This window comes from Phaenicophaeus curvirostris, chromosome Z, assembly GCF_032191515.1.
Source record: "Phaenicophaeus curvirostris isolate KB17595 chromosome Z, BPBGC_Pcur_1.0, whole genome shotgun sequence".
NCBI classification, from domain to species: domain Eukaryota; kingdom Metazoa; phylum Chordata; class Aves; order Cuculiformes; family Cuculidae; genus Phaenicophaeus; species Phaenicophaeus curvirostris.
Genome location: NC_091431.1, coordinates 50,964,669 through 51,108,847, shown reverse-complemented (window position 1 = coordinate 51,108,847; position 144,179 = coordinate 50,964,669). Strand labels below are relative to the sequence as shown.

General features: G+C 41.2%; 4 protein-coding genes across 4 annotated transcripts in view; 3 read left to right on the top strand and 1 right to left on the bottom strand.

Moving 5' to 3' along the window:
• TBCA (tubulin folding cofactor A) overlaps nt 1-657 on the top strand; it is a 36,242-nt gene extending 35,585 nt beyond the window's left edge. The window contains exon 4 of the mRNA XM_069880747.1: nt 1-657. This exon is cut by the window's left edge and continues 506 nt beyond it. The gene's annotated coding sequence lies outside the window, so the exon portion shown is untranslated.
• Nucleotides 658-20,357: 19,700 nt separating this feature from the next.
• OTP (orthopedia homeobox) lies at nt 20,358-26,057 on the top strand. The gene is made up of 3 exons (XM_069881220.1): nt 20,358-20,394; nt 21,323-21,732; nt 25,527-26,057. The coding sequence occupies exons 1-3, from the start codon at nt 20,358-20,360 to the stop codon at nt 26,055-26,057; spliced, it is 978 nt and encodes a 325-aa protein (XP_069737321.1).
• A 47,399-nt stretch (nt 26,058-73,456) lies between these two features.
• WDR41 (WD repeat domain 41) lies at nt 73,457-100,176 on the top strand. The gene is made up of 13 exons (XM_069880738.1): nt 73,457-73,523; nt 78,365-78,480; nt 82,241-82,289; nt 84,111-84,242; nt 84,615-84,677; nt 85,139-85,250; nt 86,653-86,715; nt 87,933-88,043; nt 89,328-89,512; nt 91,556-91,677; nt 92,630-92,718; nt 94,519-94,652; nt 96,411-100,176. Exons 1-13 carry the CDS (start codon nt 73,473-73,475, stop codon nt 96,561-96,563), a joined length of 1,380 nt encoding a protein of 459 aa, XP_069736839.1. The 5' UTR covers nt 73,457-73,472; the 3' UTR covers nt 96,564-100,176.
• A 1,038-nt stretch (nt 100,177-101,214) lies between these two features.
• On the bottom strand, nt 101,215-143,445 carry PDE8B (phosphodiesterase 8B). Its single transcript, XM_069880750.1, has 22 exons — nt 143,387-143,445; nt 138,468-138,658; nt 137,064-137,123; nt 136,471-136,528; nt 131,323-131,411; nt 127,370-127,448; nt 126,702-126,842; nt 124,881-124,969; nt 124,220-124,285; nt 122,583-122,586; nt 119,394-119,436; nt 116,381-116,458; nt 115,524-115,600; nt 114,147-114,311; nt 113,331-113,376; nt 112,324-112,459; nt 110,806-111,004; nt 109,686-109,903; nt 108,554-108,689; nt 103,807-103,974; nt 102,174-102,303; nt 101,215-101,669 (listed from the first exon to the last, which is right to left on the bottom strand). The coding sequence occupies exons 1-22, from the start codon at nt 143,411-143,413 to the stop codon at nt 101,554-101,556; spliced, it is 2,316 nt and encodes a 771-aa protein (XP_069736851.1). The 5' UTR covers nt 143,414-143,445; the 3' UTR covers nt 101,215-101,553.
• Nucleotides 143,446-144,179: the final 734 nt, after the last annotated feature.

The following is a 144,179-nucleotide window of genomic DNA, read 5'->3' as shown; positions in this document are numbered from 1 at the left end:
TAGAAGCACCTTACGTTTGAAATAATTTCAAGCCATTGTAGCATAAAAATATGTACTGAAAGAGGAGATGGACTAGATGACCCTTCGAAGTCACATCTTTTTCTCTACAATACAGTTTATCTGTAATTTTATCAATTATGTACTACTTATTTATCTTTGAGCCCAACACAGAGTTAAGAGCCGATTCCAAATGTTTCTTAGTTTGCCTGGGGTTGACTCATAGAGCCCAATTCACACAATTACCATTGATCTAAATTCTGTTACTTTTTCAAGAAACAGAATTTAGCAGCTGAGTGACTGATATGTTGTCAGTTGGATCTGCTGGGAAGAGTTCTGGACTGAACGCTTTTCCTGAAAGCACCTTCGGCCAATTGAGGTTTTTTAACAAAGCTCAAACCTCAGAAGAACTAATGGGTAAGGGAACAATGTTTAATCCTCCTGGAAGACCATTAAAATATTGTGTACAAAAGCTGTGGTTCTTTCCGAATAGCTTCTCAAAACAGTAAGCTCTGCTGATGAACAAGAAAGCTTTTTACATTAGTTTTTCTAGTTTGAAAGTGCTCTGTCACGTTCCTTAAAGGCGACACAAAGCACAGTGTACCTTTTGTGTGGTGCTATATTGTATACTCCTAATAAAATTTTTGTTAATTTGCCTGAGTTTGGGTAAACTGCAGTTTCAGTACCTCTGTTTATGTACCTTATGCACACTTGAGAGTAATAAGTCTACTTTTCCATCACTCTTAAGCACTGCTCTGACAGATCAACACCAGAAAATTTCTGATTGACTGCAGCATGACCTACTTTTGAAGTGACACCAGACAAGATCTAGACAGTGCTAAGTGGTGAAACCTTTTGTGACACTACTATGGTTTCATCAAAGTACATGCACACCTTCTTACCACCACTGTGTCCCTAAGCACATAACTGCCAAACAGACACTGCCCGGTTCACAGCACAAGTGAACTGTTATTGAGGAGAACGTTTGTCTTCTAGCATTTGTTTCAGCCAGGTTCTTCTGCGGACTTTTACCGGGAAAGGTAGCTGGAGCGGACGACGAAGATTGGACATGTTTGCTGACAATCTGCAGTCAGCACTAACAGTAACTTGGTGCTTGCAGCCATTATGTAGAGTGTGGTGAATAAATACTGAGTAGAAAAGTAGGTGTGGGGAGATGTCAAGGCTGCTGGGTAAAGCAGAATTTAAAACAAAAATTACTCTTCTTCCCAAGAAAGAATACATGCTTCTGGAAAACAAACCCAGAGGAAAACTATGTGCAGTTGCCAAGTACCACAAGCAATGCAGGCAGCATGAAGGCTAAACAGAAACATGGCTTATAGTGGCTGAAGGACTTGTGATACGGCATTGTGGTATGGCTTAAGCTGGCATTTACCATTAATGGCACATGGGACCAAGCAGCTACCACGTAGAATCATAGAATAGTTTGGACTGAGAGGGACCTTAAAGATCAAGTTGCAACCCCCCTGCCATGGGCAGGGACACATCCCGCTAGATCAGGCTGCCCAAGGCCCCATCCAGCCTGGCCTTGAACAGCTCCAGGGATGGTAAACCAGACTCTGGGGAAAAGTGCAATAGTTTCTAGGATAGAGTGGTTTCTTATGTTTTCCTAGTACTTCTCTGTCTAGGCTATTTTCTAGCCCCCTCTGATTGCATTATGAGCCAAGATAATACTCTTCTCCTATCCATTTCTTCTTTGCTCTTACTAAGTTCTCCAAAAGACTGAGCATGTTCTGTTGTATAGAAAACAGCCAGCCTCACACATGAAAATCAAGGTGTGTTCACACCCAAAAGTACTTGCTGTCTTCGTGTCTCCAGATGCTTCTGGAAACGTCTGACTTCTGAGAGGACGGCAGCATGGTACCTGTAAAAACTGTGCCAAAAAATTGTGACAAGGCAGTAATAATATGAGGGTGGCCCCAGAAGGGTGGATTAGCAAAGCCATGTAGATAGTGCATTACTCATACTAGCAGAACAGTTGATCCAATGATATATTATGGTAGACTGCATTTTTCCAGCAGTGCTTCAAGAGGCCAGATGCACATTATTCATAAAGAAGATAATTTTTGCTGACAAAACATTTATCATTTAGACTGAATCCAAGTTCCACAGTGAAGTAAACTACAGAAAATGAAGCATAAGCAGTAGTATTGCTGCTACCCTATCAGATTCCAAATTAAAAAGGCAGTAGCACATCGAGTAATACCGTGTTATTTCTGATTTTAAGAAGTTATCTACTTTTTTTGGAGATACATAGCCTGCATTAGCAAATAAGTGACCATCCCCAAAAAAAGAAAAATCCTGTTGGCAAAATTTTCAACCTCAGCCTCTGTCCTCTTTGAACTGTGTCACTGACTTTACTGATGCATTTCAAGGCCTACCTGATAGACAAGTTGTATTTACATTTTCACATGATGATACTTCTTCATTTATCGCTCAGTTTTTATGCTGCACTAATGAATGCTTTTTTTTTCTTTAACACTCGGGACACCTTGAGGTATTGTCCTTTCAATTATACCTCTCTTGCTGACAGAATATGTCTGACGAGTTTATCTATTATTTGCTAGTTGAACAAAGCATTTGTTTTACTGGGATGTCATAGCAGAACAGGAGCATGTGTTACATCTCAGGTGAAGAAGAAGGTGATCTGAGAAGAAAAGGTAGTCTAAAGATAACAATCTGGAAATAAATTATCATTGTAAGTTCTGTGCCTGTTGCTCTAATCATATGTTTGCTAGCTACTACCTGCTTTTAAGTTTAGCCTTGCACAGTTAAGGTTCTTGCCCTGTGAAATACAATGGCAGAACAAACTTGGTACCTTCACCTGGAAACTAGTATTTTGCAAGTTCTTAGTTATACTGTATAACCAAAACTGGAAGTAGCAACAAAACTCTGTCCTCTAATTCAAACTCCTTCCTTCACTTGCAAAAACTCTACAACACTGGTAATTTCTTTTAACTGGCTAAACTACAGGCCAGTTGCTTTTGTTATATTACCAAAAATGTTTTAATTAAAACAAGGCATTTTCTTATGCAGCAATATTTTCCCAAGGATTCTTTGAAGATAAGTTCAAAGATAAGTAACCTTCATTCTATTAGAAAACAGTGTTTCTGACAGGTCTCCAGTACAACACATTTCAAAGTAAAGTCCTTCAAATAGCCCACATGAAAAGCAAACCTTACAATTTATTAGAACCATCTTTCGGGTTGCTGTTTGATGGTGTTTTATGTTCCAGGGAGAAGATCTGGAAAAAGAATTTAATTTTCTTGTGAAAAACACAGTTTTTAGTTGAATACTTAAAAGAATCCAAGAAACATCCACTCTTCAGCACTAACCATAGAAAGCATTCCAGTAAGCCACAAATCCCTTCTTTACCCCTGTTCTTCCAACTCCAAATGCAATAACTAAGCTGCATCTCTCTGTCTGGGATTTGCAACCCTGAACCTCTGCTTGGAGTCCAATGTCTACATCAGTTATTTCTCCCAAAACACAAGCAGAGGAAACAGCTGCTACAGCAGCTATTTAGCCAAAGAGGTACCACTTCCTTGTAAACATGAAAACCTGTTCTTATATTTGGCCACACTATATTAGAGACCAACCAACACGACAAATAAGACAAATTAAATTTTATACAAAAATAAAAGTTTAGAATGACTTAAGTAGTATGGGGAGCAGAGGAAAGTACAGTCTGGTCCAAAAGCACTTGCACAAGGAACACCACTATGTAGATGTCATTTCTAGCCATAGCTTACTAGCATAAAAGGGAAGAGACTTTTTGCAATCAAAGTATTGCTCATTGAGTTGAAATAGCTGAATTTCACTAAGATCATACAGCACAGGTTAAAAGGAGATTTATCCAATGAAACACAGTTTCAGATGGAATATAGTATGTATCAGGTGCAAGACTTAAGTTTAACATCCACTGGAATAAGTTTACCCTGTAGACACATAATTAGCTGCAAAAAATGTCTGCTAGGTACATCTTCAGGCTCCAACACCCTTTAAGAGGAGGGAATAAAGATGGTACAGTGCATCCCTTTTAAACCCCTTTAAAATGCCTTGAGGCAGGAAGAAGGGACTGACTGCAGTGTACAGAGCCAATTAGTGCAGTGCCACAAAATCCAAAGACAAGCATTTAATAAATGTCTAATGCTCATGGCTCTGCAGAATATGATGTACTTTGTGCTACAAACACTCGTGATGCACTCTGTCATATTTTGACTTTCAGGCAAGGAAAGGTTTGGGCTTTCAGAATGGCATTCACAAAAGGTGATAAACAAAACAAGCAGTTTCTACCCAGCAGGAAATGTAAAGATTAGGAGCAATAAAAGAAAGGTTTTACCTGCCATCTTGAGAAATCCTTCTCTCTAAAGCAAAGGTTTGAATCCAGATTTACCAGCTTAAAAAAGAAACCAACCAACCACAAAAAAACCACCAAGCACACAGAGACCTATTTTGTTTAGTTAGAATAACATGCTGTTCTGGTAACATACTTTCAGCACCTCTAGTGAAAGCCTTCAACTCTGAGCTGCAGCCCATCTCCTGTACTCCCCTAGGACTGAGTGAACCTGCATTAAAAGTCCAGGCTGAGAGCTCTCGTACCTAATACCCAGCAGAACTGGTACAAAATGTTCTCTCTTACAGAGGAGTGAGAGGGGGAAGAAAGGAAAAAAAAAAATGCAAGGCCTTGGTCTAACTCAAGCAAGCAGAGGGGTTCAGATCAAGGAAAATGCCTAACTACTGGGCACCACCTGCCATCAGTTCTTAGTAGACTGGAGTCCTCACCTCTATTGCTTTAGTAGGATAGGTGGCTGCACAGCCTCTTAGGCTGGGTCATTACCTAGAATTTACTACTAAAACTGAATGCTCTGACCACCCCAAAAGGTGTAGTTCTGTTCAAATTACCTGAATGGCAAAAGAAGTGAAAGAAGAAGTGCATGTGTTTAATATGTGAGTGATACAAGGCTGTTCGATATCTTGAAAGGCAACATTAGAAATCAAAGAGTTTCTGACAAACGGAGGAAAGTTTATAAAATTGCATTTCAGTGGGAACATATTTAAATGTGGAAAACCACAAAAATATTACACGGCAGTAGAAATTACATGCTGCACCAGTGCAGGAAAAGGTAAAAGCCAGATGGCATTTCTGAAAGAGATATAAGGGGTTTAGTGAATTATATGCAAAACATTAGCCTAGTTCACAAGACATAAGTAACAGCCCTTACACTCTCCTTCATGTTAGTAAGGCTTCATCTAGAAGCATTTTCACAACAAGAAGCCACAACTAAACAAATAAACAAACAAGAAGGATTCAGAGGAAAACAGTGAAAACTACCAAAAAGACTGAAAAATGGTCTCCAAGAAAGATGGAACAAATACAGACATTTTAGCCGGTAGAATGCCAAGGGTAGTAATGGTCACAGTCTTCAAGCACAGACACGGTTATGGAGGAAAGGAATACAATTTTGCTTGACAGAAAGAGTAAAATATAACAAGGTTCAGTTACAGCAAGATGAAAAAAAAAATCAGAAGGGTTCTTACCTTCTCAGAAAACAACACTAATGAAGCTCTGGAACAGAGTGCCCGGGGCGGGGGGGTTTGGAGAGGCATTCCTAGAGGTCTTCTCTTGGCCAGCTAGCTCTGTCATACACAATGACAGCTGATCCTGCCTCATACTTGCACATCAGGGAAAAGCATCTAAAAGGGGATGGAGCATCCCTTTAGGCTCACCCGCTCACACAGAAATGTAAAAGGCAAGATTTGTGACAAAACTGAACTACTCAGAATACAGTAAAGACATGGTCCCCAGAGCCCCATCAAAGGAGAGGACTTCACTCATACATTCTAGACCTTCCACTACATGTTACAACGCAGCTGATGCAAAGAAACTGAAAATGGCCCTCCTGAAGGAAAGGACTAGATTATAATCCAGATGAAGTAATTATGTCTGGCTTCCCATTTTTTATTAATATTTCTGAATGCTCACCACTAATACAATGCCAAAAATACTTTCAGTTCCCATTTGCCAGGACTGTTTATTTTGTGCACAAGTGATGAGTTCAGGCAAATATAAGAGGCCAGAAATTTGAAGCTGAAACTGAAGGATAGAACTTGCAAGGCACCAGCAGCAAAATGTAGGGCCTGCTGGAAGAAACTGGGAGGGAAGCAGCAAATTAAAAGTCTCACCCTTAGTACAAATTCAGAGGAGGAGTACAAGCTTGAGGGAAAGAAAAAAAAAAAAATATGCTGCTTATGGCCTAACCATCTTAACAGCCCTCCTCCCACCTGATCTCTCAGAGCAACCACTCTTAAGAATACCACAAACAGAAAACATGACGGAGAACCACTTACTGGACTCTCTTCCATATGCAGTCTTGGCTACACTCAGCTATTATATGCAACAGGGGACTTACAATTAATCCAAATGATGGGTTTAGGGCTGCAGAGGAGATGGAACAAGAGACATGAAACTTCCACCTTCCCCCAGTTTTCTACATACATATTCAACCACAGTGGAAAAAAGAACATCTGAACTCTGCAAATAGTTCCTAGATGTCCTGGGTTCCAGCATTCTGAGGCAAACATCACTGGAACTCACCAAAGCCTAAAATCTAGGACCACTCAGCATAAACATTACCTTTAACAGGAACAAGGAAAACTTCAACTTTACAACAGTTTTGTCTCCTTGTTATTCTGAAGTTCCTGTAGATGTTACATTAGATGGAAGGAAACCCAATGACCCATAGAAAGAGCCTCAGTTAGTGAGGTTAACAGACACTGAATAGTTTGAAATTGGAAAAATAAGCACATTATTTATGTATCATTACTACTCGCTCCCCATTTCAACAAAAGGAAATAAAAATTTCTCATCCTTCCTAACAATCCAGAGCCCTCCTCCTGCCCCAGCATAATTAGTGGTAAATTTCACCACAGCTCTCCATAAGCAATCAAAAAGGCTCCCTAATTAAAAAAGTAATTAGTTTACACAGATAGATGTGAGTGGGTAGATTAGTTTATGAAAATAAAATGGAATTCCTCTGGATGCTTTTAGTGACTTGGCTTCCTGCTGTTTTACAGCTTCTATGCATTTCAAAGGGAATGGGTTAAAAATAATATTTTTTAAAAAGACTCCATTTCCAAATGAAGACGGCATTTTCAAAACCAGATTGCTCAGAGATGTCAGTTTTACCAGTTGTCCTCCATTTTCAACACAGAAGATAAACTTCATAGTTTTTGCACAAAAACCAATGGCTCCACAAAAGGACCCGTATTTCTATGTTTCATTTCCATAGTATCTACCACCATGTTGCTAGGCACCAACCTGAACCAATGCTGAACACGGAAAAGGAAGGCTTGAGAGCTATCACCCAGCACCCCACAAGATTTGTAAGAAGCCAGAACAGGTCCTGATGCCAGACGAAGGGCTCTTTCCCTCAATCACCCTGCCACCAGCAGAAGGCAGCAGAAACACCCTGGGCAGACAATTTTCTCAGGGTGAAGATCAACCATCACATTCCTATGTGCCAACTCCTGCCATTTCCCCAAATGAAGGAAACTCAACTGCATCTTGTTGCAGCACCAGGGAGCTGTATCCTCACTCTCTTGAGCTAAGGAATAGGTGGGGGACATAGAAAAGACAGTAGCCAATACTATAGGGCAAAATGTAGACACAAATATAATAGCAATCCTTGATAAAAACCAGGAAGCTCTGACAGGAAAACGAGTGAGCTAAGAAACTTCCAAGCGCAAGAGCAAGCTGCCCGCTAAACAATGTGAAAAAAATCCTAAAAACTAAATGACTTCTAGTTGAGCAAAATAAATTTTTTGTATAAAAAAACTTACGTAAACAGAAGTCTTATGCTCCTTTAAACTAAGAAGGCATACATGACGTTAAAGTTTTAAACAGTGATATTAAAAAAAAAATAAAGTTACTACTATCTCCACTGAATTCTTTAACCAATTTGTTTTTAAGGGATCCAGAAATCAACACTAATTTTGTTTGCTTTTGCTATTTCTGGAGTACTACCCCCCGACTTGAGGAATACTGAGTCAACTAGAAATTTCTGGCTAATGTGGACTCACAAGAACCCACAATGAAGACATGAAATTCCACATGTACCCCCTGGAACAGCAGACGGAGCTAATGGGGTGCGGAGGGGCAGCTTTTGAAGTGATCAAAATGAAGCCATTTTCCCATCGAAGGTAACAAATCTCAGATTACTTGGTAATACCAATTTTAAATTTGTATCTATCAACACTATGTACATACTGTTCAGCAGCCTACTTAAAGTGAGATGGTGAACCTCATCCATTTTTGAGCTTTTACAAAGAAAGCATCTAAAAAGTCATCACGTTAGGTCCTCACTTCCAGTGGCTGCACAAATAAAGGAGATTATTCCAAGCAACTTTATGGTCTCAGTGATCACACGAACACACAAACAAGACATACAAACACTTTAAAAAAAGAGTAAATAAGAGTCTTGACTCAGTAAAAATGGTGGCCACACCATCTGGCCACTAGCGGAAATCAGTTTCTTTCCACAGATAGGCAGAGCTGCATTAAACTGGAAGGACAACCAACAGCAGCTGCATGCAACAAAAACTGTGGAAAAAAAACATCAAAAAATGAAGTCTTACTAGGACAAATGACAGCTAGCAAAGCAGAGGTGACAATTAAAATTCTGTAATTTCATACAGCAAATGGGACATGTTAAAAAGAGTACTGCCAGAGCAACATCAAAACACATCAGAGAAATGAGGAGTCAAGGTAAGAAAGCTCTGCCAGTTTTGTCGAGACTATGCATGTCCTGTGGATAAATTAGAGATTCCAGTGCCTTCTGTAACAAACATGTCATCTTCCAGAAAGGCTCATATATTTTTGATGAAAAGCATGTGGAATCAGACCAAAACTCCCTAGACTTCCACATATCAAGCTTTACTCAAAAATTGCAACATCGTCACCTGCCTATGAGAGCACAAGTATCAAGAGCACTTCACAACCAGCTTAACTTCAAAGAGATGTGCTACTATATAGAGCTCCTTCAGAAACAATTTACTTTCGAATTTTACATCTCCTTCATGAAGCTCAAACAGGAAAATACAAAGAATGTCCTGTAGCTTCACAGACAAAAGGATAGCTCACACATTGGCCAGATCCTTGATAAGCCAGACACAAACCATACTTTGTTTTAGAGCAGGAGAACTCTAATGGGGTCAGGTTACCAATAGCACTGCTGCTTTGTTTTGTTGTTCTTTGGCAAATCAATGGCGATGTCAGGATTATATCAATTTAGCAGTTCTGTCCTCTGGCAAAATTGAACAAACTACACTTAACAGAAGAAGCAAAAATTACTTTATCATTAAGAAGTTTACTCTCAAACATACAAGCTTCAGAACTTCTTGACAGTTTTAAGCACAGAAGTTAAATCATCCTAGGATATTTTAAGTATGCAGGATGTTGTGTTACAGGTAATGAATACTGTTAAACAAGCAGAAGCAATTATTTTCCTACAAGACAAAAATCACACACAATGCAAGTCTGATAAGGGAGAAGATACTTTCATTCTCTAGCTGTTCGTGGGTTTTTTTAGCATCCTGCACTAGAAATCAGGTGGTCAACAGTGGTAAATCTGACTGAAGTGCCTAGGTGGAAGGGCAGGATAAAGAGGAATAAGAGCTGGAGAGCCTACTGCCAGGTAGTTATACTAACTCTGGATGCACAAGAGTTGAGCTCCAGGCAGAGAATGAATCCAAATGCGCATCTTAAGCCAAAGAGAGAATCACACCATCCCTTCCAAATCCCAACAGCTGCTTGAAAGCACATAGATTGTGCTAAAATGGAACCATGGCAAGATGTTCACACAGGACAGCATGCTTTGCAATCCAGGATAAAGATCTTAAAAAGACATGATAAGACAAAACATTCATCCTTCCGTCAGCTACTTTTTGAGCTATGACTGGGTGAGAGAAGTTCTACCAACACTTACATATAGACCAGTCTTCTTTGAGCTCTTATTCCCACTAGGAATCTCAATAAGCAGTCCAAGGAGCCCGCTACTGTTTTCAAACATTGAGCTCGAAAAGGAACACACTTATCCTGACTGTATTGGGCTATTTTATCTCTGCTTCTCTAATTCTCCCCCTGCAGAGCAGAAAGAAGGCATACTCTGAAGACAGCAAAGGATAGAAGAGCAGTGACAGCTGGGAGCCATCTGAAGTAAAGAAGGCCATTTGCAGGAGGTTTCCTCGCCCAGCATGTCACCATCCCCTACACTAGGCTCTCTCTCCCACAACCCCTCACTGCTTCATTAGCTGTAAATGATGTGGCTTAGGAAGGAAGCAGAACTTTATTAACATTCAGAGAGGCCAGCACTGCAAACAGAGACTCGATTTGCTGATTAGCAGCAACCAAGCTCCACATTGTGTTCTGGCTTCCTCCCCAGTTTGGACACCCCAACACAAATTTCTCTCTAGTTCCTCACCCTCAACGAGTGGAAATTAATAACACTATCTTTGCCATACTTGCCTCAACAGTAAAAAAGAAAACCCAATACCTCCAGTCTAAAACTAATCTTATACTGCCCATTAACAGACCTGCCATCAGCAGAGTATGAAAAGGGCAGTAATTACGATGGAGGTCCTGAGCTGACTGACCCAAAAAGCCTCCTTCAACCCAATCTTGCAAGATGCCACCACTGTCATTGTGTTCTGCAATCTCTATGGCTACAAGGCTAGAGTCTTTCATGCCCTGACTCTCAGGTGTGTCTTCATGCAAATTTACCCACCTAAGCAATGGCTACTACTCTAGACTGAAAGTAGCCCATCCAGTGCAAACTTCACATACGCCAGGTGAATATAAACCTAGTCAGGCACTTACCCACTTGCGACATGTTATTGCTCCACTGTGTTGACTGAAAGCCTCTGTTAATCAGAAAAGTACAGTTCCACCAGCGCTTGTCACTAGGGATGAGGCACCTGCAGTCTGACCAGCTGGAATCACGAGCACGTGCTGCTTTTTCAATAAGAGATGTGAAGGAGGTCCCAGGGCTCTAGTAATTTCATGCCTGGTCACTACCCTACAGCTAAATAACATACTTTTTCTGTACAGTACTCCAGTCCCCAAACATACTATTTATCCCAAAACACAGACTACCTTCTGCCTGTTACAAAATTTGACACTTCATTTTCACTTGAAATATAAAGAAAAAAATGGCTTTCAGTCCTGTAGCAACAGAGGATACAAAAGTCTGGATGCTGAGTCTTAGCATCATAAAATCATAGAATAGTTAGGGTTGGAAAGGACCTTAAAGGTCATCTACTTCCAACACCTCTGCCATGGGCAGGGACATCCTACTAGATCAGGTTACCCAAGGCCCCAACCAACCTGGCCTTAAACACCTCCAGGGATGTGACAGCCACAACTTCCCTTGGCAACCTGTTCCAGCGTCTCACCACTCTCATCATGAAGAAATTCTTCCCAATGTCTAGCCTAAGTCTGCCCTTCTCCAGTTCATAACTGTTCCCCCTTGTCCTACCACCACAAGCCTTTACGAATAGTCCCTCTTCAGCTTTCTTGTAGGCTCCTCTCAGGTACTGCAAGGTCACTATAAGATCTCCTCGGAGTCTTCTCTTCTCCAGGCTGAACAACCCCATTTCTCTCAGATTGTCCTCACATGGAAGGTGCTCCAGCCCTCTGATCACCTTTGTAGCCCTCCTCTGGACCCTTTCCAACAGCTCCATATCCTTCTTACATTGAGGATTCCAGAACTGGACACAGTGCTCCAGACGAAGTTTCACAAGAGAAAAATAAAGGGGCAGGATCACCTCCCTTGACCTGCTGGCCACGCTTCTTTTGATGCGGCCCAGGACACAGTTAGCCTTCTGTGCTGCGAGCACACACTGCTGGCTCATGTCAGCCTTCTCATTGACCAGCACCTCCAAGTCCTTCTCTGCAAGGCAGCTCTCAATAACATCATCTCCCATCGTGTACTGAAAATGAGGATTGCCCCAACCCAGGTGAAGGACTTGGCCCTGTTGAACCTCACAAGGTTCTCATCGACCCAATTCTCCAGCCTGTCCAGGTCCCTCTGGATGACATCCCACCCTTGCGGTGTGGCAACTACACCACTCAGCTTGGTGTCACCTGCAAACTTGCTGAGGGTGCACTCAATCTCGCTGCCAACATCATTGATGAAGATAATAAACAGCACCGGGCCCCAGTACGGACCCCTGAGGGACACCACCTGTCATGGATCTCCATCGGGACTTCGAGCCAGCTCCCCTTACAGCACCCTGCTTACTGTCATCATCTATTATAGTCAGCCTGCACTTTCAGTTGAGAACAGCTAGGTTTAAATGTGAAGAAATCCACAAACGTATGTTGAGGCTTGTGTGATTCCTCACAACAGCAGGAACAGGAGAAAACTGCCCCACAGTCATGAGAATTTTAGGTGGCAGAGATGCTTCTTTTTGCAGAATGTCGGGTCAAACGTCGTAAGCCATGACTGAAATATCAGCCACTGGCCAGGCTAATCAGAAGGACAGAGGCCTGGTGGCAGAACACGCTGTGTCTATGCAGAGCATACAGATTGAACAACAGTAGAAAATAAAACCCAAACAGAAAGTTGAAAAAAGAACTATTTTTTGAGAAAGCATTTATTTACCTCTTTCCAGCCAGGAGAAGAGTCTCCTGAGATTCCTCGGGTTTTTTTCTCTAAACATGATTTGCAGTTTCTTCCAACAGAACCAATCATCCAAAAACCCAAAATGTTTTTTCCTAGGAAAAAAAAAAAAAAAAGCCAAACAAATCAGAGCTGTCCCTCAGGGTTACTTTGTTAAGGGCTACGTGTTTATGGTTATAAATATAAATACTGTCACTGGGATATCCTAAACTACAGTCTAGCAGGCCCCAGCACATCTCCATCATTTTAGGAATACAAAAATGGGAGAGAAACATCACTGTTTCGGATGTAAACGAGCCGTAAGGAGTTTAATGCTGCAAAACGCTCTGTACACACAAACACACTGAAAACACAGAAGTAGCCGATCCAAAATAAAAACACCCAACGATCTCACCACAGCAGACAACGGCAAGTCTTCGACCCAGAGGCCACCGGGGCTCCTGTGACACAGCTCAACCAGCCCGCCCTTCACACAATTTTTGCTAATGTCACACAGACCTTTTTACTAATTGAGAAACCTGACCTTTACCGCCTATTGCAGGTATCAGGCTGAAAGGTGAAACGTTTTTAGCGGTAATGAGGACAAAATGTAGATCCTGCCTCCTCTTTAAGCTACCGAGAGCATAAGCGAAGAAAGAAAAATACCCTGGCCTTTATTTTATTTTCGTATTTCATATGCAAGCCGTTTTTCTCGATTAGATGACAAAACACCGAGGCGTGCCCCATTTTATACTATTAAAAAACAAAACAGAGGGCGGGGGGGAAGGGATGTGCGGGGAACCAAGCAATGCTTTTTCCCCTCTGCGGGTGCGGGGTTCCGCGCGGGGGGCGAAGCAGCGCGCTCTCCCGCTCTGCCCCCGCCCCAGCCCCGGCCTCACCGGGCGCCCCGGCCGCCATCTTGGCGGCTTCGCGCCTGGGGCCACGCGCTGCGGGCGGGGCGGCTGGCGCGGCGCCGCCGAGGGGCGAGGAGCGAGGGCCGCGGCGGCGCTGCAGCCCCCGTCGCTGAGAGCGGCGGCGCTAAACGGGCGACCCGGCCTCAGAGCGCCCGTTCCCAGGCGCTGCCCGCGGAGAGAAGAGCCGCGGGCGCGGGGACACGGAGGCACAGAGGCCACCGCGGGTCCCGGTGCCCGGCGGGGGCGGCGATGCTGGCACGGGTCTCCGTGCCCCATGGGGACACGGGGACGGCGGTGCCATCCGGTGCCCTGTGGGGACGCGGAGGCAGAGACGGGTCCCGGTGCGCCCCACGTTCCTTTATTCAAGCCAAAACACCGAATAGCCTGTTTGTTACAGGGACACGGAGGCAGCGGTTCCACCGCGGGTCCCGGCGGGGACACGGAGGCAGAGCCGCCGCTCGACGCCCGGTGGGCTCCCGGTGCTGGCGCGGGTCCCGGTGCCCGGTGGGGACGGGGACGCGGAGCCGGCTCCCGCTGCCCGGCGGGGACACGGAGGCAGCGGCGCCACCGCGGGTGCCCGGGGTCCCTCGTCCCCGCGCGGCTCCGGGGTCGCAGCCCCGCCGGGAGCGGGAGCCCAAGCGCTGGGCTCTCTCCGCAGTTTAGATATTTTGTGCGACTCCCAATATTCACACCCAAGCCTCATTACCACCCCTTAATGAGACCCCTTTACTCCGTGACGTGCAACCGCTCCATCTCATTAAGGAAATCGCTCTTCAATGCTGATTATTTTATTTGCAGCCATAATTATATTTCTTTCGGCTAAATCACGGTTTAATCGAGCCCACATGGAGGGCAGCAGCACTAATTACAGCGGGAGATGCGGCGGCGGCGGCTGCTCGCCCCGCCGGCCGGAGGAGGAGGCGCCGCGGCGGGCCCGGCCGGGGCAGGGCGGGGGGACGGGGGCGGGGGGGTGGTCTCAAACACAACAACTTATTACTTCTAATTCCCCGACTGTCACCAAATCACCTGCACGAAACAAGAATCTAATTTGTTAAGCTGGCATTTCTGCAGATGGAAGATCGATTTTCTCTTTAGATTTCTCTAATTGAGTGAATATAGACGCCCCGAATTAGCCGCGCTCGGGCGAGAGGGGAAGGGAAAAAGGGGAGAGGGAGGAGAGAGAAAAAAAAGTCAACAAAAATCATCCTCGTAGAATAAGCCGTATTACCTCTCGAATTGCCCCCCTCTCCCGACCCCGTACACCCCCCAAATAATAAAGGAAGGCGGATCGAAAGGTCCCAGATTGAGTGACAGTCATATTTCTGGAACTAACTGTTTTTTAAAATAAAAGGTTAGGACGGCCGGAGAATGCTAAGTAACGGCGCGGGGGAGAGATGGCTGAGCTCTGAAATTGCTTACAGAATTACATTTGTTTTTCTTGTGATTTTATTAAAAGTCACTCCTCATCTCCAGAATGCGTGAAAATATCTACTTTCCACTCAGATACACCACATTAACTTGTTGGAGGCGAATTTGTTTGTTTGTCTATTTTATTTATTTGCCAGATAAGATTGATGCAGTCTTATTAGCGCTATATCTAGTTATAGGAAGAGATAAGGATGAGATGTTTTCTTTTTATTCCAATTACTAGACTTGTCACCTAACTGAATAACTGATATATGATTATTTATCTTGAGTAAATAGAAATCAGAAAAGCAGCCAACTTAACACATACAAACAAAATATGTATGTTCCTTATTACTATATACCATCTATGTAATTGAAGAGATTACAAGTGCGGCGCTAAAACGGAGAAAGTTAAATACACCTCCCGCGTCAGTCTCCGATCTGTGTTCTTTCATTGCTGCGTCTGGCGGTTTATTTATCCAGCCGGCTGGGGAGATTTCGGATTTAAAAGATATAGGTAGGTGTTAGATAAATTCCCCAAAGCTCAGGAGGAAGCGTTTTCCTGGAAGTGTGCTTTTTCCCCTAAACAGAGATGTATCCGAAAAATGCTTTATACCGGCGTTCCCTGCGCCTGCGGGACAGCCCCGATAATTTCTGTCCGACAGCATAAGCCGCAGCGCAGCCCGTTACGCTTGGGCTCCGCTTTTTTAAGTTTATGAACTTAACGTTATGCCAAAAGCCTACGCAGACATACGAGCAAACAAAGCTGGATGGAGAGGGGGCGATGACTTTCGCGTATAAAGACTTTGCATTTGGACGGGGGAATAGCGGGTGAGGGGGGTGTCAGGCGTACTTTTATATTAAAATAGCTTTTTCCACATAAAAGACTGGCTGTCATAGTTGTGATGAAAATTAATTGATAAAAGCCGTCCTTTCGCTCTGAAGCAACCGCTTCGCTCTCGAGATCTTCCCCGCAGCCAGCGAGGAGACACCCAGAGGAGCTGCCTTTGCCTCAGCCGGAACGAGACACAGATATTTAGATAAATAAGCAAAGAGGAACCCGCTGCTCGTAGCCGCATTTGAGAGCGGGTGACGGGAGCCCCGCGCTCTTCCCAGAGCTCGGGGAGCCTGTTTTCGGAAGACCTGACGGCCGCGCTTCTGATCAGCTGCGATCGCCCTTGCTTCGGGTGCCTTTAAACTTCATAAAGTTGCTTTCACAAAAGTGTATTTGTGGCATCTACGAAACGCTGCATGCTGTCTAAAGTCGTAAAGCAGCGGTGATCATCACATTTAGCTCTGACTAGAGTGAATAAATAGGGATCTGTAGCTGCTGGCAGCCTTGTCCTTCATTTCCAAAGAAGTCATATTTTCGATGAGGTTGATTGAAATAAAAACACGTGTTTGTATTTTTCCATTTCTTAACTCCAAATTACGCCTAACGAAAGGATATAGTTTGATTTGTCATTTGTGCTTAGGGTATGCCGATGTGGAAAAGTAAACAGGAGCCTAAGTCACTTGATTTGTTTTCCGTAAGCAAATAACACTCAAAAGCATAGCTGTAATTTACAATGAATTAAAATTGATTCTTTTCATCAGGCAAGAAAATAGGGAAATGTGAGATCGTTAATTATTGGGGGAGGTGCTTCTCATTAAAGCGAACAATGTTACAATGCAGCACTGAGGAGCCGGAATGTGAATAATAATATCCGATATTTCGGCACTACTGCCTGAAAATGGGAAAAAAAAAAAAAAGAAAAGAAAAAAAGGCCGGGCGAACAAGCCAGGCAACCAAAAGTTACATTTGACAAACGCTGGGAGCCTTGCTAAGTGTAAAAAGCAATTACGGTGCTCTGCATACAGCAGCTTCCTTAACTGGATGGATGCTCAATAAATACATAAATAAAATATCAAATTACAAACCTTATCAGCCATTTACGCCAAGCCACCCTACTGACATTAGCAGTTTAACCTTATTTTACCGTGTTTCTCGCTCCAAATATAATTATTCTGATAAAAGAAGGTTCTGTTCCTAAATCAGAGCAGAATTGATTAAATACACTTGTTTATATCACAGTCTCATTCAGTCAGGGCTTGAGTTTAGCCGGGAGAGGAGGGGGAGAGTCCGGGGGTCAGAAAGTTCTCTACCCCTTTTTTTCCACAGGGTCACAGCACGGGAGAACTAGGGTCCTACCGCTCCCAAAGGCGCCGCGCCCCGCTCCCGCGGCCCTTGGATCGGGCAGGAGGCGGGGGGCGGAGAGGACACCCCGGGATCGGGCCCGCCGGGCAGGGAAGGAGAGGAAGGGAAAGCATGGAAAAGGACATGAAAGGAAACGAAGGTGCGGGGGGAGGTGATCTCCCAGTGCCTAGCCCCTTGGCAGGCGCTCCTGTACGAAATTCAATCTCTATTTTTTATGAGAAGTAAACTGTCTAAATAAATTTTATTAGGGGCAACCAATATATTTTCTGGTAGTTCCCTTTGTTCCAGTTCTACGTGTGTGTAACAATCTAAAACCTATTTATTGAGGAAAAATCACTGAATCCGTCATAGAAAATCCTTTTACTTTGCTCTGAAGTGATTTCTGAAGACACTCGTGTCACTCTGAAAATTTTGGGCCATTGTGCTAAAGCCTTTCCTTGTTAGGAACTTCAGTTACTATGATCATGTGGGGAATACCGTAAATTATAACAGGGAATGGACTTGACTGGCAGTTTTCTGGCTACATTGGGAAAATGGAAAAATGACGGGGAATAAAATCCTTGTAAATACATCTCCGGCGCTGCCCGGGTGAATTCAGGCACTTGACAAAACAGGAGTGCGCGGGAGCGGAATGCGATTAGGGTATTTTACATATGCCCCATTGTCATTTTCTTTCTGAAGCGCTTAAGTGTCAGCCCCGCCGGCTCTTTTCTCTCCCGCAGACTTCCTTCTCTGATTTCCACCCCTTCCCTTAAGACGATTGCGCTCTGAAGTCTTGGAAGAAATGATTTAGTTTGTTTATACTGCTATAAAAATCAAGAGCAATAGAAAAGTCATAAAATGAAGCGCGCTATCAATCACACCGCAACATTGTTATTCAGCAGTTACTAACAGAGATTGATAATCCTTTGATTTCATCCCGTTGTTATTACTCTGATGTGTCTGCGCATTAACTATTACACATTTATTTATCGACCTGGAACATACAACAACACGGAACAGGCGCCGGCGGCCGCCCTGCCAGCCTCGGCAGAAGCCGGAGAGCCGGCACCCCAACAATTTTCGCCGGTATCTCCAGCTAAAACTGAACCCCAAGCGCCCCCGGCCGAGCCCCGACCGCTCGCGTAGCTCCGGCCGCGGCTCCGCTCCGCGGGTCCCGGGAGGATCCGGGGAATTGTCACCGCCGGGGCTCCCCCTCCTGCCCTGGAGCCCCACACAGACAATGGTTTCCAGAGGAAAAAAAGGTGAAACAAACGAGCCGTCTCCGCCGTCCCCCATCCAACCTGGAAAAAGAAAAATATCCCGAATCTCCCACCCCACCTCCACCTCTTTCTTTCTCTCTCTCTGTCTCTCCAGCTAAATTGCGGCCCGGCTCTGGGTTTCTCTCCCTGCTCTTTGCGGCCGTTCCCAGGCACCCGGGTTCATTGCAACAGCCCGACGTCTCCCAAGCCGAATTGTATCAATGTGATCTGAGCAGGGAGGAGGAAAAAAAAAAAAAAAAAAAAAGCAGCAAAACTGCCCTAGAGATCGCTCGGCCGGTTCCTTTGTCTCCTCGTTCAGCCGCTGCCGAACCCCCTGCACATCTGAGCCGCAAACAAGCCCACTCTTGCATCTGCTCGCGTGCAGTATTTACAATGTTTTGTGTAAGTCAATTGGATGGCGGGGAAAAAAAAAAACTATTGGCGCTGTATTATTTAACACAGACTTCACTGGGCTCCCTTTTTGGTGGAAGCTTTATTTGCACTAAATGAATAATCTTAATTGCATCACTTTTGAATTAAAAATCAATGTTAATCAAGTTGGAAGTAGTAAATATCAGTTTTCATTGTGCCCGGGCAGAGGGTATTTTTCTCGTTTTGCAAATAAAAATACAAGCCACATAACTTTAAAAGGGCATTATGTTCTGCTACAAATACAATTGAAACGGATTGTTTAGGAGAGAATCAGAAATGGTACAGAATTTTGCACTTAATTTCCTCAGTTATCATTTACAATAAGAACCTCTTGGCTTGACAGCCAAGTCTAAACAGTAGTAAATTAGTACAAATTTATACTGATTTTACTCTAATAATCGTAATAAAAGCTTATAGATTTGGCACTAATTACATAAATGCCTAATGATCTTGAAAATTACTCTGGTTAGAAATATATTACTAATCTAAACTTTGTTGTTGGCTGGCTTTGAAAAATCAGAACATTAGAAATGGTTCGCTTCACTTGTGCAAAGCACTTTAAATTGTTCAAGTAGTTTAACATATTCAAGAGGAAAATAAAAAGCATTTAACTTTATTTACTGCTTTAAATTGAGTTTGTAGGGGAGCCGAACTTGGAAACTTTACCCGAAAAAACAAGGCTTATGGGGTTTTACATCCCAGGCGGGGAGGCAGCGCGGTGCTCGTCTCCCTCTCCCCGGCTGCCGTGAGCCCGGGGCCGGGTCGGAGCGGCAGGGGGCCCCGGGGCAGCCTGTGCGGGACCTCGCTGGAGTTTCTCTCGTTCCTCGCCGCCCGGAGCTCCTCGGGGCGCGGCGGCTGCGGGTGGGAGAGACCCGGGCCTGGACCTCCGTCCGCCGCCCGCGGCCCTCGGAGCGCCCGGGGAAGAGGGGTGGGGGGCTGCCCGCACTTCGCATCCCCCCGGGGGGCTTGCGGGGCATCCCGGGAGCCCCAACCGGGTCGGGTGCGCGCCGAGAAGGCACTAAAAAAAAAAAAAAAAACCAAACAAACGGAAAAGAAACGTAAATCAAAGGTGACCCGTAGCCGGAGGAGGGTGGCAAGTGTGCATTTGGAAGAGAAGGGGAGAGGGGTGAAAGGAGGGCGGCGAAGGTGAGCGGAGCGGGGAAGGAGCGGCGGCGCGGGGCGGCGGGGACCGGGGCGCGGCGGGCGGGCGGGCGGAGCGGGGCGCTCCGGGCGCTGACATTTGCAGGCTGCCCTCCTGATTGGTCCCCGCGCCGAGCCGCTCACGGGTTCATTGAAGTGTTAAGCACCTCCCCGTCTCTCTAAAGGACATTATAATGCAAGAGACCCCCTTTTTAACCACACACCGAATTTTCTTTCATTTAGGCTATCTATATATATGTATATCTTATATCTCATATCTTATATCTATTTTAAATAACTTAAGGCCGCTAAAATTTGGGGGGGAACAGCCTTCACCCTGGAGCGGTGCGCGATGCTGTCTCACGCCGATCTCCTGGACGCCCGTCTCGGTGAGTTTCCCTCGGCCCCCCCCGCCCCGCGGTGGCTGCACCGGCAGCGGCGGCGGCGGCGAGCGGGGAGGAAGCCGGGGCAGGAAATTGACAATTTGTTCCTTATTTTACCTTAATGCGATCTAAATGGGCTAATTCCTTTAAAAGTAATTGTACTGTATTAAAGTTTAATTTGATTTAACATCAAAAAAAAAAAAAAGAGAGAGCGAGAGAGGGAGACCTACGGAGCATGTAGATCTGCAGCGGATCATTTAATTTCTCTCTCCTCTGTTTTTATATACAAACCGACACATTATTGCTATGATTATTGTTAATATTTTAGGACATATGAGCTCGATGGTGTTTACAGAGGAGTTCTGGGGGGCCTCTTGCTGCTCGCCTTGGTCTCTCCTTTTTTTTTAAAAAAAAAAAAAAAGAGAGAGAAATATCTGTATCTATCTATTCGTAGATATTCACCCGTTTGTTGAGAGGTGCGGAGGGAGGGGAGAGGGAAGGTCGGCCGGGGTGGACGAGGTCCCCGCGCATCTGTCGAGGAGGTAGAGCTCCCGGCAGCAGAACGGCTCGACTGTTTCTTTCTTTCTCTCCGTCTCTTTCTTTTACCAGTCCCGCTGGAAAAACCAAGCTGAACCTGGCAAAACTTGCCCCTTTCCCCACTCCCCAACCCCCGCCCCGCACCCCGGTCTCGCAAGGGGAGACCCGGCAGGGAGCTGGTTATTTAAGCAGGAAGAGGAGCTGCTCGGTGTGAAGTTTTCTCTCTGCGCGCCGCGGAGCCGCGCGGGGCTGCGGGCTGGCGGGAGGCAGGGGAGCGGCGGGGCGGAGGCAGTGGCGGTGGCTGGATGCGTGCGGGCGTCTCGGTGCGCTGGGAAGCGGCTCTGATGGACGGACGCCCGGCTGTAGGGGAGTGACCGCGGCTCCTTTGCTTCCGCAGGGATGAAAGATGCGGCCGAGCTGCTGGGACACCGGGAGGCGGTGAAGTGTCGGCTGGGCGTAGGGGGCTCAGACCCGGGTGGACACCCGGGAGAGATGGCTCCCAACTCGGACACGGTGGAAGGGACCACCCTGCTGCCGGGGGAGGACATAACCACGGTGGGATCCAACCCCAGCTCCTTAGCCGTCAGCGCCAAAGACCCCGACAAGCAGCAAGGCCAGCAGGGCGGCCAGACCCCCGGCCAGGCTGGGCAGCAGCAGGGGCAGCAGAAGCAGAAGCGGCACCGCACCCGCTTCACGCCGGCGCAGCTCAACGAGCTGGAGAGGAGCTTCGCCAAGACTCACTACCCGGACATCTTCATGCGGGAAGAGCTGGCCTTGCGCATCGGCCTCACCGAGTCCCGGGTGCAGGTATGAGCAGCCTCCCCCGCGCGGTGCCCGTCCCCGACACGCCTGCCGGCTCCTTCCCCGGGCGCACGGCCGGCGGGAGGCCGGGCACAACCGGGTGGGGGTGGGCTGCCCCCAAAACCCAGCCCGACGGCGGGGGGAAGCCCGCTCCTGAACGCAACAGTTTGATCAGGAAGCCTTAAAAAGAACACCTCCGGTCCCTCTTTCCACAAAGATTTTCCCTTGGGGTTCCCCCTTTTTCCCTACAGGGCGGTGGTCCCGACCAGGGCACGGGCGGAGCTTCTCCGCGCTCCACGGCCCGACCTGGGGCACAAGCGAGCCCGGGGAGGCACAGCCCGAGCGGGGCGACTCTCAGCCCTCGCAGTCGCTCGGCGCTGACGGGCGACCCCGAACCGCCGCGGAGTCGCTCCCCGTTCCGCGGCGCGGAGCCCGGCGACTGCAGCGGGGCCGCTGTCCAGGGTGCTGGCGGCGGCTCTTCTCTGCTCCCCGTGAGGGGGTGGGGTAGCCGCTGTCCAGGGTGCTGCGGGCGGCTCCGCTCGGTTCCCCGTGATGGGGTTGGAGGAGACGCTGTCCAGGGTGCTGCGGGCGGCTCCGCTCGGCTCCCCGTGATGGGGTTGGAGGAGACGCTGTCCAGGGTGCTCCCGGCTGCACGGCGCCGCCGCCACCGAGACGGGGCGCTCCCCGGGAGGGTAGGGGCCGGGGGCGGGGAAGGCACCCAGGCTCGCCAAAAGGCACCCCGGTAAAAGCCAGTTGTATTCGGACTAGTAGTCTCCCCGTGCTTTTTTTAATGATGCCTGGGAACAGAAGGGGTAGCGACTAACTTCAACATCTAGGATGCACTTTGTTCTCTAAAGTGCTCACGCACGCATGCACATAGGCATATGTATGTATTTTCACACGGGCATGTAAGAAAGTATTTAGCAGTAAACGAAATCTGGAAACGCAGGAGACGGATTGAACCGCTAGACTCCCCAGGTCCAATTTTCTTATGTAGAGGGATATTTTAACGACTTTCTGAGCGAGTTCCTTGCAAGGAACGAAAAACCTGCACAACAGAAGCACTTGTGGGATTTGCATCCCGGCTCAGCACAGCTCACTGGGGATGCGGCCACACTTTACAGCAGCCGGTCTTCAAAATTTTCCTTTCGGCAAGTCTAGACTCCTCAGCTAAATAAAGGCACATCAAAAGAAATCACGAAATGAACGTTTTTATGAACGGAAACCAACTCAGTTCTTGAATGTGACAGCAAATACACGTCTGCTTTTAAAAAGTAAAACAATTTCACTCAGCCTACACAGGGCTATAATTAGTTTAAATTAAGAAAGAAATTAGATTCACAAATAAAATATAATTGGACAACTGACTCTATGAAAAAAAGAAAACGAGGTCTATTAAACTTTATTGGGTTTCTCAAAGGTTAATGACAGCAATTTCAATATTAGGAGTGTGGTAAATGAAGTAAAATATAAAATATAAAATGGAAATAGTTATTTTCTAACAGCACATCAAAGAAATTCGTAGGAAGAAAGACAAAGTGTTTTAATGGCCTCGGCATAATCTTAAACCAATGCTAATAGCTCGAGACTGCTGATAAAAACTGTTTAATAGAGTGGCAATTTAAATATTTTTTACAATAATGTTCTGTAGTTTAAAAAGTAATCAGATCAACATAACCTTCTTAATTAACACTTCAAAATGATTAATATTATGTCATCTAAGGCAAAATAATTTATGTAAAATGTATTTACTTCACAATCCGATGTATCACTGCTCCTTGACCAAATTTAAATTAAATAGTAATTGGTTTATGTTCTTATACGAGTACTTTACAGTTTTCTTTATAGTTAACAGATTGCCCACACATTCCTTGCAGTATGTGGGCTCCACACTGATTAAGGAATGCTCCAAATAGTTAATTTATAGCGGCTGTATATGTTTTTAAGGGTTTTAGATGCTAGGATAAATCACCGCTTTCCTCATTCTAGATCTATATTTAATGTATGTGATACATTTAAATAATTATTAAAGTGGCTGGTACTTAAACGGGAGTCCAATTCCACATCTGATATTGCTCTGCTTTTCAGGCTGCTGTAATAAAACCATTCTTTTTATAGCATGCCATTATTAGAAACCAATTTCAGAATTATTTATAACCTGGAATGGCTTATTAAGCAGCAATGCGAGAATCATGCAAATTACGCGATCAAATGCAATATAATAAGCATAATCATTAGTCTCTAGCACGGATTAATTAACTTTCAATATTTTATTTACATAAAAACCAAATCAGTGAAATAACTTCTGCACAGTCAGGCTTGCCTTTCAATATTTTATAGGAACAAAAATAATGTGCTGTAATTCCATTGACCGTGTCCCCCACAATGGTCCCGTCACCTGCCACATCTTAATAGGGGACAAGCTGAGAGTATTTTCTAGTTTTCTAATGGAATGAGAAATTGCATTTTCTTCCTCTCCCAGCACTATTAAAGTGTAATGAATTCGGCCCAGAGTTCACGGCTGGCTGATCGAAATGAACCTGAGATCTGAGCTTTAATACAGCTCTCCAGATTTCCTACCAAATCTTCACATTAATCATCCGCTGGATTCCAATGAGATCTTCATAAAGCTTCGGCTCCTGGGGGAAAGGAAAAAAAAAAAGAAAAAAAAAAAAGAAGAAAAACAAGTGATATTGTCACCCCTTCTCTCTCTCTCACCCATTTATAGCTAGGGAATTAAATGGGCTATATATTTTAAAATACATTTACAGTACGTCTATATTACTGTAACAGCAGACATCATCAAGGTAGATTTTTAGATTCCAACCTCCATTAGATTCTCACTGTTGTATTAACAATTTTCAGGGGGTAGTTGCATTTCAAAAGGACTACGAAGTTGCCAAATGCTCGTGGTTAATATATTTCTGGAGTTGTCATGTGTGCATTTTCAAAATCTCCCCCAGGTTTTCCCTGCGTTTTAATCTGTCATGCACTGGTTTCCAACTGGAAACGTTCACATTTCAAAAGCATATGCAGCGCAGCTACGAGCTGAGGTGATCAGACCTGATGGAGATTCTTTACACCACCAGTAAACCATGAAACATAAAAAGATTCCGTGGCTGCAATTTAACTATTAGCCCTAAAACCATAATTGAACGCGATTTTTTTCGGTTATTCGTATAATATTTAGCTCCCTAGCGGCCGTTCATCCCCCTAATTCCTCAGCCTGGGTCCGCAGCACCAAACCGCGCAGGCGGCGGGTCCGGACTCCGCTCTTCTCTGGATTTCAAGCATCCCTGGCCTCCCCCTTCCCACAATCGCCCCGGTGCTCTGCGGCGGGACCCGCAGGGCCGTCCCTGCCCTGCACGGCTTAACCAAACCGCCTTTGTTTGTTTGTTTGTTTCTTTGCTTTTTGTTAAGAAACCCCAAAGACGCGGGTAGGTTTGGGGGGAGGGTTTCCCTACCCGGGACACGGACGGGGTGTCTGGAACGGGGCGAGGCTGGGGAGCGTTTCCTAGAGACGTAGCCCGGACTTTTATTATTTTTTTTCGTTGTTGTTGTTTGCGTTATTGTGCTTGGGGTTTTTTGTTTGTTTTGGGTTTTTTTTGTTATTCTTTCTCGGGAGGAGGCCAGGCTCCTCTCCTGGAGGGAAGGGGCCGCGGGCGGCTCCGTCCCGGGCAGCACGCAGGGATTTTTGGCTGCGGGGCTCTCCGGCGGCGCGGGGCGCGAGCGGCCGCGGGAGGAGCGCGGCCGGGGGCGCGGGGGTCGCTAACGGTGCGTGTCGCTGCCCGCGCCCGCAGGTCTGGTTCCAGAACCGCCGCGCCAAGTGGAAGAAGCGCAAGAAGACCACGAACGTGTTCCGAGCGCCGGGCACGCTGCTGCCCACGCCGGGGCTGCCGCAGTTCCCCTCGGCCGCCGCCGCCGCCGCCGCCGCCATGGGCGACAGTCTCTGCTCCTTCCACGCCAACGACACCCGCTGGGCGGCCGCCGCGATGCCGGGCGTGTCGCAGCTGCCGCTGCCGCCGGCGCTGGGCCGGCAGCAGGCGATGGCGCAGTCCCTGTCCCAGTGCAGCCTGGCGGCCGGGCCGCCGCCCAACTCCATGGGCCTGTCCAACAGCCTGGCGGGCTCCAACGGCGCCGGGCTGCAGTCGCACCTCTACCAGCCCGCCTTCCCCGGCATGGTGCCCGCCTCCCTGCCCGGCCCCAGCAACGTGACGGGGTCGCCCCAGCTCTGCAGCTCCCCGGACAGCAGCGACGTGTGGCGGGGAACCAGCATCGCCTCCCTCCGCCGCAAAGCACTAGAGCACACAGTCTCCATGAGCTTCACCTAATGGCCGCACACAGCCCCCCACCCCCCCCAGCCCCTGCCCCCCACCCTCTGCCCCCCCCGGCCCCCTCCCCACCGCGCCGCCGCCTGCCCCCCCCTTCCCATCCCCCCCACCCGCGCCTTCCCCCACCTGATTTACCAGGGAGTCGACTCAGGATCTGAAATCAGACGCCAACGGTTCGTGGGCCGAGAAACACCCCGATTCTCCCCCTGCCCCCCGCCCCCCGCATCCCCCGCGCATCCCCCGCCGGCTCGGAGCCCCCCCGAGCCCAGCCCCGCATCGCCCCCCCCCCGCCTCCGCTCTCCCGACCCCCCGTCCCGCCCGGCTTCGCAAACAAACGCGTTTCGGTTATCGTTTTCTCGGTTTTCTTAATTTATTTAAGAGCAGCGACCTGCCGCCGGACCCCTCAGCTGCGAGGGAGCCGTCGTGGGGGCGGCCGGGAGGGTTTGCGGAGAGCTGAGGAGATCCCAGAGAGAATCAAATCCGTTTTGATGAAGAATTTATAAGGGGGAGAGAGTGAGAGAGAGGGGAGGGGAAGGAGAGGAAAAAAAAAAAGTTTCTTTTTTTGTGAAAGCAAAACACACGGGGGGAAAAGGCAAAAAAAAAAAAAAAGAAAAAAGGCAAAAAAAAGAAAAAAAAAGAAAAATAGAAAAAAAAAAAGAGAAGCAAGAGCACTTCCCTTTTTCGGATCTTTAATTTCGTGACAGTTGAGTTGTCGGTCCGCCCTACCTTTATTTACGCATTTATTTACGTTCCTGCTGCTATTGTCCCTCCCGCATCTTCCGCCCCGCCCGGCCCGGCCCCGGCCCGCCCGCCTGCATGTGCCGGTCACCGCGGGGCTGGGCCGCGGGGGGAGTGAACAAACGATGTGAAATAGGATGTTTTGTGTAGATAAAGCATTCTTGTTACATACTGTTCGATTCGTGATATGTTTTAACTTACTGTCTGTGCTTATTTATTGCGTTTTGGGTTTCTTAATGAATGTTTCAGCTAATATAAAACATATTAATTGACTTTTCTGGACACGTTTATATCAAGTTAATGTAAATGGATAAATAATATCATTTTCAGTATGTGATATGAATAATTATAGGTTTTGATGTGGCGTGTGAGATATGAGAGGTGTCTTGAAATGCAGGCAAAACAACAAAAAAACAAGACAGGACTTCCTCCTTCGGGATTCACAAAGTCCTTTGTCGCAAGTTTGGGGATAGTTTGCTTGCTTGAATTTTGCATTGAAGCCTTTCATTTATCACAATTTTAATACTTCATGACTAATAAACTTTTGTTAATCTTTCTGCGTGGTTTGCCTATAACCGTGAGACGCGCAGAGCTTGGAGGGGGACAGGGGGTGAGGGCAAGGGGGCGACAGGAGCCTTGAGGGGACAGAGAAGGGGCTGCCCAGGGCTGGGGGCTCAGCTGGAGCAGGAGGAGATGGGGGCTACGCTGCAGATCTTTTTTCCCGGCGCAGCTGCCATTGGAAGAATCCTATGGAAGAGAAAACGCTCCGCTCAGACTTTGACTCGGGTGAAACAAAAAGCGCAAGACTCTGGCAAGCATCGTCCAGCCCGGTTTGGGTTTATTCCCCGCCCCACCTCCTGTTTCTTTTTTAATTCAATACACCGAGACCTCTTCTCCTTGTACATCAATTACACACCTTCTAATTACACACCTGAGAGCGCCCAGCTCCATAGGCACCCGCAGAAGGGTCCTTGCCTGCTCCAAAGTGCATATTACACATGCATATTTAATTTTAAAGAGAAATAAAAGGACAATAAACCATTAGCGATCCAGGCCTGGAGTGAGTCTGCCGGGAATCACCTGAGGAATGAGCCCTGTGCCCATCTGCAGGAGTCTCATGGCTTGGGCGCCAAAAGAACCCAGGGTGATCATCCTGAGGTAGCCCGGAGTAGGTAAGACAGGTCCCATGTCACAATCCACACCATGAATAACGCCTGGTGTAAGAAAGCACTCTGTCCTGTCTCTTCTTCCAGCCCCTCCTTTACTCCCCAGCCCAGCCTTGGGCTAAGCAGTAGCCCCTCTGCACTGAGACTTGGGTCCGAGTTTGAAATTCGTGGTCAGTTTAGGTCTCGTGATCAGTTCAGGTTGAGATCAGTTTAGGTCAGCTCTTAAAGATGTAGGTGCGTGGGGTGTGTACGGAGCAGGGCTGGTCAGTGTGGCCACAGCCGCCCTATCCCATGGGTGCCCCTGCATGGGCTGAGAGGAGCCGCAGCCCAACTAGGGCATCCCTTGGTCCTCCTAGTGCCACCAAGGCCCCTTCCTTGTGCCATGGTGTGTGCTGGGAGGAAAAGCAGGTCTCCACTTGCATGCAGAGGAGTACAAATCTCCCTCCGCTTCCTCCAAATGTGTGGAAGGTTGTTTACAAGCATGTAATTTTTACAGCAGCTTTATGTTGTTATAAGCAAGACAGCTTTATGATGTAGGAATGTCGTAAAGTGTGGTATGGAAGATCTTTAAAAAATATGTGCTTTTTAATGGTAGAGAAAAACGTTCTCTCTGGCTAGGGGCAGGGGATTGAGATGCAACCAGTAAGATCCAACTCTTGGCACCAAATGCTGCAATTCTGTGGAAGAAGCCTTGCAAAGGTCCTTCACCTGAATTCTCGCTCCTAAAACATCCATAATTTCCTCCATAGTCAAATGCAACTTTTGTCCTGTTTATGAGCAAAGCTTTTTGATTGTACCCAACTTTGATACATTTGTTTCCATGGCAATAGATCTTCATGTTCTGAGTCCTGGAGATTTTTGAAACATACCCTTAGAACCAGCTGAAGCATTGCAACATAAAACATCTAAGTTGATGCTCTTACGTATTTAGCATGGATGAAAGTAAGGTGACGGCAGGTTTCGCTCATACATGTTACAGTTTGTGTGTGGGTGATTTTATTACAGAATCTCACTCATGCTGATATTAAAAGATAAAAATTAAACAGCACTGACTAGTTCTATCTAACAACGGGAACAGCTTTGCTTCATTCACATAAAGTGATCAAAATAAATGAGTGAATTCCATATAAATCAAGAGGGAACATTTATGCTGAATAACAATTAGCCTATTACTGACTAAGTAGCTAGGCACTGGATCTGCTACAAGCTGGGCTTATTTGCTTACCTTAAGGTGTGTTTTAGCTTTGAGCAATTCCACCCATTGTGTAAATAGGCTCAAATTTATACTTGCACATATGGATTAATTTCCACACCAGCACGTACCCACATAGGTTTACTTCCCTCGAAATACAACATCACTCTAACATCTAAGGAGTGTACATAATGATAATGTCACTGAACCTTTCATTTGCTCTCTTGATGAAATGCTTTGACGCTCTCTCTCTCTCTCCCCGCTCTGTTCCTCTCCTCAAATCCCCCTGGAAGGCAAAATCTGCTCATACCCGATGCTGGAGATTGCATTCACTGAGCAATTACTAGCACTGGAAGAAAGTTTGTGCAAGGCAAAGGATCAGATAACACTGCAGCACAGATTACATTATTGCACCAGCAGCAATGATCCTTGCTCCTAGAAATGAAAATGTGGTTTAATTTGTGTTGTGGTCCTTAAATTTTCATTTTTCAGAATAAAAATCTCTGCACATGAAAATGTATCTTGCAGTAATGGAGGTATGGCAGTTAACCTGTCAGTTGAAACTATGTAACCTTCCTTTTCTCCTTTTCATGACAAAGGTAATCTCATCTGAGGGCATTTATGTGAAGAAATAACAGCATGGCATGGTGAAACCACTGGCTCATTAATCCTGGCATCTACTTCCTGCAGGGCTTCTTGATTAGTTAGATTCATTCATCGGGTATTTTGGAGTTTTTGATTTCTTACCACAGGCTAGGTTCACTGAGTTCAGGCTAAATTGAGCTAGAAGCAATGTTTATTAGTAATTTTGTAATACAGACTACCCTAATAATTCAGTACAAATATCTCATCTGAAACACTTCCATTCACCCTAACACCTAATGCTGTTTGCAGCTATGTTCAGGGAGAAACAAGAGAACATAGGTGATTTAGCATGTATTTTCTAAATTATTGATATGACAGCTGATAGTGAACTCCTCTTAATTGCCAATGTTGGAATTAAGACTCTTCTTTTTTAAAAGAACAAGTCCTTACACAGAGGGAGCCACCTCCTGCCTGGCATTAAGGCTGAGCTCAGAGCAGTTGGTCTGGGAAACACGGCCTATTCTTCTTTCAGAATAAAGATGAAACGGAAAACAAAGGAATTTTAGTTTTTCCCTCACAAGTGCCGTAAACATACAAACCCCCCTAAACACTAGGAGAAGAAAAGGAAGAGGAGTCCTCAGACATTACCATCCCATAATGTCACAGGTTATCTTAACTGTTTGATGGCTGTGATAGACTTACAGCTTGGACAAAAGGGACAAAGAAGCAAAGGCCCTGATCCTGGAGCCTTTAAAGCCCATGCTGACCCAGCTGCAACTTCAGCAGATGCCTGTGTGCAGACTTGCAGGATCACTGCTCAAAAACCTGTTCTGTCAGAGAGGTTTTCCCCACTCCATAACCTCTGTTTTCTAAAAGAAATGATGGCCACACACAGATCACTTTCAGATATCTGACTGCAGCTTGTACCACATTGGCTCATCCAGTCATAGATGAGATCCAGGACCTGTAAGCCAGTTTGACTTCATGAAGATACACAATGTGCCCTAAAATCTCTGAGCAAGACAGCTGACTGCCATGGCTTAACTCAGAGAAGCAGAATTAGCTCCACAAAATGCAAGGCCTACAAGCTCCTTTTAAACATCACAGACTGACCATTACCCATGTCACCGACGCAACTGGGAGAGGAAACAGAGGTGGTGGTGGTGGAAGTGGGAAGTAGGGACAGTATGGTTTTGATTTTTCATTTCATCATGGCAAGAATAGCAAGAATAGTAGCAAGAGCCAGAGGAGCTGTTTGTGCCTGGGATGCGGTATGGCACTGTCTTTGATTAGCTGTCATCCTTTTTCTTGAGTAACGCTCAAGGGCTGCATTAATGGACATATAAAGACCTCTGAGAGACTCACTTCTGCTCCCCAGAGAAAAAATGGCAGGAGGGTGCCTCTGTTTTCATGCTCCTTACAGCCAGGGCTTGAGCATAGATCAGCCCATCTTTGTCTTCCACTTCGGATATTGTGCAGTGGTTTGGGTGGGAGTTCACTGCTCATATTTGCCAATAAATTACGCCTGCTTCAGCGACTCCCAAGACCACCTTTGAGGCTCAAGAGCTCTGCTTCACTTTTGCGTTGTATCCTTCAACAATGTTTATAGCTAAAAACATTCTTCAGAGTTAAAATTATACTTTTGCGAGCTTTGCAATCTGCCAGAGGAGAATCACTTCCTGCGAAGAAAGAATCCCGAGACGTTTGTGCAAGGTTTGCCATTGGAGATTACACAACCATTCTGCAGAGATCCTTACCCTCCTTCAAAGGTCGAGAAGGAAGATGCCGAATATGCTTAATATACTGTCTATGAAGGTGATGTTCTCTCTTGACCCCCATACACAGAATGTGCCTTGGAGTATGAAGTTTGATTAGCCTCTTCTTGCAGCATGGGAAGCATCATGGTAGTGATCCAAAAAGTACTTTGGAAAAAAACAAACTACAGACTTTCTCTTGCTGACCTCCTGCTACGGTGAATTTCATAAGCTGACGATGCACCCTGTAAGGACACATTTCTTTTTTACTGGTTTCAATTTATAGCCCTTTAATATAATTTAAATGGCAGCTATGATTCCCTGTGGCTCCTTTACAAGCTTTTAAGGTTTATTTTTTTGCTAACTTTTTAAAGAACATTTCAGAATGACTATGAGCACCTTCCTCTATTTTTTCATATCTAATAATTAGAGGAAGCACCACCCCCAGTTTCAAGGCATAAACATTACTTTGTAATGAAATTCCTGTGTACTGGAAGGCCATGGTGCTCAGCTTCCTGCCTCATATTACAGCCCAGGCAAGACCTGATTTGACTGTAACATGAGGACTCCCTGTATCATCGTAGCCAGAGTTGTGCCACAGTCACAGTCAATGTAAGTCAGTGATACACCAGCTAAGAAGAAGACATGATATTTGAAGGGGCCATAGTGCGGTCAGGCTGCTCCTTGCCCTGGCCATTACACAGTGCTTTTTTTGTGTGCCCTGAGCTCCCAAGGCCAGAAAGCTTTGAGGGAGTCCCTAGGAGGACAGGGTCTCTTTTTAGCAATGTCTCCTGTCTTACAGGCTTGTATCGTTAGGCAGATGTCCACTGGATTCAGATTTATAAACAAAACCGAGTGTAAAAAGATATTTCAGCAGCTACACAAGCACAAAATGTCACCAGAAATTAACCAGCTTTGCTCTTTCAACTGGAGAACAAAATGGGAAGTCTACAGAAGGTCAGACATATAAAAATGCATTGAGATGAACAGGGGAGAATATTAAATTACTAAATAAAGATTTATGCTTGGTACAGTTGGTGGCTCTGTTCTTTTTTCCTACTATAAGCAACAATTAACACCCACAACTGTATTCACTGTCAGCTTGCGTTCTTATCTTCAGATCATGGTAGTAAATAAATGAATCATGCTTTATTCTTGAAATTTTAATTATTCTAAGAAATACTCAAAGACAATTCCACTATATTTTATATTACTGTCACTTCACCTTTTTCTGCTTTAACTTCTGTGCAACTTTAAGCTCAGATTTACCTGAACTGTGACCAGACAGATTCCCATCCCAATATGCTCTGAGGAACCCCATCTAGTTAAAGACAGCTACAATGGAGATGCTTTTTAAAGGATGCAGGATCCTGGATTATTAGTGGATTGCTCTGGCCTTTCTTCCTGTCTCGCACAAGAAGCTGCTGCCTCTGATCCACTCATAGTGTTGTTCACGATCGCACTTAAATCATACCTTTTCCATTTCTCTTGGAGGTGATTCTTGTCTCATTTACAATAATTGCTCTAACAGTCCTTCATTCATACCTCCTCCTCTCTTAGCCTCTCCAGTATGGTGTAAATCTGTAGATTTCATTCTTGGATCTTATAGTCAATCGATTACACCCAAAGTATAAAGCCAGCCTGTTATTTGTTGATGCCCTCCATACACATCCTTCTTTAAGTTTTAACTTTTGACAGCAACTGGTCCCATGATTACTTGCTAAATGGGCTGCAGGTATTTTTTTGAAGTATGTCTAAGTATCTTGGTATCTAAGATTCTTCTTCAAATTAATGTAGGCTGCCAAGTTCCATCAATTTTAATCCTCTTGTTGCCTTCACCAACTTCTTATCAAACTCCACAACTAGTTTAGAATTTTCTTCTTTATCAAAAAATGTCCATTGATTTTGTTCTGTCCAAAGCCTCTGCCAATACACAGATCTCTTCTTTCCATTACTTGCACTTCTCTGATTCTGGCCACCTTTGACATCAGAGTTGCCCAGTCATGCTAGAAGTGCAATTTCTACCAAGCCACAAAGCCCCAACTCACGTTTAAATCTCATCTTGATCCTTATATTTTACCTCTAGCTTCAGAATGACTTTATGAGTTAATAAGTTTGGGATCCTACCCATGAAAAGTTATCTACCTACCTGTTCCTGCTCTCACCAATACCTCTAGGATTTTGATGCATCACATACCTTTCCGATTATATGTGTGAATCACATATAATATATTTAGTGCACCATTCCTGGCCGTGGCTTTCACCCTCACCTTCTGCCACCATCAAGTGTGCCACTCCACCAGGGAACCTCTTGGAATGACATTGATACATCTAGGTCACATCTAGGTCTTCACATTCCCAAACTGGCAGAAAAAAATCAAATGGGCTGGCACTTACGCATCAGCAAATCATTTAGAGACAAAAGTCGTCCTCATTCTACATACTTCGAGTAGTTTTATTCAGTCCTGCCTCATATGAGAGTCCACGTAGCAGTGGAAAATCCTGAAAGCATCCTTTATGCCTCAGCACTAGTTTCTTGAGAGGCTCCCAGAGGAGCAGATTGACTGGCAAAGCCAGTCAGTGCAAAGGCAGCCCAGTGTTCTAGTGAAGCCACGCTGGCCAGAGTAGCTGTGCACTGGGCCAAGTCATTGCTTTCACACCTTTCAGGAGACTAACATAGTCTTTGGAGTGGCTGGATAGGATGCCTCTGCTTGTAGCTAAGTCTGCCCTGCAGACATATGAAAAATACTCTCAGTTTTGGATTCCTGTGGAAAAATAGCCGTAATACAGAGTGTTGTTGAGAACTACACGGTGCTGCGTTTAAGGACAGGCAGCTGACATGTGAGCAACTAGAGAATTCTCAACTTGTTGAATTGCTCTTTCACTGCTCTACTTTACAGTATTATCCTAGAGAACAAGCAGCTTTCCCTTATGGTGGCTTTACTGAGGATTATAGTGGCACTCCTGCATTTGCAGGTGGGTATTTTCTCTACCTAAGAATTTCCTACCTAAAGGTAAGCATTTTCACACATTCCCAGTTGGTTTGAGTGGCTGCATTGATGCAACTGGGGCTGATTTTCAAGGTGGTGGTACTGAAACTCTTTAAGCCAGAGTTCTTGGTAACCAGGCTCTCTGAATATCAGATTCCTAGGACGTTGCGTGTGTCGTAGGAACCTGAAGGCACACAGAAAATCCTCACATACTCTTAAAGTTTATTCTTGTGGGCTCAATTCAGACTGCAGTTTATAACCATTTGGGGAGAGGGTGATAGGCACCAAGGCTGGGTGACAGGCTTTCACAGCACAGTGATGAGACCTTGTTTCTCTCCATTGCCTAAGGAAGGGACCAGACTGCAGCAGACTTGCTCCATATTACTCCTTGCTGACTTCAGTTTAGGTACCACAGTGCATTCAAATGTCCTAAATTTCACCTGCACTCACTCAGGGCATGTGTCTGAAGATTCTAAAGAGTGACAAGAATAAGTCAACAGGAAATACAAAGCACCAGGTTTACACTGAGTTTTGGTTGTCTGTAGATGGCTGGATGTGGCTTGGGTGCCACTGCAGAATTTTGTCTTCCACACTGGGATCCAGTGCCAAGTCTTGAAGTCCAAAATGCAATACCAGTCATGATTCACTGGACTGGAGTTGTATTTTGTGAGTAGCAGTATCAATTTTAGAATCGTACTATGCTTTATTTACTGGTCATATTAGCATGTGAACTGTTTCACATTGCCACAGAAACCCTTGCTTTGCATATGAATGTTATGCTATCAACCGTTTCTGATACCTCACAGATTTTTTTTTCTCTTTTCTCCCTGATAATCTCTTTTTTTTTTAGATCAACAACTCTGCTTCAATGCCAGCATCTGCCCCTCTAATAATATAACTATTTACTGCATCATTGTGCTCTACTTTCATTTCATGTTGTCATACTCTCCATGACATTATTTGAAAATTGTCAAAACCCTCAGTGAGAAATTTCTGCCAGAGGGAAAATGAGAAACACAAATGGTGCAACCTGGTTGCCATGAAAAGGCACGGAGAATGAAGTCATACCATGCCTCTTTAGTGTGACCTCCTTCTGGACGCAGGCCGAGGCATTCAGCCCACATATTCTAGAGGAGCTGGTGTTTGTTTCACGTTGTTTTGTTTATTTTCAGTATGGATGTTGAAGTTTGCTCCAGGTCCCTCTGGACAGATCTGTGCTGGGTTTCCATCATCATCTTTTATGTCTTTCGTTTGATAGAATTCACTTGTTTCTTCAGCAACAAATGTCTGTGCAATGATCAGTGAATTATTATAAAACCAGGAATTGCTTGTATTGAGTTATATCTCCAGGACTGAGCCAGCCTGAGTTAAGCTAAATGGCTTTAACCAAATCAAATGCACTAGAAGGAGAAGCAAAAATAACTGAGTGACCATGTTGAATGGAGTGCTTGTTATTAGCAACCATCAAACGTTTCCCTGAGCTCAGTCCCCAAACATCTCCACCAACAGTTGCTCACAGTTGCTTTGTCCTTGTCAAGTTGGTTCTTAGGAGTAGAGAAAAAGGCAGGCTTTGCGGTGCCTTGTCAGAGCCCTCCCACTGCGTGGCATCTGCAAGCTGTGGCAGCACAGGACATGCTGCAGCCTTTATACTCTGAGTAAGGAAGAAAACACATTTTAGAAAGAATGCTACATTTAGGGAATTAAGTATTCAGGGCAGCTTAGCTAAGCAAGAACAGATCTCTAGGATGTTGCTCAGTGTTTTCACGCTGATTCCCAACTTCCAACCCACCTGCCCTAGAACCAAAGTTCCCCCTGAGCCATGCCATGTTTCAAACCCCCTGAAGGTAGCTGCCAAGCTACTCAGCTGCCCTGGCACAGAAAGGTGCTCCTGACATCGGTATGTCCCTGCCTCCCCCAGTGGCAGCACATATCTCAGTTTCTGTGAGCTGACTCCAGCCAGAATAGACATATCAGGTGATAGCCTGTTTCATCTGTACTTCAGAGGTCAGGAACACTTTTCTTCAGGTGTTACACCAGGGTCCTTCAGAGCACGGATGGGAGTTAACAAGCTGCTGCAGAAGACGCCACCACAGAAGGGAGCAGCTCAACCATTGCCAGGCTGGCTGACACTTGCAAGCATTTGTTTCTCCGTGTGCTAGTATTACACGAGCCTTACCTTCTGCAATCTGGGAAAACAATTTCCAAAATAAGAGATCCAGAGGTCTGCTTTGTAACCAGTTTAAGACTGACCCAGACAGACTGTTCCTCAGCTGTTTCACAAGATCCTGAGTAGAACAAGGTCATTTAATTCTGCAACTGGCTCTAGGAGGACATGAGGGCTATTTGCAGCTAAAAAAACCCCCTAAGTGTTACACATTTAGAGTTGCTCTTCTCAATTAGTAAGCCAAATACAAACTGGTACTGTAGGCTTATGAGGTATGCATCTGCTGGATATCTGCATATCTTGCTCCATGTAAGAAACACGTTATTGTGCCATGCTTTATGTGCTTTAGTTGAAAGTTACATAGTGTCCTGTATCTGACATGGCTGCATAGAGGACTTTTCCTAATGCTGGTAAGAAAAATGATTACTACTAAAAAATAAACCCCGCCCCAAAAAGGAAAATACATTGAGTAATTTAGGCTGAATCAATCACCAGAATGTCTTCAGAATAAAGCTGGTGTTGTTTTCTAAGTTTTGTTTGGCTAATCCAATGAGGCTACTAAATATTGCCAAGTATTACAGATGTGAAGTCAAAAAGCTTTTTTTTTTTTTCCAGCTCAGCTCTGCTGAATGGCAATTACACATTCTGAACAATCATACAACTTCTTTAATCAAATGAGGTAATATGAAATTGGCTAGATTTTCCTCAATACTTTCAACTTCAGTGAAAAATACAATAATTAAACTCTCGGTACAATGACTTTCAAACCTCTGTGCACTCTCAGCCCCCTCCCTTTTTCTGTCTCTGGATAATAAATCCTTATGAAAGCTGCCACCACGACTAAGACAGGTGGTGAAATTGTTTAATAATGTTGACTCAAGTAGTGACATAATTTGGAGACTTTCAGCTTTCTTACAACATCTTTAAAGACAACTGTAAGCTACTGGATGTGACAGAGCAGATACAGCCCCAGCAGCAGGAAACAAGATGGGTACAGCAATGAGGCATCTGTATCTGCCATGGAGATTGAGGTGAGTCAGCTTTAGGGAGAGGAAACCCTAATGTTGTCCTTTCTCTTCCTCTAGTGGCCCCCATCTTACAAACCCTACTTTGAAACACTTCTCTTAGGAGAGGGACGGAGACAGGTCAGTTAATGCCTTATATCTTGAAGACTGGGGAGGGTGCTGAAGCCACTCCTGGCAGCCCAAGCAGAACATTTTAACGTGCCTGGAAAATAAAAACATCTAATGGAAAGCAAACCCCACTGAGCCAATTGCTTTCTCCATTCTGAAAAGCAACAGCTGCATCAGGCTCTGGGCACTTGCTGAACCTATGTGGAGTCAACAGTTGGACTCTGGGAACATTTGTTTTACAAAACTGATCATTTTGCCATGAAGACACTATTTTAAGAAGGAGATAAAGAACAAGCCCACGAGGTTCCTTCTTGCTGTTGTGCTTTTTGATCTGTGAATGACATTAGCCTAACTCCAGCAAAAATCATCAGGGTGTATCTCAACTGGCTGTATATTGGGAAAAAAACAGCCACTTTTGTTCCTTGCACGAGAGATGCTGTGAGTCTGAGCACCTTGGCTCTGGTGTGACAACCACACTGCATTTCAAAAAACAGTTCAACTCCCATGAAGTACTGCAAAATAATCACGTGGTCCCCAAATATCTTGTGATTTTATAAGTATGTCTCTAATAAATCTGAACATCATCTATCTAAATGGATGTAAAATGTTGTCTCAAAAGCTGGTCTGTAATTCTAAAGACGCATGGAAAGAAGAAAAAAAATTCCTAGCACTAGTAACAGATGTGAAATTACATTAGATAAATATAATCATTAGTTTCAGTCTCACCCTGGTTAATTTGTTTGTGGAAATGTGCAACCCATTATTCATTAGGTAATTTTTCACACATTGATTAGAAAGCCATGTCGAATTGTGACCCAGCACATTGGGGTTTGCCTATCTTGCAGTGAACTATATCGCTTACTATAGTGGAAATGGGGGACAAAATGTTTATCTCAGGCTGATTTTGTGCCAATAAATAAAGTAAATCAATAGCCAGTGAAGTGTGAACGACATTTCTCTGCTGTATAATATGGTTTTGGGGGCAATTTGACATGCTACAAGGGGAAACAAGGGTCTTGAACAGAAAGGTAATAAAAGCAAATCATGCTGGTAACTGTTACTGAAGTCCTGTATTTTTCTCCACAGCAGCTTTAAGATTAGAAAAATAATGTATATAACAGTCTGAAAACATCGAGACACTCCCCATGTTTGTAAACATTGGGGATCAAATCCAGATGTGGTTGAGGGAGGGGCAGATTTCTGGGAAACGGCTGTGCCTACAGATGCCAGCTCTGCATTTAGATAGGACCCTGAACAGTGTTGGCAGTGCTGGTGTTTCCGCGACAACACTTGCATCCAGTGACTTCTTCCCTCTGGTAGCTGCCTTTCTAAGTAGTTAAATTCTGAGGCTATAAATAGTTTTGCATCAAATCACAGAAGCAGTATTCCCATATCCCCGTGAGACCACTGTAGCATGGATGCAGCTTATTTTAAGTGGCATTTGCTGCCAGTGTAAACTGGTGGAATTTCATCAGCTTTCATGTGTTATACATGTTTGCCCCAGCAAAAAAGCTGACCCTTCACTACTGTTACTCAGCATTGATATTTTGCCTTTATGAGTTGCAGAGTAGTTAAAAAGAAAGGAAAGAACGTTGCATTTGTGGCTGGTGCTGTTACACCCTTGTCAAATTATTCTTCCCCAAAGACAGTTTCAGCAATATAGGCACATAATCAGTGGTTTTATCCAAACATCAGCTGTGGTGTACCTCATTTCATCCACACAGCTTCCTGATTCAACTAAACACAAATGAATGGGAATAAACTATTTTTTTTTTTTGTCCCCCGGTTGGCATTGCTATAAAGAAAGAGAGTGGAAGGGATGCTGCAGTTTAGCTCAAGCCAGTCTTCAGTGAAATCTCAGAAATGAGCATCAGATATCACCATGGCTGGTATCAGGACACGGCAAACACAGGGAAAATCACTCCTTTAGGAAATTCCAACAGGTATAAAACACTCTGTGGTTGAGTTGCCTACAATACCCTGCACAAACTATCACAAACATTCACAGCAGTCCATGTAAGGTAAAATGCAATAATAAACTCAGTTTGGAGGAAATGCAGTGTAATAAAGTCAGCCAGCTGCAGACAGGAACCTTTTCCAATGCCGTGACTGTGGCTTTTGGTTGGTTTTGGTTTCCTCCTATGGAAGGCTGAGAAGCCACATCTGCCCTGCAAGTGGTGACAGCACAGGGGCTGCAGTGGGCACTGCTGATTTCTCAGTTCTAAAATCTGGTTAATGATACCGAGACTCTACCGGCCATTAAGCTGAATTTTGGCCAGTGCAAGCAGACAGGGAGAGGTTGTTCCTGTGTCACCTCAAAGGAGATTTTCTACTTTCTAGTTAATTCCCTCCCCATCACCCCAGTCTCAGGGGTAGAAAGGTTCTAATAAGTCCACAGAAAAACTGCAGGTAATTACTTGGCTACAATAACAAGTCTCATTGCACTAGTGCTAAGTAGTTTAAGAGAAGGTGAGTTGTTCGAGCAGTAGGTTGCTTTAGAGAAATTCTCAGAGTTAGGAAGCAAGCAGTACCATTTCCATGGGGTCCTGACAGTGGTTCACATGTGGCACGGTCCCTCTCAGAATGGTTGCATGAGCATCTGCCCACCACAGAGTGGGCAGCACAAAAGTGTTCATGCCTATCCAAGACGCTTTGATGAAATCATACATTCTGTCAGCTGAAATTAGAAAGGAACCAACTTCTGATGTGGTTTTACATTAAAAATAAATAATTGATGTAATAAAAAATACCAGTAAATCTGAATATCATCTAAAATTGGCTATTAATGCTACATTTGTGGTTTTCACAGGAATAAAACTAAGCTGTCTGAAGCACTTGCTACCTGGATGTCTGCAAAGTATTAGAACAACATGTCTATTAAACTCATAGGAGTCTTTTCTAACACCAAAAGGGCAAGAGCAATAAATATCTGTCGATTTATAAGGTGCCTCTGCCTGGCATTTTAAGCCTCAGGTGTTTTCTTTAAAATAAAGATTAAAATAACTTGCATTTTTCCACATAATGCAGACTGCATTAAGGCAATTAACATTTAATTAACAGCAGGTTTTCCTCAGCAGGTCAGATTCTGAAGGGCTCACTGTTGTTGCCATAGAAAGTGGAAGGCCGGGCTGTTTAGTTTCCAGAAAAGGAACAGCTGCGTTAGCCCTGACAGTCTGAAATCATCCTGGGTAGGCTATAATGCTCCAAAGGAAAAGGAGAGAAGGCGGCTGTCATTGTCACAGAGACCATCTCAGGCTGCTGGAGAATGTCATCTACTTTAGAAATCACTGTGCTGTTGTTAGAGTATTTTTTTTAATTGAACTGCCAGTAGAGCTTTAAAACTCCTGTAAGCACTCAGTAAGCTAATTTAACAGTTTTCCTCTGATATGCTTCTTAATTGTGTGAACAGAGCAGTGCAATTACTTCTTACAGTTTTGCTTTTCGTCTTTTATTTTTGCTGCTTCTCTTCAGATTCTTCATTCTTTCTCTTGGTAGCCATTTGGGGCTTGTTATGAATATTATCCAAGAATGGTTAGATGCACACATTTCATTAAGAAGTCACATTGTTGCTCTGAATTGAAAGCTGCTATCAAGATAGTGCAAACAATATTTGTAAAGGGATCTTTAGAAAGGATAGAAATACTGAAATGAATATAACAAGAGAGATGTAGTGAATCTGTAATAACACAGACTAATGTCTCCTGGGGAAAAAAAAAAAAAGAAAACAAGCAATCTCAATGAGAACTTGGAAGAGAATGGGGGCTCCCAGAAGGCTGGTGGAGTTTGCCTTTTCTCTTTAGCAGGTGCAAGACAAGCTTCTAAATGACAATATCGGTGAAATAGAGTAGCAACAAAAACAATAACTGACTGTATTTTTCATTTGCATGATTCAAGGCTTAATATTGTGGAAGGAGGTTTTCCTGGTCTGCTCCTAGACTTTGACAGCTGTTAACAGAGTGGTGCTTACAGTCCAGGGCAGTCAGGAACAGAGATGTTCAGATTAAAAGAGACCCACAAAGGGCTTAGTCTGTGGTTTTACTCCTGTCTTCTCTCCAGAGGAGAGCAATAGATTAGCTTCCTTTAACCATCAAAAGTTATCCATCTGTTCTGGTGAATTCATTAGGCCCCATGCTGCCTTCATGTGTTTGCTAAAGAGTTTGGTGAAGAAAAACTGTAATGCAGTGACAGACATCAGGGCAATTGTGATCCCAAGAATATTACGTGTGTATATATATATATAAGTACATATCACATACGTTAAGTCCCAGGAAAAGGAACAAATCCAGGTGATGATTCAAAAAGAGTAGCTTGGTGACTGCTATGCTGATACTGTTCCTCAGACTTTGGAGGAGACTTAAACACAAAGTACAAGAAGAAACTGATCTGCTGAGGTCATAGGCAGGAACAATAGCCCCTCTAGCTGTGAGTAGCATGTCCAGCCCTCCCCAGCACGGTCCTTCAATTGTGTTAGGTAGCACTATGGAATGCACTGGCCCAGGAAGGCGAAGGCATGTAGCTTGGATACAGATCAGAAACCCACAGGTGGAATGAAGCTAGTGCTCTCTGCCTTCACACATTGGTGCCAGGAACTGCAATAAGGAACTAAATCCTACCTATGTGAATGCTTTCTGGGCTGCTTCTCCTTGGTAGGCTCTTGGGAGCAGAGCAGGGCTGTGGGCATCCTCCTCACAGGCCCCAGAGGTTCAGCTACCAGCCAGGGCTGTGCTCCCAGGAGCCCTTCAGGTCTTCTCTCTCCAGCTGGGGGGGGTTCTGCTTTGTGGAAAAAGCTTCAAAAAGAAAAAGAGGACCAAAGTGATTTAGCACTGTACTTGTCTTCAGAAATAGCATAGGTCTATGTATCTTCAATTGAAGGCAGTTAAGAGTAGTGGTTTTCTCTGAGTCCCAGCATGATAGCTTATGAGAATAGTGCTTTTAGATCATGTGAGGAGTACAACACAGAGAGGGGGAGACAGCAAGTTTATATAAATTTGTATGGGGGGTAATCAAAAGGTGGTAGGAACCTGCCTACTTTGGTAAATCAGTGCAGAGTCATCAGAGGTGAGGTTTTCTGAAGTAAAACCTCATGGTGGATGGAAGGCTGTGGATGTGGTCTTCCTGGACTTCAGTAAAGCCTTTGACACGGTTTCTCACAGCATTCTGCTTGGGAAACCGTCAGCCTCTGGCCTGGACAGGCGCACACTCTCCTGGGTGGAAAACTGGTTAGATGGCCGGGCCCAGAGAGTGGTGGGAAATGGTGTGAAATCCAGCTGGAGGCCAGTGACAAGTGAGGTTCCCCAGGGCTCAGTGCTGGGTCCAGCCCTGTTCAATGTCTTTATCAATGTCCTGGATGAAGGCATTGAGGGCACCCTTAGCAAGTTTGTGGATGACACTAAGCTGGGTGGAAGTGTCGATCCGCTGGAAGGTAGGGAGGCTCTGCAAAGGGATCTGAACAGGCTGGACCACTGAGCTGAGACCAATGGCATGAGGTTTAACAAGGCCAAATGCCGGGTCCTGCACTTGGGGCACAACAACCCTGTGCAGTGCTACAGACTGGGAGAAGTCTGTCTAGAAAGGTGCCTGGAGGAGAGGGACCTGGGGGTGTTGGTTGACAGCCGACTGAACATGAGCCAGCAGTGTGCCCAGGTGGCCAAGAAGGCCAATGGCATCTTGGCTTGGATCAGAAACCGTGTGACCAGCAGGTCCAGGGAGGTTATTCTGCCTCTGTACTCAGCACTGGTGAGACCACTCCTTGAATACTCTGTTCCGTTCTGGGCCCCTCACCACAAGAAGGATGTTGAGGCTCTGGAACGAGTCCAGAGAAGAGCAACGAAGCTGGTGAGGGGGCTGGAGAGCAGGTCTTATGAGGAACGGCTGAGAGAGCTGGGGTTGTTTAGCCTGGAGAAGAGGAGGCTGAGGGGAGACCTCATTGCTCTACAACTACCTGAAAGGAGGTTGTAGAGAGGAGGGTGCTGGCCTCTTCTCCCAAGTGACAGGGGACAGGACGAGAGGGAATGGCCTCAAGCTCCGCCAGGGCAGATTTAGGCTGGACATTAGGAAAAAATTCTTCACAGAAAGTGTCATTTGGCACTGGAACAGGCTGCCCAGGGAGGTGGTTGAGTCACCTTCCCTGGAGGTGTTTAAGGCACGTGTGGACGAAGTGCTAAGGGGCATGGTTTAGTGTTTGATAGGAATGGTTGGACTTGATGATCCGGTGGGTCTCTTCCAACCTGGTCATTCTATGATTCTATGATTCTAAAAGCTCCTCAATGCTCATTCCTATTAGACTGCTGAATAGAGCAAAAGGAGCTTTGGAAGTTTTCCTGTTTGGATGAAACAAACCACACCAAAACTACCCTCTATGGAAACACCTTGCACAAGTAAGATCATAGAAATTTCCTGATATCTAGATTGGCTAGTGCCTGCCCTCTTCCTGGGTTCAGAGTGGTATTGTGTCCAGGGTGTAGGACTCTGGAACACCCCCAAAAGATGTGGTCTGCATGGGAGTGAGCTACTGCAAAGAGTGCAGACTGCTCCTCCTGGACAGATTGAGTTGCTTCTGAGCTGAGTGTGTAGGGCCCAGCTGTTGTAAATTGGTTGCTATGCCTTGTCTCTCACCTTCCCATTTTTCTTTTGTTTCACTGTTATTATAAAAAATTGGTAGATGGCTAATATTACAAGTCCAGGGCAAAGCTACTCATACGTTTAGTGTAAGGACATTTAAATATTTAAAGCAGATGGTTCCCAATGACCTTACATGTCTCCTTTATAAATGTATGTACTGTCTTATAGAACCATCTGCATCCCAACATGCACCTCATATGTTTCCAAGTGTTTCCTCGTTAACCAGCAGAAAACTTTATCTTCTGTCTGACGTGAGATAAAGGTTCAAGCTCAGTTACAATCATGCAAAGCAGCATTCCAGTTGGGAGCAGCATTTAGCCCAAGGCAGTGAGGTGTTGGCACCTTATACTCTACAAACCAGGAGCATGGACAAAGGTGGGATTTGGAGTGTGCTGGTAGGCTTTCTCAATAAGCTGAGCCTGGAAAGTCCAACAGGAGGACAAATGATTTGCAAAAGCATAGTGACTCGTAATGACAGGGTATGGACATTGCCTGATGCAACTGCATTGCCTTGGCAAGGCTTTTTGTGAAATGCAAAGCAATGCAGAGTGATGCATGATTTCCCATCCCCCTAGATCAGCCTTGCTTCTTGCTCTGTTCTTGTACAGAAGAGCAGAGCGAAACTAGTAAAAGCAATTTTCCATTCTCTGAGGTAGCCAGGGGAGACGAGCTCTGATCTCGTGCTTGTATCACACTCCCTTGATTCCCTGGACTGGCAGCCTTCCTGTGTGAGTCTCCACTGCCAAAAGCTCCTCCATCATTAAAGCAGTATGATTGTTTCACTTCTTTCAAAGAAAAATCCTTTGATTTTTTAGGACTTGCCCTGTGACAGACTGTGTGTACCTGCACATTTTGGGTAGGAAATCATCTTAAAGAATTGTTCATAAAACATATATAAGTGGCAGGTAGATGGGAAATGGCATGCCTCTAATTTAAATTTTGATTAGAAAAAAATACAGAAATGTATTACATGAGGAACTGCTAAGAGTTGTATGGAATATTGTGTTTTAAGACCTACTGTAGATCTATGTCGGTGCCTGTGAAAGAGAGTGTAATTAGTGCCCGTACTCTCAGTCATATCAGACTAAAGGTAATGGGGTGTAAGAAATGGTTCATTAGGCTCTCTCAAGTACTTTTACTGTGTCCATACTATTTATACCAGCAGAAAAAATTCAATGTCTTTAAAATCAAGTCAAAGCATTCGCCTTAGATTCTTCAGTTTAAGAAATAACATTGAGTGATGATCTCTTAAAGTCAAATGAAAAAAAAATGTACATAAAAAAACCCCTTAAACTGGTTTTATTAGCTTTCTGTGTCATTCCAATGCAGTTCGCATGCCTATGAAAATCCTGCCTCCTTCATTTGTGCTTCTCTCTGCATAGGGGAAAATCCGTGGACACAGGAGGGAAGCAGGCAAACACGTAACATTCATTTTTGAGAGAAACGCGTGGATGGAATATAATATGCTTTCTAGTCTGAACAAAAGAGCAAACTATGTGGTGAACAGCAACAAATGTGAGCAAGGGAATGGAAACAATGACTGATAAAAAAGGGTTAAAACCCCAAAAAAATGTGTAGCTTGACTAAGTGGGGAGGACAGGATGGCATGCTACAAACGTTTGAAGGGTGCAGCTATCAAGTGAGGGTAAGAAAGTTATTTAGGCTGACAAAGGATATATAAGTAGGAGTAATAGGATGAAGTTAACAAAGGAAAAATTTATGCTAAGAATCAAGAAAAGCTAACTGACAGCAAAATATATAACACAGCTCTGGAACAATTTCTCATGGGAAGCAGAGAAACCCCATAACACGAAGCCCTATGCATTTAAAACTAAATTGAAAAAAACATTAGAAAATATAAAGAGAATAAAATACAAGGTTCTTTTCTGTGCACCGTAGGCTGGACTGGATAACTAGGAGCTGCTCCCCTCACTGTCCATTTTGACTTTTTCTTGTTCTTTGCTAACAATGTGCCATTTGTACTCTCAGAAAAGTAACTAGCCCAGCAAGGGTAAATTCGGGAGTCAGTCTATTAGCATAAATTACACTATATATCCACAAGATAATAAGGGCATAGCAAAGACACATTGTACTAATACTGCATGCAATTCTGAGTGCACTTTTGAACATATCTCATTTTTTCATTTGCAGTCTTGAGCTTCTCCATTTTCAGAATTTGGCCCTAGGTAAGTGCTTGATCTGGTACCTTTGCAGTCTCTGGCAAGAATTAATGAGCTACATTTGACACCATACAGTCCACATGTGGGGTGAGAGACACTGCTAAAAAAAGGTGCGGTGCACCCACAGCTCCTGATGGCTTGAAGGGGGAGTGGTGGTGCTTAGCATCCTTTGGTGGCAATTCCTTCCCATGGCTCATGGGTCAGCAGCTTGTTTTGCACAAGGCTTCAGAAATACAAGCCCAAGATTTTAAGCTTGACATGGCAGGCAAATATTTCACAGGGACAGAAAGTACAAGCAGGACTGCATGACCCTGTGGTGGCCTAAACTTGAATCCCTTTGCTTTTGGGCACCAGAAAGGGGCTGCGTTATTCATTCCAATTCCCCTGGGATAATACATTTTTCAATTGACCTATCTAGGGCATAGATTGGGCCACTGGTCATATTGTAAAAGGACAGGTAGGACACTCAACTCTTTAACATACAGACAATGAACAGCTGCACCCAGAGAGAATACACAATTGAGGCATCCTGATTAGTCTGATATCACAGAATAGATATATAAGAGGGAAGAGGCATATCCTGAAAGAGGTAAAGTGTAATTATCTAGCTATGCAAAATATATACGATGTGCATTTAAATGCCAATATAAACTTGGTCTGTTGCCACCTCTTCCAAAATCACCCTGTGAAAGGAAAAGCTTCTAACTGCAAAATATTATTGGGAGGTTTAGTTATACTAGCATTATAAATTGTTTTTGCATATATTATAGAAGATACGGCATCTTGGTTGTAGGAGGTTTTGGTTTCCCTCACACAAAAGAACAACTGCACTTTGGCTAAACTAGTTTATCTTGAAGATGGAAGTGTCTCAGAGACTTTTGTCATTGTATATACACAAACAAATGTGTGGCGTCCCACAACCTCTACCTAGGAAAGTGTTTATGCATAACTTAAGTTAAATACCACTAAAACTGCAGGCAATAGCTCACGTGTTTCAGATAAGCTTTTTCTCCAGAGCTTTCCTAGGTACAGGAACTTCAGTTTTAAAAGCCAGTGAATGAGAATGTATACTGAGCCCTCATTGGCTGTTGGACAAAGATGATAAAGGTTTTGTGATTGTCACAAACGTGTGTAGGCTTTTGTGATGAGGAAGCCCAACATTTTCCTGCATGCACATATTGTTGCCTCATCTTCCACTGAAAGAACTTCTGTTTACACTGAGAATTTAGATTTATTAAAATCAGCCTCTGTGGTCCTTACAAAGGCAGAAGAAATGCTAGAAGGCCAGCTGACTTCAGTGTTTGCTGGATTTCTTTTTTTTGCCTGTACTAGGACTGCACCACAATTGCTCAATGAGCTGAGTGTCACTCAATGTGTTTGATTCTTGCTTCTGTAAGACAAACTGAAAAATGGCTCTTATATTTTATATTAGTTTAGAAAGCAACAACATCTTCTCTATGCAGAATACAGAATTAAAGATGCTCTCATGTGTTAGCATTAAAAATATTTAGTGAAATTCCAGTGTACCCTTGCTTTACCTCAAAATAATTGTGTAAATCAGCCTGAATTTATGTTACTTTTCCTTTTCAAATTGTCCTCCATAGTGTGGAAGTGCTTAAGCGGAGCATTAATGAGCCACAATCCTGCTGTGCCAGGCCCTGTGTGAGGAGAGAACTGGAAAATGATACCTGTGTAAAGGATTTGACACTGATGACATGTGAGAGCACTAAATGATACCAGCACTGTGTTTACTGCACAAGTTGGAAACTCTGGTCTAATTCTTGCTGACACCAGGTTTGGTAAAGGTAGGTCAGGTACTCAGTAAGCTGAAAAAGCAAAGAAAATGTTAAATCAGATGCTTGCCCTGTGAGGAGGTACAGAACATCTTCCTTTCCAGGAAACTTCAAGGAGCACAGCACTCTTGCAATCACTCACACCTGCACGTTACAGACATCTTCTTTGCCCTGCCATGACTCATTTCAGTACAGTGAGGTATTTCTGCACAATGCCCTTTGTAACAGTCTTTTAGATCATTTCACTATTTCACACAGGGTACCTTTGAAAATAAATAACTTTTCTCATGCTTCTTTGTGGCTTTCTCTAGTTACACTCCAGTCCCCACTCCCCACTCCAAAATTCAGGGGAATTCCAGAACATTTTGCAATTAGCTAAGGATTATATTTCCTTATTTTTATTAATTTCATGTAAAGTGGGATTTATCAGTGGAGCATTCATTGACACTGACTTCAATTTATTCTGATGAAACTGACTGACATCTGTGTGTGCTGTTCATCAGTCATAATTTAAACCATTCTTAATTGCATTAAATGTAAATTAAGACATTCAATTTCAGCCATTATTTTTCATAAAACACTGTGAACTGAATTTTAGTGGGTCATGAGAGCTTACATTCAAAATAAATAGGGTAAATTTGAAAGTTACCATTGATGTTCATATTTCACCCTTTGTCGGCTGTATTTCTTTTGTAGCTTACTAGATTGGAACAATTAATTTTCTCTCTGAAGGGAACATGAATGGCTGAAGACGATGTAGCTGAGTTTTTTAACAAATTACTTTATAATTTCTAGAGCTTGCTTGTTACCACAAAGTATTAAATATATAAAGAGAAAATGCAATTAACCTTTCATCTAAACCAAATGACAAATTAAAACAGAAAATGCAAACCAGAATCAGATCTCTTATTCTGGATTCAAAAAGCTAGGCTGCTGGATTTATTTGATGAGCTTTCTGGAAGAGGTTTTGCAAAACAAAAGCTGTTCAGCAGTGAGGGCTTGGATCAGGCAACACTCAAAAGAATAGGAAGATAGGGAACTGTCCATGAAAGGTTGGATATCTCATTTTAGAAGTTAAGACCAAAGCTTCAACTGAGTCCAGTGGACCCAGTCTCTGACTAGCACAGCAACCAGAAAAACCCTACAACGAGAACATAATTTTTATAATCATGTGTGTTTTGCTCCAGATCAAGGTATTGATGGAACACTGTGGCTTAAGGGAGGGAACAACCCTGCAAAGCTCCGGTTTTGTTGGAGCACAGCAGGACTCGACTTGTCCTTAGCATAACAAGGCGACCTTCGCAGGGAAAGCTGTGGCAACCCCTAGAGCAGCCCTGCCTACTCCAGCCTGTGATTGAGGGATCAACCCCCTGGGCAAGACAGCCTGTGTACATGGGGCTCAGCCTTAGAAAATCCAGAACACTGGATCCTGGCATCTGGGCTACTGAGCTGGTGTGCAGGATGGGGCTCTTGGGGAAGGTCTGCAGTGTTTCCCTCTCTGGTTCCTTGCTGTAGATTGGGATGGGCAGTTACCTAACTGTTTGCCATTTTATATCACAGGGCTGCTAGCCTGGGAGTGGATAACATGTCAGTGTAGCTGAGTGTCTGCACTGGTTTAAGGCAAACATTATAGTTATTTGGCGAAACTTCCCAGGTAAGCTTTAGCACTTGCCTTCTTGTGTGTCTAGATTGTATGCTCGGAAGGTGCTGATGTGAAACAGTGCTGAACCCACCTGACACCTGTTTTCCTCCTAGCCCACCGCTAAGGAAGTCCCTGTTACACATCTAAAGCCCTGGTGTGCCCCAGATCAGAACTCCAGTCCTGGGATTTACCCTTACAAGTCACTGAGTAGTCTACTCTTGTGGCTACAGCTTTTCAGGATGGGATGCAAAACCTGGCCAGCAAACTGGGGGCTACAGGCCTCTCCTTACATGTACAGTAAAATTTTCTGTAACTATTACATATGACATTTACATTCCCATGCCAGTTCAGCTGATGGAGAATGAAGTGTTGCAATAAGTCTGGAGATGGGTAGTGATGCAATCATTCTCCCAGTTTCTTGCTATTAATATATGTCTCTTACTCATTTTTAAAGATAGCATAAATGAGAGTACTGAATATAAATGGCTTTTGTAAGTCATTGAGATCAGTGAAGCATGTCATTGTTTGCAACTTGAATTCCATGAAAGCACTGGCTGGCTGAGGGGCACACTATATACTTTCCTCATAAATAAAATCCACAAACAATATTCAGTATGTTTAATGGTAATTATAAAATAATACTCTGTACAATGAGTTTCCAAAGCCAGAACTAGTTATGAGTGCTTAATAATATGACCTTACAGTGTCATCTTTAGTGTACGTGATGCCTATATGCTGGCAATGTATAAATTATTTCTCTGGCTGTACGTTAGCAAACATTTGATTATGATTTATTTTGGGGTTCTCTGAAAGATGAAGCAAGTTCTTTAATATTAGCATTACTAATGATTTTAATGAGGCATTAAAATGTTGCAGTATTGTAGGAACATTTTTCTTTTTTAATATTATTTCATTAATAGTTTACATGAACGTTAATGTTAAATTGATTATGGAACCTGAAAGAGTAATCCACAAAATGTCAAAGTGCCATTAGCACAGTGAAAGAGCCCTCCAAAGGCAGGGATCTGGTAAGAGCTAATGAGATATCTCTGCACCAAATAACACTGAAGCAGCTTTTTCTAAAATTAAGACTGAAAATTAGTTTTTAATATCCTTCACTTTGGGACTCTCCAGCCATTTCAGAGACTGAGTGTTCAGCCTCATGTGTGCAAAAAGCCAGCTTAGAACCAGAGACTCCCATAGAATTCAGTCTTATGTACACAAGCCTCAGTTAAAAACTTTGAAAAAGCAGCTGCAAAAAAAGATTTTTTTTTTAAAAAGGTCTTTCATAGGGTGTAACACCCATCTATAAATACCTCTGCAGAGTGGATCAACCATAGGGATTTATGGTTCACATGCAGTACTGTATGTATTGCTCTTCAGCTGAACAAGAAAGAGCACAATGAAAACCTCTAGCAGATTTTGCAAAGCAAGTTATTAGCTAATGTTCTATTTCTCACCCCAGAGGTCAAGCCTGTTCAGAGGAACACATGGAAATACATTGTGGCAGAAAACTTATATGGCAATAGGATAAGGAGGGCTGGAGAAAGACATAATACGCATCTGTGAGGTTTTCCACTGATTCACAAATTTGGGAGGTAGGAATGTTTGGAGAGACTTGTCCCACAGCAGCTCTTGCTTAAGCAACCGGCACTTATGCAGCGGATGAACCAAGGTCTCACTGACCTAGGCATGTTTACAGGGCAAAAGTTAATGTAAAGATTAAGAGCTCTTGAAAAATTTAATCTATGTCTTAGGTAAACCCATGTTGTCACATGCTGTCTATAGGTGTCTTGAATTTCCAATGCCAGTTTTACATTGGCGGGGCCAAATAAAATTTACCCTTTAGATCTGATTTCTTCTCATAAGAAAAAATTAGGTGGTGAACTGACTTATTTTACGGTTCCCCCTCAACTTAGTCACATGCTATGAGATATACGAGTATCCAGGAATGCTAACTTGTGTAAAAGCATCATGTTCACAACGGAGTGAAAAGGGTATTTTCTTTTAAGTATCACCATCAATAAGCACGCCTACCTGCAGTGTCCCAACAGCTGCTATGATACTCCATATCAAGTCTTGACTACTGATGCCTTAGCCTTTGTCCCAGGAGTAATTTCCAAGATCCCAGTTTCACCACCAGGGTCAGACTCCTCCCAGCACCTTTCAAACAGTCACAGCCAGAGGTTTGAATATCCAGGGGCCCTGGACCCATGGAGATAGCCACAGGACAAGGGAGGTGGCCTTTGTATCTTCTGCCTGAAGCAGGCTTGAAGTGGGTCAGGGCTTTGGATCAGTACAGCACCCTTTTCTTTCTTGAACTGCATCCTAAAAACACTAAGCCCTCACATCATGGCAGACAAAACTGTGTGGTGTTGAACTTCTTGTGGTGTCTAATTTCAAGAGGAGGAATTCAGACTTTCTGTGGTATGGGGCTGCCAGACACTGTTTCCCTTACAGGTGGTAGAGGGAGATGAGTGCCCAGACACGAACTGGATGTAGGCAAGGTACCAGTGTGGCAGCTCTGGGTGGTGTATGAATTGAACAGCTCCAGGTGGTGTATGATTTGAACAGCTCCAGGTGTCCCTCTTCAAGGTCTTACAAACAACCACGATGTTTGAATGAACCCTAGGCAGCGGCAGGTGCTGGAGGGAAACCCTGGTCCTCCACAGCCTGGAGCCACAGTGTACCACCCTAATACCTCCATGTCATCTTCTTCTTAGTCAAGACTCAGGCTGAGACGGAGCAGAGAGCTCAGTCCCAGGTGGGATTGATCTCTCTCTCCTGTCCATGTAAAACTCTTGTTGCCTGGTAATGGTAATTAATTAGCCCAACAACACCCTTAGGAAAAGCACTTCTCTGTCACAGAATAGGAAACTGAGGCTCCATAGCCTGATGCCTGAGGCTGCTTGGCCTCTGTCTGTCAAAAACAGTGAAAATACTTCCCTGGACTAAATGAGAGGACTACAAAGGAAGAAATGTTTTTTATATGCAAAACTCAGAGACTATTCATTATTTCTAGAAATAAAAGTTCTTGGGGAAATTAGTCTAGACTCCTGTATTACAACATTCCATAGTGAATGTTACTAACTCTACCCTCCTCATAAAAAGTCCTTGTTTGATTTCATAATTCACATACTCAATATAAAATTAATTAATTTTTTTTTTTATATATAAGTAGAAAACTGAGTTGAAAAAGAAGTTGAATCATTTCTTTCTACCATAGCATATTTGTATTCCTCTGGTTGGAACAATGTCTTAATGTAGCTTTGCCCAGTACACAGACCGAAGTCAGTAAAGCTGGTCCTGAGCATGCTCCATTGCTAGAGTTATTCCGGGTTCAGCTACCCCTTGCTTCTCTGTGGGGCAACGGGCAGCAAAACACAGTTTCAAGTAGCCCTGAAAATGCACTTTTCTATCAAAAGGCAGAATGAGGAGGCAGTGGTCTCCTTCCTTCCCTCTTCCACCTTAGAAATGAATGGTGGCAAACTTGATCATTAAACCAACAACTTAAAAAAAAGCAGTTAAGTAGTTAATAAATAGAACATTGTCCAATAACAAAAAGAGAGACAATAAGCTGAGAGAGATGATTCTGGCTTGTAAGCAGATTTCTTCATTCCTTTCCCAGTCCATGCAGAGTATTCTTCAGTTTGATTTCACTTGGGAGATCTGTACAGAAGCTGATGGTATGATCTGCTCCGTTATACTTAAGGGGATACATATTTTTTAATATCATTTGTTTTATATATAATCTGAATTTTCCAGCTTGCATCTAGTAAATAGAAACTATAAATCAGTTCAGTTCTGATATTCTGAGTACACAGAATATTTTTTTCCTGTAGAGACCTGTTCTGTTAAAAATGAGTGTTAAGATTAATATGACACTAAACTGCATTGTGTTACTCTCTATGCTCTTGCAGCAAAATTAACAGTCTCTTCCTGCACTTGTATGCAGAAGAAACTTTCACTAAGCCTAACAAGAGATCTTCCCTATGTAAACACCACAGGTTTGTCCCTTCATCCATTCCTAACATTGGTGAATAAGAAGATTTAATCCAGAATCCTTTACCATTTGCAATCTGACGTGCTGGTTTCATGCTAGGGAGAGCTCAGGGTGAATTAATTTTCAACTGAATATGCCATTGAGGAACAGGATTTATTAATAACGTATTAATGCAGACAGAATCAAACTGAGCTCTGGTGCAAATCCTCTAGGATTCAAAGGAAATACACAACTGCATAGGGGGCACAGAGTCTGTGTATGGCTAGTTCCTGCCATCAGATCTGGATATATAGGCAATATTAAGTATTCTGTTTAACACTGTACACTTATATTCATTACCACTCATAATAATAAAAACTTCCTATTTTACAGTGCCATTTATTTACTGCCAAGCATCAGCCCAGGCAGAAGAACTCCCAGTTCACTCCTGTATATAATCTCAGGGTCTGTCATTCACATGTAGAAAACTCAGCTCTCTATTTAGCACAGTGTTGGTGAAAGATAGACATTTACAGGGCCCCTCTGCCCTTGAGCTGTTCCATTAGTGCATGGAAAGCACCTTGCAGCCTGTGACAAGCGCAGCAGATCGGCACTAAATCAAAAATCAGTGCCAGCCAGGGATCTAAGCCACCATGAAGGTCACAGCCATCAGCTGCATGCCATCTCAATCCAAACAAAACACGCTGGATACAGGGGGATTTTCACTACTCACAATAGGAGACAAACACATCATGTTAGTGTAATCCCCTGATAGCAGTGAAATGGGTAACTGACCTTTTAAATACTTCTGGGTATTTAATAAAACTTTGAAGATGGGGAAAAGAGGTGTTGGTAATTTTGGGTGTTTTTTTATAGTGTAATTGAAACGCTGGCTCTGTGCCACATCAACCCAAAATATTAACAAAGAATTTCTCTTCCTGTGCTGAGAAAGCTCATACATTTTAAAACCCTCATGAATTATTTCTCTATGTTCAATTTTACCTCTAAATAAATGCTCCCTGTTCAGAATATTTTTCTTTACTAAATGCTAAGAAATTTACCCAAGTATCTTTAAACATTTGATTAATCTCAAAGCTACTTAAGTGAAGATACAGTTGTGCTGAGTACCTTTCCTAACACTGCAACCCAAAGCAATGTCCAGAGTTGCATACTGTAACAACTGCACAAAGCTAAATAAGGGGAAAATGGAGGGATGGGAGATTAAGAGGTTTAAGTAAGGCAGTCAAGACAGTCTATTGCCTAAACTGAAAGGAGATGAAGGGAGATTGTACGGCAGCATCTGAACTGACCAAGCTGTGTGCCTTCTCTCCGCCAGGCTGCAGGAGGGGAACCAGGTGACTGACAGTGCTGCATACGAATCCCCACACTGGTACAGACATGTACAGCCTGATCTTCTCACTGGAGTCTGCACAAGAGGTGCTGGTGTCATACAGAGCTCTCCATCTATGCTCCACAGAAAGTGCCTCCAAAACGTGTTTCCGTCTACAGAAATTCCTGTTTCCATCCTCAGCATCAAGGGGACAGCGAAGGAAGAGGAACGATGGAGGTGAAAACAGAAATATTTCCTTTCCCTGTGACCACCAGTGATCAATCTCCCTGCTCAGATCTGTGGACCAGAGTTTGGGGTCTTCTGTCCTGCCATGAGAGCTTGACCATTGAGGTGGTGGGTTGGCTTGCAGTGGAAAGGATTCTGTTCCAGATCCCAAGATCTTCTGCAAGTTCTCCCTGGATTCACAGACAGCTTGGGGGAATTTTGGTGTTTGAGAGCTAAACCCCAGCATCACTCTACTGATTTAGCTCCTTCTCGTTGGACATATTTTGGAGTAAATTCCCTAAGCTAATTTCAGAGAAAAATGCCTTCCCTTTCCCAAGTTCCTTCCCTCAGCATTTGCTCAAAAGGAGTCCTTCCCATTCCATCAGGATTAACTATGTTCTCTGATGGACAGGGTCTTTATTTTCCTAGCTCTATAGTAACTTATGTTCTGCAGCTAAAAAGGAAAAAGCCACCTTGGCATACAAGGTCTATGGGAGGGCATGATGGTTTCCTTTCCCTCACAATCCTAAACTGCAAAATTCAAGTGCAACTGCATGAGAACAGAATGAACCGCCTTTGGAAATAAAATATTCAGAAGAGGGAAAGGAGACCTTCTTCCCCTTGGAGATCTCTACGTCCTGCTTTGGGAAGGACTATTTCTGTAGAAATGTAAAAAAATACAAAACAAACAATAAAGACTCTGAATGGGTAGTACAGAAATAAAATTTATGAAATCTACATGAACAGATCTATTGAAGTGTCGAAGCTTATTTTAGCTGTAGTATTTCAGCCTTTGACAGACTAACTGGCTACATCGTTAATAATCTAATTTCAGGAAGTTACAAAGCAATGCAATGGGTTAGGCTACAAGCTCACTGGTGCCCAGCAGAGGATACGTTTTCTTAAGAAAAGACTATGAGAAGCAGAGCACATATAGAAGTAATCCCTCCCATACTGTACTTCCATGTCTATGGGAATCACCATCAGCCAGATATCAAACTGTCATGTTTAAAAGCCACCAATGGACCTATCTTTCATGCGACTGCCTATTCCTTTCCTAAAACTACTACACAGTACTTTCCTAAATAAAAATGACATGCCATTTTTTTTGGGGAAATGAAGTCTTCTCTTAGAAGAGAATGTTTGTGAACACGAATGGCATGTTGTCATCACCACGCTGCTCTAAATGTTTATTTTGTTATTAAAAAAAAATGTGCATCCATGTACATGTGGCTGATCAATAGTTCATTTTACAGAGGTTATGTACATCTTACTTTTATGTCAATATTATATGTATTTTGATAGGAACGGTTGGACTCGATGATCCGGTGGGTCTCTTCCAACCTGGTTATTCTGTGATTCTGTGATTCTGTATTATCTGTATACTTGCACACAGAGACACGCAAAAGCTCTGCAGACTGTAGCAGGGTGTTCCAACTACCAGGGGCCAACGAAAGGCAGTGTATTTGAAAACCGGCTGCTGTGAGGCCTTTGCGAGCAGAAACACGGTGGAGTTTTTCCCCAGCCCGAGAAGTTCCCCGGCACCGCGGACAAACCCCAAAGGGCCGGGGAAGCGATCGCTGTGGGCGGCTGCCACCTGGTGGCATCAGGGACAGACCCGAAGAGGAGGAGGAGGCTCGGGTTCCTCGGGCAGGATTTTAATCCTTTCGGCTGAGACCCGGGGCCAGGATTTTGTCTTCACTGTGCCAGAGCTATAGGTAAACCCGTGTGCATCTCTGGAGGATATTATTTGATTTAAATTCTCCCTAAAGGCAGCTTCGTAGACTCTCAAGCGAGGAAGGCACTTGAAAAGGAGCCAGTGTGAAGTGTCCTTTCCTCTTTCCTTTTTCTTGTTAGTTAATAAACTTTTTGTATTCATCATTCATCAGGAGTCAGCCTGGGAGTGTGCTCTGTTTAAATGCTCTGGCTTTTCACTTAATGCATCCCATCTGTTTCTGAAATAAATTGCAATAATCCGTGTTTAATGTTAATCAATGTATTACTAAATATGCAAATTATATTAAAAGACGTGGTTTGAAAAAGCTTTCATTTGTAAATATGGTAGCTTAAAACAGGAAGCATATCTAAAAGCCATTTAGATACAGTAGCCTAACTCTAACAGTGTGGCTGATTTATAAAGCGGTTTGCAAGTTGATCTTTCTCCCACAAGGGGATATGTAAAACTGTTGCATATCAGATTTTGTTAACATCTGATGGGTTACTGCTAACAGTGTAAAAGCCTAATATTCACAACCATGTCTCTTATTTAAATTAAGGCAATCTTATTCCAGCTTTCTAATTTTTGTGCTCGTCCTAACATATGAATTTGCATGAAGAGTTTATGAATCACAGTGAAAGCAATTTGAACAAGCTTTTTAATCAGTGCTACATCTTAGTGCCTGATTTAGATAATTCATTGTTTAAGGGGCTCTTCTGGCCTTTTCTTCTCCTTTCTGAGAGGCCCAGTCTATCAAGCTAGCTGTCCCTGATGCTGTGGCCACGGCCTCCCCACGCCAGCACATCACTTGGAAGGAGGTCCCTATGCAGGGCTCTTGTGATGCTGCTCCCATTGTCAATGTGGTTACTTACCCCAGCTCAAAAGGACCCAACAGCATTGGTTGCACTGCTGTGTTAGACGTGCAGCAGAGGGTTGTTTGCGCTTGTTGACTTCCATGGGGCAGTGGTGTTGCATGCCATGGAAGAGCATGTGCACAAAGTTTACAGACAGGACTCAATACCTGCATCCAGCCCCAAAGCATTGAATGCAGGAAAGGGAACATTGGTGAGGAGCATTGGAGAGAAGATCCATCTGAGAAGATGAACATACTGAGATGTTCTGCAAACACAGATGCCTCTTTGTGGTCTTGGACCAAGGTCGGCCTCTGCCTCTCTTGTATCTTTTTTTCTTGTTTTCTTGCTCACACTCCTCCTACCCTCACTGGACAGATTGCTTGATGAAATCATCACTTCTCCATGGTGGAGCAGCCTTACCGGGAAGCCCTGCGTACCACAGGCAAGGGCAGGTAGGAGAGGGAGCTGTGACTACGGCAACAGTTGTTCATGATAAAGCATGGGGGAATTGCTTATCTCCATGGCTAAAGCTTACTGTGCAAGAGCAACCACTGCAAGTACCACCCTTCCCTAAAGATGGAAACTGTCTTTTGCTATTTTTGTAGATTTCCTTCAGCTGGCTGCAGCTGCTCAGTTTGACAACACATTTTTTTCTTTCCCCTTCCTATGTTACAGAAAATCCTTGACATTTCAGGATATAAGTCAACACCTAGACACACTTTTTGAAAGGCAGATTAGCCTTTACCTTGAGGGATGTTCAAGTTGTAATTGCATATAGGGACGATTCTGATTTGCTTTTCTCTCTCCCTCTCTCTTTTTTTTTTTTCAATTTTTGCAGCTTCCTACGAAACAGCTGGTGAAATTTACTGAGATATTCCAGAGTAAAAGAATAAGGAGACCAATTAATCATAAACTCATCTGTGCTTGATGGAGATGTCTTGAGCTCTCACATATTTGCTGTCACTTCCACACCCTTTGGAAATGTAGGCACCATTTTGTATTAATTTAGGACTAAGGGGTAGCAAATCTGGGACTGTTTTGACTGGACCTCTTTCAAATGAGCTTTTGATGATACACTATTAAATGTTTCATGGCTTTGCTACAGTTTTCATGTGAAATTGAGCACACCTGACTCAGTAGTTAAGTTTTGGTAACTCTTTAGATGTTCTGAAACTCAGACCTCATCCTACTCATGTATGTGAACAAACCTCTTAGGATCCAAAAGTGTGAGCAAGGTTAGCATAAGCTCTGTGACCCCAAACTACTGATTTCTATGTGGCTGTGTTTGTGACACCACTGCTACAGCTCAATAGCCCTGTAACACCACATATCAGGCAGAGAGGGAGAGAGTGCTACTAATCTACTGTCGTGCATTTGCATTCAAACATACAGAAACAATCCTGGTTTTGCCCTGTGAGCTTAATAAAAGTATTTGGGGAAATGGAAAGCTGAGAAGTAAATAAAAACTCCTGCTTTCTCATGGAGAAGGAACAAGGGGGACATCTATACAAATAACATACGAACCTGTTAAAGAAACACCTGGATTTTAAGGCTGAGGGCTGTACTTCCCCACATGGCTTGGAGCTTTGAGGAAAGGGTAAACTGCTGAACCAGCTGTGATTTCCCTGTTGATTCCTTGTGTGTTGCACTTAAGGGATTGATAGCACATGTCTAGGCACTCTAAGTGGTATCCTGGGCAGGGTGACATCCCTCCTGTCCCTCTTGGTGGGCAGAAGCCAGGTTTGAACTTCTCCCAGGAAGGACTTTTCACTGCCACAACTCCATAAGCTGAATGCCCACTTCTGGGTCTGAAGTAGCACCTTGGTTTGACTTCTTCACAAAGTAGTGCTATTCCTTCACATCACGAAGCCTGGGGTTTGCCCTCAGCACTCTGGGGATTTCAGTGATGGCACTATGTTTGGTGACTGAGATTGCCCTCAAGGCATTTTTTTTTAATCTCATCTAATCAAATAAAAGAAAGTTGAAGTAACAAGCAGGTCTGGAATAAAGATCCCTATTCATAGAGGATTTATTGACAGTACCTTTGAAAGTACTGTTTAATATGCAAGGTAAACAAATTAAAAATCCCAGCTTGTGGTCCAAGGGCATTCACAAATTAGAAATGACCCTCCGCCTGCCCTAAGAGTGCTGATGATGTGAAAGCTGTGAGGAGCTGACGCCTCTTGGGAGGAGAGAGTGGGTCAGAGGGGCTTTTGTTGAATGTACCAATCTGTTTGGCTTTGACAGGCTCTTTGTCTAACTTGGGAGATGACAAGAGGAGCTGAGCCGTCTGGCAAAGGTAGGGATGTCTGTCTGCACAAAGCCACAAGTTTATGTATTCGTCATTTTGTATTCACTTAACTGCTGGTACCTCTTGACTGCCTGCCACCAGAGAAAACACTCCCCATTGCCTGCAGCTACAGGGAGAGAAGAGCAGCAACCTGAGTCAGTATCAAAAAGGGTGACAAAAGAAGAGTCTTAAATCAGAAATCTGGTAACTCTGTTTTGCTTCACAGCTGCTTTCATCACAATGGTTGTGCCTAACCCAGAGCTGAGAAAACAAACAAACAAAAAATCACACAGTGAACTGTGTGTCTACATCTCACTTAAAGTCTGTCATGATGAGTGGAGTGGTGGCAGCATTGGTATGAACTGCAGCAGTGTATTGGTGAGGTCTGAAGGCTGAGCTGTGTGTCTTGGTGCTGCCAAGGAAAACACACAGGAGCCAGTCATCTCTCCAACACACTCTGATACTTGACATGCAAACTACACTGCTGCTCAGAAAAGGTTATCCTGTCCTCTTTATTTGCCCAGCTGGGCTGTTTTAGGAGCTATGCAAATCCAGTGAAGATTCTTACACCTTGCTCAAGAAGGCAAAGCTCTGTCCTTTGGGATATATTCATGACTTTCCTTGACTGTGTAAAGAATTTGTGTAAAGTCCTAGCTCCACTGAAATAAAAAAAATAGCTGCACCGTCAACTTCAGACAATGCTAAGATGAATATCCACATGCTTATCCAGCTAGTTATCTATGGAAATACAGGTGGATATCTAGGAAGCGCAGGAGGGTACCCTGCCACTAGTCGGTTGCTGTATGAACAAAGAAGAATTTCCCTCATAATTTCCCTTTGTTTTTCTTGAATTCTCGTTTGGATCCAGAACTAATTCAACTAAGATACCACATGGATGCAACTGCTGCTACAACAAAAAAAAAAAAGAGATGGTGCTTCCAAACCCATATTCACAAAGCAGTGCTTGCAGAAATCGCAATGAACAGAATTGCTCAACAATCAAGTGTGATTTTAGAAGCTGCTGCTGGGGAAGGCCTGTCTGGCAATGCAGCAAGTTTGCTGGACAGTGGCAGGGCTGCTTCAGCTGCTTTGGAAGCCTGCACATTCCTGATTTTTTGTTATACATTCAGAACCCACTGGTGATGCATTTTCCAGAAGCACTGAACAGTAACAGCTGCAGACAACTCTCCTTTGGTGGACAGTGCTCAACACTTCTGAAATTGGATCTAAAGCCTGGCAACCCAAATCAAAGCACATGAAAATATATTCACTTAAGATGGAAGCTACTGAGCTTTGTTCTGGAAAGGTCCACTAGTACCTAAAGTCTTGGTAGTTTTCAAAGGAAACATGTTTCACTGCTGAACAAGCCTCTAGTAGAGAAGAGCAAGAGATTGATCACTGACAATTTCCATTTTTAAGGTCTTAACCTAGTGAGTCTTTGCCAGTTCTCTCTTGCCTCCACCCTTTCCCTAGGCCATACCCAGGACATTTCTCTTGAACCTGCTAGTCAAAGCACCTGCTTTGGATCTGCTCAAGAGCACCACTCCTTCTCCATAAGATTTGAAGGGTCTCAGAGAGGGGGAGAGGAGCTATATATGGGCCTGATATTTCTCAATTCCCTGACAATAAGTAACAGGAGCTGTGGCTAGTCCCTGGGCAGGAATATCTGTCCTCTAATGCATTCAGTCAGGCTGAGGCTGTCTATTTGGCGGCTCTTTGTAAAGAAGCAGTTCAAGTCTGTGAACATCAATAATTGAGGTTTTTTGTATCTTCAGCTGCATGCTGCATAACAAAATCCTAAAATAATCTGACTCAGAACAGAAGCAACAAACAAGTGTTTCCTGACAGTTTTAGTCTAAGTACCATCATCTGAACTCAGTTACATTTTATCCTGTCTGTGAGTTCCCACAGATGTAACAGGAACCATATTTTCTCCTGGTGAATTCATGATATGTTCTACAACAGTAGCTGATCGTTGGTTTTCAGAAACTCGTGCTCAGCTGAGATATGAGCTTTAATCTTTGTCAACTGGGCTTAGCAGCCCTTAGACTCTACATTTTGTTCATCTATGAAAGAGAGGTAACTTTTTACTTACGTGAATTTCCTCAAGTACAATTACCTCACAAGATTTCTGATGTCTGGTGGACCCTGTCCTGAGTCCTCATCTAACTGAAGATGAGTAGTGAGATAAAGTAAGATTGTGCCACAGGGCTCATGCTCTCACAAGTCTGTGGACAAAAAAGTTATGCAAGCTCACAGCATTATATGGGAAAGAAGTGAGAAAGGAGAGCCCAGCTAAGGTGGAGAGCAAGAATGTACGTGGGAAAGAACAAAAAAAAAAATTCCAAGTACAGGAAATTACATAGAGGTTGAGTACAGAGAAGTACCTAGTTGCTCACTTTGCTGACTTGACTAGGAATGAATTAATTAGCTACTGAGATCTAGCAGAAAAAGATGCACCATGATCCTTAATGGCTTCATGCTATAGCCATACGTTTCAAGATGGTGGAGTAAACCAAACTCTAGAATAGCTTGATCATGCGGGTGCCAGATCTGTCACATAAGATCCCTACATGGAGAGCTGTTGCCTTTAAGAAGACCTGCTGCAGTCTGCATGGAAGCTTGCCATAGAAATGGTTGGGTGAAGTTTTCTGGTCTGTGTTGCATGGAAGATGAGAGTTACAGGAAAGAACAACCTCAGGCTTAAAAGTTATTTCCAAGAGCTGGACTTTTGTAGGAAGAATACCTTTGGGTAAAGAAGAGGAAATGTTTAGAAAGGACTGAAAACCTATTAAAATGTCCTTCAAGTCAGGACATGATGAAGACCAATGCACTCCTCAAGAAAGCAGTATTGAAAACAGAGGTAACCTGGTGCAGTGGTGGCATCAACACAGCCTGTCTATTCTAAGAGGAAAGCAAGAGAGGAGGACTAAAATCCTGAGGATCCCTCTTGAGACAGGAGAACTGATTCTCCTGAAATTCCAAAATAAATCTCCTGAAATGCAGAAGTGCTTTTACACTGGCATTGTTCTTTTGACCAAGGGTCCTGGTCCCATCAGTCACCCATCTTAACTGCCCTCTCTTTGCCATTCTGCTCACGAAGAGAACATGTAAAAGAACAATCTCTTGGGAGTCATCTCTGCACTAAGCAGAAGATTGAAGCTCTCACCTAACTTCTCTTGCAACACAAATGCAGCACCTGCCTTTACTTGCTCTGGAAAACAACCAAGGCAAATTTTATACTGGAGGAGCAAGAAAAGCCAGTACAGCGACAGGAGAAATGACACAGCTGGTTAGCTGGCACCCAAATACACTATGCTACACCATCCAGGCATTTCTGCCACAAAATTAGCCTTCAGAGCAACAGTTTTAAGCTTCCAGCTGTACATAGTACAAGAATTTATGAGTTCAAGGCCAAAGAAAATGGGGCCCTCTCCTGACTTAACCTTACTCACTACATCAACGGGGAATTTGTATGAAAAAGGCGCGAAGGATGTGGCCTAATACTACTGTCTTTTTGTGGCATTTCAGTAGTTTCATATGGAGAAAGGAATCAGAATTAGAAAACCATTTTATTTAACGACATACTAAGAATTAATACAGTAATATTTTTTAACCACAGTACATGTAGAAAAGAACTGTTCCCTAGCTAATTTTCTAAATCATTATGGCTCATCAATTATAATTTTTGTTTGAACTTATTATGTAAAGTTGAATGACATTTTATTTTAAACTATGCAGACTGAAATGTGAAAAAAAAAACCCTCAGTATACGGTGCTCATGTAACCAACGCTCCATTGTATTTCTTAACTGGAGTGCTGGACTTTATAGTCAGACTCTCATATCACCTTTTGTAACTAAGCCTTTGCTTCTTCAGATATTTATTTGCTTGCTTCCCTGTACCTTGACTAGAATGAATGAATGAAATAATGAAATATTTTCAGGGATTTGGTTTTTATCTGTTTTTCTGAGCAGGAAGATTTCTCTTGAATAACAGAAAGGGTACGCCAATGAAAGCCAGTTACCAGCACGGGGCCCACATTTCACTTGAGCAATGCACTTAAACACAAACTTGCCTTTTAATATTTTGGTGAGCCAATTCAAACAGTGCCTGTTGGAAACATGATGGAAAGATTTTGACAGATTAGACAAGCAAACAGTAACATTTCCTCATTACCCTCTCCCCCAGTTCAGAGAGTGGAATAAAGTATACACGTCTTTTAATCCCATCCAATTGTACAGCTGAAGTGGGTAGCTAGTGGCCTTGTGCTAGCCTAGTGCAAGTGCACTGAGACTGGAGCATAGACAGGGATTTCTCAGAAGAATCATTATGTCTGCCCCTACAGGCCCTTTCCAAAGGATGCCCGTGTATACGTGCACAGTCAGTTTGGGTATTTCCCCTCCCTTTTGATCAAAAATCCTTCTCATTTCCCTGCTGCCTTCTAGTAAGTGTCTCTGTGATGCACTAGGGAGAGCTGTTCTTCCCTTTCCATTGTGTTTGGTTGAGCTGAATTTCTGGTGTCACTTGGTTTTATCAGCACTGGGGGTTACAGTGACTGCTCCTGGTTTACATATGGGTGTGAATTAACCTTTTCTGACTGGGTTAACAGAGTTGTACATAACACAGTCGCACATAACACAGTGAGTAAGGTCTTGCTAGCATCCTGTGCATTGGTCTTTGTAAATCGACATCTGTCCTAGAAGTATCTCACCATTGTGGTTGCATAGATTACCTGCACAGTTACGTCACAGTGCCAATGTATTTCTATTGCTCGGAACTGAGTGTCACCCAGGGAGAATTAAACAATTGATAGTAGAGTACATTCAAGAATTTCTTTGGCAAGGGCCCCCATGACACCAAGAAGTGACTCATTCTCACATTGTGGTGACTTAATGTGCTGTAGGTATTGAAGGCTTCTGCTATAGCCACCGAAGTATTCACTAGAGCTAAGGTGGTGACGCATTTTCCATTTTGGACCTCTGTTACATACATGAAACTTTGCTGTGATCATCTGTCAGCCTATATGCTTCCTCTCAAGAGGAATCTTTTGGGATGTCTCAACTATTTCTCAATCAAGGAAGACAGGAATACTCTGTGACCATCCTTGCCTTACAGTAATGAGGACAGGCTATTAAAATTACATATCATACACTTAACCATAATGATACTTAGAAATACCACTAGAAAACACAGGATGAAAAAATGTGATCAACAAGTAGGAAGATATCTAAACAGAAATATATCGGTTGCACAGTAGAAAACAGACTAAAACAGACTAAAAAGGGTTATTCATAAGTCTTTATGCACAAATATACACAGCTCTGTTTCAAAATCTGCTTAAATTCAAAGCAGTTCTTCATTTGTTCGGTCCAAAGCCCAGTGATACCACCTGCAACTGACCAGTATGAACTACAGCTTACTCCTCAAAAATAGAGTGAAATGACTTTTCAGATGTGCTGTTAAGAGTTTTATGGCTGAAACACAACAGGAAAGAAAATTTGAACTGTAAACTTTCCCTCTGTGTCTTCTGGCTACCCACAGTTTTACGCTGCTGCAGCAATTTGAGTTTTGTTGCTTTAAGAAGTGTGATTAATCATACTCTGACTTACTCTCTACTCATAAAGTACACTCTGAAACATATCCAGAGCACTGTGTAGGTATGTTTTTTTTATTTATGATCTATTAAATACCAATGTATCTTAAGCAGTAATTTAAATTAGTTGTGTTTGCTTTACTAAATATGACTACTATGTCTTTGTACTACTGTATTCCACCAGAATTCTATAGATTGACAAAGATCCCATTCGTCTGAGTGCTGCACAAATACAAACTAAATCAGTCTCCCATTCAAAAAGTCTATTATCCAAATACAAACAAAGAGATTGCAAGGAGATGCAGATAGGTCCCCCCACAGTGCACGTGATTAGGTGACAATTTCAGTCAGTGCCATGAGGACAACTTGCAGCACATCAGCCCAGTGGTTTCTAGAGAAGTTGTGGGTTTTGTTGCAAAGGTATGTTGGAAGAAGTGATCTGTGGGTGGTGGAGCAGTGAGGGTTTTTTTGTGGACACTCCTCTCAAACATTTAATCAGTGTGGGAGAAAGCATATAGGCATTTACCAACAAAGTTATGACTGGGCATGTGATGGCTGAAAGGAAAAAGACCCTACAGAAGTGACACTAGCCCCCAGCTTTTGAACCATGAAGCTGATGGGGAGAGAAATACTTCAGCAGGGAGCAGCCCAGATAAGGATCTACCTGGGACAATTGAATTTACACTTTTCTGATAAAGTATTTGAAATGTAACTGATTTTACCATAACCGTGATCTTTAAAATTTGAATGGTATTTTTTATTGAATAGTTGTTGCAGGGCATCATCATCTTATGGACTTTAATATCTGGAGTATTGTATAATTTACATTATTCCATTCTCAGATTTCAAGCTGGCTTTGAGACTACTGCATTTGAATTACCAAAATGTATACAAATTGTAAAGTGAAAAAAAAAAAAAAAAGGATCAGAGCACGGTGATAAAGTCTTTGTTCAAATCTACCATGAGAGGGAGGAACATTTCTTTTTAAACAAAAGAATCAGATTCATTCCTTATGAAAACAAATGATTTAGAAAAACAAGGTTAGAATGCCACCTGGGGGCTTATATTGCCATCACACTCCATTTAGTATCAGAGCTGCTTGTGATTTGTAATGTCAGATTAAAAAAAAGTTCACTCCATTTTCTTCATGAAGTACAGTTAGACTTTTTGGGACACTGCTTCTTTTCACAAATGTATGTAAACTAAACACAAGATACACAAAAATAAGCATATTTACTCACAATATGCAGTAGAAAACTCTAAATTTCATCAGCCGTATGACAGAGAACGCCACAGACCTTCACGGAAGCAGAAAAGTGATCATTCAAGCACAAAACCCCCTGTGCAATGCAGCAAATCAAAGCATTAAAAATGGAAATAACAGACCATATTTCTAATCTGTTGAATTAGTATAAAAGTAAGCCCTTCCTTTACTTTAACTTAGGAGATTGCAAACCCAGGGTGGCAAAAATGAGAATTGACCTGAACCTTTGCCAAAAATTACAACTAAAACCAAATTCCTGCCATCAGAAACTTGGGCAACCTCTCCCTTCTATTAGTATTCATCTGCTCTTCTGATGAGCTTTTGTGATTCAGACCAGATAGGAGAACTTGACACGCATTTTGCACACTTAGATGTTAAATCTAAAGCTAAGGGGAGAGAGTTAACCCCATTTCCTTGAGAATTTTACTGAGTCGTCATTTAGCTGACTCCATCTCAGTTCATATGATGAGCTGCATTGCAGTCATAAGACCCAAAACCCCTCAGACTCTTGCTGCTGGGTCCTTACATTGAGCGAGCTGCTCCAGGGCCAGACTTGGGAACGTGGCTGCCCTATTCCACGCTCTTTTTGTAAAGGTGAAACATGAAGGACGTCTCTCTCTAGGGGCAGAGTTATTGTATATTTTCCTATATCTTGGATAACCTGAGCAAGAGAAGAAAAAAGGCAGCATGTAAAGGGGATCCCATATAACTGGACAACACATGAGTTTCTAATGTAGCCTCAAGGGTAGCTGAAACCATTGACTGGCAGGGGTAACAAAGCCTTTTCATGCAGTCCCCAAAGTCTGGTATTTGCATTTATGAATCTGATTCCTTGCACTCCTTTGGTGCATGGGCAACCCCAGCAGCTCTTTACAGAAGCAACCAATCCCTTCATCAGTGGGGAAACATTTTTGCTCTGATACAAAACTGTGACTGGTGCTACAAAAACCCTCTCGGTATATATACCATCAAGTACCACCTGTGGTTGAAGCCCTGTTCCCTACCAAGCTCCTTGTGGAGTTTAGATCCAGGCTTACCTAAATGAAGTTAATATCCCAGGCTTAGCACAACCAGGACTCAGGTGAGGAGGGGAAATTCAATGTGTTTGGGTGGCATTGCTGGCTGATCTTTCACCTTCCCTCCTAAACCTCTATATGCTGATGTTTAAGTGTGAGAAGTGGTGATGTGACAAAATGCATCGAATCCCCCAGGTTGCCCTGGTCTACCACAGAGACCTTGAGCTGGTGAAAGCCACAGAATCTGTTTTTTTTCTTAGCACTTTTAATCACCTTTGGTCACTAAGGGAGCTGGTTAGGCAGAGTGGCTTCAAGCACCAGAACCATGCAAGTGACACTTACCTGTTTTATCCCCCATCACTGAGGACCACTTTGTAGCTCTAAGAGGGCCCAGAGGTTGAAAGGGATAACTTGTCTGCAGGAATAATGGACATCTGAGCATTTGTATCACTCACCTGACCTGGGAAATGCAAGGTCAGCCACTTCCTAAGGGAGTGGATTTAACTGCCATTGAATATACAGAACATCAGAGTGGAATTTTAAGGCATATATGCCCGTTATGGAGGAGTATAATAGATGTTGCCCACTGAAATATCATCTGCTGGCTAGACTACTCTGCTTTCAATTATTTTTTTTTCTTTTTTTAATATATAATGTGGTTTGGACTATATTTCATCCTGGCAGAGTATGAAATCCTTCCAGGCACTTTTCAAATTATGTGTTTGTTAGACATAAGGGAAAATACTGTCTAGATTAGGCATGGATTTTGAAATTGATACACAACTATCTATATCTCATATGCATATAGCCCGATCCAGAGAAGTCATCTTTAAAATAACATATTCTAGTACCTCCTTTGTAAAAATCTCTCCAAGTAACTCTTAAAATAAGACTGATTGCAAGCTGAAAATGCAATGTATGACTGTGACACAAGTGACAGCATTTGGAGGAGAGTTACAAACCCCGTGATACTGCTGCACAGTACTTTCACTATATGAAGTTCATAGGAACACTAATATTATCACAGAGTAATCAGCTGACTGTAAAGTCACCATTTCTGAAGGCTCAGAATTTTTAGAGATTTATGTTAGTGTATTGGGTTGATATAACAACAGAAGCCATGCAAGAGGTACACAATTAATGTGACACATTAGAAATGCCAGTTAAGAGAGCAAGAGAGAACCCAGTGACGGTTTCCATGCCTAATCACTACAGCAGAGGCCAGAATCTCATCGGGGTGAGTTAAAACAGAAGCTGCTGTGCTAGAAGCTGGAAAAAAAAGGCATCCCTCTGTTCAGCTACAAAGGCCTAGGAACAAGAAATGCCAAACTTGTAGAAGAGGCTCTCCTTTTGCAAATGTAATCATAACATGTGCTGCAAATTTCCTGCAGTGACAGCTATCCTCAAACTGACCCATCATTTCCATATTGTTTAAGAGCCTTATCACAACCCTTTGGCAATTGCCAATGGTTGATAGCAACCAGCTTGCAGAATACACTGGATCTCAGCCTAGCAAGTGGAACACTGTGGTCAATAGTGCTCTTTATCTAGACATCATGACAAACATAGCCCCTGTACAAACTATGTTGGAAAACAGAGAAGTTGTTCTGCTTCCAGGAAGTATACAACACATTAGATGTTTGGATTAACAACTTTTTTTTTTAAGATTGCAAGTAGGATTTTAAAAAACCAAGAAGTAAACAGAAATTCACACAGCATACAAAAGGAGACAAACAGAAGATGGAGTAAAAAGGCTGGAAGCAGACTGTGTTTTTAGCTTAAAGAAAGAATTCAAAGATGCTCTGAAGCAGAGTTCTGAAGTCAGGGTTAATTAATGAGACAAAAGGCACTCTCCTGAAGTCCACCTCTGGAGGTTTGACCTTGGCTGGATGCCCGGTGCTAGGTGCCTACAAGCCGTCCTATCACTCCCCCTCCTCAACTGGACATGGGGCAGAAAACATTTCAGAGTGCCTATGGGTCAAGATAAGGACACACAGGTCACTCACCAACTACTGTCATGAGCAAAACAAACTTTGCTTGGGGAAATTAGTTTGATTCACTACTAATTAAATCAGAGTAGGGTAAGAGAAATAAACCCCAAATCTTAAAACACCTACCACCTCTCCCTTCTTCCCGGGCTCAGCTTTGCTTCTGATTTCTCTGCCTCCTCCCCACAAGTGGCTCAGGGGCTGGGGAATGGGGATTGCAGTCAGTTCATCGCAGGTTGTCTCTGCCACTCCTTCTTCTTCAGGGTGAGGCCTTCTCACACTCTTCCTTTGCTCCAGTGTGGGGCCCCTCACACAGGACACAAGTCTTCACAAACTTCTCCAACGTGGTTCCTTCCCACAGGCTATAGTATATATAGTCTTTCATAAATTGTCTCAGCACAGGTCCCTTTCACAGGGTCACAAGTCTGGCCAGAAAACCTGCTACTGTGTAGACTCCTTTCCCTCCACAAGTCTACATGTCCTGCTGGGAGCCTTTTCCAGTGAGGGCTCTCCATGGGGTCACAGCATCCAGCGTGGGGTCCTCCATGGGCTGTGGGTGGGTATCTGCTCCACTGTTAACTTCTGTGGGCTGCAGGAGGACAGCTTGCCTTCTCTATGGTCTTCACTATGGGCTGCAGGGAAATCTCTGCTCTGGTACGTGGAACACCTCCTCCTCCTTCTTCACTGACTTTCATGTCTGCAGAGTTGTTTCTCTCTCATATTCTCACTCCTCTTTGCAGCTGCCGATTGCTGTTGTACAGCAGTTCTTCTTCCCCCTTCTTTACTATGTTACGACAGAGGTGCTACCAACCATAGCTGATGGGCTCGGGCTTGGCCAGTGCTGCGTCCATCTTGGAGCCTGCTGGCATTTGCTCTGTGAGACATGTAGGAAGCTTCTGGCTGCTCATCACAGAAACCACCCCTGTAAACACTCCGCTACCAAATTGTTGCCTATGCACCATCAGAGCCATGCAAGGCTTCATGTTCACCATACAGGAACCCGGTGCATTTCTAGCTCCTGTTTCAAAGAACGCATCCCAGCATGGTCTTTACAAAGACAGATGCTGCCATGACGACTAAAGATCTATGTTTATCTACCAGGACACTGTTTGGCATTGTACTGCATTGCATTTTTTCTGTCCTGTCTCTCCCAGGACAACTGTGAATACAGCGGCATAAGTCAAAACAAGGAGGTTACGGCAGGAAAGGAGAGGTAAAGTCAAGCAGCGTATTTTCCTCCCTGCGTTGAAGAAGAGATAAGGTCCTTACTCATCTTGCTAACCTGAGCACGCAGCATACCATGTCCCTGCAACTGGTGTAGTAAGTGCTGTCCTTTCTCTTTTTAAGTTTTGGAGGCATCACTATGGATGCTGTATTTGGGGATTACAGGTAATACAACTGTAACTAGTGTTATGCAGTGCAGTCTTTCTTTCCAACATAGAAAATGCAACAAAATGACTCAACAGTTGCTAGTTTAGAGAATGTATAAAGTTATTTAGGGAATATCAGATTGGTGATAACAAAATATTACCACGGAAACCCTGGCAGATGTAGCTGTATGCACAAAGTAATCCCACTAGCTGCGCCCTTAGTCTGCAGGAACTGCATCTCTGAGCTGGGAATCTAGCGCAGCCAAACTGGAATGGAAAAGCAGGAGAATGCTAATGTAGAAGTAAACGTCTCCTGCTTTAAAACTGGTTTATGGCTGCCAACTTTAGTTTGCTCAGAAGTTGGAAAGAATTCACAGGAATTCACAGAAATTCACAAATAGCAATGCTCAGGTTGTATGTCACCAATACTTGGCAAACTGATGTCACTGCAGCGGTGTTTCCTCCTAGGCCTAGGATGCATCCCACACACAGGCCAGTTACTACTGGAAGTTCAGGTTTTAGCAAACCAGCATTATCCCCTGCCGTAGGTATTAGGGAAATCTCAGGTATGCCTTATGATCCTGTGTAGTACTGATGACCTGAAACAACACTGGGTGAAAAGGCATCAAGACAAGTGAGATGTGTATATTCAAGTGTACAGAATACACAGATGTACATGGCTGCTGGACTTGTTTATACACATAGTGGGTTTCTTTTATACCTGCATCTGCTCAAGAATGGGCTTTGTGAGGCCTTTTAGACTGAGTTTTGTGATCTTATTCCACGTGCTCCTAAAACTGAAAAACACTGCCAGGATCATTGTGTTAAGGACAGAAGGGTAGCAGGACTATGAACTACATGAGGTTTTTGTATAGCCTGATGGTGCAGCTGATACCAAAAATACTGGCAAATAAGCTCTCTAAGACTCATTTTGTAATTTTAGAAAGCAATCACGCTTTTAATGCAGGTCTAGGCAACACGGAGTTACCTTCATCAATCATCTGCAATGAGACAAGACGTGATTACAGAATATATTTCCCACTTACTTGCATATGTACAAATTTTCCCAGAAATCTTATGCATATTCCATTACTTTCCAAGGTCTAATTTTAAGGTTATTACGAGCTTCACAACAGTCAAAACTCTTGCTAGTTTTGTGCTTTGAAGCCAGCTCTTTGCCTGAGCTTGTATTTGGGATAACGAGAGGCTGCAAACCAAGGTGACTACAGAAGACACATCGGTTCCCCACGGATCACACTGCATCCAAGATGTTATCATCTCTAAAGAATGCACAAGGTCTGGAAAGAACAGTTTGAAAGAACAGTGGGACATTCTGTCTGACTTCCAAAAATATCCAATTACTTAGGTGAAAATTTACTTAAGCTTAAATAAAATATAACACATTTCTGGTTTTGTAACTACTTTTATCACAGCCTCGTTTGTCTTTCTTGCTCCGTCCCAACAAGATTGCAGGCCTAAAGGAGGTTCCGTGAAGGAGAACTGCACCAGTCGAAGCCGAGTGAAATCTGTTTTAAACAGAAAACTTTGATGGTCGTTTAACTTCGGGAGGAAGATAAAACGGCCACAAGTGGTCATAACTGTTCTTTTGCCGCAGCATAAAATTTGAAGGCGGCGAGTGAAAAGCTAAGCGAAGAGCTGCGGGACAGAAACACGCGAGGTAGAACCACACCGCCCTGACTCTCCCCACCGCCCTCGGATGTCGCGCACTCGGCGATCGACCGCTCGGGCCGCCGCCGGTCCCGCCCCCTGGAGGGCCCGCTCGGCGCTCGATTGAGAAGGGCTGTCCCTGCGGGCGGGGAGGCGCGATGCTGCGGTGGCTGATCGGCGGCGGGCGGGAGCCGCAGGGCCTGGCGGAGGTACCGGGGTCGGGGTTAGCCCTGAGGAGGGGAGGCTGAGGGGAGACCCCATTGCCCTCTACAACTACCTGAAAGGAGGTTGTGGAGAGGAGGGTGCTGGCCTCTTGTCCCAAGTGACAGGGGACAGGACAAGAGGGAACGGCCTCAAGCTCCGCCAGGGGTGGTTTAGGCTGGACATTAGGAAAAACATTTTCACAAAAAGGGTCATTGGACACTGGAACAGGCTGCCCAGGGAGGTGGCTGAGTCACCTTCTCTGGAGGTGTTTAAAAGCCAGGTAGACGAGGTGCTCAGGGATACAGTTTAGTAGCAGATAGGAATGGCTGGACACGATGATCTAAGAGGTCTTTCCAACCTAGTGATTCTATGATTCTGTGACCAGGCAGTGCCGACCCCTCAGCCCCGGGCAGGGACTGAGCTGTGCTGTCTCCTTGATAAAAGCTATCTATTTCTATTACAAAAACTTGGATATTTTGAGTCAAGCTAAAGTTTCATCTAAGTAATTATTATTATTTTTTTTAGAATGTCCCTCTGACAGCGTGTGTTCTTTCAGACAGTTTTTCCAGACACTGCTTGGAGATGACAATGTCTTGACTCAAGTCTGATCCATGCTGAGCAGATGTGTTTTCTCCTGTGATCACCTCTGTTTGCGGCTTCTCCCACCCTCAAAGGCAAGGTCAGGCAGGGCTGGCTCCAAAGCTCCAAATCAGCAACAGTTTTGACTGTTGCGAAGCTCATAATAACATCAAAATTAATCCTTGAGAAGTACTGGAATATGCATAACTTTGCTGGCAACACTACACACCCACCTGTGGGTGAGAAATGCCCCTGTCCCAACTCCTGTCTGGCAGCATGGGATCGATGGAGATTGCTCCCAGCCTTGGTAAAGGGTGCTTGCTTCTAAAACTCCAAAACCAGTGTATTTACCTGCATTTTCAGTATCACCCTCAGCCCGAGGGCAGGGAGCGCTGTCCCTCCAGCCTGGGTCCACCGGTGGGGCAGGGGTGCCCGTTGGGACAGCCACCCTCAGGCAGCATGTTACTGGTGGGGACCGGGGGTGCCTTGGAGCGCTGTGAGGAGTGGGGGTCTGTGCAGGGGTCTTCCCCTCGGGATGGGTCTGTTGTCCCATGTTGGCATGTCTGGGCCCTTTGCTGGGCTCTCCAGAGCAAGGGCCCTTCAGGGCTATCTCAACCTGTGAGACTTTATGTCTGTGAGAAGGGTTACAGACTTCACTCAAGAGAAAGAGGAGTAAAAAGACACAAAAGCAGCAAAATGCCCAAGCTGAGCTGGGCTGTCTAGAGGGCCTTCAGGGCTAGCCTGCAGCCTGTGAGACTATGTCTGTTAGAGGTGTTGCAACCTTCATGGAAGAGAAAGAGAAGAGGGTTATAAAAAGCACAAAAGCAAGCAGCAAAACCCCCAAGCTGAGCTTGACCTGGAGCTGAAGGTCTTGGCAGCCATCCCTGTCAGAATCATCCTGGCATCCTCCATCCTGCTCAGCATGTCCTGGATGAGTGAAGTTTCTGTTGTATAGCTTGTAAGCATATGGAGTCCTGCTCTTGGGACTCACTTGTTGATAATGTAAAGTGTAGGCAGTAATGTATTATTTAGGTGGCCTACTTGTAGTTTGTAGTACTTTCCTAGCGTTTCTTCTCAGTTTCTAATCCATAAATAAACTGGACCTAAGTAGTGCATTCAATGCTGGTGTCCTTCCGGATAGCTTACTTGGAAAAAGCGTTTACTTGATTTGAGGAAGAGGTTATTTGGATTTTCTTGTCCATAAAACTCTGCTGAAGTTGTCAGTCTGGTCTTAATGAGAGTCAATTAACATTATTACTGGGTTCCTTACACTTGGTGCTTCTGTAATCTAGACAAATGTGAGGAAGTAAGTATTTTTCAGCTGTTGAGGAAGCCATGGCAGTATTGTGGTTGATTTCAAGTGCCAGTAGGTGGTGCAAATTTGGGCCTCTACCAGTTTGGAATGATGGTATCTAGGAATGCCTCTGACCTTTGACATCCGTGTCAAAATGTTGGTTGTATTGCAGTCAGCAGGTTTGTGTGCAGTTCTTTTAAAAACAAAGATGGGAAATACGCACCAGCTTTCTAAGGTGTTAAAGAAAAAACCACACTTGTGTGTCCCTCCCTGAAGTTTAAACTCTGACTATAGCTTAGCTACACTGTAATTTAATAAAGCATGAGCATGAGTCAAGATGTGGTCCAGTTCTTCCAGTCTGCCATGTGTACCTTGGTTAAACATGATCTGCAGGGCTTTTGTTTGCATTGCATTTAAAAGTGGGATTTTTGGAGAGAATTCACCAAAAACATGGATACAAATGTATATAGATACTTATGTATGTGTCACGGAGTATGATGAATTCGCTTATATGGACCATGATGCTACTGAAGTCAAATGCTCCTGTTACCAGAGCCATCCTGCTAAAGACATAAACCATGGCCATCAATTGAAGAGATTCAGTAGCTTAAATGTAAATGACTTTCAATTCCTTAGTGAAAAAAAGAAATTGGTAAGAAGAAATTTTCATTTAATGAATTTAGAAGAGCTTTGCCAGAGGCTTTCTCTGTTCACCCAGTGCAATGTTGCTCTAATGACACGTGGCCTTTTTGTGACTGGCAGAAGACACAGCACACGAAACGAACACCAGTAAGTCCAGAGCCCGCACACTGCTATGGGCTTCCTTATTTATTGAGAGTACAGAGAGAATTAGTGGTTATAAAAATAATATTTAGATTAAACAACTTGACATAAAGTAGGAAAAAAAAAAGTTTGGGGACTAACCCTTGTCAAAATTTCTTACTCAGTTTTTCCACAGAGGAGCAAAATGATCACCATTATTCAGCAAACCAGTGGTAGCAATGGGAACAAAAGTCCTGCAGATCGTTTAACGAAGTTACAGGTGGCAGAATGGAAGAACTGGACCGCATCTTGACTCATGCTCAGACTTTGACAACAAAATAACAAGTTTTCACCCAATACTGTCATACAAGCTATGCTCTCTTCAGATGTTCATTAATATTTGCCACTGTTGGGTTATGCATGCATCCTTTCTCTGAAGAAAGCTATTTTTGATACAAACTATTAATTGAACTCTCTTGTAGCAATGCCAAGTTTTTAGAAGATAAAGCTAGATGCTGATGCTAATGGAATCCATTCCCTTTCAATATTCACAGACATTTTTAGATTTAAGAAGAAATAAGACTAGATATGTTGTTCAAAAGAAGTTATGCTGTCTTGTACTGGATAGGAAGCAAGAGCAGAATATAGAATTAAGATGTTAATGTTACAAATTCTGACTTTTTCAAAGGGGTGTTACAATTGTGTTGTGAATGTATGTTTCTTTTAGTAAATAAAACCGGAAATATATTCTGGCAATATATTACTGATAATGCCATCTAGTGATGCTGAGATTTGCTTAGGATTTTTTGAACTCTAATTTTTTTTAAGGAGTGTTTTGATTAGCTTTTGACAGCTGAACTCCAAGTTTCTGCATTTGTCCGACTTTTCTCTGTAATTGTGCAGATTCTACTTGCATTATTTTAAATAGGAAGTGCTATTCTCACATAATTGCATAAAATGAGGAACAGTTGCTTCATGAAATGCATCAGATAGCACAAAACCAAGATAAAATCACAAGAACTGGCATTTTGACAACCTCTTCATTTTAAAAATAAGCACAGGTTTCTTTCCCTATTTATTAACTTTGTCATTCTTAACTTCTAAGGAGTAGTGTCATAGTACCAATACAGAAGTAATAGAAAGTAATTTATTATTCCTGCAAGAAAATGTTGGCATTTCTGAGGCTAACGTGTTTGTCTATCACTTAGGATTACCTCTTCTATATGCTGCATGTTGTACAGGGTTCAGTAATTGCTGTTTGGCAGTGTGGGTTCTGTTGAAGTCCTCAAAGAACAGGCAATCCTGGAAGTAAGGTGATATTAGCTGTGGTGTAAAATAAATCTTGAAGGAGAAGAGTGCCATCACTGAGTTACTATTGAGCCATTTAGAGTTGTTTTTTTTCCTAATAATGTCTAATACCAATTTGTTCCAGAATGTGGAACCTTACATACAAAGGAAGTTGTCTTGTATGGAAACAAACAGATGACTAAGATTAGCAGAACTATTGTGCCTTGAAACTGCAGTCCTATACAATATTTTGTTGACCCTGCCTGGTGATGAGCTTGCTCTGAGTGATTGATTGTTCTTTTAATTAATAGTCTTGTTGGGGGGTAATTGCAGATGCTGTTCTATAAAATGATTAATCATTCTCTGTTGTATTACTTTAAGAGATTTGCTTTGGTATTTTGTGAGTAGAGTCCCAGTGGATGATTTATGTATTATGTAGCAGAACAGCATTTATTCTGATTTATTTTAAGTATGTTGTCCTTATATAGGATTTTAAAATTGAATGGTAGATGAAAGACATGAGAGGTTCACAGACCTCTTGGAAGAGGTATAATTTAATGAAAAAATGAATGTGTGGTGAATTGACTCATGAAGTTGTCTCCACATGACAGCTTAGGACTAGGCTGGGTTTTTGTCTTGCTGTATCAGTCATTAAAGCAGCGCAAAATGTTTTTGTTAAACAGGAAAATGCTGTATTATGATTTAAAATACTTGTCACAGAAGGATATTATTTACTTGAAATAAAAAGAAATTATCTTTTGTAATGACTTGCATTAAGGTAAAATGATATTTCAGAAACTTAATTTTATTACTTCAAATATAATTAAACATTCATACGAGTCACATTGTTAGACATTACAGAAAACTGAAAAAAATAATTATATCAGTACAAAATAACTTTCATTTCTTTTTTATGATTTTTAGAAATCATCTGTACAGACAATTGGTGAAGAACAAATACAGAATCCTTACACAGAGCTCCTTGTGTTGAAAGGTCATCAAGATATCGTACGATTTCTAGTGCAAATAGATGATTTCAGGTATGAAATAACATTTCAAATTGTTTCACAGCATCCTTGGCCATACTTCATAGAATATTTATGAAAATATAGTAATATTTTTAATCCTCCCTTTTTATTTTTGATGAGGGAGAACAGGAAAGGCCTGGAGTTAAAAAAAGGCCTCCCTTTTCTTGGTATGTTACTACATCTTTTGGCTTCTGTTGTAAGTTATACTTCCATGAGAAAATAATGGTAATGTAATTATGTTTCTTGCTACAAATTAATTTATTTGAAAGAAGTGCCTTTAGCTAATCCAGCTATTCTTTTTCAGGCTGTTGCTCTGTTTAATATTCCTTTCTGTACATGCATACACATGCTTTCTCTCAGGCCAGTGTGTAGTAGCGTCTGCTAGTGTTCTGAGTGGATGCATATGCTTCATGTTTTTTATTTGAAGATAGCTGTTATTTCACATTTTGGTTCTACAAAAAGCTGTATGGACTCTGACAGATTCAGAACAGCAGTTGTACATGACATTCCCAGCAATACTCAACACTGCTGTTTCTTTCTTTCCAATCTTCTGCTTAATTCACTAGAGCTTCAGTTAATGCAGCTTTTTTCTCAGTGTCTCAATTTTTCACCACTTTATTCAGAATTACTACTTAGTAAACCTCAACATATGCCTACTCTGTACCTTATCTATCTCCTTCAAATAGATCTGGCTCAATCTTGCTGTATTTCTTCTTTGAAACCTGACAGTTCCTATGTTGCTCTCTTCCAATCTTTAGTTTTTTGCACGTTTTTATATATTCCCTGACAGCCTTTATCTGTTCTGTTCTTAATTTCTCATAGCTAGGTCTAACGTTATTGTGAAATCTGAGGATGGTGTTATCTGAGAAGTTCAAAACTGGTTGTGAAGCAGAGACTAGTTCACTGCATTTACCTTTGTCACCTTGGAATTGTGACTGAAAGGAGGAACTATGATAGTTCTACATTATGACCCGGCTTCCATCCTAATTTTGTCTAAATTAGCTTTGCATGTTCTCTAATGTAAATTAATCCAGCAAGAGGGAAAATATTTATCTGCTTTAAAAGTAAAGTTGTGAAGCATTTGGTCAATAATAAGTGTAGTGACTCTTGGCTGATGTGGAGAATTAACTAGAAAACCTTTAGAACTGAGAATGTAAGTAATAGACGAGTTTCTGTGTTAAGGGCCTGCAGCAGTTTTTGTTTTGATGGATTAGGCACAGAAGGGGATTTCTAATGTTCATCAATACGCTACACAAAGTTAACAGAAGTAATAGTTTGGCTTGTATCTTGCAGTATACAGCAGATGTTTTGTGAAGGAAGGTTCTCCTTTCCCATGCACAGCAATCAGGCAGGTGGTCTTGTCCAAATTTGGAATGCCTGAAGAATCTTATTCCATTCCTCAGAGTACTTTTTTCTGAAAGCGCATACTCAATAAAAGTAATTTGTCCTTATAGAAATATCAGAGTATTCTTAGATTTCAGGCACTATCTGATGCAAAGAAAGCTTTTACTGTTTTGGGCTTCATTGTATGTAGCAGGTAAATTATTAAAGCTAAACCAATGATGATCAGTGTAAAACTAAAGCCTGGATAGCCACATTGAAGATAGGTTATTAAGTAGCATACGGATAAGAAGTTAAGTTATATAGCTGGTTAGTATTCTCAGAGTTTGAGGAGTTTAACAGAGTCGCTTCACTGGACAGTAATTCTAAGGTTTTATTTATCAAGAATATGATAGTTTCTGGATTGTTAAACAGCTGATAATATTTTTCACTTCATTCTTTTCAATAAAATTAGTATTGTTACTCAGCTTCTGAACTGTTTTTATTTAGTTTCTGCAGCTATTCAATTGTGTGCATTTTGTCAACTGTTGTAAGCCAAGTTTCACGCTTCAGGTCTTTAGATAATATCATCTTATTGAGAATTTTGCAGAAGGATTTTCTTGTTTTCTCAGTGGCTCAGCTAAAACCAGTGAGTGGAAAATTTTCTCAGATTGGTTTTTGAAGATACTAAATAAATCCTGTAAAAATGTAACAGAAAGCTGGGGTTTTTTTCTCACTTTTCTCTTGTGTTTCTTGAACATGAAGTGAGGGTCATATTGATTGGAAGATCCCTAAAGAAGGCTAAGCCTCAGCAAGAGTGTTCCAAAAAATGGGCTGAGATAAAATGACATGTAATACTCTAGCATTTGACACATTAAACTAAAAAGAGTTCATAACGCATTTTAAGAATAACCGTTTTTGTTGCTCATTTGACCAATACTTGCTCCTTCAGGAAGCAGACGAGTTTATACCTGATGGCAATCATGACTGGAAAAGAACCAGGTGACCCGTGAATCCCCACCTTGGTGAACAGAATGTAGCTGTAGGATAACTGACTATAATATACCTTTATATTTAAACAGAAATCCTGTTTAGAAGATGAGGAAAATACACGACAGTAGCCTATTGAACTTCCATGTTAGTGAATTACACTCAGGTCTCCTTTCAGACACCAGTTTTTGTCCCAGAATTTTGTTCAAATGGCACACAGTTCCACTGTTACTGAAGAAAGGAATTGGAATTTAAAGGGTTATTGCTGAATTGTAAGAGTTTGTTGTTTTAAATTCTTGATGTGACAAAACAAAGCGTATTTATAATAATGAAAGATATGAAGAAAATGTAGTTTACATTATTTTTTATAATATTTTTTTTTTAACCATAATAGAATAAAACAGGAGGTTATGTGGAAGAAAGAGGGGTAATCCCCCTATTGCTTTATACCTGAAAACTTACTCTGTTTCAAGTTTCACAAACATCATAACTTGGAAGAGGCTGGAAGGAAGGGCATGTGTGTAGCTAATGAAACCTTTCACAGCTGGTAACAATAAATCAAATGTGGTGTAGCCTCTCCATTACATTTTTGCACATAGTAGAAATTTTAGTTCTCTAAATATTAACTCTTTAACACTTGGTGAAGGCTGAAAAAAGAAGCAAACATTTAGAAGGCAGGTACATTTGCAAGTAATAACTGAAAACAGTTTTCTGTGAAAGATCTTGCTTCTGTTCTAGGCTTTCTCAGCCCATGATATGTTTCCACTGGGATAATAGGGATGTGTGCTTTAGCTACAGTGTAGCTGTGGTGGTGATAAGGTGCAAATATGGATAGCTAGTTAGATACTGTAGCCTAGGGAAAAAGACTGAATTTAGATCAGACTTTGTTAATGTGGGATTAATATGCTAATATGAACCTATTTTTTCATGATATAATTTGCCTTCTTGCTGGATTTTATCCAAAGTCAAGTTTAGCAACTCAAATGCACTCCCCTTACCAGTTCTTTTAAGCCAGAGTTTAAAATATCATTATAAGTACCTGGGGTCTTCTAGTCCTGGGAAGAACTCAGGTGAGTGTTTTTTAAGTTGTTAGATGTCTTACAGTCAGTTGGCTCTGGCTAATCATATTTGGTTTTAGAGTTCACTTTTATTTGGTGTACAAGATCTCATATTTTTAAACAATAGGAGCATTAATTCTATAATGTGGGATTCTATTTATAATAGTATGTATTGGAATTCTTAAGTTTGTTCTTACATGAAGTATATGTTGATAAACACCTATTTAAATATACTGACTACACTTTATAAACTATAATTGAGATTTACAAATATGTGTTTGTTCTTTAAAGCTGGACTCTGTTATGTCTTGTAAACACTTTTCTTGTGTAACTATTTACTGCTTTTCCATTGCATTGTGTTATATCAAAGTTTTCACAGCTTGCTTTTTTTTTTTTTTTTTCAGGTTTGCATCTGCCGGAGATGATGGAATCATATTCCTGTGGAATGCTCAGGTTAGCTCATTATTTTGGGGAGTAGCTTGTCTGCTGTGGAGAGGGTAGAAGTTGGGGAGAGGAGTTAGAAATGTCTAGTAGTGAAAAAGCAGAATAAATAAGAATTACTGCGGAGCTGCTGTTAGAAAATGTAAAAGTAGAGGGAGTCTGTCAAGCCTTAGTTCACAAAGGAGAGCTAGAGACATAAAGGTTACGTAAACACAAGAGAACAAGTTTTAAAACTTGGAATGTTTTGAGAAGACATAGTGATTTTAGAGAGATTTGAGATCAAATGATGATGTGGAAGGCAGAAGTGTATATGAACTTGTGGCTTTAATTCTTATTTCAGTATTTACTGTAAACACTGAAATGTTGACTAGTAACTCAACAAATATGTAGCAATGTCCCAATCCTGCCAAGATTTTTATATATTTTTTTTAAGTTCATTTCAGTGGCTCTATTAGAAGTCTCTATTTGTAGTATAACTGATTGGACTAAATGGAGAACTAGCAGAAAACTTTATTGGGAAGGCATCAAAGTCAGTGGAAATTAAACATTTCATGCAGAGCAAAAACGAGTCGTTACTTGCTTGTGCTAAAAATCTTTTAACTTTTGAAAACCTTTCTAAGACATGAAATTTATCATGGGAATAGTACTCTGTAAGTGTGATACCCACTGTTCTGCTGTTCTGCTCTGTGTCTCTGTATCACTGACAAAATTGTAGAGAAGGAATGAGCGTTTGACCCTTGTTAATGAGGACTAGTATACTAGTTAGATTGTTCAACAGGAAGTCTAAAAGAGAGACATGCTGTGCTGTCTAAACTGTGTCAAACATACAAATTAAGGAAGAAAGACTGTAAACATTTTTGAACTTTCTGAAAAATTTATATGTGACATTTATGATGGTGTAATCATGAGATGTGGAAAGGGGAACTTGAAATGTTTCCTCTTTTTGAGCAGTTTGAATTAGTGCTTTGTAGTTGCTGAAGGTCTTTGTATACTTCCATAATTTGGAAAAAGAAATTGTCTTTGAGCATTCAAAACCCCGTGTGTGAGTATATACACTCAATGTTCTGAGCAGACTGTGGATGTAAAACTCATTTAAATAGCCTGCTTAGGAACAGAGTTCCATTTTCTACTTCTGTAGGATGTTTGTTATGTTTTTGTTATCACAAATATTTTGTAGTTTTTAAATAAAAAATTAACCCGCAAGTGTAAAGAATTTACATTTATAACTACCCTGTGTTTTAATTGCATGATTGAAATGCCAGTATGGTTCTGCATGTTTGTTTGTAGGATTTTGCTATCTAACAAAACAGAGCAGAAGTAGCTGCAGTTAGCTAGACCACCTTTGGAAGCTATAGATAATGTACACACTCAATAAAGCTGCCAGGAAACTGGCAGTACTGTGTTTGATGTAAGTAAAGGTCAGGTTTTTCTAAACATTAAAATAAAAAAAAACTTTTTCAAGGCAGGGTTAGTCGACAAAATCTGAGTTACTGTAGTATCCATTAAAAAAGGTGAATGGCCAATATTGGCAAAAAATGAAATTAGTTTAATACCGATCTTAGTTTTAACAGTCTTTTAGAGGATTTTTTACTATTAGATTAGTTTTTATTATGTAGTACTCCTTTACATTTATTCTTAATGTTATTTAATTCTGAGTGAGATCTTGAGTAGAATTGAAGGCAGTAAGAAGTAAATCCATAAATTACTTTAGAAAGGGAGATATTAGACTATTAGAGATACTTGCTTTCAAAAGTCATTTGGTACCTATGTCATGTGCTACAGTAGGCATTTTCCAAATTTTACTCTTAAATTTTCCGTGGTTTTATTTTTCAGACTGGAGAAAAACTTTTTGAACTTCATGGACACACACACAAAATTACAGCTATAGCACCATTTTCTTCATCAGATGCATGTGAATTAAAAAACCATTTGATTTTATCAGCTTCAGCTGATAGAACAGTTATTGTATCCTTAGATCTGGAGAGGATTCAAATTTCTGTGGACTTTTTGTTGTGTTTTTTTATTTTTAGAGGCAGCATTGAGAAGCTGCAAGTTGTTTAAATTTAATGGCTGATAACCTCCAGTAGGTGTAACTGTATTGTTATTAGATTTTCCTAGTTATTGCTCACCTCACAATTAGATGCGATCTTTACTACAAAAATGAATGCATAGCAGACCTTTATTAGTATGTATTTTTGGGCAAATATTGAAAATACAGTTGGGGTTTAGAAGACTGAGTCTCTGCATACCTGTTTCTCAATCTGTCATTTAGTTACAAACACAGCAGTTACATTTATAATATACAAAACTTCTAGTTTCCTTAATGAATAAAGTCAGGTTTGGGACTGCAGTACTGGCAGACAGGTTCAGAAAGTGTCTTGTTTCCATTCTACTGTAAAGGTAAGCTGAGGCAACCCTAAGGTATGTTGGTTGTTTTGTTTAATATGGGCAAGTGTCTTAAAATGAACAACAGTGTTTGGTTTAAGAACAGGTGTATATTGAGTGAGTAAGTAGTGGCCACAATTGTTAATTTGTTTTTGGAACTGTTTTCTTTTTGAAAGGATATAGAACAAAGTTAATTTTATGGCTTGTTTTTTTTACTGTGTTGGAAAGGGCAACCTACAGTTAAAGATGTTCTTGAATCTTAATAATAGAAAAAAATCACTGAAAAAACAGTTTTTGGATCTTTGGTGGGAAATTGTAATATAAATATGTAATTAAATCTGTATTCCTCAGGGAAGTGACACCTCAATACTGTATTTCATAGCACTTACAGCTTTATCTAGCTAAAGCTCACCATAATTGAAAAATTCCCTGTAGAACTTTTGGAGGGGACATATATCTGACTTTTTGTTCTGCAGTGTTTGACAGTTCTTCAAAGACTGGATGTATGGTTGTCTGGAGGGAGTGATCTATGTGTTTGGAACCGAAAATTAGATCTCTTGTGTAAGACTAGTCATCTTACTGATGCAGGTAAAAATGTAAATGACTCATTATGGCTGTTGAAGTGAAAGTAAAATGGATCTCTGTAATGATGCAAAACCAACTTGGCAAATTCTCTTTAATTCTAACGATAATATTATGTATTGGAGCCTCTCTCTATTTTTTTAAATGTCAGACTTAATCGTTACTACAGAGTTAAGGCTGCTTTTAATCTCCTGTGCTGTGTGTATTTTAGAATATGTCAAATCTCAGTAACTATACATCAGCTTGGACTTACAGGGCTAGACCTTGAATGCTGATTTATGAATGTTTGCTGTAATGTGGACCAGATCCTTAGGCTGGCTTTCTCTGTTAAAGAGTGAGGGTTTTATTATTGCTAAGTAGAGCTTTGTAGTAGTAGAGCAGTAAAGAGTTCCTTTTATTATTAAAAGTGAGTACTGTTGATGTAGAAAGTGCAGATTTTGCTAGAAATACAATAAAGGTAAATCAGATCTCAACGTCAATCACACTTTCCTATTAACCAGCTTATATATAATCTGGCCACATGAAGAAAATTGTTGCATGTTATTGTGATATGTTACAAAGATACCTACAAAGCCATAAATTCATTTCAAAGTTGGAACCAATATTTTCCTTAGTTTTGTCACAGAATGGAGTAGTGGTAGGCAAATCCTTCTGAGTCTTTGAGGATATTAATACTGGTTTGGGTTGAATATAATATATCATGCCAAATACCAGCTGGAAGTGGTGCTGTAGTGCTTAGCCTGAGGTGTAGCCTGAAGTGCTGTTGAAACTTTTATACAAAGGGTCAATGGAATGTGCACTATGGGCCTTCTCTTACCCCTAATCTCTTGCTTTCTTTGTGAGGAGAACTACAGATTGCTTATTCCTTGAGGAATTTTCCCTTAATGGTGTGGCAGCACCAACTGGAGAAATTCTGTGCAGGATGAAGGCAGAATAAGAGCAAGCTGAACATTTTCTTGTGCCCTACTCTTCTTCAGGTTGCTCTGCACTTTATTTTTGGTGTCATGCATACTGTGGTAGTACCACTACCTAAAAACTTTGGTAGAGCATATGTTTAGAGTCTCAATAATGACCACAGTTTTTCATGTTGTCCAGCATTAGGACATAGACATCTTCACTGTATTTAAAATAAAAAGATTGTTGATTCCCAACTTCATCTTAAGTTTGAAATTCAGAATTTTGCAGGGTTCTGGGCTAAAACTCCTGACTCCACCTCCATCTGAGGCAATCTGTTCCCTTCCAGTGCCGTTTAACTTTTACTCCAGGCAACATGCTTTTATTTTGATAGTAGCTTATAGGTGGAAGAGAGATTGCAAAGAAATTTGTGAATAAGGAATTAACAGTTTGCTGTGTTTTTTTGTGGCCAATGAATATCTTTATCTTCCACATCTCCCGTATTTTTTCAAAGGTATCAGTGCTTTGGCTGAATTGCCTAAAAATTGTGTGGCAGCAGCTGTTGGCAAAGAGCTAGGTAAGTATGTTGCATTTCTGTTAAATGTCCATGTTCCTCTACAACAGCTGCTCATCAGAGGTATGTGCAAAGAGCACGCTGCTGGGATTGTATAGGAAAAGTAAATGATACCAAAGTGTGATTAACAACGTTACTTCTTTTTTCCTTATTTGACAAAGAGGCAGACAGTGCTAATATCATTCAGGAATTTTGCTGAGATCTGCATGACTAAACTTTTCTTATTCTTTGTTATTGTTATTGCTGTTGTCGCCCACTTTCCAGATCTAATTGAGGTGATCTGCCTGGAGAAGGTCTGGAATTCACCGTTTGAGCTGTCAGATACTAGGCTTCTCTAGAGCCTCCTTATCGCAAGATCAGTAGCATGAGATACTGCCAATCTCATTGTACTGTCCAAAGCTATAAGGAGACAATGTGTTGGCTTATGTTGCCCACTTGAAGACAGGGCTTTCTGTGTATACAAACTGTAAATCATCAGCTGGCTGTCAGTGGAGAGTCTTTGAAATGAGAGTGTTCTATACAATTACTGAAATTTCTAAGTATGGAAGAAAATCCAGGAGAAAAAGCAGAGCACTGAATCAGTAAACCAGCAGACTTCACTCGGTATGGTTAAACACATAGATGAACAAGAGCAATCTGATGCTCTGAGCAAGGAATCGGGAGCAAATTAAAAATTGTCTTCTTGTGTTTAGACATTGGTTTACAATGTAAACTTCCATCTGAACTTCCCACAGTTCTTCTGAGTGCCCTTCAGATATCCTAAAAGAAATTCCAAGACTGCGTAAGATAAAGTCTTAATTCCTGAAGATTTTGATTGCCATATTGCAGAGAGAGAATATTAATTCATTTTGAATAATAATTCTCAGTCAGATGTTTTGCCTTAATTATCCCTAAAGTTATCCAATACTGTTCACTTCTGCTTTCTGGAACTTGTGATGTTGACTGATTCTCTGAATTGCAGAGTTATTGGGCTGCCATATTTTATCCTATAGTTGCTGTAGTAACGTTTTAATAATAACACTGAAATAATTTATTCCCTGTTGTTTTCGGTGTTTTGGTGTTATGAGTGGTCGTAAGTGGCTTTACACATCTTTCACTGTCTCATTTACAATATATTTTAATTTGTGTCTTTCTGAAAATTACATGTTTTATTTAAGCATAGTTGCATTTTATTCTGCATGGTAAAGCTTATTTAGACAATTTCTCTCTCTGTTTTGAAGTAATTTTTAGACTGATTGCTTCAAACAACGGGTCCGAAGGCTGGAATGTCCTTGAAGTAAAACGCCTTATTGACCATCAGGATAACATTTTGTCATTAGTCAGTGTCAATGGTAAGAGTTGTTTTATAATGTTACTTTGTTTGTTAGTTACTAGTGGAATATTTCAACTCTCAAGTTTTTATTTGGACCAAACTTTTAACTGGAGTGAAACTTCATAACCAGAAGATACACCTTCCTGTGTATCTGCAAATACAGTGAAACGTGAAAATATAATGGCTTTATTTATGATTAATAGTGAAGTGAAACCAGGCAGGTTGCAGTGTAGAAAAGGCTCAAAAGAGGCAACATCACTAATGGGAATACAACTCTGGGTCTTCTTCCTTTTGGGAATGTTTAAAATCCTATTCTTTCTTGTTCCTTCTTGTTCTTAAAATGGAATATACAGTGCCACATTGTTTGCAGTTGTAGTCACAAGGTGAGTGAAAGTTCTGAGTGTGCAGATGTGGGCCTGCATATAGGGTCATTATTTAGAAGCTCTGGAATATCTCTGCTGCAATACTGAACTGTTACCTGAAATTATGTGTACCCCAGGTACCAACTGATTCTACTTTGTTCTTCCCTGTCTTTTTGTTATGGAGCGCACATAGAGCCCAGGACCAGTTATTCCTGGTGTGATAGAGCATATGTTTGCCCTTTGGGCTTTTTTGTGTCAATGTGGTTGACACAAAGGGGCTGTGGTACAGAGGTAACAAGAAACTAGAAAGAAGAAAACTTTGATTCTATGGTAGTTTTTTCTTCACTTTCCTGTTGTTATTATTTTCTCCCTATTGATTATGAAGGGGAAACAATAATGGACTTAAAAAGATAATATGCTACTTGTGTTAAGTATTATTGAATCAGTTCCTTTGTGTGTGTGATTGACAAGTTCCTGAATGGCTACTTCTGTCTTGCCATTAACACATCCATTTAATTTGTGATTCAGTATTGCTGTTTATGACAAACACATACTTTGCTGTGCCTGAGGAGAGCTAATACACCTGCTTGTCCGAGGAATAGAAGGGTTTACTATGTAGGCAACAAATGATCTTCAAATAATTGCACACACCTCTCGTGGTGTTCCTTGCCTTTTCTCTGCTATACTGTGCATTGTTACCAGTGAATATTCTCCTTCCTAGTTTTAATTTTACAAGAGGGAGCTTGTCTCCTTTTGCTCATCTAAGCTATGCTAGGTAACCAAATGAGTACTTGCTCAAGGGGAGGGTATTTTGTCCATTTAGTTACATACTGCACAATCTACACACTTGAAAATAGGTGCTCTTAAATTTCTGTGTGAAATGGATTTTTTTGTATCGTATGATTTCTATGTGTGGGTTTTTTTTTTCCTTTCTTCTCTAGACTCTACTTTTGTGACGGGTTCTTATGTGGGTGAATTAATAGTTTGGGATGCACTTGACTGGACAAAACAGGCATCTGAGTGCAACTTCTGGGACTCCTCTGTCCATCCAGATGCGCAGCCAGAAATTAAGTTAACCCAAAGCCCAAATGAAACTTCAGTGCAACACTTAACATCTGACGAGGAGGTAAAAAGCTTTAAACACAGTAAACTTCAAGTGAGCTAGCATGACCTTGCCACAGAAGGCCAAGTGTTTTGTATTTTCAATTTACTTCTTTCAATATGAGAGGCTTCTTTTAAATATGTACAGCTATTTTTATACAGTCAACAGTTTTTGTATAAATCTTGGTCATTGAGTTAACTGAAGATTATAATATGTTGATGGTATGGGAGCTAACAATGGACATTTTTTTTTTTACTGACGAAGATTTATTAGTTGTTTACAGTAGCATTAGAGAAAAATAAACAGGAGGAGTATGTTTTGATGGCATACATATTTTGTGTTCCATGATTCTAGAAATGCCGTTTCCAGTATAATGTGACTCTTGAACAGTTATAGCTGAGGGTACTATGGAAGTGAATTAAGGAATAGTTATATCTCTATGCTTAGTAGTAAAGAAATACTGCTGCTTTTGTTCGGATGGGCTATACTCAGTTGTACAGAGTACAAATACAGTTCCAAAACCCAATTGACTGCAATCATGCTTTGGAGATAATCCAAGAGTTCTTGCATACTTAGGCAGAACACAGTTGTTTAGGAAACACTAAAAATGCTCAAGTTGTTGTTTACTGTGGTGAAATGTTACCAACTGTTTGTGCCAAAGCAAAAGATGTTTCAGGTTTGGGGTACAGTGGGATTCTGTTTTGGGGCCTGTAGATTCATTGCTGGGGAATGATTAAGAAAGGAATTCCTGGAAATTCATTCAAAGAGATGATCTGTAACAGAATAAAAGCTATGGAAAAACCTGAATGTAGTGTGAAGGCCAAGTAGTCACCAGATGCACTTGTGTCTGAAAAGAGCATTCCTAGAACACTGGAGACAGAAACATTGGAACTTGTTGGGGGAAACAGATGCAGTTGTCTCTAAACGCAGGATCTCCAGTAGTTTTGCTGTGAGTGCCTAGTTCTAGAAAGAGCAAAAAGCCAATCCTGTTCAGCATAAGTTCTGTTATTTGGCTTCAGAACATTTTAACTCCCTGATTAAAAGCTACATGAGATGTGCTTTAAGATGGAAGGGAAAGAGTTTTGGGAAGTTCAGAAGTCATTAAAACACTGAATGTAGAGTCTAAGGCTGCTGTTTCTTCTGTTCATGGAACTGAACTGAACAAATTGCTGCAGAATTTTATTTATTGTGAGATTTTTTAAATGGTCGGAGAGCAGGTCATTCTAGCATTACATCCTGAAGCAGAAGGTGCTTTTTTTGGGCTGTGTAGATGGAAGTGGGTCTTTCAGGGAAAAGGTCCAGCATAACATCACTTAAACAAGGCCTGTTCAAAAGCTGAAATATGTACTGAATGAAGTGTTTTGCACTCCCTGGTTTGGTACCAAATATTTAGTGTGTGTATATACACACAATTGTATGTTTGTATAAGTCATGAGGATGTCCAGGTCTGATGATCATTAAGCTGTTAGTGGCTTCTTAGGGCTGTGATGGTCATGAGATGTAATCCAAGCACTTTTCTGAAGAAGAGCACTGAATGCAAAATGGCTCCAGATCTTTGCAATATTGCATAATACCTTTCTATGAAAGGGTTCTTTTTCTACACTCAATAGGGCCCAAATGCTTGGGGAAGACATTCTGCAGCTTCAGTGAAATTTAAAATAAAAAGACAAAGATGCAGGACAGCTTCCTGTATTTTCAGTCTCTCTTGATAAAACAAAAGTTTGCAAAAACACAGAACATTATTTTAGTGTAAGAACATAAATGTTTAATGCATATGTCTGTTGATTTATTGGCATCCTTGGTTTCTACTTAGACTGTAAGATACAAGATGAAAATGAAAAAACTGCTTAGAGGTAGGAGGATATCTCATTTCCAAAAAAAAAAGGTATTGTTTCTATAAACAACTGGCTGATTGTGTTGGTTTGGAATAAGACAGTAGTGTGAGGGCCGAAACAAGGTAGAGAGTGCAGGCTAGATGATGTCATAGGACTGCTGGAAATCTATTACACGCAGGGTGATCTTTCAGTGTCTGTTTCTGCAACTTGTTCCATTGAATTTTCTTCCCAGTGTGTGTTTGCTGCTGTTGGGAAAGGCATATACGTATATAATCTTCAAATGAAGCGTGTGATTGCCTGCCAGAGAACTGCTCACGACTCCTCTGTACTGCACATTGAGCAGCTTCCAAACAGGTACAAGTCATGGTACATATTGCTAGTGCAGTAAAGAAATGCAGAACTTGGAAGGGTGGCTAGAGACAGTCTGCAAAGCTATATCTAATTTCTAGGGCAGGTGCTTGATCTTTGGGTTGATCTGCTTTTATTAGATAGAGCTTGTTGATCTGATTTTTGAAAATTCAATGTGAAATAACTGTAATCCATTATGGTTGATGCACAGGCTCAGAGTACAATATCTTGGCTGTTTTCAAAATCCGACGTGATAAAATACTTTTGTCTACCTTGTGAAAGTATAGCTTAGTGGCATTTTACTTCTACAAACCAAAGGCCTATGGCCTATTATGTAAATATGTTTCACTAAGTATTCCATAGCAGTTGAAATGTTTTAAGGAAAAAAGATAAGTTCCAGCCTTTTTTCATTATTGCTGAATTTCTAACTGGAACTTATTTTGACAGCCAAGTTGGACAATTAGCTACACGTATGTAAACTAGTAGTTGTGGTGTTAGATCCTTTTATGCTCTTGTTCAATGGAATAAAAGTCTGTCAGAATATTAAAAATTAGAGCCTTGATCTTGTAAATGCATGTGCTGTTCTAAACACATAATGAAAAGGAGTTTATTTCCTTTTGTTCTTTTTCCATAAGAAAAATGTTCTTCCTTAACAAAAGTAAGCTGATGGAAGCCTGTTTGTGCAGCTGTGTTTGCAGAGTCTAGACTTGTTGTTTTTTGTTTTACAGTGGCATGCTCTGTCTTCTTTTTTTCCACTTATTTTCTAAGTCCAGTATAGTTTGCCCTGGTGGGGGTGCACCTTGTTTCTATGGAAGATTTTGATATCCTGCAATGTTTGAGAGTTCTAGTAAACTTGTGTAGAACCTAAGGCATTTGCTGTCTGTTTTATAGAAGCATTACAAGGTGACTTGTGCCTTTCACTATCCATGCTAGTGTTGCTTATCAACTGTTTCTACAGGCAGCTGATCTCCTGTTCAGAAGATGGCAGTGTGCGCATTTGGGAGCTCCGAGAAAAGCAGCAGCTGCCAGCTGAACCAGTTTCAACAGGTTTGCTAGTAGTGGGAAGTAAAAAGAACATTTAAAAAGTGATAATGGGAAACTCAGTATTCACTATACAGGAATACTGAGGCTTACAGTCTTAGTAAGAAGAGATAATGTCTTGTGGTCAACCAACTGATAGGGGGTATGGGAGAGAAACTGAAGAAGGCATGGGTGTACAAGCCCTCCAAGATTTGATATGGGAATTTAGAAGGTCCAACTGAATCAGTTCTGTGCCATACACTTATTTAGTGTTTAAAGTTGCATCAGCTGTTTTAACAAAAATTATGACCTGTACTGAACCTTGATCCTTTTCTCCTTATACTGATTGTGCTGGATCCTCTGTCGTGCAAGACTGAATAGTTGCAGGACCCTGTAAAGAAAATTAAAGAGAAGCTTATGGATGAGCAGCTGGCACAAAAAATAGTGTTTTCCAGATCACCTCCTTGAACTTCCTCCGTGAATGAACGTTGGGACTCATTTTGAGGCTGTACCAAATTTCACTTACGTACTACCTCTGGGCATCACAGTTCTCAGGGCTCGTTGCTAGTGTTGCAGGATGCGTTTTACCCAAGTGCAGGCATTGCCCGTGTATTGCTTTCTGCTCATTTGACTAGGCCAGCAGCTTCCCTGGGCAGTGGTGTTTGTGGTTTTGGACAGATGCTGTGGACTACATAATTATTGTTATGGACTGGGAACAGGAATGAAGTGTTACTTTCTTGTGTTACTTTTTTTTATTTGAGCTGTGAATAATTTTCTTGATGTATCTTATTGACCTGGCTGTTCACTTGTTGATGGTAATTTTTGCAAGTATCTTTTTTGCTGCCTGGGTTGATTCATAAGCCCCTTTCTAGGCATGTCTTCAGTATTGCTGGTGAGAGCTGGTCTACACAGTTCTGCTTCTTATCGTGACAAATGGTATTTGGTTTCACATTTGAAATCTGTAGCTCCTGTATTGGAGAAATTTGAAAGAAATCAAATGCAGTAGTTGAATTAGGTGAACTGCTGTTGATTTGCTTTATTTTTATTCTAAAGAAGTAGTTGTTCATCTCTCCAGTTATCTCACTTGCACCAAGGACTTGGACTAGCACACTTTGTGTTTTATGTGCTGATGGGGCTGAGGGAAGGGTCAGGATGAAAGTGTGAACTGCTTGTGTACAGAACCCACCTTTCTTACTACTCTCATTACTACTACACAGTTCTTGTGGAGGCTGCGGCATAGATCTCTGTTCTCTTGCTATCTAAATGGAACATGTGGAGTACTAACTATGCTCCGGTTTGACTGATAGCTTTAAATCTGAAGGAGGAATCTAGTGGGCATTGTGAAAAAAGGCAATTCAGCATCAGAAATTTGCTTGTTGTCTGCATGCCAGCATTCTAATGCATTAGTGCAGGACAAATAGGGGAGAGATTGGCACCTCATTTCTCTCCGTTTTGCACAAGTAACAGTTTAGGAGGACAGAGCAAAGGTAAATGTTACTGTCCTGCTTCTACCTTTGCTGTTAAGTTAGTCATTTAGGCAGTCCTTGGATTTGCTGCTAAATCTGTATATTATCTCATCCAAGTGAGATGTTTGTTAAATTGCAATTAGTAAGGACAAGAGACAAAGTGACTATGCTTCCTGTCCCCCTTAAGTTAATAATCCAGATCTAGAAATGCTGCACAGTACCGTGCTTCTGTCATTTTGCCATGCAGACTGTTCTGCTTTTAGAATTTAAGTGACTCCTGTAGTTCTCTCTTTGGCTAGAGGAAATAAATTGTGTTCGTGATTTTTGCCAAAATAGAAGGTTGTTTTTTGTTTTTCCACAGGGTTTTTCAATATGTGGGGATTTGGAAGGGCAAACAAGCAGGCAAACCAAGCTGCTAAGAAGATGCAGGAGAATACACCTATGTATTTCTTGGAGCTGCTTGGTGATTTGATAGGTCACTCATCAGCTGTGCAGGTAGGTCAGCTTTAGTAAGAACAAAAGGTGAATGTAGTTTCGGCAGTGTTTCTTAAAAAGTTCTAACTTTCAACTGTCCTATTCTGGAAGCTGGAAACACATTGACTGTGTGGTATGTTTAGTGCAGTATGAAAACAATAATACATACTGACTTGAATTTCTCAAACACTCACTGATGCCTGAGGATTGTGTGTACAGATATATACATAGACCCTACAGATAATCTAGTGAGGTATTTGGTTTCTTTATAGACTGTAAACAAAACAGCTGAGAACTGTGTGTTTGTTTCAGATTCCATCTTTGTAGTCTTAACAAGGGTTCATATAAAACAAAATCCATTCAGGAATTTTGTAGTCCTATGTGCTGTGAGTCTTAAGGAAGTCTTAATTTTAGATCAGGTACTATTCTGTGCTTCTGTCTGCCTAAGAAGGTATGTTTTTGTTTTAAATTGCGTTTTCCCACCCCACTTCTTTGTGCTTGACAAACCCATTAAAGCAACAAACCACTTTCTTACAATGGACTTTGGAGGAAGGGCATGTAGAGAGGAGTGGTATAGTTCTGAAGTAGTTGTGCTAATCCTCATGAGACTGGATTTCAGAACTGCTACTGCCAAAAGATGAAAGGTGATCCTTTCTGCTGCAGGGATTTCTGCAAGGCTTTCTGCCCTTCTCTACCATCTTTCTTTCTGAAAAACTGTTGAAAGAGGCCCTAATACTAGTATGGAAAGTTGATATCTAAAAAAAGAGGACATAGTGTGTAACTCAGCAAGAGGCAAAGAAGGTGAGAAGCATATGTTGGAGAAGGATGCTGCAGAGCCAAGGAATAACAGAGATTATGGTGAATGTGATCTCCTGCAATGTTTTAAACACTGAGCGGACTGCAGCAGTTGAAGCTAGAAATGTTGAGTGGTGATGAAATGTGATGGTCAAAGATGTGGGCTTGGCCAGTTATTTTTACTGGAAACACATAGCTAGTAAATGTATGTTTCCAGAGCAGGTAGGCTGAAGCACAGTCCTTGGCCTGAATGCTTCCCCTGGGCAAATCCCTTAAACAAGCTCAAGAGTCAGAACAGTGCAAGTGTGCCATAACGGCATCACGTAACCTGGTTCCATTGGTGTTGTGTTGAACTGTAATTAATGACTCATTGTAGGCAGCTTTGTGGAGGTCTCTGAAGTCAGGGATGACTACACAACTTGTCAGTTCCGTTGTTCTTGCAGAATCCCTCCACTGCTGCTGTACTTCTCTCCTGTGACGCAATCCTTGCTGGTTTGGCTTCCTCTGTATGACCAGGCAGAAGCTGATGTCTGTCACAGTTGTTTACTCTTTGATCCTTCCAAGCTTGGTGATGGTAGCCTGTGGTGCTGAGTGGGAAGGAGATAGTGTATGCAAGTGAACAGAACAGTGGCTTCTTTTCCTAAGAAACCAGGAGATCTGAGTTCATGCAAGTCACTCACTCTTCTACCACTCCCTTGGAACAAGTTTCTTCAATGTTCTGTATCTTAGTTTCCCTATCTGTAAGGCTTTAGCTTTTCTAAACTGAGATCATTCAGTGTGAAGTGCTGTTTAAAAGTTGTGTTCATGTAGGGATTTCGTGATGCCTGAAACATATGGAAAGTATACCTTGTGATTTTGCACACTTGTGTTCAAGCAGAACCATTTCAGAGAGGTGTATTTGTTTAGTCCAACTGTGCACTGAATATCTAAGCAAGCTGACAATCTCATGTGAGCATCACGATAATAGTAATGGTTTCATTGCAGATGTTCCTATACTTTGGTGAACTGGGACTAGCTACGTGCTCTGCTGACCACCTCATTATTTTGTGGAAGGATGGTGAACGAGAATCTAGACTCCGCAGTTTAACACTATTTCAAAAATTGGCGCAAAATGGTGATTTTCAGCTCAAATTTTGAATTACTCGAATACAGGCTACATACGTATAAACTGGATGTCTGTTAAATGTGAGGGTAAATGAAAGTCTGAGCTGCTGGGAATATGACTACCGGTAAGACTTACATTTAATGTCATGTTTTTATTTTATTTAATATCATGAAATTTTTATTAGGTGCTACTGCTGTTCTCAAAGGTGCATGTTGAAACTTACCTGGCTTACTCTGTCAGCAGAAATGATGTTCTCCTGAAAGACTAAAGATAATAATGACTTACTAAATAGTTTCTAATATTATTCCCAATGTTTAAAATACAGGTGGATGTCAAAATTAAGATCTGTGAAAATCCTAAGATGCATCATAACTAAAGGAGCTGGGGGTATCCCACGGTGTTATGTGCAGAAGGAACACTCAAAACCAATCTGAGGCTTTCTGCTTTATGTAACTTATTTTTTGAAACTTAACTTCAGTTACTGATGGCTCAGATTTATGTATCTACAAAAAAACCCTAAGAAACAAGTCCTCAAATAGATTTTTTGCATTTGAAGTTACTGCACTGAGAGCAAAAAAAGGAAAGCAGACGATACCAGTTTGTCAGGTTTTAATTTTGGCAAAGCAAGGTATGTAGATATCCCTCACTTGTAGCAGCTGCATTTTTACTACAGGTTAACCTCCAGTACTGGAGTTCATACAGTACTATTACCATGTCTAGCATGAAGTGTGATTGGTTTAGCTTAGTCTTTCCTTAGTGTGTTCATTGAATTAATTTGAATCTAATAAAAAGCACTGGACTTACCATGAGTTTTCAGCATGCATAATACTTCCTTGCACAGCAGCATTTGATGTGTTCAGTACTAGAAAAACACTTCTGCCAGGTGAATAATAAGTTTAGCCGAAGTTTGACTGCAGAGAAATCTGCACCAAGTTTGTAAGGTTAATACTGTTTTAGAGTTTAAAAATAAAAAGCCCTTAAATACACAATGCCTTTTTCAAGTATGAGATAGCAGCAGAAATCTGCAAGTTAAAGAGGAGCAGGAAAAGACTCCAAACTAAGACAAAAAACCCAAACCAAAAAATTGAAGCCCCAAACTCTAAAAACAGCCAACCCAAAACCAAAACACCCAGCAACATTAGACTCAGAACTGATACAAAGAAACTGGGAAGGAGAAGGAGAATATGAGTGGGAAGTTACCCTTCAAACAGAAAAAAAGCTAGAGAAGGCAGGGAGTTTGGGAGGTTAGTGGTTATAATGTCATGTAGAAGAGGGTGCCACTGTCCTCAGGCCTACTCAGAAGATCCAGCACTTGAACGGCTAAGAAGAAAATCTCATGCAGCTTTTCAGCACCATCTGTTCTGTTTGAATCAGTGAGAACTGTTTTCAGTACAGGAGACTACAGGGCTGTTAATGCCAGACTCAAGATCCAGTGGCTGCAGTAAAAGAAATGAAAATGAAGGTCTGAGTAGCTCTGACAAGAGCAGAAAAGGGGGCTCCATGTTCCTAGAAGAAAACTAAGGAGCCTTTTAATTTGCTTCTCCCAGCCCCTGCATGCACATGCTTTCTCTTTACTATCCTGAAGCGAAGCTTTGCCTCTTGAGTCTGATCATACTCTTCCCTGGAAGGCAGGGCAGAAAGACAGTAAAATTTTAGGCTATATTTCCCCCCCATTTTAGTCAACTTATACAACTAATATTATAAGTGTAGAGCTCAGAATGACATATTTATAAAAAAATCAAAACAGATGAAGAAATTGTTAAATTACATTCTCCTTTCAATTCAGCATTAAATCTTGACCTGCACCTTCTTTGCTCAGGTTGTCTATACTGTAGACCAGCATAGAGAGGGATTTGAATTACAACTGATGGTAAAACGCCTTTGGTATTAAACATGGGGGAGGAAGGCTCTAAGCATTTTTGCCTATCAGTCTGCATTGCTTCAACTTGTCTTCATCAGCAAGTGTTGCATTTTTGTCTATCCCAGTGCAAGCTGGGGAAATTAGTTTCTCTTCAGCTCTTTTTATCTTGTTTCAATTGAGAAATAACAGTTTAGTTGTGTATAAAGTGTGCGTTTACTAAACTTAAAGCTTATAAAACTTATTTTTTTTTTTGGAATGGTTCTCCTATCATCGGTTATAACCAGAGAGAGGGAACATCATCTTTTTATGATCTCTTCTTCTTATTCCAAGAGAACAGCTATTTCATTTTGATGCGACAGCTTTTAAGTGAACATGTTGTAGAGAAACACACCTCTTTAACTGAACAGTTCTAGTCACAAAACTCACTGTGCTTTTTATGGGGATGTAATGCAGTCTTTAGTAGTCTTTGTGTGTGTATAAATATTTATATCTGTCAAAAGTGCCATTGTTCTCAAATACACTCCATTGGTAATAGATGTCCCAAGGGTTTCTTCCTTTAAAGATGCTTGAGTTGAAAGTATTAAATTGAGTTCTTTGAGCATAACAGTGAACACAGTAAGGCTATACCAGCCCCCTTCTGTTAACAAAAAAGTTTGTCACTTGCTGCTGAGAAGTGCAGTGAACAGAACTAGGGTGACCAGATTAGAAATGTTACTTCCAACTTGAGTCCTCGTTTCTTTCTCCACCTTGCAGTTAAGACAGAATTCCATGTGTTCATGTCATGAAAGTAAGTATCTTTATCAGCCCTACCCTTAATATTTATACAAGGGTAGGGTTGATAAAGGTAGGGCTGAAACAAGCAGCTGTTAGCCAACTGGACAGTTTATAGTCTAGGACATCTGCCACAACTGGTACATGACAATTCATGCTGATCTCCTTTACTCTTATAGAGGAGGTATCTCCACACCAATTACTTGTTTACTTAGTCTCTGACTATGGGAAGAAACACAGAATCTTGCAGCAAGTGTACTGATTCCACATGAACACCTTATCTCGTGAACCAGAACTGAGGCTGAACTTAGATCTCTTAGGCTCCTTCCATCATTCACTTTTTCTTTGTTGTGGTTGGACTCGATGATCCGGTGGGTCTCTTCCAACCTGGTTATGCTATGATTCTATGATTCTATGATTAAGTGTGACGAAAATAATGAACTAAAATGTTTTACATGGATGCGCTCTTACAGTGTTGCTATATTTAACAAATTAAATAAAGATGACAAAGCTTTGAATCGTGTGAAAATCTTTTCTCTAATACAAGCTGCAGTGAGCATTCAGTCGTCAGAATAGTTAAGGTACAAGCACTGAGAACATGAGTTCTAAGTAATGGAGTGGTAAAAGCGAAGCATTTACATTATAAGACATGGGTTCAACTTATCTGAATAAAAATCCATTGAAGAATGTTGCGCTATATATTAAAAAAGAATGAATAAACGTACTTCAGCAGAAACACCATTCTTTGAATATACACAATGCATTATTTTAATACACAGCAACCTGCCTTAGCTATGGTAAAAGTAAGGTTCTATTACAATTCTAACAAAAATATAGCTTATATACATTTCTCTGCACATACATTTTATGAATGTTTACTTTTGTTTTCAGAACTTGGTACAAAACATACAAAAGAAGTTGGCACATTATGCAAGATACCTGCAGTAAACAACAATTACTGTAACTTTTCTTCCACAGCAATCTGAACTTTGTTTGGTTTCTGTGGTTTGTTTTGTGGTTTTGTTTTGGTTTCTTTATTTTTTTTCCCCCTTTACCAGCTTCAATTCTTGATACAGCATAAGGGAGGCAAAGAATTCATTGCAAGATCTTTCCTTTTTTTATGAGTAGTGTACTGCTTCTTCAGCTGAAGCCACAACCTTGTTGCTCTTGCCTGCAGCCTGGAGTGCACAGTGTTAAAAGTCAGCAGTTCTGCTATTATTTATTAAGTCAATAGTCTGAGAATAGTCTAAAATTTAAACTTATCTTTATGTTCTGCATGTGATTAAAATGAGATATACAAAAATATGCATTTTTACTTTGGAAGCGTCAGCATAAATTTTATATTTTAAAACTAATGTAAAACTATGTTTGATTTCTACCTTATTTACATATTTTGAAATACTTTTTACATCACAAAACAAACCAGCATTTTATTAGGAGAGAAAAAGCAGTACAAATTATAATGCTGTTTATAAATTACAACCTGGAAACTTTTTTATTAAAAAGCAACAGGTTCATCCTAGGTGTAAGGAGCACAATACATGGACTTACCATAAAGTTTAGATCAGCTTAATAAAACCAATGACTGTGTACAAACACAGACGTGTACAAACCCAGATGTGGATCAAGTCCCACTCTGGTTTTTTGTGTAAAATTTGACAAACATTGCATGGTAATATCTCTAAGATGTTAAGAGGAAATCGTGGATGGCACCAGTTATACAGAACATGCTTGTTTTCCTGCATGATATCACCAATTTTAAAGGAATTTGACACCTATTTTATATGGAAAAGAAAGACAAGAACAGGTGGTGCTCTGAGAGATAGTCTCTGTAATAGTAATAAGGTTGTTTTAAATGGTGCAGGGGTTTTTTTTTACTGTATCCTGTTTATTGAGGTTTACTTGCTCAACTGTACCTGTTCTTATTGGAACTTAGTTCTAAAAAACAGAGCTGGAGAACATCAATAGAATTGAAACAAATTTATGCTAGATTAGTGGGAAGTTTTTATGCTTGTTAACCTATTCTTACACTATTAGTGACTAGATTATTTGTCTAAGAAAGTTGTGTGAATTGTTAGTGAATACAATTGTATCAATTACAAGATTTGGCAAATCCATATTCAGTATTAGAAATTAGTTTCAGAAATATGTTTTCTGCCATAAAATGTTATTTTCAAAGAGCACTTATTCATCTGTGGATTATGTAGCCTTTTTGAAAACATTTTTCTTTAGGATTCAGAAAAGTTTAAAAGTGATTAATAAAATGTTTCCTTCTTGCCATGCAGCCTTAATTTCACTGGAAAAGAAACACCATCCCTCTTGTAGCCAAGTCAGTAAGTGATTCACAGTGAAACTGGTAGATCAAGAGGTCTGTTTTTCTTGCCTTAGTGTCAGTTGTTGTTTTCTGATGGAGGCCTGAGACTCTTGCACTTCAGCTCATCCAGTGTTTTCCAGTGTTTGTAGTTATTAGCCAAGTGTTGCATCAAAACAGGCAGATGTGCAAATGCTGAAATGTAGAGGAGGAACAGCTGTGCTATGTATCCAGAAGGGGCAGAAGAACAGCCTGACCCCTGAAACTGGGATTCTCTACTCCCTTCTGTTCCTTCAGCTGTACGTTAATGCTAAAAGGGGTAAAAATTTTTCAGTCTGTTTCTCCTTCAAGCAAGTCCCTTTCTTAAAGTAGGACTACTGTATTAAATGATGCTAGACTGTGATCTCTGTTTCTGTGACTCAGAAGAAATCAATTAATAAAGGAAAAAAAGACCTAGACAAAAAAAATAAATCTTAGCTTTAAGTCATTACTCCTTCCTTCTTTACATAGGCTTCTTTCATACAGTTGGTGGTGTGTGCAGTACAATGGGCCTCAGCAGCATCATTGCTTAGGTCCAATGCTGTACTGCTAATATACAGATACAGACTAATATACAGACTCATGGCCATCTTGAGATTATTCATTTCAATCTGGAAATCTTTGCCTCAGAGCAAGGGAGAAAAAAACAGAAGTACTTACCATCCCATGCATCGAACATATCTGTTATAAAATAATCAATGAAGGATATTTGAGACTTAGGGATGCTGCAGGTGTTTCTGTCAAATACTGGCATTACAACAGGCAGACCCTGTCTCTTCTCTTCATCAGTCTAAGAAAATAAAACTCTAGTTAGCACCTAGAACTTTTGCTGGTTTTCATGCAAAGGCCAGGGGATTACATGAATTGCAGCAGGAAATTTGAGACAAACCTTAGAAACCCTGAGGTGAACTGCCTCAATTTCATATGCTTTACTTCTGGGACAGGGACTGAAATCAATGTCTCTTCCTTTTCACAAGTATTCTGTTACTGTAATGCCGTGATTGCTCTTGGCTCTGGTGAGACGCAACACTTTTATCTGGTGATTAGGGCACACCAGATAAAACTGGAGAATGGGGTTGTAGAATCATTTAGCAGAGGATGGTTTTCCACATATCTAGTGGTTGTTTCAAATCCTTTGTCTTTTAAGTATGAAGGATGTTACTGTTGCTACTTTCTCTGCCTGTATTAGGTTGTACAGTGAACAGAAGTAAGGCTAAGCCCTTTAACCTTGCCCACAGCTGGGAGAGGGCTGGCACTTGGTATGGTGGAGGAGCCAATTACCTGAACAGTCTTAGAATTTAATGCTGGAACTGTCAGCAGAACAGTCCCCATGATTGCCAGATGAGGTAAATGAAGAGCAGGACAGTTCTCAGCGCCTCACCTTGCTGCAGGTAGGCTAGTGCCCAACATTGGCAACTTAAAGATAGCACACGATACCTTGACTGCTAGAGATATACTGCCCAATTGATCGTTGATCTTACCTATGAAGTGGCTGTATTTATTCACTATGATTAAAGTGAAATTCAGACATGTCCCAGGCACTGACTACTGTTTTCTTTCAGTAATAATGGTAACTATCACATGCATGATCTGAATTTGGATGGTAGGCAGGCCTGCCTTTTTGTCTCTCCAGTCGTATCTGCTGATTTCCACACCACTAGTGGCAAATAAAAGCTAAGGATCTCTCAATTGTTCAAATAAAGAACTAGAAGAGTGTCTCACTTTTGGGAAGCTGGTGCATTTGTGTTAGAAAAACTGAATATAAAGAAAGGAAGTTGAGCTTCCAGTTCTGTCCAGAGAGATCCTGCGTAATAAGCATTTACATTGCCCACATGCCTGAAGTACTGGCCACCCATGTCATCTGCCTGCTGTGACAGTAGCTCAGATGTCATCTTAGAAGAGAAAGTGACAGCATGATGGTTTCATGGAGAGCAGTGTGAGATGTGGATCTTCATGTTCTCTTCAGGGAAGGTATTGGGACTAGAAGCTAGAATGGTGACAATCTTGAATTTCAGCCAATTAAATTGACTAATTAAATAATTTTGGTTTTGGCCAGACAGAGAAAGTTGGAAGTGTAAAACCTCCTTTCCACCATTCTCTGCTGCAAGCTTCATGGCAAGCAAACTCACTGTCTTTGACTGGGGTGAATTCTTCTGCACTGAAGTGAGGATCCAATTCTGAATGGGGACAAACCCCACATGTCTGGACTCTGTGGTGATGCTGTGTGGAACAAAAAACCAGCTTATGCACTTGCTTACATAACATAATAGTCAAATTATAAAAACATACATACCTGTGCAAAATACTCCTCTGAAATCCTCCCTGCCCATTCAATACACAGTTCTAGGGGGCGACATGGATTTGCTACATCTGCACATTTGATCATCATGCGCTTGATCAGTGTCTGGATGTCTGGAAAATTCTTTACATTGGCTGTACATTCACAGTTGCTGCCTTCGCCCTGTAAAAGAGAGCTGGTTACTGGGGTGGATGGCCAGCCTTCCTGCTAGCAAGAGCGAGGGCGTCATTATCAGCTATATTGCTCTTCAGCAATAAGTGAGCACCCAACCTGAAACCATCTAATTTAATGCAGCGCACCAGGAATTTCTCCAGGAGGAAATGTCTGAGAACTGCAGCCTTGCTAAGTAACTAATGATAGCCCCACTACCTATGACAATTGTCATTTTTAGAATTAATAGCAAAGTTTGTGAAATATAGGAGTCACAGGCTCCTTAACAGTGAGGGTGAGTTACCCTTCTTTGCATCCCAGCCTCACCCTCTGGGAACAGGATGGAGACAGAAAGTAGGGGACAATCCATCAATTGTAAGCTGATAAACCATCCTCACTGCTGAACATTTAAATTTGAGAGTGGTGATGGTAGGGAGCTGCTCCATTTTATTGTTTCTAGAGTCGAGTTTTGATTCCCAGGTGAGAAAACTGAGACAGGCCCAGGGGGCTGAACTAACTTGCACAACTGACTGTTTCTTTCACAGGGAGAGAAGCAGGTCTGTGCCATTCAGTTCCAGTATGCTTGTTTGCAGATAAAAATGCCACCTTTGTGCTGGATTTTGAAACAGTCGGTGTGGAATACTTGTTGGTCTTAGTTACCAGCTAGGGTGAAGTCTCAGCGTGAAAATAAAAATGCAGGAATGCAGACTGACTGTAGTAAGTTTTATGCTTGCTAGGCAGTAAAATACCAAACTGCTTATTGACTGCTCTGGAGAGCAGGTGGAATGGACACAGTAATTGTTGGAAGTCTGCTGTGGTGTCATATTCTGGGTCTTGAGCAGTTTAGAAAGGCACAGGTATATTATGCTCCTTACTGAGTAATAAAAAGACTCTACCTCAGCTCGCTATGGCATTAACACTATTCTCAAAATAATATATTTGTGTAATTATGGCCTCCCTTCACTGGGAGTAAAAAATTGAGCATAAATACTTTTTACCTCCACAGCTAAATTAATGTCTTCATGGTTTATGGGGAGGTATTTTGCAATGATTCTTGCCAATTCGGCATTAATCTTCTAACTTTATGTGTAGCAGTTAATTTTTTTTCAGCATGGGTAGCCCAACAAAAAACTGCCAGATTACCCCTGCTTCTTAACTGCTGTTCACGATCAAAAAAAAAAAGAGCCACTATTAACAATAAGGAACAGAACTACCTAATATTGGGGAAAAAAACTAAGTCTGTTATAGAAATGGTTCTGTGCTCCATTTTTTGCTACTCTCCAACTCCTGCAATTTTTAAAATAGCCTCTGCTGTAAAGGAGAGTGAGTCAAAGGAAATGAATCAGAAAGGATGATTGCAGTAGAATGTCTGGAGAACATTTAAAAGCTCTATAGGAAGTGCAGGAACAAATGCATTCGTGGGATAAAAGGTAGATGCCCAGAAATGTGTTCAGAGTTTGGAAAAAACATGGTTTCAGTGAGGCCTGTCAATCTAAATCCTACAGGCCAGTAAGGGGATGCCAGAAAACTGAAGAGATTTTAAAAGGGTAGAAATGGAGGAAACAGTTCAGAAAAGTGCTTAAGCTGTCAGAGGGAGAAGTAAAGCACTGTAACAAGCCACATTTCCCAGTGACACCTCAGAGGGCTCTTTTACAAATTGGTGGAACAAGCTGTTATCTGGTCCACATTTAAGTACAGAGAAACCTGAGGGTAGGTATACACCACCTACTGATGTGGACCTTCCTTTCCTCTGGATCCCCACTGTCCTGGCTTAGCCTGTGCCATGAGGGCAAACCCATGAAACACAGTGCCAGGCATTGTGCTAAGAGCAGAGTGCAGAAACAGTGATATGGGCCCCAGCAGTGCCCAAAACACATCCCCCCATGCTGTGGGACTTCTGACACTGAAGATGATCAGACTAATTAGACCCTTCCAGTGAGCCCTCAAGAACTTGGAAGTATTAGGAAGTACAGTGCAAAGCGTCTACAGAGCCACTGAATTTCGCCAGCATTTGTCATTTCCAGCTCAAACTGTGGGGAAAACGGAGCTCAGCAGTCCCTAGAAGCAAATCAGTTCAACTTATTTAATGCTGTCCCTAAAGTAGTAAACTCTACTAGTCCTGACTAGTTTCTGCACCCATGGCAGTCTGCAGTGCAAAAGCTCCAGTTAAAGAGAACTGTCAGAAGCTACTTCTATTTCTTTATTTTTAATATCACTGACCTTCAGTTTGGTCTGATCTTTTTTGGTCAATGTTTCTAGCAAAGCACTATTTTTACTATGATGTGATGAGATGATTTTTGCTTAGGTGAATGATACTGTCCTGGAGAACCCTGTCAGTCACTGAGTGCACAACCTTAAAAGGCAACAAGAGAAGGTAAAGAGGGGCCTGGGCTGGGCAACTGAGTTGTATCTTATGAAATATACCCTGGCTGGTGATGGAGCATTAGAGTACGTAATTTATAAGAATAAATACTTCCTACTATTCTTGATAGGAATAAATAAATTGATGGGAATAAATAAATACTTCCCTGTGTGTACATACCCAAGAGTTAGAGAAGCAGCTCCCATGATTCTAGAGGAGATGGTTAGAGACTTGCTTACCTAGCTAGACACCCACAAGTCTATAGGGCCGGATGGGATCCACCCAAGAATATTGAAGGAGCTGGCAGATGTTCATGCCAAACCCCTTTCCATCATCTTCCAACAGTCCTGGAAGACTGGGGAAGTCCCACTGGACTGGAGGCTGGCTGATGTTGTGCCCATCTACAAGAAGGGTTGCAGGGAGGACCCAGGGAACTACAGGCCTGTCAGTCTGACCTCAGTGCCAGGGAAAGTCATGGAGCAGGTGATCTTGAGTGCTATCGTGAAGCACATGCAAGAGAACCGGGTGACCAGGCCCAGTCAACACGGGTTCACAAAAGGCAGGTCTTGCCAAACAAACCTGCTCGCCTCCTATGACAAAGTGACTCAGCTACTGGATGAGGGAAAGGCTGTGGATGTATCTTCCTGGACTTCAGTAAAGCCTTTGGCACAGTTTCTCACAGCATTCTGCTAGGAAACTGTCAGCCTCTGGCCTGGACAGGCGACCGCTCTGCTGGGTGGAAAACTGGTTGGATGGCCGGGCCCAGAGAGTGGTGGGAAATGGAGTTAACTCCAGCTGGAGGCCAGTGACAAGTGGGGTTCCCCAGGGCTCAGTCCTGGGTCCAGCCCTGTTCAATGTCTTTATCAATGACCTGGATGAAGGCATTGAGTGCACCCTTAGCAAGTTTGTGGACGACACTAAGCTGGGTGGAAGTGTCGATCTGCTGGAGGGTATGGAGGCTCTGCAAAGGGATCTGAACAGGCTGGACCACTGGGCTGAGACCAATGGCATGAGGTTTAACAAGGCCAAATGCCGGGTCCTGCACTTGGGGCACAACAACCCTGTTCAGAGCTACAGACTAGGAGAAGTCTGGCTGGAAAGCTGCCAGGAGGAGAAGGACCTGGGGGTGTTGGTTGACAGCGACAGAACATGAGCCAGCAGTGTGCCCAGGTGGCCAAGAAGGCCAATGGCATCTTGGCTTGTATCAGAAACGGCATGACCAGCAGGTCCAGGGAGGTTATTCTCCCTCTGTACTCGGCACTGGTGAGACTGCACCTCAAATACTGTGTTCAGTTCTGGGCCCCTCACCACAAGAAGGATGTTGAGGCTCTGGAGCGAGTCCAGAGAAGAGCAACGAAGCTGGAGAAGGGGCGAACAAGTCCTACGAGGAGCAGCTGAGGGAGCTGGGGTTGTTCAGCCTTGAGGAGACTGAGGGGAGACGTTATTGCTCTCTATAACTACCTGAAAGGAGGTTGTAGAGAGGAGGGTGCTGGCCTCTTCTCCCAAATGACAGGGCATAGGGCAAGAGGGAACGGCCTCAAGCTCCACCAGGGGAGGTTCAGGCTGGACATCAGAAAAAAAATTCTTCACAGAAAGGATCATCGGGCACTGGCACAGGCTGCCCAGGGAGGTGGTTGAGTCACCTTCCCTGGAGGTATTTAAAAGACAGGTGGGTGAGGTGCTGGACATGGTTTAGTGATTGATAGGAATGGTTGGACTCAATGATCCTGTGGGTCTTTTCCAACCTAGTGATTCTGTGACTCTATGAAATGCCCGGACGTTTAAGGAATGGGGATGAGGTGGAGAGGTCTCAGGAAGCAATTGAGTTATTCTCTGTGGCTTGAAGGCTCCAGACTACAAACCCGTCAGGTCAGGTTCCTCAGTTATAATCCCGAGATGAGGCAAACCTCACTGTTTGGAGGCAGGACAGCAGGCACAAGTCCCAACCTGGCTCCATTCGCAGAATTGTGCATATACAGAAGCATCCACCTGCACGCTTTGTGAACACCAGATGGCTGTGAAACCAAGGGTTATAAAATGAAGTGTTTAAATTAGCTAAGGGCATAGAAAAAAAGAAAATAGAAGTATTTTTTCACACTCTGTAGTGTGAGGTCACAAATACAATTATGTGCTTTGGGCAGTGCATATTAATACAATGTGAATGAAAGGTTTACTTTACGTTATCTTGGAAGAACTTAACTGAAGGCATGAAGCCCTACAAGCACTTACATATGAGCTGGTCTCCTCAGATGCCACTGACTTGTTGATGCTGTTCACAAATTTGTTCACATGTTCAAAATGCTTTGTCATCTCTGTTGCCAAAACCATATCAATAATGGCCTGGCGCAATGTCCGGTAGTGATTTCTAGGAAAGAAAAACACTTCCTGCTTACAATCCTGCCAGACAGATCTCTGTCCTCTCCTTGTCCCCGCTTACGCAGTCCTGCAAAACACTGCTTGAAGGCTCATTCACATGAACCGGCACCTTGAGAGTTATGAATGGTCTAGGGTTGGAAGAATGGACTAGATTATGCCTTTCTGGATTCCTCCAGCTCTAAATTGCTGTATTGCCTTTTTTTTTTTTTATTCCTGTTATTTTTGCCTAATGAAAACCAATCCCCTGAAGTCAATAAAAATTTATTATTAAATTTCATAATGCTGTAACACTGTGACACCTTCTCCAGGAATAGCTCCAATACATTTCTATCCCATGGGACGTTAGCTTGGAACTCAAATCTCAGTTTTTTTCAAAAAACAACGGTGTTATGGTGATAAAACAAATTCCTTACTTGTTTGGGGTCAGGCTCTTTCCCTTTTTCTCCTACCCTGTCTCTGCAAAAGCTCGGCTAATGCAATGGGAACTCTCAGGCCACATGCATGCCCAACAGCACGGTGCCTCCAACTTCACCAGAGTTTCAGCTCCCTCTGCTACCACCCCGTTCCATCTCATGTGAAGGCATCAGTGCCAGTAAGCATGTGGCCATGTACAGACACAGCATGCAGTGCCTGGTTGCTTGGGTGGAAATCTGTAGCACAAAAAAGTAATTTCCAAGCTCCTGCAATGAGAAGGCAGTGGTTCAAGACACAGTCTTTAGACTGCCAATTAACCATGCCAATGCAATCCATAAAAGATTATCAAACATCTCTGTATGCTTCCAAAGATACAAATTGGAGGTCAGGCAGGAAAATAAAAGCCTTTTAAAAAGCCCTGTATACACAGGACTCTAGAAGAGGTTAAATATTAATGTCTCTATTCAATTTATATTTTCTGGTTTAGAAGGCAGGCTCTCAGTGTGCCCTAAACTAAAATCCTCAAACAAGCAACCCATACATGCACACTTCCCATCTCTAGCAGACCCACCTATCCATATTCTTGAAAATGTTGCATTTGCTGTCTTTAATTGTAAGCTGGAACGCCAGGGCTGTGTGATGACTCTCTAACACAGCTGTGTCATTGTAAAGGACAGCTAATTCACTGCCTGCATTGCACAGGAAAGAGTTGGTCCGTCCAGGGTGGTCTACATCATGAATGGTGGCAGCTATTAATGCAGCCACCTCATCTAAATGGTCAAGGCTTTCCTACAGGAAGAGAGAAAAATTACAGTAAATAATTTCTCATAATTTCCAGATACCCACAAATATGCAAGTGTAAGCTTGAATGCAGTGATTCTATCTCTTTGCAATTGTCTTCCATTCACTGCACTCACTGGTTACCTACTCCATAACTCTCCCTCCCACTCTTGCCCAAACCCTCTTTTCTTTTTACTGCACTATCACATAAGCAATATCTTCGAATTAAATCTTCCAACATTGACTGGCTCCTCTAGTGGTGTTCTTCAACTTTGTATGTTTGCCTGAATGCCTCTGCATCTACTCTGGTCCTACAGAGGTTTTGTGTTTTAGAATAGGATATGATATTTCAGTTGAAAGGGACCTACAACAATCATCTAGTCCAACTGTCTGATCACTTCAGGACTGACTAAAAGTTAAAACGTGTTAAACACTGAGAGGCCTGGGGCATTGACCACCTCTCTAGGAAGCCTGTTCTAGTATTTGACAACCCTTCTTGGTAAAGAAATACTTCCCGATGACCAGTATAAACTCCCCCAGGTACAGCTCTGAACTATTCCCATGCATCCTGTCACTGAATACCTGGGAGAAGAGACTAGTACCTCCCTCTCCAAATCATTTGCAAAACTTTATTAAGAGCTGTTACTAACAATCAGTTACCAAGAGATAGAAGAGAGGCATGTTTCTTCCGCCTCGTTGTTGCTACTTAAGAAGGTAATTTCTTTACTCATATAAACAGACTTTAGAGAAACTGTGTGGGCCCGTAGGCATCACAGGGAAAGACTTCAAGGGCAGAGTGACTTCATGAAGCCAGGATCATTACTTAAGTGCACATCTGATTTCTGAATGAGACAAATAAAAAGTAAAACATTGAAATCCTAGCCCAAAGGACTCCTAGGTAATAGTTATACCTTAATTCTCTCATTCCCAAGAAAGAAGGCAGTAGCATGCAGAACATCCGCTGCGTGTGTGGAGTTGTGGTATGAATTGGAGGAGTGGTAGTTGGCTTCAATCACCTGCAGCCATGCTCGCAGTGTTCGTTCTGAACAGTTTAAAAACTCAGAAACCCCGAATCGGGAAAAAACTTTTAAGCCCAAATACACTAATGGCCTGAAAAATAATAGAACAAAAAAGCACTGCTGTAAAATAGGAACTTCTGGTGTTCTAAAGAGTGATGGTTTTGACAAAGAAACCAACAAAACTTTGAAAGTAAAAGGTGTGTGTGGGAATATCAAACGTTTTAAATTGCCCACCTAGAACCTCTCAAAAGCCTGGCCACTGTTGCAGATTATTACATCTACCATCCATTCAGATATTATTTTAATACAACTTGCTGCAGTTCCACTACAGTTTCACCAGTTCTTGAGGCTTCAGAAAGAATTCTTAGAAGCTCAGTTGTTTTTAATATACAACAATCAATGAAAAAAATCTTTCTTTTTTTTCAAGGAGAAAAAGCATACTTCAAACATGAGCACATCCTAAAGGCTAACAAATCCTAAGACTAAAAAACATCAAATATTACTTTTTCAAATAATCCTATGACTTCAGAAGGTCCAGATTTCTACATCCTTGACTATATGAAGTTGGCAATACGCAATGTATACTGATGCTTCTAGGAGTAGTTCTTAGCATCAGGTTTCATATGAACACTTCAAGCTTTAGGAGGACTTGATCACTTTCTAGCACTGAGTCAGCAATCTGCCATTAGTACCTCCTCTCTCTGGCCTTGAATTGCAAATGCTTACAGACAGCACATAATAACTGTGGGTGTGTGTAGGGAATTAATGTCTAAAACTGAACTTCTGAACTCTCAAGCAGAAGCCTGTTACTTTCTTGCTTCAAGTGGTATGTGCTGGACTAAACAGAAGTGGTATTTCCTGAATCCTACCAGCAGTGACCTCAGGCTCTTGGTCCTATCACTGGTTCACCCTCCATCCCAGTTTTGTATCCCTATAGTCAAAAGCCACAGTTGCCTCAGAGCCTCCTAAATCACAGGGTGACTTAAAAGAGGGAGGGGAAAGGCTTGCTTCTTCCAGCACAACCAACTGCACATCAGCAGCAAAACGGAGCACCTGTGGGACATCTAGCATATAACAACACCAGGTAACGTCACCTGGACAGAGTGGATGTAAGTCAAGCAAGGTTAAAGTTGTATGGAAAACAATCCTGGAGGGCTGCAGGCACTCTTATGAAAGACAACAGTCTGCACAGGACTCTGCATTGCCCGTGCATGTCTCTCCACCATGGTGTGTGCCTGACTTATTGTATGGGACAAGTGGTATCAACACACACAAACACACACATGCACAAAATAAAGACAGCTCTGACAAATTTGCTGTTTCTTGCTTCAGTTTTTCCAGAACGAAGAGCTTTCTGCTACAACTCCTTAACAGCCTTTTTGTGGGCATTCAGGTAAAGTAGTCCAGTACCTTTTATTTGTAGCAGCCTCCAACTCAAAAATATTGAAGTCCCAGCTTTCCTCATTATCTAGGAGCTGTGCAATACAGGGTGAAACATCACTGATGGTGTTTGGCACTGAAAGGTGACTATGGCTCAGGTTCACATCTGTTGAAACGGAATTTGGGAATTGCAACATTCCTGGATTATTTCCTCCCTTCAACTTATACAGGACTGCATTTAGAAAACAACCATTTGTCAAGAAAAAGAACACTTTTCATAGAATCATAGAATCACCAGGTTGGAAAAGACCTCTTGGATTATCGAGTCCAACTATTCATGTTGGCCACTAAACCATGTCCCTGAGCACCTCGTCTACCTGTCTTCTAAATACCTCTAGGGATGGTGACTCAACCACCTCCCTGGGCAGCCTGTTCCAGTGCCTGATGACCCTTTCCATAAAAAATTTTTTTCTGATATCCAGTCTAAACCTCTCCTGGTGCACCTTGAGGCCATTCCCTCTTGTCCTGTCCCCTGTCATTTGGGAGAAGAGGCCAGCTCCCTCCTCTCTACAACCTCCTTTCAGGTATTTGTAAAGAGCAATAAGGTCTCCCCTCAGCCTTCTCAAGGCTAAACAACCCCAGGTCCTTCAGCCACTCCTCCTAAGACTTGTTCTCCAGCCCCTTCACCAGCATGTTTACCTTACATGAAAGAAGAAGAAGTCTGTAAAAGCATATATTATGTATGGTTTATGTTATTACAGATGATTTGGACATAAACCAAAATGATCAGCGAACACTTGTTTAAGTGAAAATTTAATTTTTCCTAGTTTGACTTTCTAAATTTTGAAATATATTATTTCAGTTATTTGAACCTGCTTCAACTTCAAAATGGTGGCAGTCTAGCACTGATTCTGCAGTCATTTAGACAATCATTTCCAAAGGCAGACATCACACTGAAACTTAGCTTGGAGCTCTGTGACATTAGCGTCTACAAAAGAAGTCACATATGCAAAGGGAGGTTTAAAGTGGTGGCTTACTCTTAGAAAACACATATTCGGTTCCTGACATTCTTCTCAAACCATCCTGAAAAAGCAAGTTTATCATTAAGTTTTAGGCAGAGTAACCAAGCACATTAATTGCAAAACCACTACATACACATATTTTTTGGTACCATTCCTGGGTACTAAATGCACTGCTCCTATTACAGCACTGGAAGAACCATCCTTGTTGAAGTATTTCAAAACAGATGTGAAAGGATACAGGAATACTAGTACGAGATCTTCAAAAGGATAATATTAACTACACAGTATATTGTCCTGCTTGATCATTTGAAAGGTGCCTGCAGGATTTCACTACTCAGAGTAACGACTGTCACTTATTTTTCATTTTCTTTCTATTATTTTGGAAAGAATTATCTCAGTGTATATTAAAAAATGAGGTGAACCATGATGAAATCTAGGTGGTCTGTCTCTGGCAGCAAATATTGCTGCTGTTACAGGGCCAAACTCAGAACCTGATTAAAGTAACCTCACTCTTAGACTCAACCAGCTATAGGGCAATCCCTCTAACTCCGTTTAAGCTTTTGGGGTGTCTGAAAAGCACATCCTTGAGACAAGTCAGATCAGATGATACAGTTTCTAGTAGTAACCATATTCACTATGTATGAGGATAAATGGACCCAATGGACTGACATGTCCATGTCTTACTACATCTTGTTGCCTAGTGTTAATAGAAAGGCCAAAATAAGTGAAATGGTGATGAATTGGTGAGTCCCCTTGCTTGCGAAATTTTTGCATCCTACTTTAATGTAAGACAATGCTGGCAGTAATTTCATATTTACTAATTTTACTCACAGTCATGAGACCTCCAACAAGATCATTTGTGTGAGGATCTTCATCTTTGGTACCTAGCTGAGGGGAGTAAAGTTCTGTTGTGCGCAGGATTTCCAGAACTCTGTCCAAAGCTTCGGCTACTGTGATGGGGCTGTTTTCCTGGGCAGCATTAATTATGTTAATAACCTGAAAGGAGAGTAAGGAAGAAGAGTGAAAGGCACTTTTGTCCTGTCTTATTATAAAATTTTTGTTCTTGGCTTGAGAAGTGCTACTTCCCATTTTGCAAATGCTATGTCATTCCCCCCAGCTCTTTAAGTACAACTCTGAAGATGTAAATTTATGCTCTGATTCCCTGGTATCCATCTGTTATTTATAACTGGCAAACTCCTGGGAAGAGAAAATAAAAGGGTGTGAAATATCTGAAATAGTTGCAGGTGTGTAGACCAAAAATTAGCCATGTCCCAGTCCTGCAGCATAGCCAGGGCTGCTCAGAAGCAATCATTGAATCCTCAAAGGAAAAAGAGCAAATAAACTCCTGTATGTGACTCTCATATCCTTATATTGGATGTAAAGCCTTAATTTTCTCAATGTGAAAATGAAGAGTAGAGAGCAGCAATGGCTGGGCTGTGGTTAAGGGAGAAGATGACTCTTTGCCTTCCAGTTTGTCTCCCAGCTGCAATCTGGGAGTGCAGCAATGATACAGCAGCACAAATGACTGCTCCTGGCACTGACAAGACTAAGAGGAAGAAAAGCCCAGTGCTGTCTTCTCCAGCAACCAGAAGCTGCTAAGGGGGACTACAGGCCTCCCTGCAGGTATGGTTGGGGAGATGGAAAGGAGTCAGCTGCTCTATCAGGCACAGTGGTGCTGGGAAGTAAAGAGGTTGATGCCAGCAAGAGAAGATGGGGAGACAGGAAAAAAAGAAGGTTGGAAAGTGGGAGATGGCAGGCGCACGGGTGTTCAGGACAAGTAATTGTGCAGCTGGTTCATGATAGAAAAGTTTGTACAAAGTTGATAGTGAAGAAAAGACTTCAAGAAAATTGAGGGACAGAATAGGATGCAGGTGCTCCCTCCTTCGCATGCTGTCTTATCAACATCAATGGCAAAAGCAAAGATGAAACTGGTAGCAGGTGCCCTTCTACACATGCTTGGCCCAACACAGCAGGACCCTCTTCCTGCCAGAAGCACTGCTTCTAGCAAGGCCAACCTTTCCCATGTTTTAGCATTCTTCTTTATGACTAGGACTTGGAATGAGAAGCAGAAAGCATTAAGAAAAAATATTGAACTATTTTATTAAATAGGAGGTGCAGAAAACCTCTGGCTGTCCTGCCACAAACTACGTACTTCCCTATGACAGCAACTCCAAATTCTTTGTGGAAAAAGCAGGGCTCAGGACTCACCTTTGTGATAGGAGCTTCTATTGTCATTGAGTGGATCCTTGCCATAGAAGGGTACCATTGGGACTGTAAACTTGGAGCTGCCATTAAAGAGAGCACCATTACATGCCACAGGGTGTAAATCAGATGACAGAATTTAAAGAATGCAGAAGGCTGTCACAGCATGACAGAACCCAGCCTCATCTTCCACTTCGTCTGCACCTTCCTTTCTGCAAGTTCTTGCTTTACTGTTCAATGTCTTGCACAGTTGCCTATCTCCTTTGTAGCCATCCTTCATTTCTGCTGTCAGTTTTTCTGTCTATCCATCACTTAAGCTATAGTGAAATGAAACTATACTTAAGCTATATTATACTTCATGCCCAGAACCCGCCACTTTTCGTTTGCAACAGATCACTGCCAGAAATAGCTTCTGTGAGAGTACGTGTGTGTATGCTCCTCATATTTATGTGACACAACTTCTCTAATGAAACCTACTCCCACTCCCCACAAGCTGTGGCTCTTTTCAGCACGTACTAGGGAAAAAATAAATCTCTACCACAATCATTCCAGCCACAGCAAGTAGTCATAAATAGGATCAGGAGCAGAAGTACCGCTCTCAAGCAGACTGCCCCCATACCATGGCAAAGGCACTCCTCTTTTCTGCAAAGGAACACCATGCTGTATGCACTGTATGGTGATGCTGATACTTATGCTGGGGCACTGTTTTGTGAATCAGAATGAAGATATTTTACAGCAGTTACAAAAAAATGGAATAATCTCAGCTGTGAAACTGTCTAGGTCCTCTTTCATTCCGCATTTTGTTGCCTAGGGCAAATCTGCTCTTTATTTATAATATCATTCTTGACAGTTGACTTTCTTACCATCACTACTTTGAGATGTTATTGACTTGACATCGGTTGATTCTTTCCTTCTGTTCTTGTATTTGAATGAATGGGATTCTGTAAACAAAACAAAAGCTTTAAAAATGCATCAAGTAAGATCTCAACAGAGTCTCCTGTATCTAAAATGCTGAACATTTAATTAAATTTTCTTAACGATGCCACATAAGTGGGGAAATATTGTAATATCTGCACGTCAGAACAAGGGACTCAGTGTCTATCAATTCACAGCAACTTGTCTGAAGTTACCTGGAAAGCTGTTTCACAAAGACGTCAAGACACCTAATGGAAAAGAGGAGTCAATTCACGTAACTTAAGCTGCCTAAAAGCAGCAGTCTTCCAGGCTGTCTTTGTCTAAGGCAGTTGTCAACGTTTCTACTTTAGGAGAGGTGTCTCAAGACAGGTGGGTTGAACCACTCCTGCAAATCCCTTTTGCTTGCCACTGGCCACAAGCCTGAGTTTTAGTGCCTAGAAATTTAGCCAAGTGAGAAAGATCCTGTCTCAGTCTGTACTTTTCTGACCCGAACACTATTCAGGCTGAGAGAGCTCATACTTTTAATTGCAATAATTGTTTGTATCCTGTTTTAAGAGAAATCCAACATGCAGGGAATGATTATAAGCAGGTAATTAAGTTTCTGTGGAAGTTAGCCATGCTCCAAGCTGTCATTCTTGAAACTGCCATTTTGTAAAGCAAGAGAAATTATCACATTCAAACAAATGCAATAGCTGGATGAAATGCCTGAGAAGAGCCTCAAAGAAAAAAAAAAGAAGAAAGAAAATGAAAAAAAGACTTGGTAAAATTTTATAATTTTATTTTCCTCCAAAACATTACAGTCTGCACTCTCCCATATGTTTAAAAAACAGCAACCATGCATCTATGTACCTCTTTGCAAGACTGCCTGTAATACCTGTTCCCAGAGTACCTGAAACACCACTCAAGGATCAGAGACCACAGCAGCTTTAAAAAGGAGATAACCACCATATGAAGAATCGTAAATGTCATACAATTGATATTCTCAACACAGGGACCAATTGGCATAACTGTATTACAAGAAAATATGCAGTCTGTTTTTAGCAATATAACATGTTAGTATACAGTTCTTCAGGACTGAAAAAACATCCATCTTCAAAATGGCTGAGATACAGTTTTCTTTACCACAAATTTATAAGACAGCTTGGGCCTTTTTATTTAGTTGTAGACCAGACTGGAGAAACTGAAGGCATTTTCCTCTGTCAGCAGCTAGGAGCAGGGAATAACCAATGCATGTTAAATTATTTTCTTTATTTATTTTATAAGATTCATCATTCAAATCACTTTTGTGCATTAACATTTGGAGGACTTTAACATAAGGCCTTTGAGTGGGAGCAAACATTTACACATAGTATTAGCTGCAAGTGGCAGTAGCAGACAAGACAACTCTCCTTGTAATTAATACCAACTAGCAAGTAGAAAACTTTGCTACTGCCACCTAGAGAGTCACAGGTGCATAAAAGCTACTCTGTGCCATGCTACAATTTAATCTGAAAATTTAAATGCCTAAATAAAAAAGCTTCCTTTACCTGGTGAGTGGAATGTCTCTCCATCTAGAAGCATTACAAATCACACTATCACAAACAGCATGGTACACATGGATTGGTTTTCTACTCCCATCACATATTGGCATATGCCCATGGCTCTAGGAATTTTTTCTTGGAGCACAACCATGGACTGCAGGGAAGGATAACCTACATCACATACACATGACACTAAGGCTGCCAGTTTTCACTGCACTGCAGTCATCAACATGGCTTCATGGGATGTGGCTTCCCAGTCTTGCTGAAATCTGTAGCAGTAATAAGGAAACATAAATGCCCCCTATAATCTGTATAACATGTTAATAAGTTAGTAAGTACATGTTAACCAGTAATTCTCACCTTCTCCTGTTAGCAGGCAAGAAAGAGTGAGAAAGGAAAACTGCATTTATTACAGGTACACAGGAGCAAGTGTTAACACATGGTGTATCAGTTCTGATGGCAGGAACAGTAATGGGAGCAGCAAACTGCATTTATTATCTCTTCTCGCCCCTGCCCATTATTATTTGGCATCACAAAGTTCTTCAACACTTGTACACATCCTTAGGCTACTTGAAAAAGTAAGGCATGTCAAGCAGTCACTTTCCACACTCTTGGTGTGTTGTATCCTCTTCCCACGTGAAGCTGGCTAGCATTGCACAGCAATGTTGTCCACTGTTTCACAGCAGGAAGGGCTTCAGGTGCCCGAGAGGCACAAGAACCTATTCCCTCGAAGTAAGACAGCAGTTCTGCATCTGGCTCAGCTCACTAGAATCACAAGCTTAAAACTGGTCTTTAGTGCCTTCTACAGAAAAAATGGTTATTTCAAACATTGCACAGCATTGGAAGAGGAGAGTATCCCATTATGCTCCACCCTTTAGTCAAAACCTATCTGCAGAAGTTACTGAGAGCTTGAACATGCTGTCTGCAAGTGAGAAAACCTGCCTGAGACACAGGGCAAAGGTTGTGCAAACACACTGCAACAATTCAGCGCTGACTGGACATGACTAGCTCTAGCTTGGACTCTACAGGCAATTGTCTTAGCCCTGTGCCGGGGCCAAGCCAACAGCCTTCTGACAGGTCCTGAACTTGGGAACACTAGGGCAGGTGTGCTGGCACAAATCAGCACAGTTCCACATCAATTTCAAATAGTAAGGAGCGCCAAGGTACACCATCTTCAGGATCAGACACAGAGTTTTAATACAACAAAGAGCAATACATCTTAACTCTGAATGCACAGCAAGAGCTCTGCGCAGGGAACTGAATCATTAATGATGGTTACGAATTTGATTTGTGGTGCAACATCAGAGGAGCTGCCACCTGTCACTGGCCATCTGCTCTGATCACTGGCTCAACAGAGGCAAGACAACATTTCATATCAGCAAAGCAACTGGGCAAAACCTGAAGCACAGAGGTGTAAAGAGGTAAATGATAGTATTCAAACCTGACTGTGAATTGTCTCCGGTGTACTTCTCATCACAGTGATTCTTGTAGAGTTGAAGATACACCAAGGGTAAAATATATACATAAGGAAAAAGAATAGAAAGAGATATTAAAAGGGCTGTATTCAACACTGACCTTATCCAACATTTACTGTTCAGTTATGTAAAAAAAAAAAAGTGTTTGGCAAAGATTCTTCTTTAGGTCTAATTAGATGCAGAGAAATAATATGAAAGTAAACAGATGTGCAATGCGGGCAATCACAGATACCACACTGCTTTTATGTGCCAAGTTCCCATTTAAAATCTGTGTCTGCAAAAGAACTGACATTAATTTTTAGATAGTGTTTTAAGTGCAAACTGCATACGAATGTCAAATATTCAAGAAATAAAACAAAAAAGAAAAAAATCCCAAAATATTATTTTTTCCCTTCTGTACAGTAATTTTAAATGCATTTTCTTAGTACTATTTAAGCTAATTTTGCATGCACCCTTTCATGGGTCAGTGACAAACCAGACCTCAAACAACTCTGTTACAAAATCAACTCTCCAGCAACTGAAGAGTACAGGTAGGTGTCACCCATCAGAACTTTCTTTATCTCCTAGTAATTTTGAATCATTGTCATGAATGAGAGCTAAACACAAAAACTTAATTCTTTGTGATTCTGAAACATCTGGGGTAGCTCCACCAATAAATATTTCAATCTTTCTCAGAATTTATATCGGATATTTCCACCACCTTAAAGTTTTCACCTGTTCCTTAGTCTACAATAACACAGATTAAATGTTCCTCTGCTTTTCTATCCTGCCCAGAACAAAAGCACAATCTGTCCAATACATGACAGCTTAATATCTGCTAACTGCTTCATCTTATTCCTTCCTTACATGGTTACAAGAAAGTATTTTGCTATTAATAAGAAAATTGAACAGAACTTTCAGTTCCTCAAGCCTTCCCTCTAAAACTAGCACATGATGTACATAGGTACAGTTAACAGAGACACTGAAAAGGACTAGATGTCATGCATTGCCTTTTCAGTGTATTCCCTAGAGAAGGTGTACATACCCTCTACTTCAAATCAATAAACTTCAGTGCTTGAGACCACACTTACACATTATTCATTACACATCATACATAGGAGTCTGGTGCTGTCATACTGTCATCTAATCTATGTTGATTGGCTCCTCTGACTAGATCCATCACCTCCTATAGCAAAGCACTAGATTGCATGGACGCAAGAAATTCATTGTTTCAACCTGTGAGTTGAAAGTCGAGTTCAGGAAGGTTGCACTTATGTGCTTTTAGCACCCACATAATTTGTGACAGTGCAGGCTGCAGGGACCTTATAGTGATTATTCAGGGAAAAAAAATGAAAGGAATGATACAAATTATCTTTTCCACCATTCCTGCACACCTTCCATTGTTTTTTTTTCCTTTTGCTATTATTGGAGAGGGGCAAGGAAAAACAGTGAAAGAGAAAAGAAGAGAATGGAAGGGAAAAAAACCCCAAGCCCAAAATTCAAGAGTGGCTTTCCATAATGCGTAAGAAAATAAAAAAAAGGAAGGTGAAATCGTGCCCTTATGGTCCATACAAATCTTGTACAAGAGAGTGTAAGGAAAGACTCTCCCACCAGAAAACTGATTTTAAAAAGCTTAAACAGCTCTTTTGTAATCACACTGGAACTCTTGCAGTTATTCTCCAAAGACAGTAAAATCAAGAAAGCTCATGAGATATCGTAAAGTGACACAGTGCACCTGAATTGCCCATTCTGGCCCCAAACTAGAGCTTCTCTCAGAGCCCATCGATATATCTCTGTCTGTTGCATGAGTGGCAGAAAACATTGCCATAGTTCTTTAAGTGCTCTAATGAAAAAAATAAATAAAGCCACATTTCAGTTCTGAATACTTCTCTCCCCTCTTCTACAGGCATGACCTGAAAGAGACACATAAGGTCAGCAACTGGATTCAAGCTGCGTCAGGGGAGGTTAAGATTGGATACTAGGAAAAAAATCTTCACTGAAAGAGTGGTAAAGCATTGGAACTGCTGAGGAAAGTGGTAGAATCTCTGTTGCAGGAAGTGTTCAAAACACATGTAGATGTGGCACTTTGGGATGTGGTTTAGTACGCATGTTGGTGTTGGTTTGACAGTTGGACTTGATAATCTTGGAGGTTTTCTCCCCAACCTTAATGATTCTATGATTCTGTGATTATGAGGGCAGTTACACTTGAGGCCAGTCTTGGCCAATATGTTCTTAAGAGGTGAAACACCTCTGTCGTAAATCTATGAATGTGCAAACTCCTGATCTCAAATTGACAAAGGCAGCATTAACCATTATGTAGGCTTTAGCACATGGGAAGTCACATGGAAGTCAATCCCCATTCATGAATCTTCACTGTAAGAATATTTAATAAACTTCCAGATGCATTTTTTTCTGTACGTAACTCTAACATGCTTAATTTTTGTATGTGATAAATCTTGCATAGAAATCCATGAAGGTTCCAACACAGCGATTTCTCATACTGCAACATCCCTTACAGAAGCTGTTAATAGTGACGAATAACACTTCTACATTTTTAGGATGAAACAATGCACAATAGTGTAATTATGTTTCTAAGTCAGTATACAATGTCTGAATGCTGAGATCAAGCCATTTATAACTATGTTGATACAGTGAAATACTAGACATTTCCATCAAAAATTGAATCATGACAGCTTTTACTGCTCTGTAACCAAATAAATAGTTGATTTGGTTTCCTTTTATCCTTTCAAAAAGAACTACCTGTGGTTTGGAGAGGTACCTCATTTATTTTAGGGCAGAGAAAAAATCTGCTGTAAGCATTCAAGCATGGATTTTAGGGAAACTGCAGTGACCAAATGTTGATCAAAACCAATACTATCACATCAGTATTGCTTTAAAAATAACTCTAAGAAGTCTTATGAATATAATACAGATATTCCCACACATCACCATCACTGCCCATCTAAAATGAAAAAAAAAAAAAGCCAATCCAAAAAACCACACTTGAACCCCCCAAAATTCCAGGAGGCTCTTTGAATTTTTCATGCAATGACAGAGAATCTGGTGCTTTACTACAGGCAAGAGATATTTCCATCACAGAAGTGAAACAGAATAATTACCTAGTTCCATCAGGTGCACCATGTTTTTTCCCCAAGAGATCTTAAGTCTCTAGAGACCTTGCTTTCTGTTAAGCTGTATTCTTTAACCTTTGTGGTATGCCTTTACATTTGTGGCAAACCCTTTGAAGCCATATTCCCTTTACACCAAATGTGTAAATCTCCCCAGACTTATGGCTCATTGTATTAGTGCTTTATCTACCAATAACTGCTCATGAACCAACACTAAAAAAAAGTGAATTAAGGGTGCTTCCCAGCAGTGTCTGTATTACAGATAATATGAATGTGGCCTTGGACACAAATCCCTAACTAATATTTGTTTCTTAAGGTTACTGGATTCGGCAGCCCAATAAATATATCTCACTTTCAAATCAACATTAAAGCAGCTATAAATGAAGCAATTACAATGAAGAATTTAAAAAGATGATGTAAAACCGAAACCATGTAATTTTAGCTCTGCTTCTATTACAAAACTCTTGTAGTCCAGCCCGAGTACTTTAAAATATCCTTCTACTCGTAAGTATTAGTTTACTGCTAATGCTAAAATCTGTTATATTTCAAAGATGAGGTCAGTTTAAAACATTTTTCAGCCTTGTTTTACAGTGACAGGCCTTCCAAGTTCTTCCAAAAGTTGTGTGGATTTCTCCCTTGACTTGTTATTACCTGCCCGCACAGACACTTGCACAAAGGTGCTGGTTTCAACAGCCAAATTTTACAGAAAACCACCCATGTACTTCTTCCAACAGTATAAGTTTTCCAATAATGTGTTAATATTAAGTAGTGTTATATTGGGAATGAATAACTAGAAATAGTAGTGACTTTGTAAATATATTTTACACAAAAGTGCCTTTTCCCACCTCATGGATAAAAGCACATTAAAGTCCTAAACACATCAAGACACATAACCCCTTCCATAAAGAATATGAAAACATACCATGTTTCCCAAGCACATCATCAGTCTAAAATGTGGCCAACTACTTCTTCAGCTCCTCATTTTCCATTTCACAAGCTATAGACAGAATTCACTCCTTTGCTCACAGAAGTCCATACTTCTTTACAGGACGTGTACGTAAGAGTGCTTTTGAGGCACAAAGCGTGTGGTACAATCAATTTCTTCGAACACTTCCAGAGGGAGGGGTCCAGGACCAGATGCCAGCAAACTACTCCCCATGCCATCAGCTTTGTTGTGGGACCTGCTTGGGTGGATATGTGGCTGGACTGCAAAGACTAGAGTCAACTGCTGCTCCTGGTTTACTTGGCTTACAGTTTGGATTACACCCCCCCCAGCACATGTTCTGATGAGCATGCAATGTCTCAGGCTCTGCTTGAAGGCTACACTTCATTCAAGCATCACATACTGGTAAGCCTTGTGACAGCTGAACATGGGTCATTAATAGAAATAAGTACACCAGATCAGGCTGGTAAACCAGCTCTAAAAAAAAGCCTCTGAACTTCTTTTGGACTATGGGCTATGTTGCTCCACAGTATCATGGACTGACACATCCATGCTCCAGTAAATAAAACCCTTTCTTTCTCTACTCAGCAGTCCTACAAAAGGAGAACAGTCCAGGCAAAAGCTGAAGTTTTCTTGAATCTCATTGACAACATAGATCACATCCACTTGGTAAAATATACATTTCTAAACTAAAAATATCAGCCTACTAAAAATGATGGGAATTATAATGTGAAAGAAATACTATACCTGTTTGTTGCTTTCATTGGTATTATGCAGCCTTTTGAGGGACACAAAGTGTCTTATTTTCCTAGCAACAGAAATAATCATTTGTTACTGTATTAAATGGTGAAGACAGAAGTGATGCATTTCTGTTTTCTAAAGCAGAGGTCTCCATGCCCTCATGAAATGAGAGACCAAAGCCAACAACTGGGCAACAAGCACTCCTGAGTTACAGCTATGTTTTTGTCCCAGGACACCTATCTTTTTACTCTTGCAGGAATTCACCTGCACACCTGGAACCAGAATTTGCCAACGTGCCCATGCTACACTGCGAAGATACAAGCACATACAAACATGGGGAATACCCAGCTACTAGTCCTTCCAGCTGACTGGTTAGCAGTTTGAATACTGTAGAATAACTTCATAAAGAAATGCATAGTAATGTGAATCGAAAAATCAGCCGACTTTACAGTTCTTTTAGCCATCATGACAAGTCAAAATGGATAAATGTCAACAAAGAACACAACATTCTCAGCTTCTCTTATTGTTTCCACATTGCTTCAAGTCAGCAGTTATATTATCACCCTGCTACTAAATACACAGAGGTTCATCTCAAACAGATGGAGAGCACAGAAGAGGCTCTAGAAACCACAAGGCAATTATGTTCTGGACAAGTTAGTTACCCTCCTTGACCAACCACAGGTGTTATCTTCACGTGCTGCTGGATACTGTCTCCTGATTTTCTTCTTGCATAGTAAACTCCTTGCCATTCCTAAGCAAACACATAGAATGAGACAAGATCTAAGAACGTGTAGCTTGCAGTCAAATCTTCATTTATTATTACATAGTCCTTACCTACTAAATAATTACATATTATGTCATGGTTATATTTTTTAAAAATAGAGTAAGATTTCTTAATAAAAAGTAGCACTTTTAACAGATATTTGCTAACATGAGGACAGTGTAAATATGTTTCTCTTGTGTGAGAGAGCATAAAACTTTTACAATTAACTTTAGGAATCGTCTGCTTTGAGGGGTTACAAACATTCTTGCTAGCTATAAACAGTGGTGACTGCAACACATCCAGAGACCATCTTCCTTAGGAGCAGCAGAACCAAACTTCGAGCTAAGACCCACTCACCTTTGAAGCTGCCAGTTGTCAAGCAACATGTATGTTAAACTGCAGAAGCCTCTGACCTGAGGACGTCCTTCAGCTAACCTCAGGTAATCAATAGTCTATTCTCCCTCCATGACTGTTTCTCCATGACTATGGATATTCAAGGCATTATAGATCAGCAAAAGGAAGAAACAATCATAGCATCTCTTATGTTCTCTCATGCAAATGCCCATTTCTTTGACCAGTCACTAGTTTTCCCTCTGTCCCCACTGCTACAGGAAGACAGCAAGAGGACTGCAGACTAACCAAGAGCCACATATGGACCATCCTTAAGCAGTCCACTGATGCACCAATAAGTTGCTTTCCAGTATGGACAGAGCATACAGTATGCTCTCCAGTATTGAGAGAAAGAAAAAAAGAGACGGCTTCTCTCTTCTTATCACCTCAAAGAAGAGGGATTTTAAAGTGGGAGCTACTCGGCAGCAGAGTAGGATGAAATTGGAAAATGTCTCCAACACAGCCAAAGGTAGATAGATGCAGAAGACAAACATGGCCTTGGAGCAGGCAGTGCTAGCAGCTGGGAAGACTCTATAAATAAGGAGGAGCAAAGTAAAAGTGGTCTGCTGGTACTGCTAATAATCCAAGGTGAACCCAAAAATAACTCCAGACAGTGACCCCCAAAGCTAAGATCATTGCTAGAAGTGACTTAAAGATTCAAGAACTCCTAAAAGTTAATGAAGAAGAAGGTGAGACAGGGAAGGGTGAGAGGCACCTCAACAGCCCACGGGAGATGGGATGAGAGTGTGGCATGTGTTAGGGGAACATATGGCCAGTAACAGTTATTGCTTTTGTGGCCCATCACCACCATGGCAGGAGTTCAAAGTGCACTGTAGCTATTCTAACTATAGTTAGAAAAACAGACCCCACTGGGTGCTGGTACATTGTGGTCCAAGCTGATTATGCCGCAAGGTGCTTAAAGCACACTGTCAAAGAAGGCTCAGTGGTTATGACAGAACAATTAAACCTTTTGGCTGGATGATGCAGCCACCTGAGAGACTAGTGGAAGGACAAACTGTTATGTTTCAACTAACAAAAGCTCCACGTGCTCCAAGCAAAACAGAAACACAGGAAATGTTCTTGCACTGATCTTAAGCCAACAGTTTGGTAAACGAGTTCACTCAGATCCTAAAAACAAAGCTGAACGAGATCTGTAGTCATTTGTCTGAGGCATGGGCTGTTGTCCTCCTGAGACATCTGAGGAGCAGAATTCTGCGCTTACATGCATACTCATGAAAAAAACATTTTGAGTCCCTAAACACAGAGGATTAAAAATAAAGCAGAACAGAAATCTAAAGCAATTTTGCATGAGTTTATTTTATTTGCTTACCTTTCCTTTTTTAATATATGTGTTGATAGTATCTAAAAGATCTGCACAGTTTTTGTCACTTTTTGGTAGTTCAGTAAGTTCCTTGCCAATAAGCTCCACCTTGTGATACCCCATCATCCGTTCAAAGGCTGGATTAACATACTGCCAAAACAAAAGTATTTTAGTATAATATGAAAAGAACATACTTACAGGATAAATACTCACATATAACTAAACTGTTACATGTCATGCATTTAAAGCCATAACCATGCATCCCTACAACTGGTTGTTTTTCATATAAAAATCCTATGTAATGGTAAAGCATTTTATTGAAGTAAAGAGCTGAACGTAGAAGGTGATATGTAAACTACTACCACAAGGCATAGAAAGAGAACAAACTGTTTACTGTACAGGTTATCTAGTTCTGCTACAGATTTCATGCTGTTTTTTTACCATAAGCAATGTTACTTTATTCAAAATTATCATCTAAATAAATATTCTAAAGGAAAAAGCTTAATAATTCAGCAGGCATTAATGTGCATCATCCAGAAATAAGGCAGTTCATTGCACAGGGCTTTTTAGTGGGTGACAAAACTAAAACACTGAAATAGAACAGAAACTATAGGGCAAATATCTCTTTGAGTTCCTGTCTCCAAGTTCTACAAAATAGTTAACCTTTTCACCCCTACCTGAATGACGTGATCTTCACTGGTTATTTCTATAGCTTCCTGACAATGGTCTAATGCTGTAAACACTGCGTTACAAGCCCTGAAATTAGCAAATGATTCACATTAGTTTTATTGTTAGAACATTTTGCCCACTATAAATAACTTATTATATTGTACTTATTGGTAGATGAATCACAAAGCAGCACGTTGTTCTGAATAAATTATGTCATTATCTCCACTATGATTTTTCTTCAGGAAATTCAGCTTTAGATATCCCTGTTAACGTGCTTTTACTGCAGGTCACACTGTGAAATTGGTCATGAGTACTACAGCATCTTAACAGTATATTATTTCTCCAAATATGCTCTAGACAGCAGGAACTAAGAATTAGCTGTAAAAATAAAAATACAGCTGTTACATCAGAATGGAAAGTTTTGTGATCGTTAAAGACAGGGAACAAAAAAAAATTATCACAACAGTTATATATGTAGTTTTCAATACAAACAAATACAAGCAAATAGACCAGCACTAATTCAAAGGAACAATTTAAGTAATCTCAAAGTCCTAGTAAGAAAAATATAAATTTTCTTGCTTTCAAGTTATATTTCAGTGACTTGATTTCCATACATCTTGATCTTTATTAAGAGCCAAACTGACCTTAATTTCCCATTTTTTTCAGGGCTAGCCATGAACTAGTGCAGGAAAACAAAGGCCTTACCTTCTTGCTAAAATATTTAAACTACTTAAATTCTAATCTACATTGGATGAGATTAAGATAGGCTCCTAAGACTAGAAAGAAAAAAATGTATATGTATAGGTATATGTGTAGATCCACATATGTCTATGTACATACATATACATTTACACATACACATACATATACACGTACATATACAAGTACATGTACACAGATAGAATGCTTAATAAAAGAAACAACCCAAGCATCCTTGCATTGATAGATGTTGACACTTATCTTTGATTTTGGCTAAACACAACCTAATTATCTTCCATGTACCTCTCACTGCAGGGAGCACAAATGCACCATGCATAAACATTCTCGCATACAGTTATTACCTAAAAGGAACATCTTGCTCCCAGACCACATAGTGGAGTTTGAATTAATACTAATGACTAGAAAATTAAGAAGTCCATGACATTGCTAGTTCTGCTTATCATGGAAATAACTCAAAGACAAATAGGATACACAAAGAAACATACACAGAATCACGGACATACAGCTGTGCAGTTAAATATTTGTACAAAAAAGTATTGTACATAGAAGATGACATCAGTATTTCACCTCATACAATAAAAGAAGATCCTGATGTAAGTTTACAAGTGATTGTCTACTAGTCCAAGCCAGCTTCAAGCTGTGATTTTGTACTGTGTAAAACAATTAATATATCTCAGTGATAGATGACTGGTATACCAGCTGATAACATCATTACATAAACATTCTGCATGAAAATGCACAGCTATGTTTGCTCTATTAAAATCTTAGTATTTTCATGTGATCTAGCAACAAAGCCAGCAAAATAAAAGATTTAAGTTGCCCATATGCTCTCTGATTTATACACTTCTCCCACAGATGTTCAACCAAGCTCCAAACCAGAAACAGTTACGCAGACAAATGGTCCCCACTTGGAATGGGAAGACACTTCTGACCACTGACATGACCTTACATACTGCTTTCTTGGGCTCATCCTACTTTTCCCCTTATGTTTCTCTTGTATTTGAACACCTGAAATATGCTGGTTTTAATTCCATTGACTAACTTTCTGCAAATAGTCTCTCTTCCCTTTCACAGAGCTGTACAGAAGACCTACTGAGACAGCAAACGGACCAGAGATCCAATAGGAGACATACAGTGCAATACGCTTTTCCTCATTTATTCAAACTACATGGATGAAATCAAATTCTAACCAAATAACACTAACAAACAGTAGTTCTGCTTAATCTTTAATGACAGATTCATACAGACCACCTTGTCTAGTTAGGCAGAGATAGGGGGAAATCCTCTGTTGCAAGACACCAGCTTCTCAAAGTTACAAATACACCTTTTCAGAAAGTTTGCCTCTTAAAAGGCAACTTGGTTCCCCAAGATGTTACTATAAATGTTGATTATAAGTGTTAGTTGCACTTCTTACATGACAAAAGTATTTAACTATCCTGGACCTGCATCTACCAAACACTTCAAACTACTTAACTATTCCGGGACTGCATCCGGCAGTAGTAGTAGCAACCCCAAAAATTACCACCATTCTTTTCACAGTATTTCGCAATGCTGCTAAATATTCCCAAATCAGTCATGTTGAGAGGTGATGTGAATATATATACATGCACATAAATATACAAAATGTGCATTATCAATATACGACAGACATGACAACACAGAATACATTTTTTTATAATGTTACTCTTTACATACATTAAAAAGAACTAGACACACAATTTATGTAACTACATTCAAGACAGTAAAATGGGTGCTGAGAGTAAAATGCTGCTGTTTCCAAAAACAATACTGGTGAAAGAACTGTCAGTAAATGAAATGCTGCTGGATACTTATTTCCTTACAATTTTAATAATTTTTATGATTTTTTTTGGTGATTGCTGTGAATAAACTTGCAGAAAAATATGGCAGCCAATGTAAATCTTTCTCCCTGTGATGGAGTTTTAATTATCTGCATTCATAATTGATAATACTCATGCAGAGATACTCAAAATAACTCTGTATAGTGTTCTTGAAATGAAACACAAAGTACGTATGAATGATAGCTTAATCTTTTTACACAAGACTTATGTTTCTGCTCTATGTTTTCTTAATTTGGAAGTCACTATGATGTTGCATTTACAATTGAACAACAAACTAAGCCAGGACCACCATAACACCTAAATGACTTCTAAAATTTCACAGCTGCTCTGTTTTCCTGCTGAGTTTTGGAAAATATCTATTAAAAATTGTCTTCTTTTTTTCCCCTGAAAATTTTACTGTAATTGCATTCTGCATGTGCAAATATGTAATCACTTGAACATGAAGTCATTGAGATCAGTTTGCGACGAACATCTTAGAAAAATCTACTTCTTAAATAGAGAAACTGAAACCTGTAGAAAGGTGACAGTATGTTTTGTAGACGGAACTGGAATTAATTTTTGAAACCCTGGGAACTACATCTTCTCTGCTTAACACTCAAAGGCTTCTTTTTTTTTTTTCCATATAGTGGAATTGAAAACATATTTATATGCATGTGTAAGTACCTGTATTTAACATAAAATTAATAACATTAAGGAAAAAGTGATAAGGGAATGAAAGCAATTTAATTTCTCACTAAGATTAAAAAAAAAAAACTGCTCCAAGTCTGCCAAGTGTTGCCCAAGCAAGAAAATAAAAACTCAGGGGAGATGGATCAAGATTGCATTCAGCTCAAGCTATCAAATATGAAATTTCACACACATGAGACCAAAAATGACTTCCTGAAGCTTCACCATCAAATATATTTGCTGCCCATAAACCTTACACACAAGACAGCATTTTTAAAATGCTGCCTTTGCAATTAAAATGAGCTGAAGTAATTATTCGGACATGTTTCTGTTTCAAGATCTTGCTCTGACTGTAATGCTGGTTGCAACAGCTGCTTGAACATTGCCAAACTCCTTATGGACACCTCGAGACAGGTCAGACACAAGCTAGCATCAGAATAAAGGACATGTACTGCATTTTGTATTAAGGAAAGCCATAATTTTTACCATCAGTGAACAAGACATACACCAACCAAGCTTTCTCAGAGTGCCAGTTACTAAGGCACTTAAATTTGCCCATTACAAAATAAGAGAAGCAGAAAATAAGGGTATAGTATATTGGTTAGCATACCAATAAAAAGCACTTATATACATTACTGGAAAGAAGCACAAAATAACTTGATACATTTATGTAGAGCAAGCAGTTGATGTATGCAGTTTCTTACACTTCTACATACCTTAATTTGAACTGAGATCGCACTTCCCCATGTTCTATTTGAACCAGTTCATTGTAACAAGCAGTTATGCTGCTATTCTCCATGAATTGCTGGAAGACAAACCAAGACAGTATGAAATAGATTGGAATGGTTTTAAACTGCTATTTCTGTTCCTGCATCTAAAACTCTAATCTTATAAAGAGAGCTGTGATGAGTCCAGCAAAGGGCCACAAAGGTGATTAAATATCTCTTTTGTGAGGAAAGGCTGAGAGAGCTGGGACTGCCCAGCATGTAGATGAGAAGGCTCAAGAGGGTTCTCATCAAGGTATGTAAATATCTGAAGAGAGAGTGTAAGAAGACAGAGCCAGGCTTTTTTTCAGAGGTGCCCAGTAACAGGACTAGAGACAATGGGCACAAACTCAAACACAGGAGGTTCCCTCTGAACATCAGGAAATTTTTTTTTTGTTTTTTTACTGTGAGGGTGACTGAGCACTGGCATAGGTTGACCACGGATGTTGCAGAGTCTCCCTTCTTGGGAGATCTTCAAAAGTTGTGCGGGCATGGCCCTGAGCAACCTGCTTAAGCATGGAAGGTTGAACAAGATGACCTCCAGAGGTCCCTTCCAACCTCAATGATTTTGTGATTCCATAGAAATAAAAACCTCTAGCTGCACCTTTTCTATTCAGAAATCATCTTTTCCCCATGAATGATTTTCTAGTTTTTAAGACAATAATGGCAAGTGCAAAAACAAGTTAAATTTCGAGTTTTCCTGTTTGGTTTTAGCAACCCAGTTAGAAACAGATTTCTAATACCCCACAAATTGTCTCACACAAAACTAGTATTGCCTTGATGTTTCATTTTGCACATCCTTAATTCAGAGTGGAAAGGGAACACCTTAGAGACATAAAACATTAATGTTATCTAAAAAAAGCTACTTGGCATTTGATTTGTTTTCAAGCAACAATTGCAGAAATGAAGTAACTTTGCTCCACAAGTAATGCTACTGAGTTGTAACTGTGCATTCAGATGTGTAGAAAAGTATATTATTAAGGAGCATGCTGACAAGAGTTAATAAAGATGGGAGATGGGAGAGAATGTCCTCTCTTTGCTAGACAAAGGCAATATGCTGAAAGGTCTCGTGCTTGGTCCTGCTGAAATCAGAAACTTTATGTTGATACAAAAGAATTAGATTCTCTGACTTAAAAGTTAAAGTGTACTGCTTATTAGTAAAATTCTGCTAAGAATTTTACTGCTAAGAAAAGTTAAATCACTTCTTTAGAAATACATGTATCAAATCTAGTTTTCACAGAAAAAAAACCCCAAACTGGTGTGGTCACTAGTTCTCACAGCACTGCTGAATGCAGAGTCAAGAGGCAGAACTCAAACCTTCGAGGAACAAAGATAAACTTTTAATAAACCTACGCTTCTCTCCTGTAGGAAAAATCGTGTTGCAGGGACCAACGCTTAACCTCAAGTTGCCAGCAAAATGTAAAAAAGTAACATTAAAAGTAACTGTTGACACAGACCTGTTTCACTCCTTACTTTAAGACCTTAAAATATTTCTGTAACTCTCACTTTGTATACTAAGTGAATGCATGGGAAAACAAAAGACACAGCATCAAATTGTTAGAAGCAATGGTGAAAACGATGTAGTGTTTTTGCATAACAAACTGCCTGCAAACAAACTTGTCTTCTAAAGCACTGTAGATTTAGCGGGATGTACCTGCCCATGGCAGGGGAGTTGGAACTATATGATCTTTAAGGTCCCTTCCAACCCTAACTATTCTATGATTCTATGATTTAGATGATTTCAGTTTTAGGGTGATCTAGTAGTCAAATATGCCCATGCTAAATTTAAAACAATATAAACATAAATCAGTCAGCCATACACACTTCAACAATCATAGCAAGATATTTTACAAACTAAACTTAGTGGAACATACTAAAGCTCTTTGTAAACTGACAAAATTTAACTTCTGCTGTTTACTGACAGAAATCAACTACTTCCTCAGCACAAATCTGTGTCTAAGAATCAAGAATTGCAGCTTGTTAAAGTGCTAAACCTGCTCTTAACTGTTGTATACTATTCTGCAGACACATAGAATCTCTTTATTTATGTTTTTAGTACCAATGCCATTCATTCACTGGCTCACTTAAAACTGAGAAATCAATTTGGACCTGAAATAAAGCAGGAAACACTTCCTTCTTACAATCCATGCATCTAAACGAGGCACAAGAAGGCAGAGATCTATTAATTCTCAAATATTAGAAGGCAGAGAACAAAACCTTCTTTTTTAAAAAAAAGTTTAATATTCATACAGCATGTTTTGATTTAACTTATACTCTTAAATCATATTTTATTACATTACAATTGGATTCCTATACAGAACTTTGCACAAGCCACAGGAGTTATCCGCTAGGAGGAATGCATTATTTTTCTTCCTTTGCAAGAAGTACTAGGTTTAATATTAAAAAATTATTTTGTTGCAAACCAGAAAGCTTTGATGCTAACTGGTCAATGAGAATCAATATTTGTTCAGAAAAAGAAGTAAAGTTCAAAACATAAGACAAGATTGTAATTGAGTAACTGCTAACATTAAGGTCCCATTTGCTAATTTAAATGATAGTTAAAAATCAGTTGGGAAGCCAAAGCACTTATTTAAATTAATGCATCTTAAGTAGGCCATCACTATTAGATTTATGAGGCTGAGAGTAAAAAAAAATCAGCAAAATAAACGCACTGCATTAACACCACCATTAATATGCAAACACAAGAGCTGTTCATGATACACAGAAAAAAAAATCAGAAGATGTAATAAAATACACAAAGAGGAAGAAAAAAACCAGAAATAAGTCAGCATAAAAAATGCCAAAGGAAGGCATAAAATTAACAGAAAAGACTCCTAAAACCTCTCTCTGTTCATAAGATCTTTCAGTGGTCATGGTGGTCCAGATACAGATAGTCATCAACCACCACTGATTTAACTAGCAGAAATGAAAAGTGATTTCTTTAGTACTACTTATAATGTATGTTATAGTTAAACATAGAAGGATACTACTCTAATGTAAGTTAGGATTACTTATAATGTAAGTTATAGTTAAACATAGAAAGATACTACTCTAATGTAAGTACACACGATGGCATGGGAACATTTGGAAGCTGAATAATCAGCTATTCACTGCATGAAAAAAAATTATGGTTATTTGCAAGTGTATACTCCCTAAAAGAGGAAAATACTTCTATGGAATCTTCAGATCTAAATCTGATGTGAAAAGACTGGTTTTGTCCATAGAATTCTTCAAAAAGGTGACAGACAAACTGGTTAGAAACTCAGGCAATTTACTAATCAAGTTGTAGATGCATTTACAAGACAGCTACCAGCAGACAGAGCGATTGTGTTCACTGTTTTGTCAAGGGAACAGGAGGAAGATGATGAGCAAAACCAGAACAAACTCTGATATGATGAATAGTGATAAAGCAAAATAAAGCTACCAGAAAGCCTGAACTGTAAAAATAAAAACAGTGAAGAGAAACTTGTAATTCAAACAGATATAATTTAAAGAAAAAAAATAATTTTGCTGTCAAGGAAAAGATTCCTTGCAAATACTGTCTCTCTGTTTAAAAAATGATATTTTTGTGTTGTCCCGTGTGTGTTTGTTGTTTTTTTTGTGTTAATGGATTTAGTCCCTACCGATCCTCATCCAAGCAGAAATAATTCATGTGTCCATTCCTGTGAAAATAGGGTATTCATCATCAGTTGTGTTTTAAAGGTTTAAAAATAATTGCAACAGGGAATTATGCAAGATCTCTGATAAATTTGGGACAGCTAGAGGTAATGTAATGGTTAGAGCAGGTGTCAGGTGCAAAACTATTTTACTTTCCTAGGCAGACAGTGTCTCAGAGCTGCATAGTACCTCTTCTGGCACTATTCAGTACCGTACCTACAATTATGTGCAAAACATATTGCCTTGTCTTGTTTTTAAATGAAACACCAGATTTGAGAAGAAATAAAGATTTCTATGAAAACATTATACTTTGCCCACCCCTCCTTTTTTGAGAATGACAGAGAGAATTACACTAAAGAACCTGCTCTCTTAGTCTCAACTTTTCCAGCTCTCAGAGCATTTAAAAGCTTCAGAAATGCTTTTGCCTTTAATGCTTTTGCCCCTACAGCACCCTTGCAGGAGGGGGAAGATCCGTTACCTCTTTTTGGAGATGATCTACAAATCGTGCCTCTTGTGCATGCTCTGCTTTGTAAAGCAAACTCAAGCTAAATACGTACTAGCTCAGACACTGGACTCAAACGAGCCTATCAGCATGAGATTCTGCCTAAGTTAATTCCTGTCCTTCCTTGATTTTCCTTATTACAGTTAATTGTCCTAACTATATATAGTTAATTCTTCCTAACTAGTGTCCACTGATGTGCTTCTATTGCTTCAATACATAATCTTCCTTATGGATAGCTAACTTTAATAGTATAGCAGATTTATATTACATTAACATAGCATTAATATCAATCCAAAGCCACTCACATAAATATTGGAAAAGGGTAAGCAACTGAATGCAGACTTTTAGAGCTGAAAACTCATGCCTTTCTGCTCTCTCCTACAAAGCAGTTTTGAGGACTAGTGTGAACTGTTATCTTCCCTTCTACTTCAAGTACAGGAGACACTCTTAATGCTGTCCTGAGAAGAATGGATGCAAGCAACTGCACAGATCCCATGAAAAAAAAAATTATTCTTCGCATCAGGAGGAGCTGTATTAGGCTTGCAGTCCCTTTAGAAAAGGAATCCTAGTTTGAGGCATACAGATTTGTCTAGGTGGCTAATCAGCATACAGCAATATACAGCCCAAGCCGGGTCCTCCGTCACTGTTTTTACAATGCCGTCAATAACAGAACCCACCCACCATGCACACAGTCCACAAAAATTTAATCTCAGTGTTCCTGCTTATCCTGGAAGGACTAGCTAGCCCACAGATTCTCCTATTTCATACTCTTCTTGGATACACTGTTGAACAGAAAAGAAAACCCAATAAATTGCCACTGGTTTCTTATCAATAATTTTTTAACAGAAGGAAATGTATAGTTTTCAATTTGAGGAAGTAGAAGTGTCTGTAATTTACAAAGCAATAATGGTTACTATATTAAATATGTAATTTATACATACCCTATCAAAGCCTGCATTAAGAAGGGGAAGAACAGAAGTCTCTTCTTCAACAGCAGATCTACAAAATGAAATCATAGAATCAGAATTGTTTAGCCTGGAAAAGACACTTAGGATCATTGAGTCCAACCATTAACCTGTGACTGCCAAGTTCAACACTAAACCATGTCCCTAAGTACCATGCCTGCACATCTTTAAAATACCTCCAGGGATGGTGACTCCATCACTTACCTGGGCAGCCTGTTCCAATGCTTGATAGCCCTTTCAGTAAAGAAATTTTTCTTAACATCCAATCTAAACCTCCCCTGGTGCAACTTGAGACCATTTCCTCTCATCCTGTCACTTGTTACTTGGGAGAAAAGACCGACATGCACCTTGCTACAACCTCCTTTCAGGTAGTTGTAGAGAGCAATAACATCTCCCCCCAGCCTACTTCTCTCCAGACTAAGCAATCCCAGTTCCCTCAGCTGCTCATTCACAAGACATCTCCAGCCCCTTCACCAGCTTCCTTGCACTTTTTTGGAGGTGCTCCAGCACCTCACTGTCTTTCTTGTAGTGAGTGGCCCAAAATCTCTCACAAAGAAAGTAATACTTACGTGCATGGAACCACAGCAAGTATTACAGTGTGCTCTGATGGTTTTGTGGCACGAATAGACCTGAGGAAAAAAAACCCTATCAGTTACACCACATTCTTTCTCAGTGCTACTCTCAGTATTTTCACAGACAATATAAATGAAAACCAGGACTGAGAAACACCATTAAAGCTAGAAAATTGGATATCACACTGCCAAATCCTACCTATCCCCACTTAGACAATCCATTTCCATTTCACTATCAGATTCTTTAGATTTTGACCAATGCAGTGAAAAGGCAAGAGCTCCAGGATATGAACAGCAGCTCTTCAAATCCACTATACAGCCTTGCCCTATTTGCCCTGTTTACTTACCTTATTTGGGTCAAATACCCTGAACGCACCGGTGAGAAAAGTCAGTCTATACAATGCACTTTCAATACCCATTAGCTAATTTAAAGAAGAATCTCCACCACCTTCTCCCATATTTACCACTGCCCCTCTACATATTGTAAAATTTTGTCTATGAGGATGGCAAGTGATTCAGGTGCGTGCAAGTAAGAAAAGAGAGTTTAGCAAACGTATATGACACACTACCATTTAGAAAATGCTGAATAAACAAGATTTTACCATTTTATCTGTTATTAAGAAACTGAAAAAAAATATGACCAGCTATCATAAGAGGACTCTATTCACCTTTTATTGGCTGAAGATAGCTTTGTCATACTGTCCTGAATAAACAGTCTTTATATTTATTTATTGGCCTTTTAGAAGAACTTAAATCAGTACAAGTATCTGACCTTTAAAATACTCCTTGTCATAAACATGGAAAATCTCAGCTCAGGATGGACTGAGAAACGGGGCATGGCATATGGCAAGAAGTGTATCCTTCAGCTGAAACATTGCATTTTAGCAAAGAAACCCAATACTTAAGTGCTTGCAAACTCAGAGATGCTAAGACATGAGGACAAGACGAGTGACATGAACCTTTGTGAACAGCTGGCAGTGCCTAAACCACTGGACAAACAAAAAAAATCATTTTAAGTCCTGCAGCTTCAGATTTTGCTGAAGCAGTAACCCAGGAAAGAAGCAGGCATAGGCAGCAAGCAATAATCTTGCAACAACTCTGATTTACGCTCCTGTAGAATCACATGACCTAAAGAGAAGTTTGTACAATTCAGCTTTGCCAAATGAGTACTTTTCATATTGTTGTCCTGTTACAATGCTTGGAAACCTCCTGGTCTCCATTCCCAAACTTCCATTTTACTACAGTTTTGGGGTTCCTATTTTGTTTGTGTTTTTTAAATTTTGGTTTTGGTTTTGGGTTTTTGTTTGTTTGTGGGTGGTTTTTTTTTTAATAAAATTAGGAGGCTTAGTTTTGCACAATATATTCTTAAGTTCAAGAGAGGCTTAATGTCCTTTGGGTTACCTGCAGATATCTTCTGCATTGAAATATCTAGAGTTCCTGTGATCTATAACAATTATTTCCTGGTGCTTATCAAGAAAACATTCAAGTGCTGACTCCGGAGTTCGGGCAATATTGCACCTGTATCCAGCTCTGTCACAAGCCCACCAGAAACCATCACTTTGGTTGTCTTCTTTTGCAAAAACCAGCAAAACCTGTAAAACAGTGGTACCTCATAAAATATACACACAGTTCAAGGCATAGTGCAAATCGTAAACACTTCTGTTACATGAAACATTTAGTCTGCTTTGAAAGGGGGAATATTGAACTACAGATTGTAAAATAGCTGAGGCAGTAGAACAACTTTCTTACTATACAGGGTGATTAGCAACTGACAGGCAATATTTAACTTGTATAGGGCAGATACTTAGGACAAAACCAGCTGAAGAGTCTTTTCTAACTCATGTTCAAACTCAATCAGCAGCCACCCAGAGTAGGTAGATGCTCAAACATTGCCACTCATCAGGCTATTCCAGCTGTACACATTTTTAAATGTAATGAACTGTCTGAAATGCAACTGCCTTAATTTTTGCTTTTCAGGGACAACCAATTAATGTAACACAGTTTTATTCATTATTTCTCCTTTGTTGTGCAATAAAATGGAGATAACTCAGATACTTTCAAAACTGAAAACAACAACAGACAGGCAGATACAGACAGGGCTAGGTACTGGAAAAAAGCCAATTCAAGCATCAGGATTTTTACCCAATAAATTGTTCCAAATTACAGAACAAATATATGGAGCTAATATACGAGTTAGTCTTGACAACTTCAGCTGAACACTTAAGGAACTGCTCTCACTATCAGAGGGGACGCCCAGGGAAATATTGTTCTAAAAATAAAATTAATGCTGTAGGAAGTCTGTTTGCTAAATGACACACAGAACATAGGCTGAAAACTGCTGTATTTGTGTAATTCTTGTATGAAACAAAGTGTTTTTGGAAGAGAACAAATTTTGCACCCTTGCCCAATAATACATACATTAACAAATTACAACAGCTAGGAATACAAGTTATGAAGATGATCCCTTTCACAATTTGCACATGTTTACCACAGCAACAGCTCACTAATCATGCCACCCAGTGTGACAGATGAAGAAAATGGTTAATTTAGTGCATACATGCTGTGAAAAAGAAAGGCCTCAGAAAGTCAAAAGTCTACCCATAGCTATTGAAATTGCATAGAAAGACAGCAGCCACAGAATATTCTATATATAAAGGAAAACCCTATTAATTTCACAAATAAAAGTAATACCCTGAATTCACTGAAACAACTTGTCTGAGCAAAATATGCAAAATTTTGTCCCAAAGAAAAGGTCAACAACCTTTCATCTGTGCTACTCAATGTCACTGTGGTGTCACCACATGAAATTCAACATTATCGTGAGTCTAGAAGATAGAAAATTCGACGATAACTTTTCTCCTATCTTAAGCTGAATTGTAAACAATAAACAAATTACATAATCTTAATATGGCAGGACAATCAGTTGAAGTTTCACTACCCAGTGGAAGAAAATTATATGTTTGGAATTTCCACAAACATTAAGAAATAATTAAAGAGATTTCAATTTACTAGAAAGAATATTTTTAATTGCAGTGATCAAAAAGTAGATTTGGGTTACTGACACTTACCATCCAAGGTAACTGTTGTCACTTTACCCGATCCCTGATTTTTTTCCAGTCATTGAAGTGTTGGAAAGCAGTTGGCATGCTTGTGCTGCAGTCTTTGCCTGTAGATACTCATGTGAAGTCCCTAGTGTGATAATAATCTTCTGTTTGTTTCCAACTGCTCTAAGTTTTATTTTGCTCCTAGTTTTATTGATACAATATGGTTCAGAAAAGAGGGGTTTGTAGGCTCGTTTTTTGATATCTTCCTTCTCTCAACATTCCTAGTTTTGAAGTAAAGGATTGCAAATGCAATAATTCACCTGCTGGAGCTTAATTAAACCACCTGATCTTCCACTGGTAGTTAATTAACACTGTATGAATCCTTCTGAGAATATTAAGTTCAGTTTGGGTTTTTTTTAAGTATTACTACCACACTTTCTCATTAACATTTGTACGAATCTTACTATAAACCATCAAAACATAATGTACCTACAATTATATTGCAAGAAATGCTCTCAAAGTTAAGGTAGAAATATAATGATCCATATAAACAATGCTGTCAAGGAAAGGCTTGAATTCAATCGGTATTCTTTGGCAAAAAACCCCACGAAGCTACTTTTTGGTGTATAACTCGTCAGTGTTGCTGTAAAAACGTCATTTCACTCAGTATTGCCCTGGCTTAGGAGCATCATGGACTTCTGTGAAGAACTTAATTTTTTGGTGATGTATTGGAATTTTAATAATCTCTCTATTTGCTTCACACAACTACTGTATGCCTCATTCCCAGTTTATCATACAAATACAGAAAATGGACAGAGATTCACTGTAAAGAGCTCAAAATGAAATGAGACACGATCTGAGTACAGACATGTAGGGCACCACATTGAAACAGAGAAAATTTCAAACAGCAGCTTAAGAAGAAGTTCATAATTGTTTTCATGTTATTGTATCTCAGGAAGAGTGCTTTAAGGTGGAAGACACATAGAAGCTCTGATTTAAGTTAGGGAGGAACTTTTGTTACACCGAAAATTGGTACAGGGGAATGGTAAAATGCTGTGCATCTTCATGCTTCATTTGCAGCTTAAAAGGGAAGATCACTATCATCATAACAGAAATGGAGTTCAAAGTCAATGCTGTGAAAGAGATGAGGCCAATGAACACCCTAAGAGGTGAGAAGACAATGTATATTAATAGGGGACATATCCAAACCTGTATCAGCCCTGGTAAACAGTTCTGCAAAAGGATAAAAAAAGCTGTCTGATGTGCACTAAGCACTTATAATATCCACCTTTCTCTGTGCCCTCTGGGGAAAGCACCTTTAAAGGGGCTTTTATTACAGCTATTTCTATGGTCTCAGAATCAAACCATGCCTATTTGCAAGCCTTAGGACAAAACTGTGGAAGACATGCAAGGTACGTGTGAGGAGGATGTTCGAAGGATCTGAGGTAAGTTTGCTCTGGACTCGTTCCCTTGCCCCTTAAGGCCAGCAGCGCCTGGGTCATGATGTAGTACAAACCAAACCAGATTTGTCCTGCATCACAGATGGTCACAAAGTCCAGTAAGGAATCTATTAAATGGTTTATGACAGGTCACAGTCACAAGAAAGGTCACCCCTCAAACAAAAAAAATGACACATTTAAGGTGTCCCATAGCAGCGTAAAACACACACCAGAGTACAATGAACATCACTAAGAAAAGGCCTGCTGGCAATTATTTTAACAAACTGAATTGACTTACCAGACAACTGTGAGCATGATTAAGCACCCACAAATAGTCATCTAAAATGTGATACTCAGTTGTTTGCACTGGAATAAAAGATTAACATGTTTTTTTTAAATGCATGGATGTGTGCAATACTTACCAAATTAGCTGAGATAATGTAACTTGTTCCACAAACAAAAGAGGTGGGTTTACATGAAGAGTTTTCCCTTTACTGTAAATGAGTTAGTGTGTGGCAATGTCTTTCTGGCACACTCTTCAGTTAATGGTTTTACTTAAGGACTACTTTCTGCTTTACTTAAGGTCTTTTATGGATTCTCACGTGTGTAGCATAGGGACAAAACAACATCTACACCTGACAAGTTACCAAGAGGAATGTCAAACATTTTAAAAAACAATACCCACTCTCCCTATTTATATGAAAAAACTTCACTTAAAACAGCTGACACTGGAATAGTATATTTATAGTGTATAGTGTATTTTGGCAAATCCAGTTACTACAAAGTAAAATCCTAACATAAGCACTGAGAGCATTTGCATTTGTTAAATACCTGCTTGACCAACTTTCTGAAGAAAATCACGAAGAATATTTTTCTGTGAAGAGTTCCACACTTTTACGTTGAAAATCTATGCAAAATCAGACTATTCTACTGCTGAAGCCACTGTTCTACAGTCTTATAATATAAGCAAACAATTTCATCAGATCAAGTCATCAGTAAGACCGAATGCTTAACACAGAAATAAAACTACAAAGCTTGTGCATAGACACACAATTTATTTTCCTTGAGAATAACATTTCTTCCACATGCAGAGTTTTCCTCTTATAGCCAGATATGGGGGTAAAAACCCAAATAAACAGAAAAGGTGACCAGTGACCAAAAGTCTCTGTATTTTACAGAGTTAACTGACCCAAAAAGTTAATTCAAATGAGTGCTGTATCACCAGCGCAATGTTAAAGATTAAGATTTGCTTATTTTCCTATTATCTGAGAGCTCTAACGCTCACTATAAGCTAAAAAAATAATGCTTGGCATCTGTTTACTGGAACAGGAACAAAATGTACAGAAACAGAAGCAAGTACAGGTAAGGGACGCTGGTCCTTATGCTGAAGTTCAATCTGTCTTGCTCGAAGTGGTGTGATCTGTGCAAAAGCACAGTTCTCTGTCAAGTTGTCTAAAACCTAGTAAAATTCACAGGTTTACTGAACTTTACAATGGATCTCTCTGCTTCAGTATACCAGAACTGAACAGTTTTTAACATCAGGAGGCAGCTCTTTTCCTTGCTAACACACATAGATACACACATACACTCCTGTTGACAGGGCATATAAAAGGAATGATGTGATGTTAATGGAAATCTAAGCACCTTGTTTACCAAGTTGATTTACTAGTATATCTCTTCTCAGGCAATCAGATAAACAAAACCCACTAATTAGATATCTGACAGTCCTTGCACAAGTAAAATGAAAACATTGTACTTAACTATAGGAGTTGATCCTTAATTTCTTCAGCAATTAACAATAAATCGACCATACCAAGAAAATGAAAGAGCATCTTACCTGAACTGGATCTTGTGTCAGTCTCATGGGCCCAATTTGTACTTCTGTAGTTGAAGCCTGCTAAAAAAGAATAACACAGCTATTTTTTCCAGCCTAGTTCTTAACAAGACAGCATTTTGCGTACAAGAATGAAAGATCACACAGAACTCTGTGGACTCTGTGGAGTCATGAAGGACTCTCAAAAGTAGGTAGCCATACAGGTAGCAGCCTTGATTTAGCTGCTTTGAAGTGTACCTTTTACAAACATATCATAGAATCATAGAATAGTTAGCGTTGGAAGGGACCTTAAAGACCATCTAATTCCAACCCCCCTGCCATGGGCAGGCACATGTTCCCCTAGATCAGGCTGCCCAAGGCCCCATCCAACCTGGCCTTGAACACCTCCAGGGATGGGGCAGCCACACCTTCCCTGGGCAACCTGTGACAGGGCCTCACCACTCTCACGGTGAAGAAATTCTTCCTAATGTCTAGTCTAAATCTGCCCTACTCCAGTTTATACACATTCCCCCTTGTCCTATCACCACAAGCCTTTATGAACAGTCCCTCTCCAGCTTTCTTGTAGGCTCCTTCCAGGTACTGGAACGTTGCTATAAGATCTCCTCGGAGCCTTCTCTTCTTCAGGCTGAACAACCCCAACTCTCTCAGCCTCTCCGTGTAAGGAAGGTGCTCCAGTCCTCTGATCATCTTTGTAGCCCTCCTCTGTTCCCGTTCCAACAGCTCCATATCCTTCTTAAGTTGAGGATTCCCAAACTACACACAGAACTCCAGATGAGGTCTCACAAGAGAGGAATAG

What these genes read in the sequence shown, in the direction of transcription:
- OTP (XM_069881220.1), top strand. Translation starts at nt 20,358, where the DNA reads ATGCTGTCTCACGCCGATCTCCTGGACGCCCGTCTCG. An exon ending in TCTCCTGGACGCCCGTCTCG is followed by an intron (nt 20,395 to 21,322) that starts GTGAGTTTCCCT and finishes TTGCTTCCGCAG; the next exon opens with GGATGAAAGATGCGGCCGAG. An exon ending in TCACCGAGTCCCGGGTGCAG is followed by an intron (nt 21,733 to 25,526) that starts GTATGAGCAGCC and finishes CCGCGCCCGCAG; the next exon opens with GTCTGGTTCCAGAACCGCCG.
- WDR41 (XM_069880738.1), top strand. Translation starts at nt 73,473, where the DNA reads ATGCTGCGGTGGCTGATCGGCGGCGGGCGGGAGCCGCAGGGCCTGGCG. An exon ending in GTTTCCATTCTACTGTAAAG is followed by an intron (nt 84,678 to 85,138) that starts GTAAGCTGAGGC and finishes TTTGTTCTGCAG; the next exon opens with TGTTTGACAGTTCTTCAAAG. An exon ending in GTCACTCATCAGCTGTGCAG is followed by an intron (nt 94,653 to 96,410) that starts GTAGGTCAGCTT and finishes GTTTCATTGCAG; the next exon opens with ATGTTCCTATACTTTGGTGA.
- PDE8B (XM_069880750.1), bottom strand. Translation starts at nt 143,413, where the DNA reads ATGAGACTGACACAAGATCCAGTTCAG. An exon ending in AATGCAGAAGATATCTGCAG is followed by an intron (nt 137,124 to 138,467) that starts GTAACCCAAAGG and finishes TTTTTTCCTCAG; the next exon opens with GTCTATTCGTGCCACAAAAC. An exon ending in TTGGGAATGAGAGAATTAAG is followed by an intron (nt 109,904 to 110,805) that starts GTATAACTATTA and finishes CTCTTCCTGTAG; the next exon opens with GAAAGCCTTGACCATTTAGA.